This window comes from Chiloscyllium punctatum, chromosome 41 (assembly GCF_047496795.1).
Source record: "Chiloscyllium punctatum isolate Juve2018m chromosome 41, sChiPun1.3, whole genome shotgun sequence".
Lineage (NCBI taxonomy): Eukaryota > Metazoa > Chordata > Chondrichthyes > Orectolobiformes > Hemiscylliidae > Chiloscyllium > Chiloscyllium punctatum.
This window is the reverse complement of record NC_092779.1, coordinates 63,573,947-63,718,125: the sequence shown is the minus strand read 5'-3', so window position 1 is coordinate 63,718,125 and position 144,179 is coordinate 63,573,947.

Genomic DNA, 144,179 nt, shown 5'->3' with positions numbered 1-144,179 from the left:
CTCAAGATGGCAGCTCAATGCCACCACTTCCAGTGTAATTACACATGGTCCATAAATGTTGGCCTATCAACAACAGCCACATCCCATGACCAAATCAGAAATGATAAATGCAGCAGAATTTATTGGATGGGAACAAGACCGATAGATAAATGCCTGCTGCCTTCCAGAAATGTGCCGCCTGTGTACTTTGACTGTGTGTAGTTTCCTAGTATTGTGTCTGGGTGTTTGCATTTATTCAAAGTTGAGGTTGTTCAACATTTGACAGACATGTGAATGGAGGGAAATTGTGGACAGGCAGAAAAGGGCTGCAGAGACTACAATCAGATCAGCCATAATCTTACTGTCTGCTCGAGAAATGACACAGTGTTTAATGACCCACTCCTGGGCGGCACGGAGGCACAGTGGTTAGCACTGCTGCCTCACAGTGCCAGAGACCCGGCCACGCTAAATTATCCGTAGTGTTAGATGTAGGGGAATGGGTATGGGTGGGTGCTCTTCGGCGGGTCGGTGTGGCCTTGTTGGGCCGAAGGGCCTGTTTCCACACTGTAAGTAATCTAATCTAATCCTGCTCGTAAGTCCTTGTTCCATTCAGTCCTTAAAACCACCTGTACAGGAGCAGATAGAAACCATTTGCTCCAAATACCTGGTCCACAGTAACGCAGGATATCATTCAGTCCCTCAACACTGTGTGGTTTGGTGTGGGTTGGAAAATGTGATGGGAATTCCAGGCTGGGTACGAAAGAGTCCTCCCACCTCTTTAAAGAGTGTCTCCTCTCTGTAACTGGTGTTTCATTTGTTGGTCATGTTGTAGACCCAGAGTCACTGTGAATATCTGGCTCATATCTCACCCATAGACTCACAAAATTCTTTTCTCTCTCTGTCCTCAACAGTCAATAACAGCACTTTTAGGTAAATTGCAAACATTCACTTTCCAAAGACAGAATATGAGAAGATAAGAAACAGGAGAAGGTAATTCGGATGCTCACGCTATTGTATGTGATCATGGCTGACCTACTGTTGGCAGTAACTCCTCTTTAATGCCCAATTCTTCCCTCCACTCAGCTCTCTGACAGTTCAAAAATCTATCTATCTCCTCTTTAAATACTTGCAGTGATCTAGCTCCCCTAACTTTCTAGACCTGGGAATTTATGACATTCTCTACTCTCTGTGATATGAAAACACTTTCCACACAGACACCATCACCTGTTAATATTAACAAAAGGGGTTAACTGACCTGCTCAGGTAAGAGGGTTTGACCCTGATATCAAGGCAGGATTTGACTGAAGATTTTATCCTCAGAGGCACTTAAATATCCAGAATCATATACCCCGAGTGAAATAACAAATACAAGCCATGGAGTTTATCATCTTCTCAGGTGTCTGTGTCGAACATAAGGAGTGATTGTCCATCACAATCAAGTTTCAATGCAATGACATCTTATTCTTTAACAGTGCTACAGATTAACCTTCACTCACTCCTCTTTCACCATCAACTCAGGGATTAGTCTGGTGAATTTCCTTTACACTGTCTCTGTTGCAATGAGATCATTCCTTTTAAAGGAGAGAAATCTGTCCACAATACTCCCAAATATTGCCACAACCACATGATGATCACAATAATTCCTTTCCCTCACTTATGGCTCTCCGTTTCTTTATTGTGACGTAAAAACCCATTCCTTCTCTATGCACTGACATCTATGTGGAATTTAAAAGTTCCTTACATCTGTATGTCAGCATCAGTAAAGCCAGCACCAGAGGTGCCCGTGGAGATGTACATCACTCTTGGGAACACAGTCAGTCAGAAATAGGGAAATAAGGAATGGTCACCTATCTGAATGGAAATGAAGTGCAGGAATAATGAAAACAGGCACAGGAAGGGAGCTGACTTTACTTTTGTTCTTCCCTTGTGGGCTGTGTGCAGCCATAGCGAGGCCAGCATGTTATATGGATCTTGAATTGAGTGGCTCGTTCAGCTGTTCCATAGGACAGTAAAAAGTAGAACACATTGATGTGGGTTTGCACAGAAGTAACTGGGGAAGGATAACCCATTGACTTCTCTTAAGGACATGAAGCAAGCAGATGATTTTCTTTTTCTCACAAATGATGATAGTTTTATTTCAATTACATCAATTTCCTTCATGGGATATCAACAGATTATTATTCTGTGCCTCTAGATTATGTGTCAATGACTTAAGCAGCATGCAGTGTCTATCCGTCTGACAGATACTGTGCAGTTAACAAGTTCAACGTACTCAAGTCCGATTATTCTGTATTTGACACCTGGTTAGAAGGGACTTGATAAGTTCTATTCAGATTTAACAAAGGCGGATGGTTTATTCAGAAGTTGCACTGAGGCCGAGGAAGAGACTGCGATTTTATGATAATATTGGACAGGATTAGTGAGTTGGGAGGATATAGAAATGTAGAACTGTGCAGGGCTGGAAGGATTATGGAGTTTGAGAAGAGTCTGGTTCCTTCTCGCATATTGGTGAGTAATTTTCTTGTTATAATTTGTGAGAAATGGAATATTTCATTGGAATTGAAAATGTTGACATCCACCTTTCTAAATTTTAAATTATATGAGCAGCAGTTTAACCTGGATTAATGAACAGATAGAATGACTTACCAGGAACACCAAATATAACGAGGATGGGAATGTAACCACCTTGAATAACCATCAGTACATCTTAGATCGAAATGCTAATGACATCCAAGGCTGAGAATGCCAGTAAAGACTATCGCATATATTCCTGTCCATTGTTGGAACATTCCAGTCTAATGTTCTCAGATTCTGATCCATTGTTAGAACATTCTAGACTAATGTTCTCAGATTCTGATCTATTGTTGGAACATTCCAGTCTAACGTTCTCAGATTCTGATATATTGTTGGAACATTCCAGTTTAATGTTCTCAGATTCTGATCTATTTTTGGAACATATCAATCTAATGTTCTCAGATTCTGATCTATTGTTGGAACAGATCAGTCTAATGTTCTCAGATTCTGATCTATTGTTGGAACATTCCAGTCTACTGTTCCCAGATTCTGATTTCTTCTCCCCCTCTCTCTGGAGCTGATGATTCCTATTAGTGCTGTCGGTGATGCTCCCACTGATACTATGCATAACACTTTGAACCGAGTCCCTAATTAATAGAAGAGGAAAACCCTCCAGTGACACCTTTCGGATCCACGGAGACCGACATCAATCATAGTCACTGAACACATAGCTCCAATTAAGCTCTTTTAATGCAATACTTCTTATTAAATTTAAAAATAATGATTAAAATTTACACATTTACACATAGGATATGTGGGGCTGACTGAGGGAACAAACGTTGGGGCTGGTAGATCAATCGTGTGTAACCATTCAATCTGCTTTGCATATGAGAGCAATGCCAGAGGTTTATCAGAACATAAACATGCGTCTCTGTTTATAAATTGAAACATACAGTCTGTGACGACTGATTAGGCATTACAATATGAGTAATACGTTGAGAGAACTTTTATCATCATAATCTGAGAAGAAAACGTCCCTAAGACTACATGTGGTTATAACAGACAACGACATTGATATATTAACAGAAAATTATACCTAAGAGACAATAAGAAGTGCAGATGCTGGAGAATTCAGTGTACATAAAGCACGGTGGTGGGAACGGCATGTAGGTCAGGCAGCATCCGAGGTGCAAGAGAGTCAACGTTTCAGGTAAGACCCTTCTTTAGAACTGGGGAGGGGAAGGGGGCTGAGAGAAAATGGGTGATCGGGTGAGGCTGGGGGAAAGGTAAGCGATAGGTGAGCGATGGTAGGAGGTGATATTGATAGGTCGGCGGGGAGTGTGGAACGGACGGTAGGAAGGAAGTTGGACAGGTAGGTTCCTTCGAGAGGATGGACCTGAGTAGGAGGGTTGGATTTGGGAACTGGGTGGGCGAGGGGAGATTTGTAAATCAGCGAATCCAATGTTCATGCTGTGTGTTTGTAGTCTCCTGAGGCAGAAGATGATGTGTCCCTGGTAACATCCTGGTAAATCTCTTCTGAACTCTCTTCAGCTTAATAATCTCCTTCCTATAACAGAACTGCACACAATACGACAGAAGAGGCTTCATCAATGTCCTGCACAATCTCAGCATGACTTCTCAACTTCTAATCTGAAAGGTCTGAGCAATGAAATAACCTTAAACACCCTGCACCATAAACTTCAAAGAATTTAACATCGCTCCGGGTCCCTCTTTTCTATATAACTACCAAAGCCCAGCATTAATTGTATAAGCCCTCCCCTTGTTTGTTTTACCTCGCATTTAGCCAAGTTAAACTCCATCTGCCACACTTCAGCCCAGTGAGTTATAGTGCAGAGTATGTTTCAGGATTTCTTTCCCTAATTCAGCAGACTACTGATAATAGCCATTTAAACCAGAAACCATAGCCAAGCAATTAAAGATCTTCATAGTTTATCTCAATGGCACAGCGAATGCACTCAATATCCTATTGTTGAGGCTAATAACTTGTACTTTTTTTTTCAATGAGAAATTTCCCCTGTATAATTTGGTAATGTTAACCAGAATTTCATAAGTCCATATACCTAAAATAAGCATGGTTTAGATCTTGTGTAGTGGGTGGTGCCCACGTTTCTGAGCCGGAACTTGGGATTCGATTCTAGTCTATGAAGTGCCCCTATCTCTGGAGAAGGTGGTGTGTATTCATGTCCTGTGGAAGTGTGTCACAGCTTGTTAGAACAGGCTGAGGAAGAAACACACAGGAGCATCATGTTGCAGCTTTACGGACAAATGTTGAATGATGGTAGTGTCCCTATCACTGCGCCGAAAATTCTGAACAAGTTGATTAAACGTTTTTGGAATCGTGCCTTGATGGAGAAGGAAGAGGTACCACTACTGAATTTGAACATTTAGACCCAGGATGACTGAAAGCACAGCCAACCGTCTTGATTGGAGTCACATTTGCACTTTCTAGAGGTTTATAATATTATGAAGGGCATGTATAGGGTGAGTGGTCAAGGTTCTTTCCCCCAGGGCATAGGTTTAAGGTGGGAAGAGAAAGATTTGAAAGACAATGAAGAGCAACATTTCTTTTCCTGCAGAGGGTGATGCTTCAATGGAATAAGCTGCCAGAGGAATTGGTCGGGGCTGGAGCAATTACAGCATTTAGACAATAGACAATAGGTGCAGGAGTAGGCCATTCAGCCCTTCTAGCCTGCACCGCCATTCAGTATGATCATGGCTGATTATTCCTAATCAGTATCCTCTTCCTGCCTTATCTCCATAACCCTTGATTCCACTATCCTTGAGAGCTCTATCCAACTCTTTCTTAAATGAATCCAGAGACTGGGCCTCCACTGCCCTCTGGGGCAGAGCATTCCACACAGCCACCACTCTCTGGGTGAAGAAGTTTCTCCTCATCTCTGTCCTAAATGGTCTACCCTGTATTTTTAAGCTGTGTCCTCTGGTTCGGCACTCACCCATCAGCGGAAACATGTTTCCTGCTGCCAGAGGGTCCAATCCTTTAATAATCTTATATGTCTCAATCAGATCCCCTCTCAGTCTTCTAAACTCAAGGGTATACAAGTCCAGTTGCTTCAGTCTTTCCGTGTAAGGCAATCCCGCCATTCCAGGAATTGACCTCGTGAACCTACGCTGCACTCCCTCAATAGCCAGAATGTCTTTCTTCCAATTTGGAGACCAGAACTGCACACAGTATTCCAGGTGTGGTCTCACCAGGGCCCTGTACAGCTGCAGAAGCATCTCTTTGCTTCTATATTCAATTCCTCTTGTTATGAAGGCCAGCATGCTATTAGCCTTCTTCACAACCTGCTGTACCTGCATGCTTACCTTCATTGACTGGTGTATAAGAACACCCAGATCTCTCTGAACAGCCCCTTTACCTAAACTGATTCCATTGAGGTAGTTATCTGCCTTCCTGTTCTTGCCACCAAAGTGGATAACCATATATTTATCCACATTAAACTGCATCTGCCATGCATCCGCCCACTCACCTAACTTGTCCAGGTCACCCTGTAATCTCCTAACATCCTCCTCACATTTCACTCTGCCACCCAGCTTTGTATCATCAGCAAATTTGCTTATGTTATTGCTGATACCATCTTCTATATCATTAACATATATTGTAAAAAGCTGCGGTCCCAGCACGGATCCCTGCGGTACCCCACTGGTCACTGCTTGCCATTCCGAAATGGAGCCGTTAATCACTACCCTTTGTTTCCTATCAGCCAAGCAATTTTCAATCCAATCTAGTACTTTGCCCCCAATACCATGCGCCCTAATTTTACTCACTAACCTCCTGTGTGGGACTTTATCAAAAGCTTTCTGAAAGTCCAGGTACACTACATCAAACAGCAAAGTAGACTTGATGGGCCAAATCACCTAATTCCAATTTCCTATGCTGTGTGGCCTTAAGGTGTCAGGATTATTTTCCCAAGGGTGTAGTAGAAGCTAAGGTTGATAAATGCATGACTGAACAGTCAATGGGGCTGTGGGATAGGTTTGAGGGGCTGAATGGTCTCTGTTTGTTCCTAGTTGCTGTGTCGTTTTTGCTGAAAAGAGGAGGTAACTTGCTGTGAGGTTAACACGCTTTAAAATGAAAGGGGTCTCCCATTTCCATTTGAGATAACGTTATTCATTTCTCCTTTGGATTGTGTGATCTGTGGTGTTCTCATCCCCCAGGAGCAGTGAAGTCTGGGTCATTGAGGATATTCAAGGCTGACTTGACTGACCTTTGATGGACAGGGGAGACAATGTTTATTGGGAACAGACAGGAAAGGGGTATTCAGCTACAATCAGACCAGCCATGATGTTTCTAAATCGAGCAGCAGGCTGGAGGGGTCGAATGGCCAACTGCTGCTCCTATCCCACACGTTGTTTTGTCAATTCACCCCTCGAGGTTGATACAGAGGGAGAGAAAGATCCCTTTGAGCCAATCAGCACCGTAACAATACAGCAGGGGGAGGCCATAATGCACCTCCATGGGGTTAGACTGGAATAGAATGAAGTATTCAAATCATTTCAATAAATTACACAGCACAGGAGGATGACACATAACTATCCCAGGCTGTTATGCAGGGGCAGGGGCGCCTTGGGTGGCGTCAGGAAATACAGAGTAGAGATCATTACTCATTTTGTGTTTGGAAAGCTGTAACTAGTGGAATTAATCAGGGATCTGTGTGAGGTCATCAACAAATTACAATCCATACCAATGAATTGGATGAAGGGGAAGGAGCTCAGTTTGCTCATGCACCAGGATAGTCATTCAATAAGATGTCAAATGAAGACAGATCGTCTGCAATGGGATACAGACAGAGAGAGGGCAGAGAGTCTGCAATGGGATACAGACGGGGGTGGCACAGCGTCTGCAATGGAATACAGACAGTAGAGCGCAGAGTGTCTGCAATGCGATACAGACAGGGAAGGACAGAGCATCTGCAATGGGATACAGAGAGGGGGTGGGCATAGAGTCTACAATGGGATACAGACGGGGAGGGCAGAGAGTCTGCAATGGGATACAGACGGGGAGGGCAGAGAGTCTGCAATGGGATACAGACACAGGGAGGGCAGAGAGTCTGCAACGGGATACAGGCAGTGGGATACAGGCACATCAACTTTCTCTGAAGATGCAGCAAGTGATTTGGAAGGTAAATGGAATGATTCTGTTTCGTGCAAGGGGGGTTGGGTATGATCTTAGCGATGTTTTTCTGCATCAGTACAGGACATTGCTGAGATCACATCTACTGTGTTATGTGTAGTTATTATTGCCTAAACTGAAAAAAAAACAAAATTGCTTTCAAAACATTTCAAAGATGTTTCTCTTTCCTCATTCTTGGGATGAAGGCATTACGTTATGAAGAATTAACAGTTCAGCCTGAGAATGAGAGTTGTTTTATTGATTATAAAAGATCCTGAGAAGAGTGTAGTTGCTGAATACTGGATGGATATTTCTTCTTGTGTGGGAGAATAAAACTGGGGAAATAATTTAAGAATAAGTCAGGTTCAAAGGAAAGGTCATTGGACCTAAAAATTGAACTCTGATTTCTCTTCATACATGCAGCAAGACAGGCTGAGCTTTTTCAGCAATTTCTGTATTTGTTTAAGAATAAAACAGATATTGCGAAGGCATGAAACGTTTAATTTTACATTATGCAGGCACATACTAACACATCTTCAAAACAAGTAGGGCCATTTATTGTTAATGAATTGATTCTGTGTACAATAACAGCAATAATGCACTGACCTGGAGTCGAGAATGTGTCATATAGTTTGGACAATGTTCAAGGAGAGCTCACATGGTACAGTTTGGGCACTGATAACGTAACTGATTTAACTTACAGATGGAAAAATGTAGCCTATCTGTGAAGGGACAGTCTATTGCTCCTTTTCTGTTTCCCTGTCGCTCATCACAGCAATATGTGGGAGTGAAAAAAAGCCCAGTTGTCTTTCCCACTCATGGAGAATTCCTGACGAGGATTCATTGGAATTTCCCCACTGCCTGAAGCAAAGCAAGTCAGCTAAATCCAACTGTTTCAGGAAGAAATCCCATTGTCAGAGGGTTGTGTGAGCAGAATAACTTCAGGAGATTCTGTGGCTGCAAATGGGATCCCAGGATGGTGTATAGTGTACCACGTGCCAGGGTGCAGGATGTCTCAGAGCGGCTGCAGAACGTTCTCCCCGGGGGAGGGAAAGCAGCCAGAAGTCATTGTGCACATTGGTACAAATGACACAGGTAGAAATAGTGATGAGGTCCTATAGAGTGATTATAGAGAGCTAGGAAAAATGATCAAAGACAGGACCACGACAGTGGTAACATCCGGTTTACTTCCAGTGCGAGTGAGGGTAAGAACAGAAGGACATGGCAGATGAATGTATGGCTAAAGAATTGGTGCAGGGGGCAGAGTTTTGGATCACTGGGATCTTTTGTGGGGCAGCGGTGACCTGTTCAGGAAGGACGGGTTATACCTGAACTGGAAGGGGACCAATACCCTGGCAGGCAGGTTTACTCATTCTTCAAGGCTGGGGTTGGGGAGGGGTGGGATCCTCAACAGCAGTGAGGCAAGTGTGAGGCTGGAAAGAGATACAGTAATCAGAAACAGTAAAGGGAAGAGACAGGTCAGGCTGGAACATGATAGGGAGCAAGGAATGCAACTGTTTCAATGAAAGATGGCTGATAGGTAAGGCTGATGAATAGGTATGTGGGACTGGGATATTATAGCCATTACAGAAACTTGGTTAAGGGAGGGACAGGTGTGGCAGCTTAAAGTACCAGGGTACAGGTGCTTTATGTGGGACAGAGATGGTGGAAGGAGGGGACGGGGAGTTTCATTTTTGATTCAGGTGAGTATCACAGCAGTAATCAGAGATAAAATAACTGATGGATCATCCTGTGAGGATTTGTCAGGGGAACTAATAAATAAGAAGGGAATAGTGATAGGATTTGGATTGTACTATAGGCCCCAAATAGTAAACAAGGAATTAGGGAACGAAAATATGTAGACAGACTGGGGAGGCTTGCAGGGCAATAGGATTGCATTAGTATGAGATTTTAATTTTCCTAACAGACTGGGAATGACATAGAATTAAGGACTGAGATGGGGTGTATTTATTAAGTGTGTTCAGAACAGTTTTCTCAAGCAGTAAGTAGAGGGTGCAACTCGGGAAGGGACAAAACGTGACCTACTCTAAGATCTAGGGCAGGACAGGTGACTGAGGTGACAGTGGGGGAGCACTCTGGGACCAGTTACCGTAGTTCTATTAATTTTTAAATAGTTATGGAGAAGGACAAAACTGGTCTACATGATCAAGTTCAAAGCTGGGTCAAGGTGAATTTTGATGGAATTAGACAGGAGCTTGTAGGGGTTGGTTGGAGGAGTTTGTTTGCAGACAAAGGGACCTCCTGCAAGTGGGAGGCCTTTAAAAGTAAAATGTCTACAGTTCAAGGTCTATATGTTCCTGTGAGGGTAACAAGCAAGGTTGGTAGGAAGAGGGAACCTCGGATGTCAGGAGATATTGAGGCTTTGACCAGCAAAAAGGAGGCGTGGCTCAGGTCCAGGCAGCTGGGATCGAGGGAATACCCGGAGGTGTACAGGGGATACAGGAGTTTACTGAGAAAGGAAATCAGGAGGGCGAAAAGGGGGCACAAGATAGCCTTGGCTGAGAAGATTAGGGTGAATCTGAAGAGGTTCTTCAAGTATATTAAAGTAAAAAGAATAACTAAATGAGAATATGACCCTTCAAGGTCCAAAGTGGACATGCATGCCTAGAACAGTAGGAGATTTGCGACATTCTCAATGAATATTTCTCCTCTCTCTTTACTGTGGAGAAATACATGAAGACTTGGGAGGTTAACAAAGGTCTGTAGCTTTAGGGTACAGGACCTCTGGACTGTAGCTTTAGGGTACAGGACCTTGAGTGTAGGGAGGTTAGGAACATGGCGTCGATCTCAAAGGAGGGTGCCTGTAAACAGGAAGGTGGCTTGAAGTGTGTATACTTCAACGCCAGAAGTATAAGAAATAAGGTAGGTGAGCTTGCAGCATGGGTTGGTACCTGGGACTTCGATGTTGTGGCCATTACAGAGACGTGGGTAGAACATGGACAGGAATGGCTGTTGCAGGTTCCAGGGTTTAAATGTTTTAGTAGGGTCAGAGATGGGGGTAAAAGAGGGGGAGGTGTGGCATTGCTTGTCAAGGATAGTATTACAGCAGTAGAAAGGGTGTTGGAGGAAGACTTGCCATCTGAGGTAGTTTGGGCGGAGGTTAGAAATAGGAAAGGTGAGGTCACCCTGTTAGGAGTTTTCTACAGGCCTCCTAATAGTTCGAGAGAAGTAGAGGAAAGTATTGCAAGGATGATTCAGGAGAAGAGTGAAAGTAGCAGGGTGGTTGTTATGGGGGACTTTAACTTCCCAGATATTGACTGGGAAAGTTATAGCTTGAGTTCGTTAGATGGGTCAGGGTGTGTCCAATGTGTGCAGGAGGGTTTCCTGACACAATATGTAGACAGGCCAACAAGAGGTGAGGCTATACTGGATTTGGTTCTAGGTAATGAACCAGGCCAGGTGTTAGACTTGGAGGTAGGTGAGCACTTCGGGGGCAGTGACCACAACTCGGTGACTTTTACTCTGGTGATGGAGAGGGATAAGTGTGCACTGCAGGGCAACAGTTATAGCTGGGGGCAGGGAAATTATGATATGGTGAGGCATGACTTAGGATGCGTGGATTGGAAAAATAGGCTTCAAGGGAAGAACACAAATGATATGTGGAGATTGTTCAAGGAACAGCTAATGGGTGTCCTTGATAAGTATATACCAGTCAGGCAGGGAGTAAAGGGTCTAGTGAGGGAGTCGTGGTTTAATAAGGAATTGGAATCCCTTGTGAAAGGGAAGAGGGCAGCCTATGTAAAGATGAGGTGTGAAGGTTCAGTTGGGGTGATTGAGAGTTATAAGGTAGCCAGGAAGGATCTAAAGAGAGAGCTAAGAGCAGCGAGAAGGGGACATGAAAAGTCCTTGGTTGGTAGGATTAGGGAAAACCCAAAGGCTTTCTATAGGTATGTCAGGAATAAAAGGATGACTAGGGTAGGTATCAGTCCAGTCAAGGATAGTAGTGGGAAGTTGTGTGTGGAGGCGGAGGAGATTGGTGAGACACTAAATCAATACTTTTCGTCAGTATTCACTCAGGAACAGGACACCGTTGCTGATGTGAATATTGAGTCACAAGTGATTAGAATGGATGGCCTTGAGGTACGTAGGGAAGAGGTCTGGGGAATACTGGAAAGGGTGAAAATAGAGAAGTCCCCTGGGCCTGATGGCATTTATCCTAGGATCCTCTGGGAAGCTAGGGAGGAGATAGCGGAGCCATTGGCCTTGAATTTTATGTCGTCGTTGTCTACGGGAATAGTGCCAGAAGACTGGAAGATAGCGAATGTGGTGCCCTTGTTCAAGAAGGGGAGCAGGGATAGCCCGAGTAACTATAGGCCAGTGAGTCTCACCTCTGTTGTGGGCAAAGTCTTAGAGACAATTGTAAGGGATAGGATTTATGAACATCTGGATAGGAATAATGTGATCAAGGATAGTCAGCATGGTTTTGTGAAGGGCAGGTCGTGCCTCACAAACCTTATTGAGTTCTTTGAGAAGGTGACCAAGGAAGTGGATGAGGGTAAAGCAGTAGATGTGGTGTATATAGATTTTAGCAAGGCGTTCGATAAAGTACCCCATAGCATGCTAATGCAAAAACTACGGAGGTATGGCATTGAGGGTGAGTTGGAGGTTTGGATTAGGAATTGGCTGACTGGAAGGAGACAGAGGGTAGTAGTTGATGGTATAGGTTCATCTTGGAGTGCAGTTACTAGCGGTGTTCCACAAGGATCTGTTTTGGGACCATTGCTGTTTGTCATTTTTATAAATTACCTGAAGGAGGGGCTTGAAGGCTGGGTGAGCAAGTTTGCGGATGACACAAAAGTCGGTGGAGTTGTGGACAGCAAAGAAGGATGTGGCAGGTTACAGCAGGATATAGATAAGTTGTAGAGCTGGGCAGAAAGGTGGCAAATGGAATTCAATGTAGCTAAGTGTGAAGTCATTCACTTTGGTAGGAGTAACAAGAAGATGGATTACTGGGCTAATGGTAGGCTACTTGGCAGTGTGGATGAGCAGAGGGATCTTGGAGTCCATGTACGCAGATCTTTGAAAGTTGCCACCCAGGTAAATAGTGCTGTGAAGAAGGCATATGGCGTACTGGGTTTTATTGGTAGAGGAATTGAGTTCCGGAGTCCTGAGGTCATGTTGCAGTTGTATAAGACTCTGGTGCGGCCTCATCTGGAGTATTGTGTGCAGTTTTGGTCGCCATCCTATAGGAAGGATGTGGAGGCACTGGAACGGGTGCAGAGGAGGTTTACCAGGATGTTGCCTGGCATGGTAGGAAGATCGTATGAGGAAAGGCTGAGGCACTTGGGGCTGTTTTCATTGGAGAAAAGCAGGTTTAGGGGAGATTTGATAGAGGTGTACAAGATGATTAGGGGTTTAGATAGGGTTGACAGTGAGAACCTTTTTCCGCTAATGAAGTCAGATATTACTAGGGGACACAGCTTTAAATTAAGGGGTGGTAGGTATAGGACAGATGTTAGGGGTAGATTCTTTACTCAGCGGGTTGTGAGTTCATGGAATGCCCTGCCAGTAGCAGTGGTGGACTCTCCCTCTTTATGGTCATTTAAGTGGGCATTGGACAAGCATATGGAGGTTATTGGGCTAGTGTAGGTTAGGTAGGCTTCGGTCGGCGCAACATCAAGGGCCGAAGGGCCTGTACTGCGCTGTATTTTTCTATGTTCTATGTTCTATGTTCTAAGGTCGTGATATTGTCTTGGGATGAGTCAATATCACAGGAGAAGACATGATGGAATCATTAGAATGTATGAAGGTGGATAAACCTCCTGGTCCTAAACAGATGCTTCCAAGAACACTGTAAAAGGCTACAGAAGAAACTACGAGGACCCTGGTTGATATTTTTGCATCATCATTAGCTACAGGTTAGGTTTCAGAATATTGGAGAGTAGAAAATGTTGTACCATTATTCAAGAAGGGAAGCAAAGAAAAATCTGGGATCTATAGACCTAACATCTGTGGTTGGTAGGTTACTTAAGAAGACTCTGAGGGATGAGATAAACATGCATATAGAAAGATAGGGTTTGTTTCAAAATAACTTTTATTCAGATTCCCTGCAATATGGAACAGGCCATTTGCCCGAACAAGGCCACACCGACCCTCCAAACAGTAACCCACCCAGTCCCATTCCCCTACCCTATATTTACCCCTGACGAATGCACAAAACACTATGGGTAACTTAGCATTGCCAATTCACCTGACCTATACATCTTTGGATTGTGGGAGGAAAATGGAGCACCCAGACACACACAAACACACAGAGAATGTGCAAACTCCACACAGAGAGTTACCTGAAGCTGGAACCAAACCCGGATCCATGGCACTATGAGGCAGCAGTACTAGCCACTGAACCACCATGCCAACCTCACTTTTTTCAACACAGTTCAATGACACAGGGAAAAAATCTATTCTGCCCTTCACCCATGATGCACGTTCCAATATCACACACCATGGACAATTTATTCTCCTCTGAAAATGTCATCTTATTATTATTTGTTAGTTTGTTATTATTAATTTTAATAATTATTATTAATAGTTGTTTTTAGACTGGAAAGATTGCATGACTTTGTGAGTGGGAGATCATGCCGCTCAAATTTGTTTGAATTCATTGATGAAGTGACCAGGAATGTTGATGAGGGCAGGGCGGTCGACATAGTCGGTATGGTTTTCACGGAGGCCTTTGACCAGGTTACCATTGATAGGATGGTCTGGAAGGTTAGAATCGCATGGAATCCAGAGGGAGCTGGCAAATTGGACACACAATTGGTTTCATGGTAGTAAGCAGAGAGTAATAGTGGAAGGATGCTCTCGGACTGGAGGCCTGTGACACATGAAGTGCCTCAGGGGTCGGTGCTGGGCCCAATGCTGTTTGTTATCTGTCTCAATGATATTATTGCGAATATACAAGGCATGATGAGGAAACTTGAAGATGACACTAAAATAGGTGGCATCGCGGAGAGTGAGGAAGTATATCAGAAATTGCAGCAGGGCCTTGATCAAACTGGAGAAGTGGGCCGAGGAATATTTTGGCAACGTTAGATCAAGGTAGGAGTTTGATGGTGATTGGTAGGACCTTAAGGAGTGTAGCAGAGCAGAGGGATCATGGAGTTTAGGTCCACCGTTCTCTGAAAGTGGGGTCATAGTTAGACATGGTAGTGAAGAAGGCTTTTGCCACACGAGCATTCATCGGTCAGGACATGGAGGTGAGCAGTTGGGAAGTTATGTTGCAGTTATACAGGATGTTGGTGGGGCTGCACTTGTCGTGTTGTATTCAGTTTTAGTCACCTTGCGATCGGAAGGGTGTTTTTAATTTGGAATTTGTGCTGAGGGATTTAACAAAAATGTTGCCAGGACTCAACAGTGTGAATTATAGGGAGAGATTGGACAAGCGAGGACTATTTTTCTTTCGAGCACAGGAGACTGAGAGGGATCTTATAGAAGATTACATGGATAGGGTGAATAGGCCCAGCCTTTTTTGCCTAGAGTTGGGGAATCGAGGAGGAGAGAGCATCAGTTTAAGGTGAGAGGGGAATGAATAAAAGGGAAACTGATGGAAACTGTTTTACACAGAGAGTGCTACACAAAGGGAATGAATGAGCTGACAACGGAAGTGGTTGAAGCATTTATATTAACGATTTTAAAACGGCATTTGGGCAAGTACAAGGGAAGGACCAAAATGCAATGGGCCAAGTGCTGGGAAATGAGGTTAGTGTGGTTGGATATTTAGGTCAGCATGGACGAGTTTGGGCCAAAGGGCCTCTCTGCCTCTCTCCATGCTGTAGGATTGATATCAGACCCTACAAATAGAACAGCATTTGGGTCAAACTCTCATTTTTCCTTTGGTCATGAGTTCGAATCATATTTGGACAATGTTCTTTCAAGTTAACTTTGCAGATATTTTGCTTTTCAGTTTGTTATCGACAATACGTGTGTGTGTCCGTGCATGTGTGTGTGTGTGTGTGTGCGCGTCAGTGTGTGTGCGCGCGTCTGTATGTGTGCCTGTGTGTGTCTGTGTGTGTGTGTCTGTGTGTGTGTCTGTGTGTGTGTCTCAGTATTTTTCAAAGGAAAATATTAGTGTACATATTTGCAATATCCTCTTGTCATTCCTTTTTCCATCATAGTTTGAGCAACCTTGTTTTGATCATAAACGTGTTGTTTTAGCAGATTAAATTAATCTGCCCGATTTGTTCCTAATACTGACCCTGACACACTCTGAGAACTATATCATTGGCCATATCACCAACATTGTTCTAATTTTTATTTGTGGCCAGTGGAGGATTGGGGCTAGAAAAGGGAGCAGTAAGCCAAACAAATATTGAATTATCGACTCAATCAGCCAACGTTAGTGTCGAGGAGTTCGTTGGAGGGGATTCTGAGGGATAGGATTTACATCTATTTAGAAAGACAAGGACTGATTAGGGATAGTCAATATGGATTTGTGTGATGGAAATAATGTTTAATTAATGTGATTGAGTATTATGAAGAGGTGACAAAGAAGATTGAAGAAGACACTGTGGTGTACATTGTTTACACAGACTTCAGCAAGGCATTTAATACGGTTCCCCATCGTAGACAGATTACTAAAATTAGGTTATATGTAATCTAGGAAAAACTAACCAATTGGATACAAAATTGGATTGAAGGTAATGGATTGTTTTCCAGACTGAAGACCTGTGGCCAGCGGCGTGCTGAAAGAATCAGTGCTGAGCTCACTGCTTTTCATCACGGATATAAACAACTTTGATGTGATTATCGGAGGCATGGTCAGTAAGTTTACAGATAACATCACCAAAGTGGTGCAGTGGACAGTAAAGAAGATTATCTAAGAATATAACGGGATCCTTGACCATCAATGAGCCAAGGACTGGCAGATAGAGTTCAGTTTAGATATTTGTGAGGTTTTGCATTTTGGTAAGTTAAAGCAGGGCAGTGCCCTGTGGATTGTTGCTGAACAAAGACACCTATGGGTTAATATTCATAGTTCCTTGAAAGTGGAGTTTAGGTCGGTAGAGTGGTGAGAAACGTGGTTGGCATGCTTGCCCTAATCAGTCAGAGCACTGAGTATAGGAGTTGGGGTAGCGTGTTGTGCTTGTACAGGATGTAGGGAGGCCATTTTATGAATATTGCGTACATGTCAGTTGACTCTGCTAAAGGATGGATGTTGTTAAGCTTGAAAGGGTGCAGAAAAGATTTACAAGAGTTTTCTGTAACTTGAGGGTTTGAACTACGGGGAGATGATGAACAGTTTGAGGCTTATTCCCCTGGACTGTCAGAGACTGAATAGTGACATGACAGAGGTTTGAAAATGTTCTGAGGGGCATGGATAGATCTTTTTCCCAGTGTAGGGGCGTCCAGAACTAGGTGGCATAGTGTGACGGTGACAGGGCAAAGACTTAGAAGGGACCTGAGGGGAAACCTTTTCATACAGAGGCTGGTGGGTGTACTGTCAGAGGAAGTGGCGAAAGTGGGTACAATTACACGTTTAAAATGTGTCTGGATAGGTATATAAATAGGAATGGTTAAGAGGGATGTGGGCCAAATGCTGACAAGTGGGACGAGATCTGATTAAGATGCCAGATTGGCGTGGACAATTTGGGCAAAAGGATCTGTTTCCACGCTGTATGACTCCAGTATTCTCACAGCGGGATGAGGAAAAATTCTAAAAGGACCATTCGAATGGGAATTCTCTTCTCCAGAAGTTTGTGGTGCCTCTCTGATTATAAGCATTCACAGCCGAGTTGGTTAAAGATTTGACAGAGAAGTGAGGCATGTTAATGGGACACAGGCAGGAAAATGAGGCTCAGACCACAATCTGATCAGCCACAAACTTAGTGCCTGTTGGGGAAGGCTGAAATTCTCTATTGACCCACTCCTGTTCCTCAGTCCCATGTTTCTGTGTTCCATTCAGCCCCTCAAACCTGCTAGACAGGAGCAGTTGGAGGCCAATTACTGTTATAGCATGGTGCTCAGAAACATAGGAGACCATTTTTCCCTCAAGACTGTCCCCCACGGTTTGGGAGATTTGGAAAATGTAATTGGAAGACCCAGGTTAGATAGAAAAGAGGTTGCTCATCTCTCTTTACAGAGCTTCCCCTGTCTGTAACTTGTGCTTCATTTGTTGATTATGTTGTAGATCCAGAGTCACTGTGAATACAGCCCCCAAATCTCACCCAGCGATGGCTCACAAAATCCGCTGGTCTCCCTGATTGCAACATTCCATAAAAGACCTTCCAGGAAAATAACACCCACTAACTTTCCAATAACAGAATGGGAGAACATCAGAAACAGGGGCAGGTCATTCACATCCTAAGCCTGCCTTGCCCTTCACTAAGATCAATCTGACCTGCTCCAAGTCTCAAATCTTCCTCAATGTGCAAGTCTTCTTGAGGACTTCCATAGAACACAGAACAAAGAACAGTACTGATTTGAAGTTGGACTGGGGTGTACAAAGTTAAAAATCACACAACACCAAGTTATAGTCCAACAGGTTTAATTGGAAGCACACTAGCTTTCGCAGCGTCACCCCTTCATCAGGTGGTAGTGGAGGGCTCAATCCTAACACAGAATTTATAGCAAAAATTTACAGTGTGATGTAACTGAAATTATACATTGAAAAATTGATTGTTCAGCCTTTCATCTATTAGAATACCATGATAGTTTCACTTCTTTCATATGTAAATCACAAAACCTTTTTTTTAAGTTGCATTCTCAGGTTAACTGTTAACAATGGTGATAGCTAGACTATATGGTGAAGGTGTTGGCCCCCTGTGTTCTCTGACTATGCCATGATGTTTAGATTGATTCTAATCTAAAAAGTGAGATAACACAGTTTTACATGAATTCATGCAGTTTTTGAGCTCAGAGTTCTACATGAATGCATGCAGTTCGGACCTTCAGCTCTCGAAGTTGTGCCGTTTATCCTACTCTAAGATCAGTCTAACCTACATGCATCTGTTCACTTTGTTCCATGTGCCTATCCAAGAGTCTCAGGTTTCCCTCACGTATTTGAAGCTACTACCACCGCTGGCAGTGCATTCGACACAACCACCACTCTGTGTGTAAAGAATCTACCTCTGATATCTCCCCTAAGCCTTCCTCCAATTACCTTAAAATTATGCCACCTAGTGATGACATTTCTGCCCTGGGAAAATGTTTCTGGCTATTCACTCTGTCCATGCCTTTCATCATCTTGTACACCTCTATCCAGTCACATCTCATCTATTTTTCCTCCAGTGAGAAAAGCCCTCACTCCCTCATGGTTTCTTTATAAGACCTGCCCTCCAGTCCAGGCAGCATCCTGGTAAATCTCCTCTTTACTCTCTCTAAACTTCCTTATCCTTCCTATAATGAGGAGACCAGAACTGGACACAATATTCCCTGTGCGTTCTGAGCGGAGCTCTATCGAACTGCAGCATAACCTCGTGACTCTTAAACTCAATCCCCCTGCGACTGATAGCCAACATACATATGCCTTCTTAACAACCCGATCAACTTGGGTAGCAACTTTGAGGGATCTGTGGACACGGACCCCAATATCCTTCTGTTCCTACACACTGCCAAAAATCCTGCCTTTAACCATGTATTCTCCATTCACATTTGAGCTTTCAAGGTGAATCACTTCAGTTTGAAATCCAACTACCAGTTCTCAGCCCAGCTCTGCATTCCGTCAATGTCCCGTTGCGACCTACAATAGCCCTCCACATTCTGTATCACTCCAACCACCTTTGTGTCATCGGCAGACTTACTAACCCACTCTTCAACACCCATATCCAAGTCATTTATAAAAGTAACAAAGAGCACAAGTCCCAGAACTGATACCTGCAGGACACCACTGGTCCCTCTCAGTGATCTAGCTCCCCTAACTCTATGTGTAAGAGAATTCCTGACATTCACTACCCTCTGTTTGAAGAAAACGTTCTCTGCTTCTGCACCCTGCCCTATTGATATGAACAAAAGAGGTAACGCAGGGGCTCAGGTACGAGAGACTGGCCTAGAATCCAAGGCAATATTTGACTGAGGATGACATCAAGGAGCCTGAACAAAATCACACTTAATGAGAATTAATTGTGACCTCTCCAGTGTTTGGAGTCATTCACGGCACAAGGGAAGATGATTATCTTCAGTGGGCATAATCTCAGCTGTGGGACACATCTACAGGAGATCCTCAGTGTAGCTTCCTCAGCCCAGGCATCTCCAGTTTGGAAAGAGGACATTCAGCCCATTGAGTCCAAACTGAGCAGACGAGATTGCCTACAGTGTAGAACCAGGCACTTCGGCCAAACCAGTCCACACTGACCCTCTGAAAAGTAACCCACCCAGACCCATTTCCCTCTGATTAATGCACCTAACATTATGGGCAATTGTGCATGACCAATTAACCTGGCATGCACATCTTTGGACTATGGGAGGAAACTGGAGCACCCGGAGGCAACCCATGCAGACACAGAGAAAACGTGCAAACTCCCCACATACAGTCACCCGAGGATGGAATCAAACCTGGGACTCTGGTGCTGTGAGGCAGCAGTGTTAGCCACTGATCCACCGTGCCAAGTAGAAGAGGGGGTATTCTCTGAAATTTACAAAATATTCAGAACAAGTTGTCCCTCTTCAGCTCTTGAAACAGTCTGTGCCCATGTGCAGCAAGACCTGAACAACATTCGAGATCGTGCTGTTAAAGTCAGTATAACACTTATGTAACATTTCCACACATTCAGCACCTCAATCTGGTTTCACAAGAATGTGGGGAAGCCATTCATCCCATCAAAAATACTCGGCAAGAAGAGGGATAGCCCATTCAGTCCCTCCTGCCTGTTGCACAGGAAGACAGGGAGTCTGCTCTCTCCTATATGTCACGTACATGGGATCAGAAAGAACCATTTCACACCTGAAGTCACTTACAAAGGAACAGCAAGAGGTTATTTGGTTTGTCAAGCCACTAACCCAGGAAGAGGAAGGTGTCAGAGATGCTCCAACATCACAAACAAATGGAGCAGGGGCTACACAGACAGACTGATCCAAATTGATCCACATGGCTTAATTACTCATGGTACATATGTGTTACTTTAACATGGGTTTCTGGCAGTTGGAATGAAGCCAACATTTTTAGCCATTCTCCAAATTGTCTTCCATCTCCAAGAAGGCAGACCCATGGTCTCCATGGAGGTCAGAAGCCAGTTGGGAATGACTAACTGGTTCAGAATGAAGGTATTGTGGCTGCTGGCAGCATTGTGTACAAAGTGACATTCAATGCAGTGTTACACAGTAAAAGTGCATTAAAGTGTTCAGAGTTCATTCAGAGCCTGTACCTCTCTGTCAATCGACATGGGAGCTCTGTTGATGCATGCAAACTGTCGTGAATCAAACATCCAATGAAAAGTATGAAAATTTCACCCTATTCAACTGTTTGGGACATCATGAGTTTCCATCCATACCAATCAAGTTTCAACTCCTTATTCTCTCACAGCACTACAGATTAAACACATAGTTACTGCACGCTCTCTTCATGGTAACATCATGCCGGTGTTTCGTCTGGTTAAACTCCTGTCTCAGTGAAAAAGAGATCATTATTTATAAAACAGACAAATCTTTACACAATGCATCAAATACTCTCTCAATAAAACACGATCAGTAGGAAAGATATTCTAACTTTGGGACTTCAATCATTTTGCCTGAAGAGCCACGTATCATTTACTTCCTGCCCCTGTATGAATTCTGTCAGTGAGTTATGACCAAGGACATCCAGGTCCTTTTCAATAACAGCACTTACCAAACTCTCTACTATTTAATGCATATAAATATACACAATGATATTTGTTGTTCACATCTGAATCATTTGTATACCTTGTAAACAGCTATTGCCTAAACTCTGATCCTTCTGTCAACCATCAAGCCTTCAGTCCAGAAAAAAAACCTACTCTTCTCGTATCCCCATTCCCCAATGTTTAATCCATGTGGTATATATTCCACCCCTACCTACACATCGACTCTAACATTCCCCATTCTCCTGTATTCAAACATGTCAAACGTCTTCTAAAAATACAAATACTCCACTCCCATTGGTTCTCAACTGTCGATGTCACAACGGACAATCTCCATAAATAGGTTTATCAAAGATCATTTCTCTTTCCTGAATCTAGGCTGACTCTACCAAATCAGATCCTTATTCTCCAAGTTTCTAGTTGTCACATTCTAATAAAAGGTTCCAATGTTTTTTTTCACAGCTGACATCAAACTGTTTAATTTTCCCTCTCCATCCTGTTTTAAACAATGAAGTTTCCAATAGTTGTTTTCCAGTCTGCAGCATCCTTTCCAGAATCTAACTCGCTTTGAAGAATAATCAGTAATTCTTTCACTAGCTCTGTTCTCATCTCAATCACTCTGGGATGGAGCTCATCAGATGCAGCAACTTATGAAACTTCAATTCAATTAGATTTTCAATAACATACTCTTCATTAATTCTGATTTCCTGCAGTTTCCCATTTTTACCAGTCACTCTTTTCCCCAATATTTCTGGAAGTTAGTTTCTGTACCTTCCTCTGTGGAGATGGAACCAATGCATTCCTTTCAGCAGGTAGATGGCTGCAGTCAGCTCGTGAATACATCGGAGGACTACACTTCAGAGATGGTGGATATATTACCCACTGCTGCCTAGAAAGTTCCAGAATCAATCAGTTGACTTCATCATGAGTGTCAGCACAGTCCTTGTCCATGGTGTGACCCTACAGGTTATACTGAAGGAGGGGAGACTGCTCAGTGACCACCTCATTTTGGAAACAAGCTGGTTTTACACTTTACACCTGGAATGGGTCCAGTTTAAACAAATGTTTCTGGAAATCCCAGAGAGGATAGTACAGTGCCCGGCTCCTCCATGTTAACAGAGCTTCCCTTCTATGTAGTCTCAGCTCTGTTTGTTTTCCATGGACCCAGACACTGTAAATTCAGTGTCCAGAGTGGGGTCCCCAGAACCTCGGGGCTCCCTAAATGAACCCAGCAGCTGACAACACAAACCTGAGAATAACATCCACAGAAACTCTACTGAGTTTCCAAAGACAGCAGCAAGTCAATGCCCCACACCCATGGTGCGCCCATTCAGTGTTCAAAATGCCTCCTCCATTTCTTTTCCGGGCTGAGAAAGCTGTTACATCTCCACACAGTCGCACAGTAACAGTTTCTCTCTCCAAAGAAGCAGTTGACAATGTAATATTACATTTCTCTATATTTCAGCAACTATAAGTATTGCTGATGGAGTTGATCACCACACTCAGAGATGAGAGATAGAGGGAACAAAACTCTTATTACGCAGGGACATCCCGTAATAGATATGATATTCAGGAATATGGGAAAAGGGGAAAAGTTAAAATAACTTCCAATTCTATTTTCCTTCTAATCCTTTATTAGGAATCATTTTGCTTGCTTTTCCTTTCTCTCTCTCTCTCTCTTTCTCTTGATGCACATGATCCACTCAACACAAATCTCCCGCTCACCCTTCCAGCCATCCTTGATATAATAATATTATTTCCCAGCTGGGTTCAGTTTTGATAGGGTCACTGAACTCGAAACGTTATCTGTGTTTCTCCCAAAAGACTGCCATAACTGCTGAGATTCTCCAACATTCTTTCAGATGGTGGAGAATTTTATTTCAGATCTCCATCATCCACATTTCCTTGGTTATTTCATCTTTAATGTTGTTGTTTCCCGGGATGCCAACATCACTGGCAAGGGCAGCATTTGTTGTCCATCCTAACTGTCCTTGACCACGCGGCCATGTGTCAAGGCAATATGGAGGCAACCATATTGTTGTGGGTCTGAGGTGACACTTAGTTCAGACAGGGCAAACATGTTAGGTTTCTTTACCAAAGGTTATCCATAAAATAAGAAAAGAAATCTTGATGGCTTATGGTTGCCATGAGTGAAATTAGGTTTCATTCTAATTTTTGTCATTGGAATTTAAATTTAGTCATCGACTAAATTTAATTTCAAACAATGCTTTTCGAGTCATAACTTGTGCCTCTGAATTACACAGTCAGTGACCTTATTACATGATACAGAGTCCCTGTTGTGAAGTTACTGTAGAGACAACAGCAAGTGTGTGGTTAAACTATTTGTAACTGGAAGAGAGGTCAGAAGAGAACTGGAGCCATATAATCTGTTGTTAACGAAGGTGTAGATGATGGTGAAGTCAGCAACAGAACTCAGGCAGAGTTGGAGACTGGGGATATGGAGACATAAAACAGTTCACGGTAGAAAGGAGACTCAAGGTTCCAAACAGTCTTATTCCTTCTCAGATGTTTATGAGTAAGTAGTTTGGAAATGCATGAGAAGGAAGTGGCGTTTGTGACTGAAAGTTTATGTATTTAGTTAATTATAATCAACCAGAATAGCAATAATATGCAGCCTCATTTATAGAATCGACAGAGACTTACCAGGAACACCAATAATAGCGAGGATGGGATAGTACCCAGCTTGAATAATCATCAGTACAGCTCGTATCCGCAACTCTAACCATAGCCAATCCTGAGAAAGCAAGTAAAGACTCCAGGATAAACTCTTGTCTATTGTTGGAACATTCCAGCCTAATGTTCTCAGATCCTGATCCATTGTTGGAACATTCCAGTCTAATGTTCTCAGATCCTGATCCATTCTTGGAACATTCCAGTCTAATGTTCTCAGATTCTGATCCATTGTTGGAATATTCCAGTCAAATGTTCTCAGATCCTGATCCATTGTTGGAACATTCCAGCCTAATGTTCTCAGATTCTGATCCATTGTTGGAACATTCCAGCCTAATGTTCTCAGATTCTGATCCATTGTTGGAACATTCCAGTCTAATGTTCTCAGATTTAAATCCATTGTTGGACCATTCTAATGTTCTCAGATTCTGATTTCTCTCTCTTTCTCTGTAGCTGCTGATCCCAATCTTGTTGAGGTTGACTCTGCGCTGAATACTATGGCATAACAAGTTGAAAGAAGACTCTAATTATGGAAGAGTGATATCCTCCAGTGACCCAGTTAGGTCCAGGAAGACCGATATTAATCACAGTCACTGAACAAACAGCTCCAGTTAACCCATTTCATGGCAACTCTGATATATCACAATAATACTTGGTGTGGCTGGGATTTTGATATTGCTGATTATTAGGCTCATGGCACATCTTCAGTTGTAAACATAGAGCAGAGGGAGAGACCTAATTCTCTCGATGATTCTGCTGTGTTTTGGCAGTATAGGAGTTGCTGGGTTCCTGAGGCCATCTGTGTCCGATCACCAGGCCTGCTTCATCTTTTCATTTTATTTATTTATGTTTAACTTTGACTTTTGTCTGTCCAGCATTAAACGGCTTAGGTGGGTTTAGGCATTTTTGAAAGACATCTACAGAGCCATAGACAATGTAGGTACAGTCCATCCCTTGTGTTCTTGCAGCCACGGCCTGGTCCTGTGGAGTGATGGTCAAACTCTCACAGAACCAGGATTCTTAGTTTTACCTTTTGCCAGTTATCGCTGGAGTCTCAGCAGGGTTGGAAGGCAGTAAATCTCTCCCTGGTGCTACACACTGTCTCTGTGATTTCTCTCGGAACTGTCTTTTGATGTTCTTTCCTCCTGGATTGGAGAACTGCATCTCAGCCAATCTGTTTCCTGCATTTGTTTTTTGACATTTGTATGCTTATTGGATGATACCATATTGGAGCAGTTAGTGTATGGTAGCTAAATAAACTATTATTCTGTTAAGTTTTCCAACAGAATTATGTTATTGCAAGTTCCTCTTCCTTTTGTTGTCTTTTATCAACAGTGTTCGAATATATTGTGTTTTGCTTAATGTCGAATATTTTGACCAAGTAAATTCTATCTCAAACACAGCATCTCACATTTACCAGCGGAATGGGCCGAGCTGGAGGAGTGATAATCATGTCAGGAATTATATCGGATACTCAATCCACCTCTCAGATCCAGCCCGGACACGTATAAGCCCAGATGAGATACCTGCTCAGCATGAAGTACTGCGTAGACCATGCTGGTGGACTGCTCACCAATCCGTCCAGGATCGAATACTGTTTAGAGCTCACCAGTCCACTACATATCTGTCCAACAGTGCAGTGATCTATAAACTTGGATTAGATGATCTGTTCAGCACAGGGCGCTGTGCAGAACACACAAAGGCATTGTTCTATAAACACGGACTGGATATCTGTGCAGTATGGGGAGCTGTGCAGTGAATAGCAGTGAATCTATCAATTAATCTGGAGCAGTTACCTTCCCAGCATACACAGCTGTGTACACCAATCACTGCATTGCTGAGTAACACTGCGTTAGATCACCGCCCAGCGTGGGGAAACTTGCAGCTCATGCTGGAAGTGGCAGGATGTGCAGCTCCCTCCATTTCCAGCTCCATACCTCCATTGTGGCATGACACAGGAGTGTTGTGGGTGTGAAACTCACTGCCAGGGAGAGATGGCGCGGGAATCAGTTTAAATACCAACAAATGGGAGGAGCTTGGTTTAAAGCGAGGGGGAGATTGAGAGAGAATTTCAGAGAAGGATCTGATGGTAGGTTTAAAAATTGTGAAAGGAAAACATTTCGATAGCAGCTTGCAATATAGGCCACTGTTTCAAGGAATGATGGGTGAGCAGGATATTGGTGTAAGTTAAGATGATGGAGAGTTTTGGATAAGCATTTGTCCTGCAGCGTTGTAACTGGGAGTAGGATCAGCAGAGTCTTCGACTCATTGGTTGAATCGAACAACAATTTCTCTCAGTGCCATTTTCCTTGAGTGTGACAGAGGAGTTGTCTGCACGAGGCAGAGCTAGTTTCCTGGTGTTATCTTACCAAACTCACCTCATTACCGTTGTTCCCGATGTGGTCTCCTCTACATTGGGGAGACTGGGCGTCTCCTAGCAGAGCGCTTTAGAGAACATCTCCGAGACACCCGCACCAATCAACCAAACCGCCCCGTGGCCCAACATTTCAACTGCCCTTCCCACTCTGCCAAGGACATGGAGGTCCTGGGCCTCCTTCACCGCCTCTCCCTCACTACCAGACGCCTGGAGGAAGAACGCCTCATCTTCCGCCTCGGAACACTTCAACCCCAGGGCATCAATACGGACTTCAACAGTTTCCTCATTTCCCCTTCCCCCACCTCACCTTAGTTCCAAACTTCCAGCTCAGCACTGTCTCCTTGACTTGTCCGGACTTGTCCGACCTGCCTATCTCCTTTTCCACCTATCCACTCCACCCTCTCCTCCCTGACCTATCACCTTCATCCCCTTCCCCACTCACCCATTGTACTCTATGCTACTTCCTCTCCACCCCCACCCTCCTCTAGCTTATCTCTCCACGCTTCAGGCTCACTGCCTTTATTCCTGATGAAGGGCTTTTGCCCAAAATGTTGATTTTACTGCTCCTCAGATGCTGCCTGAACTGCTGTGCTCTTCCAGCACCACTAATCCAGAATCTGGTTTCCAGCATCTGCAGTCATTGTTTTCACCTCATTAGCTACCCACCCAACCCCATGGTGTCCCTCTCATTCAATCCCAGCCCGATTCTCCCACCCATCATAGCTGGAGGTACACACCATCGCCCGGATGCCTCTGGATATTCAGTGATCCCGGTACTGCTGACATCATTTACAGGCCAATGGACACACGGTTGAGCTTTCTCAGTTTGGAGCTGCCCTGCATAGTTTACCGAGCATGGCAGATAAGGGGAAATTACACCACAGCTTGTCGACAGGGGCACGGAAGTCCTGGTGAATAGTCTAGTACAGAAGGGGACCATTCTCTTTCCAGAGAGAGCCGCACCATCGGATCCACCGAGCATGGTCTGAGCACACCACCCAGCTCAGTGCAGTATCTGCGGTCTGAAGAAAAGTCCAGCAATACAGGAAAAGCACCTTCCCCGCTCTGTCAGGATAAGGGTCACCGTATTCTCTCTACTCTCTCACACTCACTGTATATCTGTTAGAGACTTCCCCAGAATAAGGCTCCATCATTCTCACCACTGCAATGCAGCACCTTCTCTCTCTTTCTCTCTCTCACCTACGCAATACCCCTACATGGTTATAAAACGTTCTTATGAGTACAGTTTCTAGAATTCTCTGGATGATGTCATTTGTACAATGTTCCAGATAATTTTCAAAATAATTCAACTTTAGCAGAATGTTCATTCCCCAATACGTAACGCATCAGAGGAAGGAGCAGAGTTTTACTTTTCCTTAAATCACTCAGGATGAAAGTGCATTACAAGGCCATTAATCCTCTCAAATATGCTCCACTATTCAGACAAAGGGAGCACCTAAATACTTGAAGACTCACTCTCTTCTTGAAGACAGGCGCCACTTTGGAGTTTTGCCAGTTTCACTGCAACACTCCTGTAATCCTGAGAGTTATGGAATATTTCACACAGTGCCACCAATCACTCTGTAACCACTTCTATTAAAACAAGCTATGAATTACTGATGAGCTGTTTACCCTTGGTCTTTTCTGTTTGAGAAAGGCCTTGTTCGTTTTGTTAGAGACAGTGCAAAACTTTCATCTGACTACAATTTTGTTTACAATATTGAAACTCTTTGTGCCTTCACCTGAGTGAAAAGATTTAAAATACTGTTTTAAATTCTCTGCCTATTCCCTGAAACTAGTTCCCCAGTCACATCCTCCAGGTGTCCCACATAGTCTTTCCTGCCTTCCTTCCAAGGGTCACACATACATCATGAACGTTTTTTATTCGATATGGGAAAAATCTTGTGGTTAGTTTTTTTTTCATATTTCTTGCCAGTTTTGGAATATTTTTCTTTGTATTTTGTTTTATACAATCTGCTTCTGGTTCCAAAAGTAAACTTCCCAAATGTGGCCGACGCTAGAACTCACCAATTTGAATTCATCAGTTTGTGATTGATTAGTATACTTCACAGCCTTTGTGTATCATGGGTGGTTCATCTTCACATCTTCATATCGTCTTCTTTTTGACCAGAGTCAATACTAGCTGAGCGTTATTAAGCAGTACCTGCTTAAATGTTCCCCACCCCCCACACATCTGCTGACCTTCACCTGTGTCTATTTTCACACTCCATATTTGACCCGATATATTACATAAATCTGCATTTGAAATGCCTGGCTCTTTTCCGTCATTCGGGGGAACCTATGTATGTGGCTGAACACATGGAGAGTGACTCCATTCTCTCAGTTTTCCTGGCTCTGTGATTTCTGTTCAATGATGTCACATTCCAGTGGGAAGCTTCCTACATGACATCCTTTTCTCTCAAACGAGAAATGCCCTCACTCTGATGGACCGAGCCTTCAGCTGTGACTGTCTCGTCTCCCTCACTTCTGTCCTCACTCCATCCCCTCCTTCCCAGAACAATGATAGATCTCCCCTTGTCCTCACTTCCGACTGCACAGGAATCTGCATTCACGGAATCATCCTCCGCCACTTCCACCACCTCCAGCAGGACAGCACCATCAAAAATATTTTCCCCTCTCGTCTACTTTCAGTATTTCACAGGGACTATTCATAGAACATAGAACAATACAGCACAGAACAGGCCCTTCGGCCCACGATGTTGTGCCGAACTTCTATCCTAGATTAAGCACCCATCCATGTACCTATCCAAATGCCGCTTAAAGGTCGCCAATGAATCTGACTCTACCACTCCCACGGGCAGCGCATTCCATGCCCCCACCACTCTCTGGGTGAAGAACCCACCCCTGACATCTCCCCTATACCTTCCACCCTTCACCTTAAATTTATGTCCCCTTGTAACACTCTGTTGTACCCGGGGAAAAAGTTTCTGACTGTCTACTCTATCTATTCCTCTGATCATCTTATAAACCTCTATCAAGTCACCCCTCATCCTTCGCCGTTCCATCACCCCGAACATTTCCCCACACCCCCATGGCACCTTCCCATGTAAATGCAGAAGCTGCAACATTTTCCCATTCACCTGTTCCCTCCTCACTGTCCAAGGCCCTAAATACACCTTTAAGGTGAATTAGCATTTCAGTTGTACTCTTTCAATCCAGTCTCCTGTCATTGCTGCTCACAATGCAGTCTCCTTTATATTACTGAGCCAAACAGAAACTGCTTTGAGGAACATCTCCACTTTGTCTGTACGAATGACCCTTTCCTTCTGATTGCTCCTCATTTCAATTACCTACATTGCTCTCAGGATAATGAGAATTCTTTGAGGTAACGACGCGTTAAACTAGAGAAAGTTACCTATCTGAACTTCCAGAAAGTCTCTGATATGGTCTCGCACAGGAGGCTGCAGAGTTAGATAAGGACCCATGGTGTCAGAGGCCAGGTACGCGCATGGATAAAAGGTTGGCTGTCTGGCAGGAGGCATAGTGAGGATAACATTGTCCCTCTCAGGATAGCAGCCAGTGATTAGCAGTGTTCCACAAGAGTCAGTGTTGTGACCACAACATTACACTTTCTAGGTTAATGAGCTGAGTGGTGGGACAGAAGGCATTCTGGCTACGTTTGCAGATGATGCAAAGATAGTTGGAGGGGCACATAGTATTGAGGAGGCAGGGAGCCTGCAGAAAGATTTCAACAGTTTAGGAGAGTGAGAAAAGGAGTAGCAGATGGAACACAGTGTGGGAGAGTGTGAGGTCATGCACTTTGGTATGAAGAATACAGGCATGGACTATTTACTAAATGGGAAGAAAATTCAGAAATCTGAGTAACAAAGGGACTTGGGATTCCAAGTCCAGGATTCGCCTTACATAAACTTGCAGGTTGAGTCAGTAGTTAAGAAGACAGATACAATGTTGTCATTCATCTCGAGAGGAGTAGGATAAAATGGTGGGGATTCTGAGGCTTTCTGAGGCTCTGGACAGACCACATTTCCAGTATTTTGTGCCTCATACTTCAGGAAGGATGGATTAGCCTTGGTGTGTGTCAAGAGAAGGTTCACCAGAAATGAAAAGCTTAACGCATGAGGAACGTTGGAGAACTCTGGGTTTCTACTCGATGGAGGTTAGAAGGATGAGGGGGGATCCAATTGAAACTTACAGAAAACTGAATGACCTGGATACAGACAAAACTGGGAGGACGTTTGCACTGGCAGGAGGACACAGGCTTAGAGCAAAGGGAAAACCCATCAGAACGGAGATAAGATGAAACGTCTTTAACCAGAGACTGGTAAAATTGTGGAGTTCCTTACCACAGAAGGCTGTGGAAACCAGATCATTTGGCACCAACGATATAGCCAGGAAAGGGACTGGGGGTCTGAAAAGTGACTACAGAGAGTTAGTTTGGAAGCTGAAGAGTAGACCGAGTAGAGTAGTGATCTGAGGTTTGCTACCAGTGCCACGAGCTAGTGAGATGAGGAACAGTCAGCAAATGCAACTTTACACGTGGCTGCGAGGCTGGTGCAGGAGGGAGGGCTTCAGATACCTGGACCATCGGGATATCTTTTGGGTAAGGTGGGACCTGTACATGAAGGATGGGTTGCACCTGAACTGGAGGGGCACAAATGTCCTGTTTGGGAGGTTTGCTCATGTGATTCTGCCCGGTTTAAACGAGTTTAGCAGGGGGGTAGGAATAAGACCACATGTCTGAGAGGGGGTTAGTTGCAGACGGGACAGTGGTAGGATACATTGAATCTACCAGGAAGGTTTCTCACGCGATGAAACAAAGGGATCGGGGTTAAAGTGCGTCTGCTTTAATGCAAGGAATGTCCAAAATAAGAGTGACAAACCTAGAGCATGGATCAGTACTTGGGGCTACGATGTCGTGGCCATAACAGAGACCTAGGTTTCACAGAGGCAGGGATGGTTGCTTGATGTTCCAGGGTTTAGAACGTTTAAAAATGCTTTGGGGCAGCACAGTGGCACAATGGCTAGCACTGCTGCCTCACAGCGCAGAGACACGGGCTCAATTCCCATGTCAGGGAACTGTCAGTGCAGATTTTGCAAAATTTCCCTGTGGATTTCCTCCGGGTGCTCCGGTTTCCTCCCATAATCCAAAGATGTGCAGATTAGGTGAATTGGCCATGCTAAATTGCCCGTAGTGTTAGATGAAGGGGTAAATGTAGGGGAATGGTTTTGGGTGGGTTGCTCTATGGAGTGTTGGTGTGGACTTGTTGGGCTTATTTCCACACTGTAAGTAATCTAATCTAAAAAAGAATAGGGTGGGTGGAAAATGAGGAGGGGTGTAGAATTGCTAATCAGAGAGTGCGTCACAGCTACAGAAATGGAGGTTGTTGAGGAAGGTTTGTCTACTGAGTCAGTATGGATGGAAGTTAGGAACAGCAAGGGAACAGCGTTTGGGGATTTTCTACAGACCATCTAATAACAGTGGAGAGACTGAAGATCTCATAGGCAGGCAGATTCTGGATCAATGCAAAAGTAGCAGGATTATTGTTATGGGTGATTTCAACTTTTCCAATATCGACTGGAACCTCCTAAGTGCAGATGGTGTGGACGAATCCGTTTTTGTCGGGTGTGTTCAAGATGGTTTCCTTGCTCAGTATGGAGACAGACCGACGAGGGGAGAGGCTATTTTGGATTTGGTGCTTGGCAACGAGCCAGGACAGGTGTCAGAACTCACGGTGTGAGGGCACTTTGGTGAAAGTGATCACAACTGCCTCAAATGTAGCATGGTCTGCGAGAGTGAAAGGAACAGTTTCCGAGGGAAGATATTTAATTGTGGAAAAGGAAATTAGGATGCTATCAGACAGGAGTTGGGAAGTACAGACTGGGAGCAATTGTCCCACAGAAAGGGCACAGCTGACAAGTGGAGACTGTTTAAGGAGTAGTTGTTGCGAGTGATACACAAATTTGTTCCTCTGAGACAGCTAAGAAGGGGTAAGAGTAACGAACCTTGGATGATGAGAACAGAGGAAGCAGGCAGCTTACGTAAGATGGAGGAAGCAAGGATCTAGCACAGTTTTAGAGGATTACAAACTTGGTCGAAAGGAGCTCAGAAATGGACTGAGGCGAGCCATGGTGGGGCATGAAAAAGGCTTGGCAAGAAGGATTAGGGAGAATCCAAAGGCATTTTACTCATACGTGAGGAATAAGAGAATGATCAGGGAGAAGGTAGGGCCAACCAGGATTAGTGTAGCGAACTTATGCGTGGAGTCTGAGCAGATAGGGGAAAGCCCTAAATGAGTTTTTTGCTTTGATTTTCACCAAGGAAAGGGAACTTGTTGTAAATGAAACTTAGAGGAGCTGGGCCAGATCAGTCTTGACCAGATCAAGATTGATGAAGTTGTTGTGCTAGCAATTTTGGAAAACATTAAGATGGATACGTCCCCAGGGCCAGACCAGATTTATCCTAGACTGCTCCGGGAAGTGGGAAAGGAGGTTGCTAAGCTGCTGGTGAGGATATTTGCCTCCTTACTCTTCACAGGAGTCGGACCAGAGGATTGGAAGGAGGCGAATGTTGTTCCTTATTTCAAGAAGGGTAAGAGGGAAATCCCTGGCAATTAGAGACCAGTCAGTCTTACGTCTGCGGTCAGCAAAGTTTGGAAAAAATTCTGAGGCATAGGATTGATGACTATTTGGCAAAGCATTATGTGATTAAAGGCAGTCAGCATGGCTTCATGAGGGGCAGGTTATGCCTCACAAATCTTATTGATTTCTTTGAGGAGATGTCAAGACAGGTCGATGACGGTCGAGCTGTGGATGTGGTGCATGTGAACTTCAGCAAGGTATTTGATAGGGTTCCCCATTCATAAAGTCAGGAAGTATGGGATACAGGGAGATTTGGTTATCTGGATTCAGAAATGGCTGGTTGGCAGAAGGCAGACAGTGGTTGTAGATGGAAAGTATTCTGCTTGGAGGACAGTGTTGAGAGGGATCGCACAGGGCTGTGTTCTTGGGCCTCTGCTCTTTGTAGTTTTTATAAATGACTTGGATGAGGAGGTTGAGGGGTGGGTTAGTAACTTTGCTGATGACACAAAGGTTGGAGGTGACATCGATAGTATAGAGGGCTACTGTAGGCTGCAGCGTGACATAGACAGGATGCAGAGCTGGGCTGAGAAATGGCAGATGGAGTTCAACCTGGATAAATGCAAAGTGATGCATTTTGGAAGGTCAAATTCGAATGCTGAATATAGCATTAAAGAAAGGATTCTTGGCAGTGTGGAGGAACAGAGGGATCTGGGTGTGCAAGTGCATAGTTCCCTCAAAGTTGCCACCCAAGTGGACAGGGTGTCAAGAACGCATATGGTGTTTTGGCTTTCATTAATAGGGGGATCGAGTTTAAGAGCCGTGAGGTTTTGCTGCAGCTCTACAAGTCCCTGGTGAGACCACACTTGGAATAGTGTGTCCAGTTGTGGACGCCCTAATATTGGAAAGCTCAGAGGCTTTGGAGAGGGTGCAAAGAAGGTTTACCAGGACGCTGCCTGGATTAGAGGGCTTGCTTTATGAAGAAAGGTTGAACGAGCTTGGATCTTTCTGGAGAAAAGGAGGAGAGAGGAGAGCTGATCGAGGTGTCCAAAATAATGAGAGGAATAGATAGAGTCAATACCGAGAGACTTTGCCCCAGGGCAGGATTGACTAGTAAGAGAAGTCATAGTTTGAAGATATTAGGAGGAAGGTAAAAGGGAGACATCAGAGGTAGGTTCTTTACACAGAGAGTTCTGAATGCATGGGACACATTGCCAGCTCTGGTGGTGGAAGCAGAGTCATTGGGGACATTTAAACGACTGTTGATCATACACATGGAGAGCAGTGAGCTGAGGGGTGCGTAGGTTAAATTACTACATTTTACATTAGGATTAAAGCTCGGGACAACATCGTGGCCCAAAGGGCCTGTTCTGTGCTGTACTGTTCTATGTTCTATGTTCCGTTTAGTATATTTAAAACAGACTCAGATAAGTTTTGATTGACAAGGGGATCAAAGATTACTGAGAGGAAGCAGGAAGATGGGGTTGAAAATCTATCATTTGTGATCGAATGGTGGAGCAGACTTGATGGTCCGAATGGCTTCATTTCTGCTCGTATAGAGTTGTGACCTTATAATATTTCGGCCCTGGATGACACGGTGGCTCAGTGGTTTGCACTGCTGCCTCTCAGCATCAGGGAACTGGGTTCGATTTCCTCTGGGTGTTCTAGTTTCCTGTCACAGTTCAACGGTGTGCAGGTTAGGTGAACTGGCCATGCTGAATTATCGATTGTATTCAGGGATGTTGAGGTTAGGTGCAATAGTCAAGGGTCTGTGTATATTATTAGGGTAGAGAATGGGATTGGTTCGCATACTCTTTGGAGGGTCAGTATAAACCTGTTGGGCTGAAGGGCCTGTTTTCACACTGTAGGGATTCTAAGAAAATGCAGGATGTTGCAATGATCCAATGAAGTACAACCCAAGCTTGAGTAACACCTCACTTTACACTTTGGTACATTACAGTCTGTAGGAGTTAATATTCAATTCCATAAATTCACAGCCTGAACCCACTATGGCTGTTCTACATTTTCCGTACACACTTCCTCCTGTGCTCCCTAAGTTCGTGTCTTGTTTACGTTGCATTCAACAGAGAAAATCAATTTCTAATATTTACACATTAAATAACACCCATTATACATCTGTGTCTCTTTCCCCACTATTTCAAGCCCATTTGTCTTTCACACTGGGCCTCCAAACACTCTTTCCCACGTCTGCCAAGGTACTAAAACGCTCACTTTCCAATCTTTTGCACTTCTGAAGAAGATTTACACTGGACTTGAAGCATTAACATTGTTTCTCTATCTCTGCAGACGTTGCCAGACCCACTGAGTTCCTTCAAAAATGAAAAGTTACAGAATACATTTTCAATATAGCAAAGTTCATTGGATACAGGAAATCTGAAACAAAAACAAAAATTGTTGGACTTACTGGGTGCTTTGAGGAACAGTCACAGAACCCGAAAGATTAAGTCTGTTTTCACTCCACAGATGCTGTCAGACTTGTCAGTGTCTTCAGCAATTTCTGTTTTTGAACAAGTTTCAAACATGTGTGTCAAAGCTGCTCACACGCCCTGTCCAACATGGAGTGCCATACACCAGGAAGTGAATGATAACGCAAGGTATACAAATTCATTTGCTCTGAAACTACATAAGGCTGTCATCACCGACACTACAGAGCTCTTAATCATGGTCATGGAGAGAAACAGGGGGAAACGCATTCACTTTAAACAGAAGATGGCATTACCAGAGGGGAAGAGATTCAGGTGAAAACGTTAAATGCTTTTGAGGAATGCGACAAATTGGAGGCATTGCATCATGAAGACACCCAAACAGGATGAGAATTTTTAAAAAAGGAAGCGTTCCCACATCAGAAACCAGGATAGGGCACTGCGTACAGGGGAGAAGGGTGACTGGGTCCCCGTGCAAATTGAGGACAGGCAGCAGAATTGTATTGCAGAAGTTGCAGCTCAAACTGGGCATTCATGTGATTCAACAAATCATAGCAGCTGTAGTAGCAGCAGCAGTAGTAGAATTGTATTCAACCACAATATAATCTCTCAGTCTACCATTACCATAAAGTCGATCTCCGGTTCAGTGATGAGTGTAGGTGAACATGCCACGGTCAGAACCGTGTGTATCCAAACCTGATGACAACCCATTTAGGCTACCGCACTTACTGCTTACATTAACAAACAGCAGAACTAACATCTGATAGAGAGGACGCCATGATCCCAAGACTGTGACCATTTCTTTTAAAACCAGCTATGAATTACTGCTGGTCTGTCTACTCTTAGTATTATCTGTTAGAAAAATCCTTGTTCCTTTTGTTCGAGACATTTCAAGAACTTCCCTCCTATTACCATTTTGTTTACATCATTGATATACTTACTGTGCCTTCCCCTGTGAGGGAAGATGTAAAACATGGGTGTAAATTATCTCTCTGGTACCTGTAGCCAATTCTTCAGTCACACCCTCCAATTATCCTCAGTATACTTTCCTACTTAATTTCACCTGAGGTCACACACTCATCTTGAACTTTTTTTATATGCGCTGAAAAGCTCATGCTGCTGGTTTTTGTATTTCTTGCCAATTGACTACATCATGTCTTTTCTCCCCTCTTCCTCGGTTTCTGGATTCATACAGTCATATCGCGCACAAACAGACCCTTTGGTCCAACTTGTCCATGCTGGCCAGTTTTTCCAAACTAAACTAGTCCCATCTGATTGCATTTGTCCATATGCCTCTGAGCGTTTCCCATTCTTATGTTTGTCCTAATGAGTTTTAAATGTTGTAGCTGTACATCCACCTCCCACTCTTCCTCTGACAGCTCATTCCATACACACACATCACCCTCTGTGTGAAAACATTGACCCTTTGTCCATTTCAAATCTTCCCTCTTTCACCTTAAACCTATTCCTTCTATGGTTGAACTCCCCTGTCCCGTGGAAAAGACCTTGGCTGGTCACTCAATTCAAACCTCTCGTGATTTTATAAACTTCTACAATGTCATCCCTCAACCTCCTACACGCTATCTGACACTAACTTTACGAACAAGCATTTAAAAATTAGCACTGCAAATTTGAGACAGTATTCAAATGACAGGTAAATAACACTCAGCCCAAGCTTCCTACTGTGATTTGTTTTTCTCCATGTTACAATACTAAGGAAGCATGAAACTCTTACGAGTACCAATAAGAGGTCAAACACCTGAATTGCTTTGTCCAAACCGTGTGATGATCTCTACAGTGAAAGCGCATCTCTGGCCTGAACCATATAAGAAGGGGAATTCTTGTACCACACGGTCAGCGTCGACCTTTAGCAGAGTGAGATGAAGGCTGAGTATACGTTTTGAAATTTGGATCACAGTGTGATTTCAGTGCAAAGGGGGAGAGGTGTTTTCAATAAGGTTTACTCCTAGAAGGAAACTTTCCAGAGTGAGATGTGAGTGGGAGGGTGTAAAGCAGCATGAATGGAGAGCCCAACCCACACTGAGACCAGAGGCAAAGTGGCAGCACAAAACGCAGTTTGATGCTACAGCAGAGTAGGTAGGCTTGATCAAAGAGTTTTAGGTGAAGTGGGTAGGGACCATAATATGAGAGAATGTACTCTGTAACTTGAGAGGAAGAACCTGGAATCAGGAAGGGGAGACGAGCAGGGAAGAGGATGGTGCAGCAATGGCAGGGTTTTCTCGGGGGTAAATCAGGAAGCACAGCTGAAATTCTTGCCTAACATCTGCTTATGGTCCCTGAAATAAACATTATAAATCTGGCCCTCCACTAATGCTCATCAATAATATCCTTGAGAACTTTTGTCAACCATGTGCCGTTCGCCTGCTTATCGAGTTCTCCGTTTTGAACAGAAACAATAATTACTGAACGATTTGGGATATCTGCTTGAATGTCTGCTCACGTATACTCGCTGACCTTCCTCTGGGTCTGTTTTCACATTCCGTTTCAGACCAGATGTGAGGCAAAAATCCTCAATTTAGATGCCTGGTTCTTTTCAATCATTCAGGAAGAACTTCTGCATGTGGCTGAACACATGATCAGCGGAGGCTGACTCCATTCTCCAAGTTTCTCCATCCCTGTTATTTCTGTTTGATGATGCCACATTCCTGTGAGCTGCGTCTAACGTGACCTCATTTTCCTTCAAACCAGAAATCCCCTAACTCGGGTGACCAGGGCCTTCAGCTGTCACTGTCCCATCTCCCAGGGTGTTGCCCTCAATCCATCCCCTCCATCCCAGAACAATGATAGATTCCTCCTTGTCCACATTCACATAATCATCTTACGCCATTTCCACCATCTCCAGCAGCACAGTACCATCAAACACATCTTCCCCTCCTGCCCACTGTCAGTATTTCGCAGGAACCATTCCCTCTCTGTCCCCTCCATCACCCTGAACACTTCCCCCCCCCCCCCCCATGGCACCTTCCCATGCAATTGCAGAAGCTGCAACACTTGCTCATTCACCTCTTCCCTCCTCACTGTCCAAGGAACCGAACTTACCTTCCAGGTGAAGCAGCACTTCACTTGTAACCTTTCAATCTGGTCTCCTATCATTGCTGCTCACAATGCAGTCTCACTATATTGGCGAGACCAAACAGAGATTGCTTTGAGGAACACTCCCACTCTGTCTGTAGAAATAACCCTGACCTTCTCATTGCTTCCCATTTCAATAACCTACTTTGCTCTCATGCTAACATTTCGGCCTTGGGCTACTGCAATGTTCCAAGGAAGCACAACCCAAGCTCGAGTAACAACTTACTTTACACTTTCGTACGTTATATCCTGTAGGAGTTAATGTACAATTTCACAACTTCACAGTCTGACCCCATTATAACTGTTCTGCAGTTTCTGTACATTCTCCCTCCTGGCCTCCCTATGACCTCGTGTGGTTGTATCTTCTTTACCTTTCACTCAATAGAGAGAACCCCTTTTCCCCATTCACATCGTAATTTAAAGCTATTTCACATGATCCACTCGTTCACCACAACTAAAAGCATGTTTATCTTTTGCCACACCCTCTTTTACCCATCAACCCACTCCCCACATCTGTCAAGGGATTATAAAGCTCATTTTCCAATCCTTCTCAGTTCTGAAGAAGTGTCTTACTGGACTTGAAACGCTAACTCTGTTTCTCTGTCTCTGCAGATGATATCAGACCTGTTGAGTTTCTCTAGAAATGAATAGGCTCAGAACAAATTTTCAATTAAACAAATAACTATGGATACTGGAAATGAAAATGCAAAAATTGCTGGAGAAAATGGGAGCTTTGTAGAAGGTTCACTGATCCTGAAATATTAACTCTGCTTTCACTGCACGAGATGCTGCCAGACCTGCTGAGTTTCATCAGCAATTTCTGTTTTTGAACAAGTTCCACAGACGTGTGTCAAAGCTGCTCAAACACCTTGTCGAACACGGTGCGCCGTGGACTGGGAACTGAACGATAATGCAAGGTGCACAAATTCCTTGATCTGAAACTGCATAAGGCTGGCATCTCTGACACTACAGAGCTCTTAATCATGGTCAGGGAGAGAAACAGGGGGGAAAACATTCACATCAAGCACAGAAGATGGCATTGGGGGAATGGAAAAGATCCAGATGCATATGTGAAGGGGTTTGAGTAAAGTAACAAATTGGAGGCGTGACACCAGGGAGGGCAGAATGAGAATAGGAAAATGGAAGTATTACCACATCAGAAACCAGGTTCAGACACTGAGTACAGGGCTGATGGGTGAATGGGTCTTGGTGTGAACTGGGGGATAGTCAATAGAATTGAATTGAACATATTGGAGCTCAAAGTGGGCATTCATGTGGTGCTGTAGAATCACAGCAGCAGCAGAATTGTATTCAACTACAATCTGTAAGATTTTCCCCAGGATAATCCCTCAGCCTACCATTAACATCAAGCTGATCTATGGTTCAGTGATGAGTGCGGGTGAACATGATAGGGTCGGGAACCATATGTACCTAAACCTGATGACAATCCATTAAAGGTACCGCACTTGACTGGTTACATTCGAAACAGCAGGACTAACATCTGATACAGAGGGCGAAATGATCCCAAGACTAACAGATCAGATCGAAGTTGTGCAGTGCTGTCACATCCAGACATAAATGTCAATGGACTATTAAACAACTCACTGGAGGAGAGGATTCCATAAATATCACCATCCAATATCACGGGACAGCTCTGTACATTGGTGTAAAAGACATGGTTGTATTATCTGCACCGTCCTCAGCCAGAAGTGTTGAGTTGATGATCCACCTCACCCTCGCCATGCTGCCCGCAGAATCACAGATGCCAGTCTTTAATCGATCTGATTTGCTGTATGTGACATGAAGAAACAGTTGAACACAGTCGATACGACAAAGGCAATGGGCCTTGACACCATTCCTGCAATAGGACGGAAGACTTGTGCTGCACAACAAGCCGTGTCTCTGGGGAAACTGATTCATTCCAGCTCCAACTCTGACATCTCCCTGGTAATGTGGAAAATTACTCAACTATGGCCAATCCCATAACAAGGGAATAACTACAGTCTGACCATTTACCACGCCCTGAGTCCCGTCACGATAGTCACATTGGTGGGAGTTCTTTTTGACAGAGCTGTCAAGCAGCACAGAAATAAGCTGCTCAGTGTGGTCCCCATGTAGAGATGGTGCTGTTGTGGAAAAGTCACTGGATTACTAATCCAGTCCAGACTAATGCTGTGGCAGCTGGTGGACATTATCATTAATAAAATATCGAGATGTAAAACCTGGAGTCATTAACAGCCAATGTTGAATGTAAACACCAATTTCCTTCCTCAATGTACTTTCAGGAAGTGAATCTCCCGTGCTTTCCTGGTCTGGCCTAAACATGACTCCAGACACACAGACATGTGATACACTCTTCAATGGTCTCGGAAATGGCCAAGCAAGACACTCAATTGTATCAAACTGTTCCGGGGTCTTAAAGGATAAACTGTACAGATCACCCGGCACCAGCCTCAGTATTGGAACAGGAAATACTACTGTGTTGACCCTGCAGAGATTTCCTTCCTAACATCTGAGAGCAGGTGGCAGGATTTACAGAGCTTTCCCACAGACTGCACCGAAACATTGGGAAAAGAGTAGGTCATTCAACACACTGAGCATCCTCCATTCTAGTTCATGGTGAAAATCTCCTCAATTCAGTTTTCCCCACACAGTGTTCATATCCTTTAGTATGTTTAAACATCGGAACATATAAAATAGGAACTATTGTATTCGCGTTGGTCCATCAATTTTGATCCTCTATTTAATATACAGGCAGTTATCCAGTAAAGGTGTGTTCATTAAACGCAATTTCGCTGCAACACAAGTAGTGAATTGTGCCCCTTTCTTTATAAAGCGAGCTCCCGTTCACTGTTATGGGAGTCCGTCCCTGGCACCAGCTGAACAGTAAATCCCAGCCTCAGGATCCCTCTGTTTGCCAAATGCACCCTCAGTGTGTTCAGCTAAAGCAGGAATATAATCCGCTCTGCAAGCCTTGAAACTGTGCCTGAATGTAGGATTTGTAGTCTACATTTAGAAGAAAATTAATTTCAAACCGGGAGGGGAATATCTTGGAGAGAACTGGATTCCTGCATCGGCATCACGTGGTCAGTCAGCTCGTGAGCTTTCTGGTGAAGATCTTGGTGAGAGGTGCAGGGCTATAGTCAGTGACTGCAGTGTTAAAGTGTGATATTTACTCCACAAATTCATTACAATATACGGTTTAAAGATTTATGCAACCTCGGTTTGGATGGAATGAATGAGGGTTGCTGAGGGATAGACTATAAATCTGTTAATCTTTTTAATCTGTCTTCCCTGTATTTGGGAGTATTGTCGGAACACTGCACTGTTGTATATGTTTCACCCTCTTTATAAAAGGAGGCGGGAATAAAATAACAGACGGGCTGCATAAAATGTTTGGTGGAGAAGTTTCTAGATCCCTTTGTGTAATGCTGCTCCACGTTTGAAATTCCCTGTTATCAAGTCCTTTCTTAACCTTGTGACATCATTCAGAACATTCAAACTGCTGCTCAGGGACAGGGAGAAACAGGAGGTCGTCACTCAACTGCTCAAGACTGGGACACAGGGACAGGAGACAGTCTTTCAACTGTTCGAGATTGGGACACAGGAACAGGAGGTAGTCACTCAACTGCTCGATACTTGGACACAGGAACAGGAGGCAGTTACCCAACTGCTCGAGACTGGGATACAGGGAAATCTGGAGGCTAGTGAGGCCCCAGATTTGTGTTCCCCAGGAACAGGAGGAGGTGACTCACTACCCACCCGCCTGGGGCACTGGGAGAAAAGGGAAATCGGTTTATTACTAAAAGAAATATCTGAATAAGTTGCATGAATGAGCCATTCAATCCTGCTCCAACATTCTTCAAAATCATGACTGATCTGACTGTGATTTCCTCATTCCATTTTACAGAGATTCCCCTCTCTGCAGTCTCTGCTCCATTTGTTGGTCATGTTGCAGATCCAGATGCTGTAACTACAGTCCCCATGCTCCATCCAGAGTTGGGTCACCAAAGCCTCTGGTCTTCCTGAATTTCCACAGCAGTTTAAAACACAGCCTCCAGGAAACCATCCCCAGCACTTCCACGAACGTACTAGAGTTAAGTCAAATGTCAGTGAAATGCAAGTGAGAAGCCTGGTCTGAATCACTAACAGTTGTGGGGATTCCTCATGTTACTGAGCACATGAGCAGCAGAGAGTGATTAACGCAGGCATTCAATGAATCGGCACAGACCAAGTTACAAAGATGTGCCTCAAAACTGCTAAAACCCCACTCTCCAACATGGAGCACAGGGCAGGACACTGGGACACACACAGAAACAACACATGCACACAGACCCACATGGACACACAGACACATTAGTATCTTTAGGATATAACTAGATAAGTTATGCTTAAGGATGGGATCAAGGCTTGTTGTGAGAAGGCAGGAGAATTGGCTTGAAAAGTATGTCAGCCATGATCAATAACTCAGTCGACTGGATGGGCCAAATGGCCTTTTATTCTGCTGTAATGTTTTACGGTCTACGGTACATGCATTTGTCTGTGTTTGTGCATATACTTGTATGTGCATGTGTCTGTGTGTGTGACCGTGTTTTTGTGTGTTTGAGTGTGTCTGTGAGTACATGACTGTATGTATGTTTGGGTGTGTCTGAGTGTGCTTGTCTGTGTATGTATCTGTGTGTGTGTCTATGTATATTTGTGCTCCTCTGTATTTTCAGAAATGGAAATATCAATGTACATTTTTTTAAATTTCTATTCTGTTTGACATTCACCTTTCCATCATAGTTTGAGGAACTTTGTTTTCGTCATGAAAATGTTATTTTAGCAAATGAAGGAAATCAACCTGACCTCTTCCGAGGATGACCCTGACCCAATGTGAGACCTATAACATTGGCCATATCATCAACCGATAATTTGCTGTCACCAATGGAGCAGTGGCAGTAGAAAATAAAACAGTTACCCAACAACCCAAGGAACTCTGGACCAGTCAGCCTGATATCAGTGGTGGGTGAGTTGTTGGACGGGATTCTGAGGGATAGCCAATTGCACGCATTTTCAAAGGCAAGAATTGATTGGGTATAGTCACCATAGTTTTTTGCATGAGAAATCGCGTTGTACAAATTTGACTGAGTTTGTTAAAGAGGTGACAAGGCAGATTGATGAAGGCAGTGTTGTAGATGTTTTCCATACAGACTGGAACAAGTTGTTCAACAAGATTCTGCATATTAGGCAAGTTAGTAAGGTTAGGTCACATGGGAACCAGCGCACCCAAGCCAATTGAATACAAAATTAGATTGAAGGAAGGAGACAGAGGTTGGTAAAGGATTGCTTTTCAGACTGGAGGCCTGTTTTAAGGTACGAGGGGAAATATTTTAGAGGGAACTTAGATGCAATGTTTTCATACAGAGGGAGGTGTCCATATGGAATTATCTCCCAGAGGAAGTGGTGGAGTCTGGCATCTTGATGGGTATTTGAAGAAGGAGGTTTAGAGGAATATGAGACAAATGCTGTCAAATCAGACTCGATCATAATAAGTTATCTGGTCAGCACTTACACAATTGCATGCTTTATGACTCTATAAGAGGGATGAGCAGAAATTCTAAACAGGCATTTCAAGTGGGAATTCTCTTCCCCACAAGTTTGAGATATCTCTTTGTTTATATTTATTCAACGCTGTGTTAGTTAAATATTGGACAGAGAAGTGATTCTTGGATAATAGCACACAGACAGGAAAGTGGAGCTGAGACCACAACTTGATCAGCCACAATCTTAGTCCCTGGTAGAGAAGGCTCAAAGTGTCCAATGACCCACTCCTGCTCCTCAGTCCCATGTTTCTGTGTTTCATTCAGCCCATCAAACCTACTAGACGGAGCAATTAGAGGCTACTTACTCCTTTTACAGAAACAGAGGAGACCATTCAGCCCCTCAAAACTGTCAAACCCAGTTTGGGCTGGTTTTAAAATGTAATAGGAAAACCCAGGCAGTGGTATGAAAGAGGGTCCTCATCACTCCTAACTGAGGTTCGTTTGTTGGTCAAGTTGTAGACCCAGTTTCACTGTGAATACAGCCCCCATTCCTCACCCAGCGATGGTCCAGACAATCTGGTAATATTCAACAACAGAGCTTCCAGGAAAATAACAGCCTCTACTTTCCAATAATAGAATGTGAGAAGGCCACAAACAGGGATATGTCATTCATCCACACACCACCCACACCCCTCGCCCCCCCCCCCCCCCCCCCCCCCCCCCACAACCCACAAGCAGATCTTCTCCCACAATAAGATCATAGGTCTAATATCCTCTTTCGTGTCCAATTCGTGTCTGAGCCCTCAGCTCTGACTGGTCAAAAAGCACTCCCTGCCCCACACTGTGGCCTATTGATATGAGCAAAAGACGTGAGCACAAGGACTCAGGGAAGAGTAACCGGCCCTGACATCAAGGCATCATTTCACTAAGGACGGTCTCAAGGAACCTGGCCAGGATTGCACTTAATGGGAATGAGTTGTAAACTTCCCTGGTTAGATTGATTTAAAGCATAAAGCACAATGATTGTGGTTTGTGTAAAAATGTCCATGCAGTCCTGGACATGTATGCAAAAGGTCCTCAAGGTAGCTTCCTCAGCACAAACATCTTCAGCTGCTTCATAAAGATTAGAAGTGGGGGTGTTCACAGAAGATCACACAATATTCAGGAAAAAATGTGCCCCTTCAGCTCCTGAACTAGTCTGTGTCCATGTGCAGCAAGACCTGGACATCATTCAGGCTTGTGCTGTTGGAAGTATCAGTAACATTCATGTAACAGTGCTGCTGGACACTGCACATTTCCACAGTTAAAAGGAAGAGATTATTCAGCGCCTCACGCTGGCTTCACAGGAATATGAGGAAGTCATTCAGCTCAATGAAATTATTGGAGAAGTGTAGAGATAGCCCATTTAGTGCCTCCAACCAATTATAAGGAAGAGAAGGAGTCACGTGTTATGGACAACAGCAGAGCTTCTCAAAAATATTTGAAGGCGTTGGCCTAGACTCTATTAATAATTAAGTGTTCTGATAGATGTACTTGGCAAAAAAGAAAGATCAGACACAGATTCTCAGATGCAGTTCTCCAATCGAGGAGGGAAAACAAATCAAGTAAAAATTTAGAGAGAGTTGCAGTCAGGAAACTTCCACTGAAGCTTCCAACTCTGTGGAGACCCCAATAGTTTCTGATGTTACTGAGAAACCAAAACACTTCCTGTAATATGGCTGCCAGAACTGCACACAGTATTCTATCTATGGCCTAACCAATGGCATGTTTAACTCATATTATGTCGCCTCGATGAATAAACACTATACCTACAGTCCCGTGTGATTTCTTAACTGCTATTACACTGTCCAGTCACATCCAGGGATATGTGGAGAAACACTCTCTGACCTCCCTAGTGTTCTGCTGTTCATTGAATTCTCCCCTGTCTGGTTCTTTCTTACAAAGTGCATCACCTCATATTTATCAGGGTTCCATTCCATCTGCCATTGATCTGACCATCTGACCATTCTACTTGTATTTTTCTGTAATATAAAGCCTTCCTGCTCACTGCCAACCACCTGACCAATCTTTGTGTCAAACACAAAATTACTTATTATGCTCACTCCCCACCCCCTGCCCCACCATCCCCTCCACATTCACATTTACATAATTTATAAATACCACAAATAATTTGTTACACTGCACTGCTCGCTGTGGGTACACTACGAGACCCTGATCTATCTCTTCCACCTTTCCAGTAACTTGAGACCACATAGCTGTTCTCTAGTCCTCTAGCACCTCCCTTGTGTGGTCAGATTTGACTAAAACATTTAGGTCAGGACATTTCCTCTCTTGTCTCCAACAGCATCCTGCGATACAACTCATCTGGACTTTACATAATTCAAAACCATCAATCCCAACTTGCATCTTATATCAATTTGTTCGAAAGCTTCCCAATCCATCTTCTTGAATTCTGTGCCTGCATCTCCCTTATCCCAACTAAAACAGATGTGAAGCTCTCATGTCACAGACTATCAATGCTCCCCAGTTTCACATATTGATTACCCCCTTGGTTTCGAAATGGATCCTAATTTTTTCCTAGTTATTCAGCAATGGAGGAGACCTGAACCATGCTGGAACTGATCTCAGCCAAGCTGCAGAAGCATGACCAGGAGACCCAGCGTCTCGGGCCACATGTCGTGGAGGGGGAAGAGTGGACTGCAGCTTTTGAAACCATGGCAGAATCCTCAGTTGTTCGGGTCCAAGCCCTAGAATGGTAGGTCCAGGCCTTAGTAGAGCAGGTCGAGGACCTCGAAAATTGGAGCCGTCAGAAGAACATCAGCTTGGTCGGGCTGCTGGAACGGGAACAAGGAAGCCAGCTCGTCAGCTTCTTGGAACAATGGCTCACACAATGTTTGAAACTGGAAGTCAGGGCAGACTGGGTGCGGGTCGAGGGGGCCCACCAGGTCGCAATGTGCAGGCCCGGATCAGACTAGCATCCCTGTCCAGTCCTTGTGCAACTCCAGCACGATAGAGAAAAACAGGTGCTGGAAGCTTCTTGGGTCGTACAATTAAGGGGAGACTTTAACTGACGTGTGGACCCGGAGATGGATAGGATGTCGAAGGGTATCGGAGGTATTTCCACACCACCCAGGCAGCTGGTGGACCTGAACAAGTAGATGGGTTGGTGGATGTGTGAGATGTCTTCACCCTGAAAATAGGGACTTCAGCTTTTTTTCTAACCCACATAAATGATTTACTAGGATTGGCATGTTCATAGCCAACTGCCGCCGCGACATTAACCACCTCAACCTCTCCACCCCTCTCACCCACTCCAACCTCTCACCCTCAGAACGTGCAGCCCTCCACTCCCTCCGTTCCAACCCCAACCTCACTATCAAACCGGCAGACAAGGGAGGCGCGGTAGTAGTTTGGCGCACCGACCTTTACACCGCTGAGGCTAAACGCCAGCTCGCGGACACCTCCTCCTACTGTCCCCTTGATCATGACCCCACCTCCCACCACCAAACCATCATCTCCCAGACCATCCATAACCTCATCTCCTCAGGGGATCTCCCATCCACCGCCTCCAACCTCATAATCCCACAACCCTGCACCGCCCGTTTCTACCTCCTGCCCAAAATCCACAAACCTGACTGCCCCGGCCGATCCATTGTCTCAGCCTGCTCCTGCCCCACCGAACTCATCTCTGCATACTTCGACATGGTCCTGTCCCCCTTAGTCCAAGACCTCCTCACCTACGTTCGGGACACCACCCACGCCCTCCACCTCCTCCATGATTTTCGCTTCCCCGGTCCCCAACGCCTTATCTTCACCATGGACATCCAGTCCCTGTACACCTCCATCCCCCATCACGAAGGACTCAAAGCCCTCCGCTTCTTCCTTTCCCGCCGTACCAACCAGGACCCTTCCACTGACACCCTACTTCGACTGACTGAACTGGTCCTCACCCTGAACAACTTCTCTTTCCAATCCTCCCACTTCTTCCAAACCAAAGGAGTAGCCATGGGCACCCACATGGGCCCCAGCTATGCCTGCCTCTTCGTCGGATATGTGGAACAGTCCATCTTCCGCAGCTACACTGGCCCCACCCCCCACCTTTTCCTCCACTACATCGATGACTGTATCGGCGCTGCCTCGTGCTCCCATAAGGAGGTTGAACAGTTCATCCACTTTACCAACACCTTCCACCCCGACCTCAAATGCACCTGGACCGTCTCAGACTCTCCCCTTCCTAGACCTCTCCATTTCTATCTCGGGCAACTGAATCAACACGGACATTTACTATAAATCGACCGACTCCCACAGCTACCTAGACTACACCTCCTCCCACCCTGTCCCCTGTAAAAACGCCATCCCATATTCCCAATTCCTTCGTCTCCGCCGCATCTGCTCCCAGGAGGACCAGTTCCAATACCGTACAACCCAGATGGCCTCCTTCTTCAAAGACCGCAATCTCCCCCCAGACGTGGTCAACGATGCCCTCCACCACATCTCCTCCACTTCCCAGTCCTCCACCCTTGAGCCCCGCCCCTCCAATCACCACCAGGACAGAAACCCACTGGTCCTCACCTACCACCCCACCAACCTCCATGTACAACGTATCATCCGTCGTCATTTTCGCCACCTCCAAACGGACCCCACCACCAGGGATATATTTCCCTCCCCACCCCTATCAGCGTTCCAAAAATACCACTCCCTCCGTGACTCCCTCGTCAGGTCCACACCCTCCACCAACCCAACCTCCACTCCCGGCACCTTCCCCTGCAACCACAAGAAATGCAAAACTTGCCCCCACACCTCCCCCCTTACTTCCCTCCAAGGCCCCAAGGGATCCTTCCATATCCGCTACAAAATCACCTGCACCTCCATACACATCGTTTACTGCATCAGCTGCACCCGATGTGGCCTCCTCTATATTGGGGAGACAGGCCACCTACTTGTGGAACGTTTCAGAGAACACCTCTGGGATACCCAGACCAACCAACCCAACCACCCCGTGGCTCAACACTTCAACTCCCCCTCCCACTCCACCAAGGATATGCAGGTCCTTGGACTCCTCCATCGCCAGACCATAGCAACACGACGGTTGGAGGAAGAGCGCCTCATCTTCCGCCTAGGAACCCTCCAACCACAAGGGATGAACTCAGATTTCTCTAGTTTCCTCATTTCCCTTCCCCCCACCCCCAACCTTGTCTCAGTCAAATTACTTGAACTCAGCACTGCCTTCCTAACCTGCAATCTTCTTCCTGAACTCTCCGACCCTACCCCCACTCCGGCCTATCACCCTCACCTTGACCTCCTTCCACCTATCGCATTCCCAACGCCCCTCCCCCAAGTCCCTCCTTCCTACCTTTTATCTTAGCCTGCTGGACACACTTTCCTCATTCCTGAAGAAGGGCTCATGCCCGAAACGTCGATTCTCCTGCTCCTTCGATGCTGCCTGACCTGCTGCGCTTTTCCAGCAACGCATTATCAGCTATGATCTACAGCATCTGCAGTCCTCACTTTCTCCATGGTGATAACCAGGTAGATATTAGGCGTACTTGGCCAGAAAGAAGATTGCTGCTATTATCACCCGCGATCCCAAAATGATTAATGCAGCATTCAGGAAGTTCTACTCTGGATTGTTCCAGTCAGCGTGCTGGGAGGACTGATTGGCAACGATGGAGTCCTTTATTAAGTCCTTGGACCTCCCAGGTGTAAGTTCAGAGCAGGCGTCTCTTTAGAATGCCCCTCTGATAATCAGAGAGATACAGGAGACATTGAGGCAGCTCCAGAGTGGTAAAGCCCCCGGCCCAGATGGATTTTCGGAGTGAGATTTAGAAAGAGTTCATAGACATGCTGGCTGGGCCAGTGTTGGATATGTACAATTATTCATACAGTCAAGACTGCCTCCCATCCTCTCTGAGAGAAGGAAATATTCATCTTATTCTCAAGAGAGGGAAAGCCCCAGAGGATTGCACTTTGTATGTGCCTATTTCATTATCAAACGTGGACTTTAAAATTTTTCGAAAATGCTGGCTTTGAAGGTCCATTGTGAAAGAGGCCCATTTTTATTAGGGGTCGTAGGTCGTCTGATAATATTAGAAGAGTGCAAAATATGGGTCCAGTGTGCCAGCAAGGTTCGAGTCCAGGCTCGGTAGTATCCCTGGATGCAGAGAAAGCACTTGACCGGATGAAGTGGATGTGCACCTTTTATGTCCTTGAATGGTTTGGCCTTGGAGGGGTCTTCGCCAGGTGGGTAGCAGTGTTATATAGTGACCCAAAAGCAGCGAATTTCACTAATGGTATAAGATCTGACAATTTTAGTATTGATAGTGGCAGCCAACAAAGCTACCCTCTTTCACTGTTACCATTTACATTAATGATTGAGCCGTTGGCATCCGGAGGGACGCCAATATCACTGGCAAGGAGGTAGGACCAGGAAGGAATAAAATCACCCTTTAAGCAGATGGTGTTCCTCTCTTTCTAACTAACCCAATGATATCTGTGTCCTGTTTAATAGGAATGATTAACTTATTTGGATCTTTCTCAAGGCATAAAATCAATTTTATGAGATCAGAGGCCATCCCTGTTGGGGGTCTTATTAGAGTACCCGATCTTGGGGTGGAATCTGATTCCCTTCCAGATGGTCACAAGGAGGTTTAGGTATTTTTATCATCCAAGCCTTCGATTAATTATATAAAGCTAACTTCATGCAGTTGCTAGAGAAGATAAGACAGAACCATCCAATATTCTGTTTGGGTTAGCTCTGGTTAAAATGAATGTCCTTCCTTGTTTATGATGCTCCATGCCAATGCTCCCTTTGACGCTGCCTAGGCTGGCGCTACGGGAGGCTTAACAGCTGGCTTTGATCTTTCATCTTGCGTCACAGATGGCCTCCTATTAACCTGGACAAATTGCAGCTTCCACAGTGAATGGGGGGGGGGGGCGTGTCGATTTTCCATAGTTTAAGAAATACCAACCAAGTTCCTCGCTTTCCGATGTGGCTGATTGGACTCATGGTCAATTTGGCTGGACATCGAGGCCTTCGAGGCAAATTGTCCCCTCATTAATCTGTTGTTCATGGACAAGATGAGGACTGTTATGGAGAATTGCAGAAACCGATTGTCCCTAACACAGTGAAAGCATGGAGAATGATGGGACAAGTTGAGGGCACTTTACAAAACAAAAACTTGGGCTTTCACTCCCATTGTAGGATTGGTAGGATTCCAGCCAGGATTTATGGATTCTGGCTTTAGGCTCTAGGTGTCCAGAGGAGTTTCCTGTTTGGGAGAATGTTTTGACAGGGAGGTCATGATGAATTTTGAGCAGCTGAGCCAGTAATATGAGGTATCTGGGAGGGACCTCTTTTGTTACTTTCAGCTTCAGGACTTTATACAGAAAAAAAGACTATATTAATGGTTCGTCTCTGTAAGTCAGATGTGGAGACGAGAGTGCTTCAGATTACGGGCACTCTCTCGTTCAGCGCCTTCTGTCATTTATTAGGAGGTAGTCTCTCGAAGGACATTGACCCTGTTACACCAGAACAGGAAGAGGCTATTCAGCCCCTGGAGCCTTATATACAGTTACGGGAGGAGGCCAGTCAGCTCCTCGAGTCGATAACACTGGGCCCAGAGTAGGCATGCAGCACTAGTATCCTGTTATGCAGCAATAGGATCAGTCTATTCAGCCTCCTCAAGTCTGTAACATAGGAACTGGAAGAGGTCACACAGGGACTGGAGATTGATGCACTGGGATACCAGGAGGATATTCAGTCCCATCGAGCCTGTTGCACGGGAATTGGAGAAGGATGCAAACTATAAGATTTCTTATGGGAAAGGAGGAAGAAGTTTACCTCACGTGTCTGGTGTATGGGAACGGAAGAAGGCCAATGATTCCCTCAGTCCTATATCAGGGATGCAGGAGAGACCGTTCAGTATCTCCAGCCTGTGATGGAGGAATATGAGAAGGTTTTTTCAACCCCTCAAACTGTTACACAGCAACAGGAAGATTGCATAAGCCCTCACAGCTCTTACGCATCAACAGGAGGAGGACAGGCAGACCATCGAGATGGTGATGTGGAACACCAGAAAGACATCAGCCCATCGGGATTTTGTGCACTAGGAAGAGAATGAGTCCATTCAGCGACTCCGACCTCTTACAGAGCAATCAGAGCAGGTCATTTCACGCCATGTGCCAATTATACAGGATTGGAGCGAACAAAGAGATTATAGAGAGGTAAGAATTTAGAATTATCACCTTCACGATGGAATATAGAGTAGTGAGAAAACTGTTGAAATTTAAGAAATATTGTTAAAGTCGATCATTCAGGAATTAATGACAAGAAATTTGAAAAGTCAAACCACAATCCATCAGAGTCAACATGATTTGGATCATGGGGATCCTAGAGATGAAATATTTGGACTTCCAGAGGCATTGAATAGCTGTGCACAAATGATTAATCTGCAGAATAAGATCGTTTACAATTAAAGGTAATTTATCAGCTTGGATACAGGCTTGGTGATGCAACAAAATACAGTGAGATGGAAAAATATGGGTCATTTTCTGTTTGGCAAAATTCAACTTTTAGGAAACCGTATGTCTTGGTCCCCAGGCCCAACTATTTACAATCTATAGCCTTAAGTAGTTGAGAGGATAGAACATGTTATAACCAAATTAACAGATGACAATAACTCAGGTGAGAAATTGCAATGAAGATGTGAGTAATTAGAAAATGTATATGGATCGGTTGGGGCAACATTTGACAGAAGAAACTGAACAATGAAAAGTATGAGTGTATCCGTTTGGATCAGTGTAGCAGAAAGGCAACTTATTATCCAAATGGAGAGAGACTCAGAATGATTAGGTGCAGAGGGATCTGGCTGTCTGCGTCCATATTACAGAAAACTCTGATGTAGGTACAGCAGATAATGAGAAAGGCAAGTGCAACTTTGGCATTTATTTCTAAAACAATGGATTATCAAGGGAGGGAGGTGTGAGATCCCAACTGAGTACTGTGTGCAGTCTTGGTGTCCTGACTGTAGGAGGGATGTATTTGCCATGGAGGCAGTTCAGAAATGGTTTACTCGATTTACTCCAGAGATGAGGAGATTGTCCTCTGAAGAGAGATTGAGCAGTTCAGGCCAACACTGCCTGGAGTATAGAAAAATGAGAGGAGATGTCAGAGTTCTGGACGATGTTAAAGGTGATTGACAATGTAGGTGGGAAGTGGATATTTCCTCATGTGGGACAATCTCGAAGGATCCTAAAACCATAGTTTTAGAATGAGGTGGGGGAGAAATGAAACAGGGGTGAGGAGAACATACTTCTGTCACAGGTTTGGGAATCTGTGTAATTCACTGCCCCAGAGTGCAGTAGAGCCTGGGATATTGAGTAACTGAAGGAATATGGAGAGTGGACAGGAACGTGGAACTGAGGCCGCAATGACATCAGCCATGATTATATTCAATGGCAAAACAGGCCTGAGGGGCTGGATTGTTCCTGGTTCTTATTCAGCCCTTTGAATGTGTTACACATAAATGGGGCAGGACTGGTTATCAGACAGGAAGCAGGCACTCCGGATAAATCAGCCTTAGTCAGTTTGACAGAACGTCACCAGTGGAGTCACACAGTGACCAGTGCAGGGTCCACAGCTCTTTCCAATCTGTATCAATGATCAGGAGGAGTGGAACAAATGTACTGTAACGATGTATGCCGATTAAAGTAAGATAAACAGGAAACTAAATTATCAAGGGAAGGTGGACAGTCTGTAATTGGATATGGATAGGTGAAAGTGAGGACTTCAGATGCTGGAGATCAGAGCTGAAAAATGTGTTGCTGGAAAAGTGCAGCAGGTCAGGCAGCATCCAAAGATCAGGAGAATCGACGTTTCGGCCATGAAGAAGGGCTCATGCCCGAAACGTCGATTCTCCTGATATTTGGATGCTGCCTGACCTGCTGCACTTTTCCAGCAACACATTTTTCAGATATGGACAGGTGGAATCAATGGATAAAAGTTTAGCAAATGGGATTTAAGGTAATATATAGTCTGTCATTTTTTTAGGAAGAATGATAGGTAGTATGTTACTGAAACAGAGAAAGACTACAGGACTTAGTGATGCAGTGTGTACTGGAGGGTTCATTCTGACCCGATCAGACACGGGAAATGTTGCTCCATCTTCTTGATGTTCCCAGGGACCCCATTGCTCTCCGTCTCCAAATGGTGATGTTGACGTCGGCATACTGGGAGATGATGGATCTGTCACCCACTCCTGCCTGGAAAGTTCAGGATCATAGAAGCTGAATGAAACAGTGACCCTAACAGCCCCTGGCAGCACCGTCCTCCCCCTGGTGTGAAGATGCAGATCGTGTTGAATGAAGTGACACCACTCTGTGACCAGCTCCTTGTTCAATCACGCTCCCCTCACACTCTGCTCCTGAGTTAAATGTAACTTGGGAAGCTGTTCCTGGAAAACCCAGAGTGGATATAGCAGATCCCTTTCCCCACACACACTCACTCCATTGTTTCAGATCTTCCTCCCTGTGCAGCCTCTGCTCTATTTGTTGTTCATCTTACAGACGCAGGTGTTATAACTACAGTCCCTATGCTCCATCCTGAGTTGGGTCACCAAATCCTCAGGTCTCCCTGAATGTCTGAGGTGGGTCACAGCACAACCTCCAGCAAACCATCCCCAGCACCTCCACTAACTTTTCAATAACAGGAGTCAGTCAGAAGCCCCTCAGTTACAAGTTAGATGCCTGCTCTTTTACAGTTATACTCGAGAGGTTTCCTTGTGTTACTGACTACACAATCACCTGAGAGGGACAAGCACAGGTGTTCAGTGGACACACACAGACCAAGGTTCAAAGACATCTCTAAAGCTGCTGGAACCCCTGTCCACCATGGGGCACCACATGGGACACACCGGGAAGTGAACAACAGCCCAGCACACACACACACCCCTGCCCATGGGGCACCACATGGGACACACCGGGAAGTGAACAACAGCCCAGCACACACCTCCCTGTCTATGGACTACCACATGGAACACACCTGGAAGAGAACAACAGCCCAGCACACACACCCCTATCTATGGAGCACCACGTGGGACACACCGGGAAGTGAACAATAGACCAGCACGTACACACCCCTGTCTATGGACTACCACATGGAACACACTGGGAAGTGAACAACAGCCCAGCACACACACCCCTATCTGTGGAGCACCACATGGAACACACTGGGAAGTGAACAGCAGTCTGACACACACCATTTCATTGTTTCTGAGCTTCGCAATGCCAGCTCTCGATACACTAGGGAGCCAAATGGGACCCACAGCCGGGACGTACAGGAGACCGTGAGCCATACATTTTGCACATTGTTTCTGAGCTTCATAATGATTTTCCCAGGATTCCAGGGATATGAGCACCAATGGCCAGGTTAAGGTACGGAAGGACGGATAGTCATGTTATAATTGGATGATTACTTGATCGACAAGTTCAGTAAATGTGGCTCTTATCAGACAAATGGGATAAACTGGATGAGTAGGACTTTCGCAGGTCCAATATCAAAAATAAGAATACAAAGTAAATGTGCTGACAAATCAGCTGAAATCCACGTCACAGAATCAGACACCAGAATCCAGATGATATATCTGTACAGCATGTAGCAGTGTTCAGACCAGGCTAGTGTACTGCTCAATACAACCCAGCAATCTGTGCAGATCACACCAGTCCGTGAACTGCCTCTCCAGCACTGGGAGCTATGCAGTGAACAGCAGTAAATTGCTGTGTAAACCAGGAGCAGGTACCATCCCAGCATGTAGAGCAGTGTAGGCCAGCCCAGTGCATTGATTGGTAACACTGTGTTAGATCACTGCCCAGCGAGGGGAAACCTGCAGCCCGGGCTGGAAGTGACGGGATGTGCAGCTCTTATCCACTTACAGCTCCATATCTCCATTGTGTCAATAGATGTAGAATATCTCAAGAGGAAGGAGGAAGATGATTTAAAGTTAAGTAGGCAAGGATCAGATAGGGCTCGAGAGGGTTACAAGGTCGTCAGGAAGGAAGTGAAGAATAATCTCAGGAGAGCGAGAAATGGGCATGGAAAAGACTTGGTGAGTAGGATGAAGGTAAAACTTAAGACGTTCTACACTTTTGTGAGGAACAAGATGATGGTCTGAGTGAGGGTAGGGCTCATCAGGATAGTGGAGGGAACTTGCGCCAGGAGTCGGAGAAGATAGGGGAACATAGAACATTACAGTGCAGTACAGGCCCTTCGGCCCTCGATGTTGCGCCAACCTGTCATACCAATCTGAAGCCCATCTAACCTACACTATTCCATGTATTCCATATACTTGTCCAATGATGACTTAAATGTACTTAAAGTTGGCGAATCTACTACCGTTGCAGGCAAAGCATTCCATACCCTTACTACTCTCTGAGTAAAGAAACTACCTCTGACATCTGTCCTGTATCTTATCACCCCTCAATTTAAATCTATGCCCCCTCGTGCTCGCCGTCACCATAACTGGAAAAAGGTTCTCCCTGTCCACCCTATCTAACCCTTTGATTATCTTATATGTCTCTATTAAGTCACCTCTCAAACTTCTTCTTTCTAAAGAAAACAGCCTCAAGTCCCTCAGCCTTTCCTTGTAAGACCTTCCCTCCATATCAGGCAATATCCTCGTAAATCTTCTCTGCACCCTTTCCAAAGCTTCCACATCCATCTTATAGTGCGGTGACCAGAACTGTACACAATACTCCAAGTGCGACCACACGAGAGTTTTGTACAACTGTAGCATAACCTCATGGTTCTGGAACTCAATCCCTCTCTTAATAAAAGCTAGAAAACTGTAAGCCTTCTTAACAACCCTGTGAACCTGTGTGGAAACTTTCAAGGATCTGTGCACCTGGACACTGAGATCTCTCTGCTCATCTACACTACCAAGAATCTTACCATTAGCCCAGTACTTTGCACTCCCGTTACTCTGACCAAAGTGAATCACCTCACACTCGTCCACATGAAACTCCACTTGCCACCTCTCAGCCCAGCTCTGCAGCTTATCTATGTCTCTCTGTAACCTACAGCAATGTTCATCACTCTCCACAACTCCACCGACCTTAGTATCATCTGAAAATTTACTAATAAACCTTCCATGCCCTCATCTAGGTCGTTTATAAAAATCACAAACAGCAGTGGACCCCACACTGACCCTTGCGGTACACCACTGGTAACTGGACTCCAGGATGAACATTTCCCATCAGCCACCACACTCTGTCTTCTTTCAGCAGGTCAATTACAGATCCAAACTGCTATATCTTCCACAATCCCATTCCTCCGCATTTTGTGCAATAGCCGACTGTGGGGAACATTATCGAATGCCTTGCTGAAATCCATATACACCACATCAAACGGTTTACTCTCATCTACCCGTTTGATCACCTTCTCAAAGAACTCAGTAAGGTTTGTGAGGCACGACTACCCTTCACAAAACTATGCTGACTATCCCTAAAAGAATTATTATTTTCTAGATGATTATAAATCCTACCTCTTATAACCTTTTCCACACTTTACCAACAACTGGAGTAAGGCTCACTGGTCTATAATTACCAGGGTTGGCTCTATTCCCCTTCTTGAACAGGGGAGCCACATTTGCTATCCTCCAGTCTTCTGGCACTATTCCTGTAGACAATGACGATTTAAAGATCAATGCTAAAGGCTCAGTAAACTCCTCCCTGGCTTCCCAGAGGATCCTAGGATAAATCCATTCTGGCCCAAGGGACTTCTCTATTTTCACACTCTGCAGGATTTCTAATACCTCTTCCTTGTGAACCTCAATCCCATCTAGTCTAGTAGCCTATATCTCAGTATTCTCCTCGACAACATTGTCGTTTTCAAGAGTGAATGCTGTTGAAAATATTCATTTAATGCTTCCCCTATCTCCTCTGACTCCACACACAACTTCCCACTACTCTCCTTGATTGGCCCTAATCTTACTCTCATTATTCTTTTATTCCTTAAATACCTATAGAAAGCCTTAGGGTTTACCCTGATCCTATCTACCAACAACTTCTCATGTCTCCTCCTGGCTCTTCTAAGCTCTCTCTTTAGGTCTTTCCTGGCTACCTTGTAACCCTCAAGTGCCCTACCTGAGCCTTCACATCTCATCCGAACATAAGCCTTCTTCTTCCTCTTGACCAGAGATTCCACTTCCTTCATAAACCACGGCTCCCACGCTCTACAGCTTCCTCCCTGCCTGACAGGTACATACTTATCTAGGACACACAGTAGTTTTTCCTTGAATAGCCTCCACATTTCTAAAGTGCCCATCCCCTGCAGTTTCCTTCCCCGTCATATGCTTCCTAAATCTTGCCTAATCACATCGTAATTGCCTTTCCCCCAGCTGTAACTCTTGCCCAGTGGTATACACCTACCCCTTTCTATCACTAAAGTAAACATAACAGAATTGTGATTGCTATCACCAAATTGCTCACCTACTTCCAAATCTAACACCTGGCTGGGCTCATTTCCCAGTATCAAATCTAATGTGGCTTCACCCCTTGTTGGCCTGTCTACATACTGTGTCAGGAAGCCCTCCTGCACACACTGGACAAAAACTGACCCATCTATAGTACTCGTACTGTAGTATTCCCATTCAATATTTGGAAAGTTGAAGTCCCCCATGACAACTACCCTGTCTCTCTCACTCCTATCAAGAATCATCTTTGCTATCCTTTCCTCTACATCTCTGGAACTATTTGGAGGCCTATAGAAAACTCCCAACAGGGTGACCTCTCCTTTCCTGTTTCTAACTTCAGCCCATACAACCTCAGTTGTCGAGTCCCCAAACATCCTTTCTGCGCCTTTGGGCGGCACGGTGGCACAGTGGTTAGCACTGCTGCCTCACAGCGCCAGAGACCCGGGTTCAATTCCTGCCTCAGGCGACTCTCTGTGTGGAGTTTGCACATTCTCCCCGTGTCTGCGTGGGTTTCCTCTGGGTGCTCCGGTTTCCTCCCACACTCCAAAGATGTGCAGGTCAGGTGAATTGGCCATGCTAAATTTCCCGTAGTGTTAGGTTAGGGGTATGGGTGGGTTGCGCTTCGGTGGGTCGGTGTGGACTTGTTGGGCTGAAGGGCCTGTTTCCACACTGTAAGTAATCTAATCTAAAACTGTAATACTGTCCGTGACCTACAATACCACACTTCCCCCTCTTTTACCATCTTCTCTGTTCTTCCTGAAACATCTAAATCCTGGAACCTGCAACAACCATTTCTGTCCCTGCTCTTAACCGTGTCTCCGAAATAGCCACAACATTGAAGTCCCAGGCACCAACCCATGCTACAAGTTCACCCACCTTATTCCGGGTGCTCCTGGCGTTGAAGTGGACACACTTCAAACCAACTTCTTGCTTGCCGGTGCCATCTTGCGTCCCTGAAACTTGATTTTGGACCTCTCTACTCTCAACCCTTTCTATACTCTAACTACAATTTTGGTTCCCATCCCCCTGCTGGATTAGATTAAACCCACCCCAATAGCCTGAGCGAATTTCCCCCCAAGGATATTGGTACCCCTCCAGTTCAGATGAAGCCCACCCTGCTTGTAGAGGTCCCACCTACCCCAGAAAGAGCCCCAATTATCCAAGAATCCAAAACCCTCCCTCGTGCACCATCCTGTATCCACGTGTTCACCTTTTCTCTCTCTCCCTATTCCTTGCCTCACTAGCACGTGGCACGAGCAACAAACCACAGCCAACAACTCTGTTTGTTCTAGCTCTAAGCTTCCATCCTAGCTTGCTGAATTTCTGCCGAAAATCTCCATGTCTCTTCCTACCTATGTTGTTTGGTGCCTATGTGGACCACGACTTGGGGCTGTTCTCCCTCCCCCTTAAGGATTCCAAAAACACGATCAGAGACATCACGGACTCTGGCACCTGGGAGGCAACACACCAACCGTGAATGTCTCTCGTCCCCACAGAACCTCCAATCTGTCCCCTAACTATGGAGTCCTCAATGACTACTGCTCTGCTCCTCTTCCCCTTTCCCTTCTGAGCAGCAGGGACAGATTCTGTGCCAGAGCCCTCTACCCCACTGCTTTCCCATGGCAAGACCCCCCCCCCCCCCCCCCCACCAGTATCCAAACTGGTATACTTATTGTTGAGGGGAATGGCCACAGGGGATCCCTGCACTGCCTGCCGGTTCCCTTTCCGCCCCGACTCTAAGCCATTTGCATTTTTCTTATACCTTAGGAGTGACTACTTCCCTGTAACTCCTCTTAATAACCCCCTCTGCCACCCGAATGATCCAAAGTTCATCCAGCTCAAGCTCCAGTTCCCTAACGGAGTTTTCGAGCAGCTGGAATTGGGCGAACTTCCCGCAGATGTAGTCAGCAGGGACACTGGTGGTGACCCTTACCTCCCACATTCTGCAGGAGGAACATTCAACTGCCCTAACTTGCATTCCCACTATTCTAAATTCCCAAAGAGACTGTTGAAAAAAATAAGGAATTAAAAAAAAAACTCGTTACCTTACCTTACCCTCCAATCTGGTGCACAATCGGGCAACACAACCACACAAATATATGACTTCCCAGAAGTCCTTCGCTCTTTCCTCGTACATCTCGGCAAATGTAGGCCCGACTCCCGAGGTAGGTCCCTTTTAATGCGGGGAAACTCACCCTTCCCGGCAGCCCTCGCTTCACCTCGCCTTCTCTCCTCGCCGTTCTGGCAAAATTCATTAAGGACCTCTGGGAGCTCCCTAATGGATGCCTTGCTTCAGTATTCAGTACTGAGAGGGACCTTCATGTTTTTGGGTACAGTGTGAAACAGGCAGATATGCTAGAACAGGAAGATGTGCTGAAAATTTTGAGAATGACAAGGATAGACAAATCGTCTTGGCCAGCTGGGAAGAAAACCTAGGATACTATAGGAAGCGAGAGAAGAGATTGCTATGTGTTTTGCGATAATTTTTGTGTCATCACTGTCCACTGCATTGATAGCAGATGATAGGAGGTTGGCAAATGTTATTCCCTTGTTCAAGAAAGGGAATAGACATAATCCTGTGAATTAGAGGCCAATCATTCTTACGCCAGTGATGGGCAAAGTATTGGAGAGGATTTGAGAGACATGAGTTATGATTACTTGGAAAACCATAATTTGATTAGAGGCAGTCAGCATCCCTTTGTAAGGAGCAGGTCATGCCTCATAAGTCTTATTGAACTTTTTAAGGATGTGAAAAAAAACCACATTGATGAAGGTAGAGCAGTGGATGTGGTGTAGTTGGATTTTAGTAAGTCATTTGATAAAGTTACCACTTGTAGGTTCATTCAGAAAGTAAGGAGGCATGGGATACATGGAAATCTGGCTGTCTGGATACAGAATTGGCTGGCCAATAAAAGACAGAGTGTAGTGGTAGATAGAAAGTACTCAGCCTGGAGCTCATTGACCAGTGGTGTTATGCAGGGATTGGTTCTGGGACCTCTGCTCTTTGTGACTTTTATAAGAGAGTTGAATGGGGAATTGGGAGGATAGGTTAGTAAGCTTGCGGACAGAAGTTGTTGGAGCTGTGGATAGTATGGAAAGTTGTTGTCCGTTGCAACAAGACATTGAGAGAACTGAGCTGATGAGTGGCAGATCGAGTTAAACCTGGAAAAGTGTGAAGTCATTCACTTTGGAAGGAAAACTTTGCATACAGAGTACAGGGTTAAAGGCAGGATACTTGACAGTGTAGAGGAATACATGCATGTTGATGTTGTTGTTGAGAAGGTGCAAGGTGTGTTGGCTTTCACAAGCCAGGGAACTGAGTTTCATAGCTGTGATGTTATGCTGCAGCTCTATGAAGTTGACTGCTGTTCTGCATTGAGAGCTTGTAAGCAACTGTCATATGACTAGGTAGCAGTCTCAGAATGTACTTGGATAATTGAAAATATTTAACATTTGGCTGTTAAAAAGATACCTTGAGTTTTGGTTGTTCTTTGGACAACTTTTCATATTTAACAAATCTGTTTAAATTATGCCTCAAGATAATAAATCCAACAGATTTTGAATTTACTGTTTTTCCAACATTTAACCAGAGATGTTTTGATGTTGAGGGGATAAAGAGGTAGGCATAATGAAACTTAGACAGAGAGTAAACTGTCATCGACAGAGACAGCCATGCAAAACATTCTCTATTAAAATTATGTTTTCTTTGCATGCAACACCCTTGCAGTAAAAGACAGAAGACGACCCAGTGAGATCCATAGTTGAAAGGAGGAGGACACTAGAGATGACAGCCGCTGTCTGGTTTTGAAACTAAATGATGTGATTTTAATTTAGTTATTTTTTAAAAGGAACAGTATATTGTTATAGAGGTGGAGGCAGATAACAAACAGTTCAGAGAAAGGGAACTTAGAGCTGTGAATATTTGTTGTTCAATGTTCACTTTTAGAGTTATGAAATAAATTGATATTATTTTTCTTTAAATAGTGGAATTTTCGAGTTCTCTGTCACTCGTGCTTTAACAGATTATAAGGCAAGGTGAACTTTTCTGGGTGTTTGGTTTAACACACTCGTAACAGCACACTTGAAAGATTGTGTTCAGTTCTGGTTGCCTTGTTATTGGAAAGATGTGGAAGCTATAGTGAGGGTGCAGAGGGATCCCTAGGGATATACAGAAATATTGGCACACACCACACGATTGAATGAAATATTGAGGAAGTCACCACGTGAAAAATAAACACTGGCAGATTCTCTATGTCTGTATAAACGTCAGTGTGTCAGTGTTTGTGGTGTGTCTGTACTGATGCCTGTATATCTGTGTGTGCACGTGCACCAGTGTATCGGCATTTGTCTCTGTGCGTCTGTTTTAGTATCTGTGTGACTGCACCAGTCTCTATGTCTGCCTGTGTTTCTATATTCATATCTGTGTATATCTGCGTAACTCTGTGCGTATCTGTGTGCACAGTGGATCTGCCAGCCTCTGTGGTGTTTAAAGTGATGCAATGTCCGCCTCTGCTGGTCTTCACACTCAACTGCATTGATGGCAGTGGAGGGAGAAAACCATAAGGGATTCAGTCGAGGAGGTGGGGACAGGGAGGTAGATCATAGCACCATCCAAACTGACAGCATCATCTGCACATACACACACACACACACACAGTTGGGTATAGGGAGGATCATCATTGTACTGAGGACACTCAGAGTGGCGAATGCTCCTGAGTAATATCTGTGCTCGCTCTGCAATGTGAAAGTGATTTGTCTTTGAAGATTATTCGTTATACAGAGTGTACACCTTAAAGAGTATTTCCACTGCAACTGCGTCCAAGCAATTCTGACCAAACCATCTGTAAGGTGATGCGATGAATTTATTACACATTCTTTAAATTGAAATATTTTATAATTCACCCCTACAAGGTGTAAGTGAGAAAGGATTGAAAAGTCCTGAAACTGGCCCAGTGGTGATGGTAATATATCTAGGTATCAGACAAAACTGTTCTGTGCATCCAGAGATATTTGCAAAACCAAACAGCCGTGCAATGTGAGAGATTCACAGTATTTACTGTCCTCTGATAGAAAAGAACTGGCACTTGTGCAGTGGCATGGGGAGACCAGCAGAGGGTGGCATTGTATGACTATAACCTTAACAGGGACAGACGTAGAGGTGGAGGAGGGGAGTAAGGGTTTATCTCAATTTCAATGGATTTACCCCCAAAATCACAGAGCCATTATTTCACAGAGATGCTCACAAACATACATAGACACATTAAACACATAACATGTATACATTCAGATATGGACACTTACACACAAATACATGCACACGCCCGCATACACAGTGGTTTCTTTAAGATAGAGATAAGTATGTTTTTCATGAATAAGGGAATCAATGGTCAGTTGGTGAAGGCAGGAGAATGTGGCTGAGAAACATTTTAACCGTGACCAAACGGCTCAGCAGATCCAAGGGGTTAAATGGCCTAATTCTGTTCCAATTTCCTATTTTGTGAAGTGATTCATTTTGGAAGTTGAATTTGAATGCAGATTACTGGGTCAAATGTAGGATTCATAGCAGAGGAACAAAAGAATCTTGGGGTCCATGTCTGCAGGTCTCTCAGTTGCCACCTAAGTTGATAGGGTTGTTAACAAGGCGTATGTTGTGTTGGTTTTCATTAGCAGGGGGACTGAGTTGAAGAGCTGGGAGATTATGCTGCAGGTCTATAAAGCTCTGGTGAGACTACATTTGAAATGTTCTGGTCACCTCATTAGAGAAAGGATATGGAAGCTGTAGAGCGGGTGTAGAGGAGATTTACCAGGATGCTGCCTGGACTAGAGGGCTTGTCTTATGAAGAAAGGTTGAGGGAGCTATGTCTTTTCTCATTGGAGTAAAGAAGGATGAGAGGTAACTTCGTAGAGCTGAATAAGATGGTGATAGTTACAGACAGAGTAATTATCCAGATTCTTCTTCCCAGGGTGGAAATGGTTGTCACAAGGTGAGCATAATTTTAATGTGTTTGGAGAAAGGTTTTGGTAGATGTCAAAGGCAGGTTTTTTTTACACAGAGAGTGGTGGGTGCGTGGAATGCACTGCCAGCGGTGGTAGTAGAATCACATACATGAGGGAGAGTTAAATGACTGTTGGATAGACACATGTAAGATAGTAAAATTAAGGGTATGTCGTTTAGTTTTATCTTAAAGTAGGCTAAAAGCATGGCACAACATTGAGGGCTGAAGGGCTGTACTGTGCTGTATTTTTCTATGTTCTTATTTCCTACACTCTTGTGAGCTTATAGTATCTGGAATTCCTTTAACTTCAGTGGAGGTTACATTTGGGAAGTATTTGATTGAAGAGAGTTAATGGAAATGTGAACAGGTTTGAGGGACTGAATGGTCTCTACCTGTTCCTAATTGTTGTGTCCTTGTGTTTTGAAACAGTAATGATTGGTTTGAGGGGAACACATTTTGAGAATAAAAACCTTCCCATTTCAGAATGAGACGGGAATATTCCTTTCTATTTAGGATTGTGTGATCTGTGATGTTCTTATCCCCAGGGAACAGTGAAGACTGGGTTCCTGAAAACACTCAAGGTTGAGTTCTGTAGCCATTTGATGAACAAGAGAATCCATGTTTATTGGCAACAGACAGGAAGGGGATGTGTAGTTACAATCACGTCAACAATGCACATTCCGAATGGTGCAGCAGGCTCGAGGGGCTGAGTGGCCAACTGCTGCTCCTGCAGTTGAATGTTGAGTGTTGAGTGTTGTCCTCTCACTCAACCCCTCGAGGCTGTTACGGAGAGAGAAAGATCCCATTCAGCCAGTCAGGATTGGTTCAATGAGACACGAGGAGACTTCTGTGTTCCCTAAGAATTTATAACTGGAGAGGATAAAGTCATTCAGCTGTTTGAGTACAAGACACAGCACAGGAGGAGGCCATCCAACCTTTCTAGGCTGCTACACAGGAACAGGGAGCCCTGACTAACTATCAGGAAATTGACATAAGGGATAAATGTTTATTTTCAGGTTGAAAAGCTTTAATTTAGTGTAGTACCTCAGAGATCAGTGCAAGATCAACAACTATTTCGAACCTGTCAATGATTTGGATGTGAGGACTGATTGCATTGGAGCTCAATTAGCTCAGCCACCAAGATAGTCATTCAATGAGATGTCAAGTGGAGGTAGAGAGTCTGTAATGGGATATAGACAGGGGAGTTTCGTGTGCAAACCTTTAGCAGAAACAGTATAAGCTGGGCTACCAAGGTTTGTACTGTGAAAGAAAGGTAAAACAACAGTAAACTGTTTAAATGGCGCAAGGTCGCAAAACTCAGTGTGCAAAGGGATTTATAAATCCTGGTACAGACATCAGACAAAGTTATTATGCAAAAGTAGCAAGTGATTAGGAAGGTATATGGAATGACTACTTTATACAAAGGCTGTCAGGACATTTTACTGCATCTGTACAGGGCATTCCTGAGGCCAAATTAGATGCTTTGTATATAACTATGATTCCCTAAACTGAATAGTAAATATACTCAATTGTTTTCGAATAAAAATGATTCACTTTACTTTTTTTTCCTGGAATGAAGGCTTTATTCTGTCTTACACTATGGAAACAGAAACTTTGGTCAAACTTGTCCATGCCGACTGGATGTCCTAATTTAATGGAGTCCCATTTGCCAGCATTTGGACCATATCCCACTGAACACTGCTTCTTCACACACCAAACCAAATGGGGTTTAAATACTGTAATTGTCCCAGCTTCCAACACTTCCTCTGACAGTTCATTCCATACACTTCATGAAAAGGTTACCACTTTTGTCTCTTTTAATTCTTTCCCCTCTCGCCTTAAATTTATTTGATCTAGTTTTGGATTCACCCAATCAAGGAAATGTCACCATTTCCAAACCCCTCGTCATTTTATAAACCTCTACAGGACCAGAGTACTTCAGGATTGAGAATGAGTGATGTTCATACTGAACCGTATCAGATCTTGAGGATAGTGTATTAGTTGCGTAGCTGCTGGACATTTCCTACAATTATGTGAGACAAGAACTAAGGATTCAAATTTAAGAGAATGATGTACTCATTTTAAAACAGATACTTTGAAGACATGAATTTATTGGACAAAATTATGAGGACACGTACAAACGTATTTTCAAATTATACTTTATAAATTGCTCCTACAGGGAGCAGGTTACAGGGATGGAGTCAGACAATCCTGAGAATGTTCCAGGAGGCTTCCCATGATCCAGTATGGTGGTCAGATAACATTATTATATATTTCAGCTAAAACATCGAGAGAATGCAACCTGCTTGAGAAGCCACAGATGACTGCTCCCCCTCTTTCCTTCTTCCTTCTCACAGCAACGTATGAGAGGTGAAAACCTGTCAATCATCTTTACCATTCATGAAGAATTCCTGTTGAGGATTCATTGGAATCTCCACATTTCCTGAAGCAAAGGGAATTCCGCCAACTCCAAATGTCACAGGAAGGAATCCGATTGCCAACAGCTTGTGTGAGCAGAATAACCTCAGAAGCAGAATACCATTTATTTTGTTTTTCCTTTTTGTCTTGAATTTAACTATTTCTTGTAAAACTCTTTCGAGCTGGTATTCTGCAGAGTTTTTTTCTGTCTGCCTTCAGGCATGTGTATGGGTGTGTCTGTGGGCACCTGTGTATGTGTCTGTGTGTATGCACAAAATGTTTGGTGTATGCATTGAAAGATCAATATTAATGTACATATGTGTCCAAACTGCTTGTCACGTATCTTTCCATCTTACTTTGAGTATCTTTGATTTGGTGATTTTTTTTGTTGCAAATGTAAGATATCGAACTGACTTGTCCCTCACAAAGAATGTGACCTAGTCTGAGAACTGTATCATTGGCCATAACATCAACCTGGTTACATTTAAAATTTATAATGACCAGAAGAGTAGAGGCACTAGAAAATAAAACAGTGACCCCTCTAACCGCAGACTGAGGAGAAATTCACAAAGGGCTGTTTGAGTGGAAATGCTCTTCCCCAGAAGTTTGTGGTGCCTGTGTGTTTGCGCTTAGTCAAAGCTGTATATTAGATATTGGAGAGTAAAGGGCAATGAACTATAGATCGGAAATTGGGGCTGAGACCACAAACTGATCAGCTACCATCTTACTGTCTGCTGGAGAAGGCTCAAAGTGTCTAATTACCTACTCCTGCTCCTCAGTCCAACATCCCTATGTTCCATTCAGCTTCTCAAACCTGCCAGACAAGAGCATTTGGAGGACATTTACTTCGATAAGCTGGTACACAGAAGCAGAGCAGATTATTCAGGGCCTGAAGACACGAGAGTGTAGTGCTGGAAAAGCACAGCAGGTCAGATAGCATTCAAGGAGCAGGAGAATCGACATTTTGGGCATAAACTGTTCATCAGGATTCCTGACAAAGGACTTATTCCCGATATGTCGATTTTCTTGCTCCTCGGATGCTGCCTTGCCTGCTGTGCTTTTCCAGCACTACACTCTCGACTCTGATCGCCAGCATCTGCAGTCCTCACTTTTTCTTAGCGCCTGAAGACTGTCACACGCAGTTTGGTATGGTGTTGGAAAATATTCTTGGGAAAAGAAAGAGTTGGTGCCAGTGTGAAACATCCTACTCCCCTCTCTTTACAGAACTGTGTTCATTTGTTGATTATGTTGCAGACCCAGATTCATTATGTGTACAACCCCCATACCACACCCAGAGGTGTCTCACAAAATCATCTGGTCTCCCTGACTGCAATCTTCAATAACATGATTTCCAGGAAAATAACTTTCCAATAACTGAATGCGAGAACATTAGAAACACAAATGAGTCATTCAGGTCTTTAAGCCTGTCTTTCCCTTCAATAAGATCATGACTGATCTGCTCAATGCCTCTACTCCTCTTTTGTGCCCAATTTCTGCAGCCCTCAACCCTCTGATGCGTCAAATATCCATTGTGCACCCTACCCCCCCAAACTTCTCAGTGATCCATCTCCCTTAACCCTCTGGATTAGAGAAGGCCCAATAGTCATTATCCTCTGTGAGAAGGAAACACTCGTGTACACACACCATGATCTATTGACATGAATCAAAATATGAACACAAGGTAAAAGTGACAGGCCTTGATATCAAAGCAGGAATTAACTGAGGATGGTATCAAGGAACCCGAACAGAATTGAATGTAATAGTCTGAGGAGAGCCAGGAGAGGGCAGGAAAAAGACTTGGCAGGAAGGATTAGGGAAAATCTAAAGGCATTTTGCACATATGTGAGGAATAAGAGAATGATCAAAGAAAGTGTAGGGCTGATCAGGGATAGCATAGGGAACATGTGTATAGAGTCTGAGGAGGTAGGGGAAGCCCGAAATAATATTTTTGCTTCTGTCTATATGAAAGAAAAGGACCTTGTAGTGAATGAAACCACTAAGGAGCAGGTAAGCATGCTGGAATGGATAGAGATTGAGGAAGCTGATGTGTTGAAAAGTTTGACAAACATTAATATTAACAAGTCGCTAGGGCCAGACCAGATTTGTCCTCGGCTGCTTTGGGAAGTGAGAAATGTGATTGCTTCGCCGCTTCCGAATATCTTTGCATCCTCGTTCTCCACCGGAGTCGTACCTGAGGACTGGAGGGAGACAAATGTAATTCCTCTCTTCAAGAAAGGAAATAGGGAAATCCCCGGAAATTACAAACCAGTCAGCCTCACATCTGTCATCTGCAAGGTGTTAAAAAGGATTCTGAGGGATAGGATTTATGACCATCTGGAAGAGCACATCTGGATTAAAGGCAGTCAGCACGGTTTTGTGAGGGGCACGTCATGCCTCACAAATCTTATTGAGTTCTTTGAGGATGTTACTAGACAAGTTGATGAGGGTCGAGCGGTGGATGTTGTGTATCTGGACTTCAGTAAGGCATTTGATAAGGTTCCCCATGGTAGACTCATTCAGAAGGTCAGGAGGAATTGGATTCAGGGGAACTTAGCTGTCTGGATACAGAATTGGCTGGTCGACAGAAGACAGCGAGTGGTAGTGGAAGGAAAATATTCTGCCTGGAAGTCAGTGGTGAGTGGTGTTCCACAAGGCTCTGTCCTTGGGCCTCTACTCTTTGTAATTTTTATTAATGACTTGGATGAGGAGATTGAAGGATGGGTTAGCAAATTTGCAGACGACACCAAGGTTGGAGGTGTCATTGACAGTATAGAGGACTGTTGTAGGCTGCAGCGAGACATTGCCAGGATGCAGAGATGGGCTGAGAGGTGGCACATGGAGTTCAACCTGGATAAATGCGAGATGATGCATTTTGGAAGGTTGAACCTGAAAGTTGAGTACAGGATTAAAGGCAGGATTCTTGGCAGTGTGGAGGAACAGAGGGATCTTGGTGTGCAGGTACATAGATCCCTTAAAATTTCCACCCAGGTGGAGAGTTTTGTTAAGAAAGCATATGGTGTTTTGGCTTTCATTAACAGGGGGATTGAGTTTAAGAGTCGTGAGATCTTGTTGCAGCTCTATAAACTTTGGTTAGACCGCACTTGGAATACTGTGTCGCCCTACTATAGGAAAGATGTGAATGCTCTGGGGAGGGTTCAGAGGAGGTTTACCAGGATGCTGCCTGGAATGGAGGGCTGATCTTACAAAGAGAGGTTGACTGAGCTCAGACATTTTTCGTTGGAAAAAAAGAAGGAAGAGAGGGGACCTAATTGAGGTGTACAAGATAATGAGAGACATAGATAGAGGTGATAGCCAGAAACCTTTTCCCAGGGCAGAAATTGTTAACATGAGGGGTCATAGTTTTAAGCTCTTTGGCGGAAAGTATAGAGGGGATGTCAGAGGCGGGTTCTTTACACAGAGAGTTGTGAGAACATGGAATGCGTTGCCAGCAGCAGTTGTGGAAGCGAGGTCATTGGGGATATTTAAGAGACTGCTGGACATGCATATGGTCACAGAAATTTGAGAATGCATACATGGGGATCAATGGTTGGCACAACATCATGGGCTGAAGGGCCTGTTCTGTGCTGTACTGTTCTATGTTCTGTATTCTAAACAGTAAACAGTGACAAAACACCACAGATGAGTCAGGATCTGGAGGTAGAAACAGATGCAGCATATTGAGTCTGATATGATCCTCTTCTGAAAAACTCAATTTCTGAAACCAAAATCTTTGCCAAGGCATTCGCTACTCTGCCCCACTACCTGCAGATCTTACGGCAGGACCACAGACAATGCGAGCGAGTACCAACTACTATTTTGCATATGGGACACATTGGAGATGCTCCTGCCTTGAACTTTGCAAGTCATCAGGTGCTGTCTGAGCCCTATGAAGTATCTTCAATTGGATAGCCTGAGTTCTGTTACAGACAAAGATCTTTCTGGCGTTTTCCCAGATGCCCTCCCACATGTCTAAGGAAATTTCCATCCCCAATACCTGACTCTAGGTTTTATATAATCGTCCCATGTCCGTCGATACCTTATGAAATAGTAGTAGAGAGTACTGACCACGGGCGGACCCATCGGCCGAAGCACTCTCCTTTCCCTAACCGATTTATAAGGATTAATTATCAATATGGTCTTCTTTTGTTAAAAGTCTCTTATTTGAAAATATCAAAAAAGATCTTTGCTATGCAGCCCAAACTTCTGACACAGCTGTTCGAAGGACATCATGACCTCCCCATCGAACAGATCTCCCAAACAGGAGATACCTTTGCACTCCCAGGTTCTGAGGACAGCATCACTCGGCCCTGGCTGGAATCCCAACGTTCCCTCCATAGGAGTATAAGGGAGGTTTTTTTGTAGTTTACTCTCATCCTGTCGCATTATCCTCCAGGCTTTGATTGTATTTAATACAATAGAATTTTTACAATGATCCGTAATAACTCTCATCTTGTCCATAATAATAGATTGATGAGGGGATATTTTGCTAGGGAGGCTTCAATATGTAACCAGATTGATTGTGGTTCACAAGAGACCCAATCAGCAACGCAGGATAATAGAGAGCTCAACTGGTACTTCCTGAAATCCGGAAAATCCAGCCCACCCCTTACTTGTGGAAGCTGTAGCTTTTCTAATTTAATAAGGGGCCGTCTCTGACTCCAAATAAGGAGCTGAGCCAACCATAAAGCTTACACAGCGCTTGTCTCGGCAGCATCAAGGAGAGCATTCTCATAGCGATGTTCATGTTGACCAAAGCTATTCTATTGAGCCAGGATAGCGGAGATCTTCCCAGCGTTGAAGGTCCTATCATATTTTCTCAAATAAATGTGTATAATTGGCTTTATATAGCTGACTGAATTGCGGAGTATTAAAAATACCAAAGTAAAGAAAAGCTCCCAGTGACCACCGAAAGGGGAAATGGGATCCATCCGTAAAATTGGGTATACTGGCAAGAACTCCCAGCAGTATGGCCTCCAATTTCATTAAATTGATTTTGTAACCTGAGAACATACCAAATAAGTTAACCACTTGAATTAAGCAGGGCATAGGTGTCAATGGATTATTTAAGAAAAAGAGGACATCATCCGCATAGAGAGTAATTTTGTGCTTACCCGATTTAACCTCCGTAACCATTGTATTAGGATCGGCTCATGTAGCTTCCGCCAACAGCTCAATCACTAGCGTAAATAATAATGCTGAGAGAGGGCAACCCTGTAGACAACCTCTCCCAACGCTAACGCTATCCGAATTTAAACTGCTTTGGGATCATTATATAATATTGTAATCCATTTAGTAAAGACCTCTACAACACGAAACCGTTCCAGCGCTTAGAAGAGATATGGCCATTCTGCCCAATAAAATGCCTTCTCTGCCTCTAGGAAGATAACTAATCCCAGTATCGTTCTCTGCTGGCAGGCTTATCCCATATTTAAGACTCTTCTAATGTTATTAGTTGATCTGCGACCCTTTATAAACTCCGTCTGGTCCTCTTTTATAACGAATGGTAAAACCGTCTCCAGTCTTAATGCCAACATTTTTGTGAGAACTTTAAAATCCACATTCAACAAGGATATAGGTCTGTACAAAGAGCAGTCATCTGGGGCCTTTCCCTTCTTAAGAACAAGAGAAATATTTGCTTCTCTCAGAGAAGGCGAGAGGCAGTCCTGAATATAAATTTTCTATAGAACTCAGCCTGGAATCCATCTGGTCCAGGCGCTTTGCCACTCTGGAACTGCCTCACCGCCTCCTGTATTTCCTGGGTTGCTGGCGGGCATTCAAGAACAACACACGCTCTGAGGTTAGGCCCGGGAGGGCCAGATTTTTTTTTAAAAAGACTCTATTATCCTCGTTCTATCCTCACAGCTCTTTGACCTATACAATTTGAAACAGAATTTCATGATCACAAGTCAGGGTGCCAGCGCTCTTTCTAATAGACGTAATGGCTTGGGGAGCCTTTTTCTTTCTGGCAAGGTATGCTAGATACCTGCCAGGCTTGTCACTGTATCCAAATAATCTCTGCTTCACCAGTATTATCTCCCTATTTGCTGTTTGAGTAAGTGTGGTATTCAAAGTTGCCCTAAGGGCTGTGATCAGCTGTACTTCAGTAATGCAGGGTCTATCCACATACGCTGTCTCACCCACCTTCAGGCGAGCCTTGAGCAGACGCTTTTGTTCTGCCTTTTGTCTTTTCGGGGTCGCAGAATGTGAGATAACCAAGCCTCACGCATAGGCCTTGCCAGTCTCCCACATCACCGAAGGTTTACTGGCCGTGTTTGAGTTGATATCCCAGAAGATTTTAAATTGCTGCCAGAAATATTTTATGAACTTACTATCCTTCAATAGGAAAGGTCCATACGCCAACATCGGGAACCTATTTCATCACCAATAGTCTTAACCTCCGTATATACTGTGTCACGGTCGGAAATAGTTATATTACCTACTTTACAAAACAATATTGAGTTCAAAAGGGTCGAGGGAACAGACACATATCGATTCTGGTATGGCACTTGTGTGGATTAGAATAAAAAGTAAAGTCTCTACCCTCAGGGTGAAGACACCTCCACGCATCTACCAACCCCAACTCCCTACTCAGATCCGCCAACTGCCTAGATCTCATAGATATGCCCGCTGAGCTCTTCGGTATTCTGTCCACCCCTGGGTCGATGATACAATTACAATCTCCCCCTATAATTGTGTGGTGCACCACAAGAGCCATCGACTTGGAGATCACTTCCATTACAAATTTAAATGGTGCACCGGCGGGCAATCGAGATTCAAAATCCCATATTCCTCCCCATATATTAGGGCTTTAATTAATATATATCATCCAGACTCATTTTTTAGCTAGCTTAGCATTTGGAAGGGAAGATTCTTCCCAATAAGATTGGCAATTCCCCTACGTTTTGAACTAAAAGATGAAAAGAACACCAGGCCAAATCCACCCTGTTGCAGCTTCGAATGTGCCTTATCAAGTAGATGTGTCTCCAATAGAAGGGTTATATCCACCCTTACTTTTTTAAAAGACTTGATAATATCTTTTTCCTTTTGATTGGTGAGTGGCTCCCCTTGACATTCCAGGTGCACCACCTAAACGAATGACTAGCCGTGATCGTCCAAGCAAGCCCGAGACCCCCCAGGAGGGAGATCCCCACCCAAAAGACATTGGATAAAACCAAAAATGATTCACACATAAAAACACTCTTTAATACAGCTAAATCAAAACAACTAAGAACTATTCCTATAAACACATAACATAAAACATATTTGAAAGGAGACTTTCCCCCTTGTTCACAATCCCAGCAAGTAATAAGCAACCAAATAAAAAAGACATTCAGAAACATCCCCCAATAATCAAATAAACCGCATGAGCTATAGATAAGAGTCCATAGAAAAGATAAGGAACTGGCACTCCCCCTCCCCCAACATCACAGAAAGATAGGGAAGAGTAAAAATGAAGAAAGGAGGAGGGAAAAAAAGTACATGGGGGCAAAATAAAGTCATTATCCATACAATTCAAATCCTGCCGTCTATTTGAGAGCATCCAGGAATTCTTTTACTTTTTTCCAGTGATCATATACAGATCCTCCATGACTGCAGCAAAGCACTGCCGGATATCACATAGAATATTAAATATTTAAGTCCCTCAGACGCTTCTTTGTCTCATCACATTCCTACCTGTTATGGACCACATCATCCTGGAGCCCTTGTATATCATGGCATGGGAATCCTTCCCCAACACTCTGGTGGACTCGAGCAGCATTTGTTTTTCCCTCTAATTTTGAAGTTGAACTAGGACCTGGCGGGGGCGCTGGTCTGACCCGGGCCGGTGCACAGCAACCCGCTGGGCCCACTCAACCAGAAACCGGCCCAGCTCCGACTCCAGTCTCAGCAGCTGTGGGAGCCATTGCTCCAGGAAATCAACAAACTGCTCTTCCTCCTTCTGTTCGGGAAGGCCCAGCAACCGAATATTTTTCCGATTTTCGAGGTCATCAATATGTTAATCTAAGGTTGGGTCTCGATGTTCCAGTGCCCAGACCTGACCCATGGATGACTCAGCAGTGGTCTCAGAGGCCGCGGCCCGTTGCTCCACCCCACACCTACACTCTGCCCGAGTTTCTCGATCTCTCTGTCATGTTTCTGCAGCGTGACCGAGATCGACTCTCACCTGGACAGCATCACGTCAATGGACTCATCAATCTTCTCTCAGAGGTTAAGAAGCTCCGAGATTAGGTCAGGCCCCATGGGCGGCCGCAGATGTCTCTGTTGCTGAGGGGGTAGTGGGGGAGAAGTCTCTGCCTGTTGTGAACTGCAAGAGCCTTCACCTTTGGTCATTTTAAAAAGCATCAGACTGCTAAAGTTTGATGTAGAATGGCCAAGGTTGCTGGGCAAAAACTATTTGAACAATTTAGCAGGTGAGGTGAGGGTGGGTACCCCACTTTGCCTGAGTCTTGGGCAGAGCTCTGAAGACTCAGGCCTACTGGGTCGCCACCATCTTGGATCTCACTGATACTCTGCTTAAAAAGCGAATAAGGCAAAAGACAGAAAATTACAAACTGATTAGCCTAATCTCAATCCTAGGTAAGTTCCTGGAATCCATTGTGAAGGATGAGATTTCTGAATAGTTGCCAGTGCATGGTAAAGTAGGGCTAAGTCAGTATAGTTTCATTAAGGGGAGGTCATGCTAATGAATCTGTTAGAACGCTAAGAGGAAGTAACAAACAGCTTAGACCAAGGAGAGCTAATGGATACTATGTATCTGGACTTCAAGAAGGACGTTGACAAGGTGCTTCACAGGAGGCTGCTGAGTCAGATAAGGCCCATGGTATCAGAGATAAGGTACTAGCGTATACAGAAGCTTGACTGTTTGGCAGAAAGTAAAGAGTGGGAATAAAAAGGTCCTTCTCGGGATAGCAGCCAATGACAACTGGTGTTCTGCAAGGGAACCACAACTTTTTACTTTGTATATTAACAATCTAGATGAAGGAACTGAGGGCAATCCAGCGAGGTTTTTAGATGATGCAAAGGTAGGTAGTGGGACAGGTATCATTGAGATGGCAGGAAGGCTGCAGAAGGATTTAGACAGGGTAGGAGAGTGGGCAAAGACGTGGCAGATGGTGTACACTTGGGAAAGTGCGAGGTGATGCACTTTAGTAGGAAGAAGAGAGGCATGGACTATTTTATAGCTGGGGAGAAAATTCAGAAGTCTGAAGTGCAGAGTGTTGCGAGTTCCAGTCAGGATTATCTCAAAGTAAATGTGCAGGTTGTGTCAGTAGCTAGGAAGGTGCTGTATCTGCCACACAGTGTGTTTGAAATCTTATATTCACCAAAAGAACTGAGTCAACTCTTATAAACAATGGTATTTGTTTATTGAACACAATTAATATTAGAACAATCAAATGTATTATAACGTAATGAAAAACACTACAATCTATCTTATGGTTTAACTTAACTTTGGATGATCACATACCACCCCACCAGAAGTTGACTTGATTCCACCTGGTGAAGTCCTCTTGTTCTTCTGATTGCCTTGTAGGTGTCTTCTCTTTCAGTGGTTAGTCTCGAGTTACCACTCTCAGAGCGGTTTTACGGTGATTCTTATCCTCCCAAATCTTCATGCCTTTTGGGAGGGTGTGGAGAACCTGCCAATGGAATGATCAATTACCCTGATCAATCAGACCCAACCTGGGGTTGTCACATTGATGGCCCAAAGGCGATATTCCATTGTCACATACAGGTCCAACTTCAGTTGTGTATTGTAGGGTCTGTAGCTGTCAGGTTTGTTTGCAAACCATCTCGGGGTAGCTGCACCCTGTCTGGATTCTGCAGCATATGGATGAGCACAGAGACTTTGGTCAAGGCTGGGTTCTACTTCCCAGCATGCTTTAATCATTGTTCATTTTTGTAACAATTTACTATTGTCCATCGTAAGATTATTATTTCAGGTGGCCCGTCTGGTCAGAAAGGTAAATACAGTGATGACATTTCTTTTGAGATGACTTGAATATTACAGCAGGGATGGATTTTTGCGGCTCTATAAAACTCTGGTCAGACCACATTTGGTGTATTGTGGACCGTTTTGGGCCCCATAACTCAGGAAAGATGTACCATCCCTGAGCGTGTTCAGAGGAACTTCATAAGAATGGTCCTAGGAATGAAAAGCTTAACATATGAGGTCTCTGGGTCTATACTCGGTGGAGTTGATAAAGGATGAAGGGGGCTCTAATAAAACCATATAGAATACTGGTTGCCTGGTCAGAGTAGATGTTGGGAAGATGCTTCCACTGTTAAGAAAGAAAGGACTCAAGGACATAGCCAGAGAGTCAAGAGAAAATCGTTAGAATGGAGATAAGGAGAAATGTCTTCAGCCTGAGAGTGGTGAATCTACGGTAGAATGGCAGTTTCATTCCCTAAAGGACATTAGTGAACCAGGTGAGTTTTTCTTGGCAATCAATTCATAACCACCATCAGTCTCTTAATTCCAGATTTGAATTTAAGCTCTGCCATTTGCTGTGGCAGGATTTGAACCCAGATCACTCCAACATTATCTGGGTTTATCACATCAGAATTCAGTGATAACACCGCCAGGCCACTGACTTGCCCAATCCTCCACAGTGTGACTAACATGTGCAGTATGATATACCCTGGGATTTGCTTTCATGTTATCCTTGACTTCCTTATCAAGATATGGATGATTTTTCTCCATAATGAAATTCCTCTTCGGTCTTTATTATCTTTGCCAAATTTCTTCAGCTGTCCTGCCTTTGACTGTTCTTTTCTCCCCCCCAGACCACCACAGCCAAATCCTTCCTTAGGCCAGTATAGTTATCAATGACTAACACTAAAACTCTCATGTATGACTCAGTCTTCACTCTGAATGTGAAACTCCAGAATGTTGTGGTTATTCCAAGGCAAAGCTCATCCACCAATCCTTTCTTGTTACATAATATCAAATCTAAATTAGATTAGATTCCCTACAGTATGGAAACAGGCCCTTCGGCCCAACAAGTCCACACTGACCTTCTGAAGAGTAATCCACCCATTTCCCTCTGAGTAGTGTACCTAACTCTATGAGTAATTTAGCATGGCCAATTCACCTTACCTGCACATCTTTGGACTGTGAGAGGAAGCCCACGCAGACAGGCAGAGAATGTGCAAACTACACACAAACAGTCGCCCGAGGCTGGAATCGAACCTGGGACCCTGGTTCTGTGCTAACCACTTAGCTACCATGCCTTTCCATTCTCTGGTTGGTTCCATGACGTCCTGCTCTCAGAAATAATCTCTCATACACTTATGAATCTTTATTCAAGGATATCACTGTCAAATTGATTAATTGAGCCAATTTGCATGTTCAAACAACCCATAGTTTTTGTTGTGCTCTTGTTACAAACCCTCACTCTTTTCCACCTCACAAGTACTTTGGGAGAACAGTGGCTGAAAATTCCTCTTCCCAAGAGGTTTGTTCTCCTGCTTTTTATTTGCACTGAGACGGATTTCAAATATTTTTTGCCACAAAACACTTTGAAAAGGTCTGAGTTCCCATTCGCACGAACAAATGTTTATTTTCTTTTCACTAGCCACATTTCACAGTAAATATCGAGGATTTAAGAGTGGTAATGAGATATCATTAGCAAACAGAATTGAGGAAAATCCCAAAGAGTTCTTTTCATATATAAGGAGCAAGAGGGTAACTAGAGAAATGTTTGGTCCACACAAGGACAAAGGAAGAAAGTTATGCATGGAGTCAGAGACAATGGGTGAGATTCTTAGCGAGTACTTTGCATCTGTATTCACCAAGGAGAGGGACATGACGGATGTTGGGGTTAGGGATAGATCTCGGAGTACTCTGGGTCAAGTCGACATAAAGAAGGAGGACGTTTTGGATACTCTAAAAGGTATTAATGTAGACAAGCCCCCAAGTTGGAATGGGATCAACCACAGGTTACTGAGGGATGTGAGTGTGGAAATAACTGGGGTTTTAACATGTATCTTTGCAGGATGATAGACCATGGGTGAGGTCCCGTAGGACTGGAGAATTGCTAATATTGTCCCCTTGTTTAAAAAGGATAGCGGGGATAATCCAGGTAAATATAGACCGGCAGGCCTGACATCAGTGGGAGGGAAGTTGCTGGAGAAGGTACTGAGGGACTTGAGTAAGGTGTTTTATTATGTTCCCCATGGTCGGCTGATGGAGACGGTGAAGTCGCATGGGGTCCAGGGCGTTCTCTCTAGATGGATAAAGAACTGGCTGGGCAACAGGAGACAGAGTAATAGTGGAAGGGGATTTCTCAAAATGGTGACCTATGACCAGTGGTGTGCAACAGCGAACTGTGCTGGGACCACTGTTGTTTGTGATACATATCAATGATTTGGAAGAAGGCATCGGTTGCCTGATTAGCAAGTTTGCAGATGACACCAAGATTGTTGGAGTAGCAAATAGTGAAGGGGACTGTCAGAGAACACAGCAGAATATAGATTGATTGGAGAGATGGGCACAGAAGTGGCAGATGGAGTTCAATCTGTGCAAATGTGAGGTGATGCATTTTGAAAGATCCAGTTCAAGAGTGAACAATACAGTAAATGGAAAAGTCCTGGGGAAAATTGACTTACAGCGAGGTCTGGGTGTTCAGGTCCATTGTTCCCTGAAGACACCAACACAGGTCAGTAAAGTGGTCAAGGTGGAATATGGCATGCTTTCCTTCATTGGATCAGGTGTTGAGTACAAGTGCTGACAGGTCATGTTACAGTCGCATAGGACTTTGGTTTGGCCGCATTTGGAATACTGCACATAGTTCTGGTCACCACATTAACAAAAGGATGTGGATGCTTTGGAGAAGGTACAGAGTAGGTTCACCAGGTTGCTGCCTGGGTTGGACGGTGCTGGTTATGAAGAAAGATTGAGTAGATTAGGACTATTTTCATGACAAAGTCGAAGGTTGAGGTCTACAAAATCAAGACAGATATACATAGGGTGGATAGCAAGAAGCTTTTTCCCTAGATTGTGGAACTCAATTACTTGGGGTCATGAGTCCAAAGTGAGAGGGGAAATGTTTAGGGCAGATATATGTGGGAAGTTTTTTACACATAGGGTGTTGGCAGCCTGGAACATGTGGCCAGAGGAGGTGGTAGGGGCAGGAACGATAGCATTATCTAAGATGTATTTAGGCAGAAATATGAATGGGCAGGGAGCAAAGGGATACAGGCCCTTAGAAAATAGGTGGCAGGTTTAGAAAATAGGAGGATCTGGATCAGCACAGGCTGGGAGGGCCGAAGGGTCTGTTCCTGTGCTGGAATGTTCTTTGTTCTTTATCAATCATTCTAAAAATAGCAAGTTTTCAACTTATTGTATGTTACAATTTAATAATATAAACAATTTATTTATTTGATAGTGCATTTCAAATTATTATCATTTCTAAATTATAGTCTTAGGGTCAAAGAGATAGACAGCATGGAAACAGACCCTTTGGTCCAACTTCTCCATGCCAACCAGATATCCCAAGCCAATCTATTCCCACCTGCTAGCACTCAGCCCATATCTCTCTAAACCCTTCCTATTTATATACCCATCCAGACGCCATCTAAATATTATAATTGTACTAACCGCCACCACTTCCTCTGGCAGTTCATTCCAAGCACGTACAACCCTCTGAGTGAGAAAAATTCCCCTTACATCTCTTTTACATTTTTTCCCCACCCAACCGAAACTTATACCCTCTAGTTCTGGAAAAAGGACCTTGTCTATTTACCCTATCCATGCCCCTCATGATTTTATAAACCTCTATAAGGTCACTCCTCAGTCACCAACGTTCTAGGGAAAACAGCCCCAACCTGTTCAACCTCCAGCCAAAGCTCACACCCTCCAACCTTGGCAACATGCATGTAAATCTTTTCTGAATCCTTTCAAGTTTCACCTGATCGATCAGGTCCTGGGGCTTTATCCACCTTCATGCGTTTCAAGACATCCAGCACTTCTTCCTCTGCAATATGGATATTTTTCAAGATATCACCATCTATTTCTCCGTATATCTACATCTCCCATCTCCTTCTCCTAAGTAAACACTGATACAAAATACTCATTTAGTATCTCCCCCATCTCCTGCGACTCCACACAAAGGCACCTTGCTGATTTTTGAGGGCTCTATTCTCTCCCTGTTTACCCTTTTTATCTCATGTATTTGTAAAAACCCTTTGGATTCTCCTTAATTCTATTTGCCAAAGCTATCTCATGTCCCGTTTTTGCCTTCCTGATTTCCCTCTTTAGTATACTCCTCCTGCCTTTATACTCCTCTAAGGATTCACTCAAACTATCCTGCCTGTACCTGTCATATCCTTCCTTCTTATTCTTAACCAGACCCTCAGTTTCTTTAGTCATTCAGCACCCTCTTTACCTACCAGCCTTTCCCTTTTACCCTAACAAGAATATACTGTCTCTGGACTCCGGCTATTTAATTTCTGAAGACTTCCCATTTTCTAGCCGTCCACTTACCTGGGAATATTTGCTGCCCTCAGCTTTTGAAAGATCTTGCTTAACACCGTCAAAATTGGCCTTTCTCCAATTTAGAACTTCAACTTTTAGATCCAGTATATAATTTTCCATCATTATTTTAAAACTAATAGAATTGTTGGCAAATAACTCACACATTTCAGGTGAGAAATTAAATCGATTGATTATATTTAAATGTGTAAGAGTTATAATTTTATTTGATTGTTCAATCATTTGCTCACTCTGAATATTAAATCATGTAGAGGTCAACCATTTTGCTAATGATAGAGTGACAATGTATACATTTGAATACTGAGATTCAACATGTAATTGTGATCACCAGCATAGTCAGACAACATGTCCTTTATCGATACAAAACAAAATGTGTATTCTTTACTTTTGTATTATAAAAGGTTGTTCAGTGTTTATATTTTAATTCCATCAATATAGAATCAACTTCATTGTTTTCAGAGATGATGCAGTTATTGTTCAGTTGAATAATTGTAGCTCATACCTTACTATTGCCCAATTCACAAACATGGCAAACTCCTGATCATTGTTCAGGTCAGTAAACCCATCACTTTGCATCATGACTGACATTAAAAGTGGATTCCAAAAGGCCTGAATTTGGGTACAGTGCTACTGGACCTCAGCTGCATGTAGCACTCAGAGAGACACTGGCCTGGTCTTAAATCTGTGAAGACAGTTTCCAAACTGAGTCAGGGCAGTCATTCAAATATTCCCTCACAGAGAATCATTTGGGATCCACCTTGAGCAGGAGGAAACTAGCCAACAGGCTATCACTGCTCTCAGTGTAGGGACAAATGCTGTCTAAATTAGATACCAATCACTGACCAGGAACCATGCCTTACAAGTTCATCATCAGTCAGAGCCTGGCCCATGGAGCAGATGTATGGACATGGAGTGTCAGAATCACATCGCACACGTTACTTATGGTGATGACATCTGGCATGTTCCCCAGACTCCATACTGGGTGTAAACGTTCACAATTGACAGTCTATTGCAACATTTTGTGTCTCACAGTGAACCCTCTGAAACTATATCCACATTCAACAGTATCAAAACAAAATTATACATGTCTGTGGATGGTCAGATACTAATACATGGGTCACCCAACAGAATGTATCTGTAGAAACCAGGAGCAAACAGCAAGCCAAAATCGTTTTAATAACTGAACTTGTGGATTTTGTCTGGTCTAGATAACCACACATATTGTGCTGACACTCAGGTGAATGTAACAATTACATCAAAACTGGAAGTCTTGGTCTAACGCCCCTCCCAACCTTCCTGACCTCACACACCTCACTCCCTCACACACTCCATTCCCTCACTCCCTCCCACATTCACCAACTGATGAGAATCCACAAGCTGAGTGAAACTTGCAACATACAACAGTACAGCACAGTGCAGGCACTTCAGCCCTCAATGTTTTGCCAGCCTTTTATCCCACTCTAAGATCAGACTAACCTACATAACCTACAATGCACTAACTTTTGTGTGCCTATCCAAGAGACTTCTTAAATATCCCTGATGTAACTGATTCTACCCCCACCACTGGAGGAAAGCCCTAACCGCTCAACCTTTCTTTGTAAGACATGCCCTCCAGTCCAGGCAGCATCCTGGTAAGTCTCCTCTGCACACTCTCTGAGGATTCCACGTGTTTCCTATAATGAGGCAACCAGAACTGAACACAATATTCCAAGTGTGGTTGAAACGCAGCTTTATAGAGCGAAGAAATAACCTCGCTGTTCATAAACTCAATCCCCCTGATAATAAAAGACAACACACAGTATTCCTTCTGAACAACCCTATCAACTTGGGTGGCAACTTTGAGAGATCTATGGACAATGACCCCAAGATCCCTCTGTCACTCCACACTGCCAAGAATTCTGCCTTTAACCCTGTATGCTTTATACAAATGCAACCTTTCAAAATAAATTGCTTCATATTTTTTAAGGTTGAACTCTATCTGCCACTTATCAGCCCAGCTCTGCATCCTGTCAATATCCTGTTGCAAACTACAATAGCCCTCCACACTATCCACAACCCGACCAACCTTTGTGACATTGGCAAACTTACTAACCTACTTGTCCACTTCCTCATCAAAATCATTTATAAAAATCATAAAGAGCACAGGTCCCAGAGCCGATCCCAGAGGAACACCACTGCTCACTGAGCTCCAGGCTGTATACTTTCCATCTGCTACCATCTTCTGTCTTCTGTGGGCCAGCCACGCCCGTATCCAGACAGCCAAATTTCCCTGCACCCCATGCTTCCGTACCTTCTGAATGAGCCTACAATGGGAAAGGCCTTGCTAAAATTCTTGTTCACTACATCTACTGGTCTACCTTCATCAACGTGTGTTTTATATCTTCAAAGCATTCAATAAGGTTTCTGAGGGATGACCTGCTCCTGACCACGCCATGCTGACTATGTCTAATCAAACTATCGTTTTCTAAGTCATTGTAAATACGGTCTCTCAGAAACGTCTGCAATACTTTGCCCACCACTGATGTAAGACTGACTGTTCAGTCATTCCCAGAGTTATCCTTATTCCCATTCCTGAATAAGGGAATAACATTTGTAACCCTCCAATCATCTGGCTGGCACTGTTTCAATGGACAGTGAGGACACAAAGATCATCGCCAAAGGCACGCCAATCTCTCCCGTCACTTCCTGGAGTAACCTAGGGTAACCCTATCTGGCCCAGGGGATTTATCTATCCTTACATTTGTAATTCATTCAATCAGTGTATACTTCCCTTCAACTTGTCTACACCCTGTCCAACCAACTGATTGACTGCTTTCCATTTCAGTGCAATACACAGTGCTGCCTTCCTGAGTAAGTACAGTTCACAACATTCTGTGAATCATGGAATGAAAAAATAAAGGAATGCACCAAAGCCTTCCTGATGAAGAGTTTATGACCGAAACATCAACTCTCCTGCCCCTCGGATGCTGCCTGACCAGCTGTACTTTTCCAGCCCCACACTTTTCGACTCTGATCTCCATCAACTGCAGTCCTCACTTTCTCCATTACTGAGGGCTGTCCCCTCTGTACACTGAGGGGGGGGAAGTGAACATCAGAAACTCATTGTATGTGGAGCTGACTGCTCAGTTCTGGAAAGTTGCACTTGATGAATACATTTTTTTTTTTAAAAATGGAATTACAATTCCACAGATATTCATTCAGTGCTAGAGTTCGAGTTGTGGTTCATGGTTTGAGCAGCTTGATAACAAACAGGAAATGACTGAAGAACTCCAAGGTACAGGGTATTCCATGTATTATATTCTAGCTTAGGTTAATGCTGGGAGTATTATCAGACAGGCTGACAGATGTGATAAGGGAATGAGTTGACATGTGGAGGTGTGACATTTTTACCATCACCGAGGCGCATTTGAGGGAGGCCAGGGCTAACAACTCAATACTCTGTTGCACTGCAACTATAGGCAGGACAGGCCAGGATGTTAAAGAGGAGGCAATGTTGCTTTATTAATTAACAAGACAGTTACTGCTGGAAGGATGGACAATATCTTGGAAGGGTCTTCAAATGAGGCTTTGTGGGTTGAGGTTTGAATCAAAGTGATGATACACACACTGCTTTTTAAAGCACATTTTAGCTCACAGTGTGGAAACAGGCCCTTCGGGTCTAACGGGTCCACACACACCCTCTGAAAAGCAACATTAAGATTGAGAAGTTGCCAGGCCTGGATCAGATTTGTCCTCGGCTGCTTTGGGAAATGAGAAATGCAATTGCTTCGCCACTTGTGAAGATCTTTGCATCCTCGCTCTCCACTGGAGTCGTACCTGAGGACTGGAGAGAGGCAAATGTAATTCCTCTCTTCAAGAAAGGAAATAGGGAAATCCCCGGCAATTACAGACCAGTAAGTCTCACATCTGTCGTCTGCAAGGTGTTAGAAAGGATTCTGACAATAAGATTTCTGACCATCGGGAAGAACATGGCTTGATTAAATGCAGTCAACATGGCTTTGTGAAGGGCAGGTCATGATGAGGGTCGAGCTGCGGATGTGGTGTATATGGACTTTAGCAAGGCATTTGATAAGGTTCCCCATGGTAGGCTCATTCAGAAGGTCAGGAGGAATGGGATACGGGGGAACATAGCTGTCTGGATACAGAATTAGCTGGCCAACAGAAGACAGCGAGTGGTAGTAGAAGGAAAATATTCTGCCTGAAAGTCAGTGGTGAGTGGTGTTCCACAGGGCTCTGTCCTTGGGCCTCTACTGTTTGCAATTTTTATGAATGACTTGGATGAGGGGATTGAAGGATGGGTCAGCAAGTTTGCAGATGACACAAAGGTTGGAGGTGTCGTTGACAGTATAGAGGGCTGTTGTAGGCTGCAGCGGGACATTGACAGGATGCAGAGATGGGCTGAGAGGTGGCCGATGGAGTTCAACCTGGACAAATGCGAAGTGATGCATTTTGGAAGTTCGAATTTGAAAGCTGATTACAGGATTAAGGATAGGATTCTTGGCAGTGTGGAGGAACAGAGAGATCTTGGTGTGCAGGTACATAGATCCCTTAAAATGGCCACCCAAGTAGACAGGGTTGTTAAGAAAGCAAATAGTTTTTTGGCTTTCATTAACAGGGGGATTGAGTTTAAGAGTTGTGAGATCTTGTTGTAGCTCTATAAAACTTTGGTTAGACCGCACTTGGAATACTGTGTCCAGTTCTGGTTGCGCTATTATAGGAAAGATGTGGATGCTTTGGAGAGGGTTTAGAGGAGGTTTACCAGGATGCTGCCTGGACTGGAGGGCTTATCTTATGAAGAGAGGTTGATTGAGCTCGGACTTTTTTCATTGGAGAAAAGGAGGAGGAGAGGGGACCTAATTGAGGCATTCAAGATAATGAGAGGCATAGATAGAGTCGATAGTCAGAGACTATTTCAAAGGGCAGAAATGGCTAATACGAGGGGTCATAGTTTTAAGCTGGTTGGAGGAAAGTATAGAGGGGATGTCAGAGGCGGCTTCTTTACACAGAGAGTTGTGAGAGCATGGAATGCGTTGCCAGCAGCAGTTGTGGAAGCAAGGTCATTGGGGATATTTAAGAGACTACTGGACATGCATATGGTCACAGAAATTTGAAGGTGCAGACATGAGGATCAGTGGTCGGCACCACATCGTGGGCTGAAGGGTCTGTTCTGTGCTGTACTGTTCTATGTTCTATTTTCAAAGTCCTTACACTTAATAATAACTTGCTCTTGGGTGTGGAACTGAGACCCATCATTTCAATGCTCCATACTGTGAGTTGTGCACTGCTTTCACCATATTGTTATAAAAATGAACGGAATAAAGGGGGGATTTTGTGCTTATTGGACAATCTAAAAGTTGTTATTACGAAAGGATGTCGGACCTTCAGTAAAGAGACTTTGCTGTTAATGGTTAGAACAATTCTGCAAACATTTACACAGAGATTTCCAGCTCAAGTCACACACAAGGATGTTGGGCTGGGCTGATGCCGGCCATCAATGGAGCTGCACAATTCTGTTTGGATACTGACATTGTGGGGCTAACATACACTGGATATAGTTTATGAGGGATTCAATGTAAGATGTCATGTGCTGCAGGAGCCCATCACCTTTATAACACCTTCATTCAGGATCAGGTCCAAGGTACAGAATTACAGAGTTTAGGTGGCACATCAGAAGGGATATACTTGCAAGACATGGTTGTTTACAGGTCATTGTTACAAATGTTGAACTGCGTCTGGACCAGTGCCATGTGCTAGTCCATTGACCAGTTTTCCCCACACACCTCTCCCCGTTGTTCAGGTATGTCTCTAACCAGTCCATTGTGAGGGATTATGTCAGTAACTGCCCAGCTCCAGTTTGGAAGCTCTCTGGACAGATTCTGGAGAACGGCCAGTGTTTTGGAGGTCGTGGTGAGGGCCAGTAACACTGTGTCTGAATGTAAGTTTTTTTCTCAATGTCATTTCCAACAGCTTTGCTGCCTGCAAGATGGTGTGTTCACTGATCTGAACATGAATCGGCTGTTTACTACAGTCACTGAGTTGTGTAATAGTTAGGTTTGCGCTCTGGTATTTCAATTATTGTTCACTTCAATTGCTTTCAACTGAAAAACAATGATGGTTAGTTTATTTTAAGATATGTAAGAAATAAAGTGATATTAACTCTTCATTATACAGAATGTAAAAGTGACCTGTTGTATATTTCCCACAGACTAATCAAGCAACAATCAGATATTGTCTGGAGAGCAAGATTATGTGAACAGGACTATGTCCCAGGCAACATCACCATCCTCTCTGGTAGGTTCTGTCCCACTGAAAGGGCACAGCCAGGCAGAAGAGGGCAGCTCCTTGGCATATAGTCAATATAGGGCAGCATGGTGGCTCAGTGGTTAGCACTACTGCCTCACAGCACCAGGGACCCAGGCTTGATTCAAGCCTTGGGCAACTGTCTGTGTGGAGTTTGCACATTCTCCCCGTGTCTGCGTGGGTTTCCTCCCACAGTCCCAAGAAATGCAGCTCAGGTGAATTGGCCATGGTATTGGGTTGCTCTTCGGAGGGTTGGTGTGGACTGGTTGTGCCGAAGGGTCGGTTCCCACACTATAGGGAATCTAATATAATGATAGTGCTCAGCATTGATGCTGGATCCTGTAGCGGCTAGACTGCTCTGCGGCAGGTTATGGGGAACCACTAAAAGGGAAACCTATAATTGACCACATCATCACCAATCTGCCTGCTGCAGATACACCCATCCATTTCATATATCGGTAACAATGGTCACTGCAAAGTCCTTATGGAGAGCAACAGCTAACTTCATATTGGGGAGACCCTCCTCACAATGACATGTACTGAATGGTACAGATTTTAAACAGATTCAGCAACCAATGACGATGCATCCATGAGGTACAATGGCCCATCGGCAGCAGCAGAATCATATTCTGTACAACTCATGCAGTCTGCAACTTCCTGGACCGACATCCCTCCCACTGTACAGTAACCATCACACCCTGACATCCCTCCCACTGTACAGTAACCATCACACCCCGACATACCTCTCACTGTACAGTAACCATCACACCCCGACATACCTCCCACTGTACAGTAACCATCACGGCCCGACATACCTCCCACTGTACAGTAACCATCACACCCTGACATCCCTCCCACTGTACAGTAACCATCACACCCCGACATACCTCTCACTGTACAGTAACCATCACACCCCGACATACCTCCCACTGTACAGTAACCATCACACCCCGACATACCTCTCACTGTACAGTAACCATCACGGTCCGACATACCTCCCACTGTACAGTAAACATCACACCCCGACATACCTCTCACTGTACAGTAACCATCACAGCCCGACATACCTCCCACTGTACAGTAAACATCACACCCCGACATACCTCTCACTGTACAGTAACCATAACACCCCGACATACCTCTCACTGTACAGTAACCATCACGGTCCGACATACCTCCCACTGTACAGTAACCATCACACCCCGACATACCTCCCACTGTACAGTAACCATCACACCCCGACATACCTCCCACTGTACAGTAACCATCACACCCCGACATACCTCCCACTGTACAGTAAACATCACACCCCGACATACCTCTCACTGTACAGTAACCATCACGGTCCGACATACCTCCCACTGTACAGTAACCATCACACCCCGACATACCTCCCACTGTACAGTAACCATCACACCCCGACATACCTCCCACTGTACAGTAAACATCACACCCCGACATACCTCTCACTGTACAGTAACCATCACGGTCCGACATACCTCCCACTGTACAGTAACCATCACACCCCGACATACCTCCCACTGTACAGTAAACATCACACCCCGACATACCTCCCACTGTACAGTAACCATCACACCCCGACATACCTCCCACTGTACAGTAACCATCACGGTCCGACATACCTCTCACTGTACAGTAACCATCACACCCCGACATACCTCCCACTGTACAGTAAACATCACACCCCGACATACCTCCCACTGTACAGTAACCATCACACCCCGACATACCTCCCACTGTACAGTAACCATCACACCCCGACATACCCCCCACTGTACAGTAACCATCACACCCTGACATACCTCCCACTGTACAGTAAACATCACACCCCGACATACCTCCCACTGTACAGTAACCATCACACCCTGACATACCTCCCACTGTACAGTAACCATCACACCCCGACATACCTCCCACTGTCCAGTAACCATCACAGCCCGACATACCTCCCACTGTACAGTAAACATCACACCCCGACATACCTCTCACTGTACAGTAACCATCACACCCCGACATACCTCCCACTGTACAGTAACCATCACACCCCGACATACCTCCCACTGTACAGTAAACATCACAGCCCGACATACCTCTCACTGTACAGTAACCATCACACCCCGACATACCTTTCACTGTACAGTAACCATCACAGCCCGACATACCTCCCACTGTACAGTAACCATCACACCCCGACATACCCCCCACTGTACAGTAACCATCACACCCCGACATCCCTCCCACTGTACAGTAACCATCACACCCCGACATACCTCCCACTGTACAGTAACCATCACACCCCGACATACCCCCCACTGTACAGTAACCATCACACCCCGACATACCTCCCACTGTACAGTAACCATCACACCCCGACATACCTCTCACTTTACAGTAACCATCACACCCCGACATATCTCCCACTGTACAGTAACCATCACACCCCGACATACCTCCCACTGTACAGTAACCATCACAGCCCGACATACCTCCCACTGTACAGTAACCATCACACCCCGACATACCTCCCACTGTACAGTAACCATCACACCCCGACATATCTCCCACTGTACAGTAACCATCACACCCCGACATACCTCCCACTGTACAGTAACCATCACACCCCGACATACCTCCCACTGTACAGTAACCATCACACCCCGACATACCTCCCACTGTAGAGTAACCATCACACCCCGACATACCTCCCACTGTACAGTAACCATCACACCCCGACATACCTCTCACTGTACAGTAACCATCACACCCCGACATACCTCCCTCTGTACAGTAACCATCACACCCCGACATACCTCTCACTGTACAGTAACCATCACACCCCGACATACCTCCCTCTGTACAGTAACCATCACACCCCGACATACCTCGCACTGTACAGTAACCATCAGGGCCCGACATACCTCCCACTGTACAGTAACCATCACACCCCGACATACCCCCCACTGTACAGTAACCATCACACCCCGACATACCTCCCACTGTACAGTAACCATCAGTGCCCGACATAGCTCCCACTGTACAGTAACCATCAGGGCCCGACATACCTCCCACTGTACAGTAACCATCAAGAGCTCAGTGCTTAGCACTGCTGCCTCACAGCACCAAGGTCCTAGGTTCAATTCCAGTCTTGGGTGTCTGTCTGTGTGGAGTTTGCACATTCCCCCCGTGTCTGCGTGGTTTTCCTCCAGGTGCTGCGTTTTCCTCCCACAGTCCAAAGATGTGGTGGTCAGGTGAATTGGCCATGCTAAATTGCCCATAGTGTTAGGTGCATTAGTCAGGGTAAAATATAGGGCAGGGGAATGAGTCTGATTGGGTGACTCTTCTGAGGGTTGTTGTGGACTGTATGGGCTGAAGGGCCTGCTTCCACAGTGTAGGGAATCTAATCTAACCTCCAAGGTTCAAGTCAGGAATATGATGGAATAATCACTTGTCTGAATGAGTGCAGCTCCAACAATACACTAATATTGACTTACTAGCAACAGGCAACGCAGTTGTGTGGGGAAGATCCTGTCACACAAACACAGTGAGGGAGGGACAAACTCAAAAAGCGAGGGGGTGGACACACACACACACACAAACACACACACAACACACACACACACACAAACACACACACAACACAAACACACACACAACACACACAACACACACACACACACACACACACACACACACAAACACACACACAACACACACACATCACACACACACACACACACACACACACACACATACACAACACACACACACAACACACACACAAACACACACACATCACACACACACACACACACACACATCACACACACACACACACACACACACAACACACACACACAAACACACACACAACACACACACACAGACACACACACAACACACACACACAGACACACACAGCGATGGTGGTGCACACATACACAGAGCGGGTGGGACATGCACAAACACACAAAAAGAGGGACACACACACAGCAAGAGGGGGACACACATACACACACACAGAGCAAGGGAGGGACACACACACACACAGAGCGAGGGAGGGACACACACAGCGAGGGAGGGAGGAAGACCCACGCAGAGCGAAGTAGGAACAAGCACACAAACACACACACACACACAGCGAGGGATACACGCACACAGTGAGGGAGGGACAAACTCACACACCGAGGGAGGGACAAACTCACACACAGCGAGGGAGGGACACGCATACACAGCGAGGGAGGGACACGCATACACACAGCGAGGGAGGGACACACACACACACCGAGGGAGGGACAAACTCACACACAGCGAGGGAGGGACACGCATACACAGCGAGGGAGGGACACGCACACACAGTGAGGGAGGGACACGCATACACACACTGAGGGAGGGACAAACTCACACACAGCGAGGGAGGGACACACACACACACCGAGGGAGAGACAAACTCACACACAGCGAGGGAGGGACACGCACACACACAGCGAGGGAGGGACACACACACACACAGCGAGGGAGGGACACACACACACAGCGAGGGAGGGACACACACACACACACACAGTGAGGGAGGGACAAACTCACACACCGAGGGAGGGACACGCACACACAGTGAGGGAGGGACACGCACACACAGCGAGGGAGGGACACGCACACAAAGTGAGGGAGGGACACGCTCACACAGCGAGGGAGGGACACACACACACAGCGAGGGAGGGACACGCACACACAGCGAGGGAGGGACATGCACACACACAGCGAGGGAGGGACACGCACACAGTGAGAGGGGGACACACACACACACACACACACAGTGTGAGAGAGAGAGAGAGAGACATACACAGCGAGGTAGGGACATGTACACACACAGCGAGGGAGGGACATGCACACACAGCGAGGGAGGGACACGCACACACACACACACACATGCGGTGAGGGAGGGACACACACACACAAACACACACACAACACACACACACAGACACACACAGCGATGGTGGTGCACACATACACAGAGCGGGTGGGACATGCACAAACACACAAAAAGAGGGACACACACACAGCAAGAGGGGGACACACACACAGCGAGGGATGGGCACACACACACACACACACACACACAGAGCGAGGGAGGGACAAACACACACACACAGCGAGGGACACGCACACACAGCGAGGGAGGGACACGCACACACACAGCGAGGGAGGGATACGCACACACAGCGAGGGAGGGACACGCACACACAGCGAGGGAGGGACACGCACACACACAGCGAGGGAGGGACACGCACACACAGCGAGGGAGGGACACGCACACACAGCGAGGGAGGGACACACGCACACACACACAGTGAGGGAGGGACACGCACACACACAGCGAGGGAGGGACACGCACACACACAGCGAGGGAGGGACATGCACACACAGCGAGGGAGGGACACGCATACACACAGCGAGGGAGGGACACGCACACACACAGCGAGGGAGGGACACGCTCACACACAGCGAGGGAGGGACACGCACACACACAGCGAGGGAGGGACACGCACACACACAGTGAGGGAGGGACACGCACACACACAGTGAGGGAGGGACAAACTCACACACCGAGGGAGGGACAAACTCACACACCGAGGGAGGGACAAACTCACACACAGCGAGGGAGGGACACGCACGCACAACGAGGGAGGGACCCGCACACACACACACACACACACACTAACACACACACACACAGCGTGAGAGAGAGAGAGAGACATACACAGCGAGGTAGGGACATGTACACACACAGCGAGGGAGGGACACGCACACACACACACACACACAGCGAGGGAGGGACACGCACACACACACACACACACGCAGCGAGGGAGGGACATGCACACACGCGGTGAGGGAGAGACACACACAAACACACACACACACAGACACACACAGCGATGGTGGTGCACACATACACAGAGCGGGTGGGACATGCACAAACACACAAAAAGAGGGACACACACACAGCAAGAGGGGGACACACACACACACACACAGAGCAAGGGAGGGACACACACACACACAGAGCGAAGTAGGAACAAACACACAAACACACACACACAGCGAGGGATACACGCACACAGTGAGGGAGGGACAAACTCACACACAGCGAGGGAGGGACACACACACACAACGAGGGAGGGACACGCACACAGTGAGGGAGGGACAAACTCACACAGCGAGGGAGGGACACACACGCACAACGAGGGAGGGACCCGCACACACACAGCGAGGGAGGGACACAAACGCAGTGAGGGAGGGACACGCACGCGCACACACACACACACACACACACACACACACACACACACACACACACACAGCGAGGGAGGGCCACGCCCACGCACAGCGATGGAGGGACACGCCCACACAGAGTAAGGGAGGGACACGCACACACGCACAGCGAGAGAAGGACAACACAACGCACAGCAAGGGAGGGGCACACACACAGGGACAGGCGCACAAAGCGAGGGAGGGACACGCACACACAGCAAATGAGGGAAGGACACACACACACACACATACACACACACACACACACACACACAGAAAGGGACACACACACACGCACAGTGAGGAAGGGACACACACACAGCAAAGGAGGGATACGCGCATACAGAGAGGGACGGACAGGCACACACAGCAAGGGGGAGACATGCACACACACACACACACACACACACACACACACACACACAGCAAGAGGGGGACAGGAACACACAGTGAGGGAGGGACGCCCTCACACAGCAAGAGAGGGACACACACACAGAGTGAAGGACAGACACGCCCACGCACAGTGAAGGAGGGATGGGACACACACACACACACACACAGCGAGGTAGGGACACACACACACAGCGAAGGTGGGACACACATACACAGCGAGAGAGGGACACGCGCACACACACACAACGAGGGACACACACACACACACAGCGAAGGTGGGACACACATACACAGTGAGGGAGGGACACGCGCACACACACACACACACACAGCAGGGGTGGGACACACACACACAGCAAGGGTGGGACACACACACAGCAAGGGGGGACACGCATACACAGTGAGAGAGAGAGAGAGACACATACAGCGAGGTAGAGACACGCACACACTGCAAGAGAGAGGGACATGCACATAGACAGCAAGACGGAGGGACACACGCACACACTGCAAAAGGGAGGGACATGTGCATACACACACAGAGCGAGGGAGGGACACACACAAACAACGAGGGAGGGACATGCCCACGCACAGCTAGGAAGGGATACACACACACATAGCAAGTGGGGGACACGCACACCCACAGCAAGGGAGGGACATGCCCACACAGATCGAGGGAGGGACACGCACACACACAGTGAGGGAGGGACAACGCAATGCACAGCAAGGGACATGCACATGCACACACACACGCACACACACACAGCGAGGGAGGGACAGGGACACACCTAGCAAGTGAAGGACATGCACACACAGCGAGCGAGGGAGGGGGACACACACACACAGAAAGGGACACACACACACATGCACAGTGAGGGAGGGACACGCACACACATAATACATAGTGAGGGAGCGACAGGCGCACACACAGCAAGAGGGACATACACAGTGAGGGAGGGACTCACCCACGCACAGCGAGGGAGGGTCATGCACACACACAGCAAGACAGACACACATACAAAAGCGAGAGAGGGACATGCACACACACACACACACACACAGAGCGCGGGAGGGATACACACACACACACACACACAGCGAGGGAGGGACACACACACACACACAGCAAGGGAGGGACCTGCACACACATAGCAAGAAGGACACAAACACAGCGAGGGAAGGATATGCCCACAAAACAGCGAGGGAGGGGCACACACACAGTGAGGGAGGGACACGCCCATGCATAGCAAGGGAGGGACACATATACACATAGCACACAGCGAGGGAGGGACACGTGCACTCACAGCAAGAGGCACAAACAGCGAGGGAGGGGCACACACACAGCGAGGGATGAACACGCACACACACAGCAAGAAGGACACACACGCAGTGAGGGAGAGACACACATACAAACAGCGAGGGAGGGCGACATGCATGCATACACCCACAGAGAGCAAGGGAGACACACACACAGAGCGAGGGCGGGACACACGCACACACAGTGAGGGACAGGACATGCATGCATACACATACACACACACGGAGCGAGGGAGGGACACATAGACACACAGCGAGGGAGGGACACGCGCGCACACACAGCAATGGAGGGACACGCACACAGACAGCAAGTGGGGCACACACACACAGCGAGGGAAGGGGACACGCATACATACAAAGACACCCACACACTCTCACACAAACACAGAGCAAGGGAGGGACATGTGCACACACAGTGATGTGTCTCTTCAGACAGGTAATCCTCCAGCTCCCACTCCACTCTGCTCCCTCACAGGGTCACCGTCTCTGTGACTCCCAGGGACGATTAGGCCTCGACCCTCAGTGCTGATTTATATCCTCCCACTTTTCTGCCTCTGTAACTCCCAGGTGTGAGTGAGCCTCATGCTCCTGCTCCAAGTTGCTCCGTCACATGGTCACTCCCTCTGTGACTCGGTGCTGATTTTCTGCTTCCTGCTCTGCTGCTTCTCCAACTCCAAGTCCCAGTCAGCCTCGATCCTCGCTGCTAATTAATATTCTCCCGATCTGAGCTGCTCATTCTCGGGTTCCCTCCCTTTGTGACTCCCAGGTAATGGTAGGCCTCAAGCCTCAGCTGAGATTTATAACATCCCATTCTGCACAGCTCTTAGAGGTTCTGTGTTGTGCCTGGAAGACAGTGGAAAAGAGGAGGATTAGACAGAGCAGAGGGTGTTACAGTGATTGAGGGAGCTGTTTAGAATGGAACAGGTTATCTGGGGAGCTAGGCAGACCTGCAGCAACTAAAGAAGTTTACTGGAAGATACAGTGAGAGTTGCAGACACTGAAGAAGGCGAAGGAAATAGAGATAGTAGCTTGTTCATGACCGAGCTATGTAGAGTCAAAAGTGCTTTTTCTGTGCTGCTTACAGAGATGTGTAGACTTCAACAAATACAAATTGAGAGCCAACAAGTGTTGTATGGTACTGGAGACTGTTGGATGTTACAGAGTTAGAAGACTTGCAGTAACTGAGGGGAACAGAAACGTTTGGAGCACTGGTGGTGTTCAAGGACCCTCAGGACATGAGGAGGTGCAGAGAATGGGAGCGTTCCAAATAGTGGGATTGTGGGGGCTGGAAGTCCCGAGATGGATAAGGAGGATGAAAAGTTCCAATTTACCACACGCAACCATTGTAATTATAGAGATTTAAGGAAGGGAACCTGTGCTGTCATTGATTACAGTTAGATGGAGAGTTACAGAAACTAAAGGGGTTACAAATTTAGAAAGGGAGAGATTTTAAGTGATCAGAATTTAAACAAGAATAAAGAAATTTTAGAGATCTCTAGCACAGATGGGAATGGAAGAGGTGAGATAGTGTGAGGAACTATAAGAGTTATAATTCGGGGAGGATGTCAGATATAAAAGGGAGAGCTGCATTGTCTGTGTGCAGTTATAGACCTGAGGAATGAGTGTTGTAGCGCCTGCTGGAGGCGACATGGATAACAACAGTTCCAACGGCTGGTGTAGGGGCTCAGGAAGGCAGCTCCCCACCACCTTCTCAGGGACAACTCCAAATCAATAATAAATGCTGGCCCAGCCAACAAAGCTCATGTTCACCAATGAATGAATAAAATATTTACAAGGTCACACAAGGAAGCTCTTTCAACAGCCCTTCACAAACCAGGAACCAGTATACCCTGAAAGGACAAGAGCTCCCGGTGCCCTCCAAGCCACACTCCATCCTCCCAGCACTGTGTCTGTCCCTACACCCAAAGGACTGCAGTGGGTCAGGAAGGCAGCTCCCCACCACCTTCTCCAGGGAATTACAGATGGGAAGGTAATGATGGCCGAGCAAGTGATGGCCACATCCCATCAATGAATTGATACACGGGAAACTCATGGAATGTTCATGTCTCCTTTGCTTCCTCCACACAACGCACATTCCATCTAGTTCTGTGTCAGCAACAAATGTGGAAACATTACATTTTGTCCATTCATCAAATGCCTTGAATCCCTTTCTGAGTAGTTAGGGTCAAGCACTAATCCATTTATTCACGCTTAGTTTTCTGTCTGTTAGAGAATTCCCAATCCATGCCAGTACATTCCCTCCAATCCCACATTTGCCAATTTTGCGTATCCTCCTCTTCATTGGGCCCTTGCTGAAATGTTTCTGAAAATCCCAATAAACCATTCCTCTTTTTTTTATCTACACTGCTGTTTATAGCCAAACAGGAAAACGAATCCAGCAGGGTTTGTGAAATGGAATTTTAGTTTCAGAACAACTTGGTGCTTGGTGTGGATAGAGGATTGGCTGATTGGCAGAAGACAGGGAGTGAGTATAAAGGGGTCGTTTTCACGATGGGAACTGGTGACGAGGGGAATTCCACAGGGGTCAGTCTTGGGACCACACTGTATAACAGTATGGACGGAGGATGTGAAGGGGCACGAGAAATAGGTTTCCCAGAAAGATCCCAGGGATGAAATGCTTCCCATATGAGGAGCAGGTGAAGTCTCTGGGTCTGCACTTGATGAATTTTCAGAGGCAGCGGCAGCAGGATCACATTGAAATGTACAGAATACTGAGGGGTCTGGATGGAGTGGACGTGGGGAAGATGTTTCCACAAGCAGGAGAGACCAGGGCCCAAGGGCACAGCTTCAGTGTGAAGGAACGACCCTTTAGAATAAAGACGTGGAGGAATTTATTCAGCCAGAGGATGATGGATCAGTGGAACTCACTGCGTCAGGAGGCTGTGGAGGTGAGTAATTCAGTGCATATAACTCAGAGATAGATAGGTTCTTGATGCGTAAGGAGATCAAGGGTTACAGGGAGTAGGTGAGAGAATGGGGATCAGAAACAATTCAGCCAGAATCAAATGCTACAGCAGACTTGATGGAGCCAATGGTCTAATTCTACTCCTCTATATGATGGTCTTACGGACAGTGCTCATTCCATAGGTTTCTAAGTGTGCAGTTAGCATTTCTGGCACATTGTTTACCGTACATTCCAGCACTTTCCTGATTACTACCATCACCTCTTGGCTTTAGATTGACTGCAGAAAGTTACACCACGGACTAACTTGGGAATCCTTGTGTATAAATCTCAGAAAGGTAGCATACAGGGTCGGTATGTCATAGAGAAGACAAATGGAATGCTAACATTGATTCCAAAGGAAATGCAGAATAAAAATAGGGAAGGCTTATAACCAACTGTAGATGACTCCAGTCAACCCACACTGAGAACACTGCGAACAGGTTTGTTCCCCTATCTAGAGGGAAAATGTCCTTGCATTGGACGAAACTCAGAGAAGGTTCACCAGGCTGATCTTCAAAATGGAAGGATATTGATGAGAAGAGGTGGAGAAAGTTGAAATTAAATGAGCCAAATTTATTGATATACTGAACATTCTTGTGTTCTTACAGGGTCAGTACTGAGACGTTGTTTCCCTGAGCAAGGATCTATAACTGGAGATAAAGCAGAAATTTGGCATTAGAGAAGGTTACAGAGAAAAGCTGGGTTGGAAAGATTGGAGGCTGTTACAGATGTTCGGGTGGTTTGAGATCACCATTGTTGGTTAAAGATCAGATAGGTTAGTGGGATGAAAGACGTCCAGGTGAGTTACAGGGTTATCAGTCCTGAAGGCGTTACAGAGATAGGGATGAATATAAGGAGTAGAAATGACACTGATGGGGTAGGATTTGGAGCTACAGGAAATACAGAGACTGGAGAGTTGTTGGGACTGGAGATTATACAGATATGGGTGATGGTTAGAGCAACAGAAGTTTTTAGAGAAAGGGAGGATTGGATGGACTGGAGATTACACAAATATGGATGTTAGTCAGAGTTCAAAGTTTGGGAGAAGATTTGTCGCTCGGGTGCTCATTGTTTTGGTTCTGTTCGCCGAGCTGGGAATTTGTGTTGCAGACGTTTCATCCCCTGTCTAGGTGACATCCTCAGTGCTTGGGGACCTCCTGTGAAGTGCTTCTGTGATCTTTCCTTCAACAAACAATTTGACCTGGATCCAATATACCGGTCTCTGCAGCAGTAGCTCAAACTGACAACCAGAAGTGGCAGATTCAAACCACTATAAATGCCGGTGGAAACATCACAGAAGCGCTTCACAGGAGGCCCCCAAGCACTGAGGGTGTCACCTAGACAGGGGATGAAACGTCTCCAACACAAATTCCCAGCTCGGCGAACAGTTAGTCGGAGTTGCAGGGCGTACAGAAATAGGGATGGTTGTAGGGACTGGAGAGTACACAGATAGGAATGGTGGTTGGAGCTGCAGGTTTTTATAGAGATCAGGAGAATTGTTGGGGCTGGGGATTACATTGATATGGACAGTAGTTGGAGCCGCAGGAATCAGTGAGATAGGCAGGGTTGAAGGGGCTGGATCAGGTCAGAGCCAGGGATAATTGCAGGGATGAGAGGAGCCAGAGAGGCTGAGGATTGTCCAGCTGCAGGAGTTCAGAGAGTTAGTGAGGACTGTGAAGGCAGGTTTGTAGCATTCCCATCAGTTACACAGAGATGTGGAGTGCTGTTCTGGAGGAGGTTACAGAAATCTGCAGGGTTGGAGATGTTGGAAGATATGACAAAGACAGTAAGCTGTATTACTTGAGGAGGTTACAGTGACCAGATGTATTGAGGAGTTGGAGGCTACTACAGGTATTAAACATGCTGCAGGGGATCAATAACCTTACATCGATCAGGGGGATTGGAAGGTTTGGAGATAGAGGATGAGAATTGCAGACACTGAAGACTATCACAGAGATGGGGAGTAACATATGAGTTAGAGGAGTTATAACATGAGATGGGCTGTAGGCAATGGAGTCAGGAAAGATACAGGGAGATCCGAAGGGATTACAGGTGCTAAAATGGTTAGGGAGACCTCTCAGTGTCTGATGGGGGTAGTTTACGCAGACAGGGAGTATTTTGCGGAATGTTAATATTTACAGAGATTGAGAGAGTTGTTTCGAATTGAGGAACGAACAGAGATATGGAAGGCTGTCGTGAGTGAAGACATTTGCTGATGTCGGCTGTTGGGGTTCTGGAGGTTATATCGATGTGGGAAGGCTGGAGAGTCTGGCAGAGCTTACAGACAGGAACAGGACTAAGGCCTGAAGACACGATCACAGATAGGGAGCATGGCACAAACTGGAGGAGGTCCCTGCCACAGGGAGGGTTGTAGGGGAGGGTGACATTTACACAGATAGGGCTGCAAGAACTGGAGACGGTTCTAGGGATGATTAGATGGATGGAGATACTAGAGGAGCCCACATTGACAGCGTGGGTGATCGCGGTGGGAGAATGTTACACAGATAGTGAGTCTTCCAGGAACTGGATTGGGAGAATCACAGCCATTGGACTGGGTTCTACAGGTTGGGAGTATTGCAGTGACCTGAGAGGATTACACAGATGGCGAGGATTGTGGGGTCTCCACATTTTCCGAGGGTTTCAGGAAGACGTTACACAGACAAGGAGGGGTGTTGGAGCTGTTGGAGTTCACAGACACTGAGACGTTTGGAGCTGTTTAATTGTTAGAGGGATATTTTAGGCTCAGTAATATGAAACACAGAGGGAGAGTTTAGATTTTATTACGTTCCCTATAGTATGGAAACGGAACTTCGGCCCAACCAGTCCACACCAACTCTCCAAAGATTAATCCACCCAGACTCATTTCCCTCTGAGTAATGTACCTAATGCTGTGGGCAGTTTAGAATGACCAATTCACCTGACCTGCACATCTTTGGACTGTGGGAGGAAACTGGAGCACCCGGAGGAAACCCACGCTGACACGGGGAGAACGTGCCAACTCCATACAGACTGTCACCCAAGGCTGGAATTGAACCTGGGACTCTGACGCTGTGAGGCAGCCGTGCTCACCACTGAATCCCCACGCCACCCTAAACTGCAGAGCTATACAAAGAGAGGGTGTTGAGGTGCAGGGAGGAGCACAGAGAGATGGGGAGTGATGTTGCAGCTGGAAAAAGGTCTGGTGGTATTTATACAGATAAGGAGCTCGGTAGGGATGGGAGATAGTTACAGAGGTCTTGGGGTACTGGTCAGGATGTAGGAATGTGATCAGGCCTGCAGAAGTTGACAGTGATATCATGTTCACCCGGGGTTTTAAGGAAGGTACATAGGTGGGCATTTTGGTCCAGAAATAGACATTATTGTACTGCGTGAAAGATGAGGTTATTGAGATTGGGCATGTTATCGAGACTGGAGCAATTTACACATAAGGGGAGACGTCAGCATTGGTGTATGTTTCAAATATACAGCAGGATCCTGGGAGGGGTGGAGGTTACAGAAATATGAACTTGTCTAGTAATTACTAGCATACAAGACACTGGCGCAGATGAGTTGGACCGAAAGGCATGTTTCCTTGCTGTATGACTCTATCACACAACCAGAGACAGTGTGAGGGGGGAATGTAGAACAGAAAGATCCCAGGTTTTAATACTATTTTCTTGAGGGAGGCCTGCTTTCCCCTCTGTTGTCCTGATGCTCACTAAGACAGCACAGGCCTGGATTGATAACTGTGTACTTCCTAATTGTCAAAGGAAGGCTCAGAACAGCAGAGATGAAAGTAAACAAGAGGATGGGGTTTGAGCCTGGGACCGTCATGCTCTGTGTTCACACTTCAGCACTGTATCTGTGTCATGTCCTCTGGACCAAAGTTCGATCCCTTAAATTCGCTCTGCTCTGTTCACTGTGAGTGATCTTACCTCGCTGCAGGATTTACTGAAGGCTCCAGATCTCCCTGCCCCAGGCTGACCAACTGTGTTCAATGAGATGATGGATGAAACACCCAGCAGTTGGGAAGTTTATTGAGTCAGGAACATCCTGAATATATGCAGGTGACAGAAAAATAGACAGAATGGGAAATTAGACTGATGCAGTGAGGGTCACACAGGGAGAATAGCACCGAGTACTACAGTAAATTGGAAAATCCGAATCTCCATCCCTGGTCTGTGTTGCCTCATCTCCCTGGAGTGGAGAATTCTGTTGGCTCAGGATCGGGAATAGCTGCAAAAGGTGCAGTCACCGGCATCAATTAGACCCTCACAGTGACAGATACCACATGGAGAGAGACTGTGTGATATCACCAGAGTGCAGGAAGGTATCAGGATCAAACCACGGTCTGGAAGAAGGGGATTGACTCATGGTGCACTGAGATCAGAGCTCAGGGATGAGGGAGCTATCAGTGGGCCAGGTGATGGCTTAACATTACTCTCACTAGCCTGTTCATCCAGAATTTAATGCCAGTGGCAGGGATACCCATCTGAATTCTCAATATCCTTTCAGGAAGGAAATCAGTGGTAGGCAGCTGGTCTGACCTACACATGACTCCAGACCCAGAACAATGGAGTTGACTTTAAACTGCCCTCTGTAATAGTCTCCCAAGGCACTCAGCTCAAGGGCAGCTCAGAGGGTGGGCATGAAATGCTGGCCAGCCAGGGACAGCAATATCCCACAACTGAATTAAAAACAACCCTGCTGGGACCAGTGTCCTGGCCAACCATGTCGGTAGGTTTATGGACAGAGCTTTAAGCTAACATGGAGGATGCAGTGACAGGGTTCAGGTGAAAGGAGCTTTCCAAATCCAAAGAGAAAAGGTGAGGCATCAGAACAACATGGGAATATTGCTGAAGATAAGCAGAAAGGAACAGGAAGAGACAGAGTTTAATCGGTTTGTGACAGGACATTGTGGGAAAGAGTAAATTATAATGTTGGTTTTTTTCGAATTGCCAAAGTATCTGCAATAAGGTAGATGTACTTGTGACACAGAGATAAATGGGATTTAGTCAGCAGAGACACGTGGTTACAGGGTGAACAAAAGGTGGAACGTAAATATACAATGGTCAACAACCTTGTGGGATCTTGGGCAGAATAGGAGTGCAGGATGGGTAACCCTGACAGTAATCAATAACAAAGGCATTACAGAGAAAGCATATGGTCTCACATGATGTGGCTGAATCAGCCTGAATGTGAATCCTGGGTCCCATCTGTCACAAACACAAGCAGAAGAACTATTTTTTAGGCTGCCTCACAGCATTTCATTGTTCATTCCTGCATTAAACAGGAATTCCTTGGAATTTGTAACAAAGGCATTATAATAATTTTGGGAGACTTCAATCCTTACATGGTCTGGGTAGTCACACAGGCAAGAGCGATATTATCCGAGCTCCTCTTTGAATGTTTTTTTGTCAGTGTTTCTTTGAATCCCATATTGTGCAAATGGCTAGGGATGTCACTATCTCAGATCGACCGTTGAGTGATGAAGATGAGTGAAGGAGTGATGTCACACAGAGATCCTCCAGGAGATTGCAATATAGTGGAATTCAAAGAGATTGTCAAGTTTTCAAATGACCATAAAGCACACCCGAGCATCAGAAACAAAGCCAATGACATGAGTTTGAGCGGAGAACTGACCAAGGTAAACAGGGGAAACAGACTGAAATGTCAGACTGTAAATGAACAGTGAAAACCAATTCGAGTCATAGCGATGTACAGCAGAGAAACAGACCTCTCGGTCCAATTTGTCCACGCTGACCAGATATCATAACCATTCGAGTTCCATTTACCGGCACGTATCGCACTAAACCCTTTCTATTCATATACCCATCCAGATGCCTTTTAAATGCTGTAATTGTACCAGCCTCCACCACTTCCCCTGGCAGTTGATTCCGGACACACAACACACTCTGTGTGAAAAAGTTGCCCCTTCAGTCGCTTTCGAATCTTTCACCTCTCCACCCTGGACCTACGCCCTCTAGTTCTGGACTCCCCCACCCCAGGGAATTTGTCAGTTTATCTTATCATGCCCCTCCTGACTTTATAAACCTCCATAAGGTCACCCCTCAGCCTCTGACACTCCAGGGAAAACAGCCCCAGTCGATTCAGCCTCTCGTTGTAGCTCAAATCCTCCAACCCTGGCAACATCCTTGTACATCTTTTCTGAACCCTTTCAAGTTTCACAACATCCTTCTGATAGGAATGAGACCAGAATCGCACACAATATTCCAAAAGTGGCCTAACCAGTGTCCTGTACAGCCGCAAGATGACCTCCCAACTCCTGTACTCGGTACTCTGACCAATAAAGGAAAGCATACCAAACGCCTTCTTCACTATCCTATCTACCTGTGACTCTACTTTCAAGGAGCTATGAACCTGCACTCCAAGGTCTCTTTGTTCAGCAGCACACCCTAAGACCTTACTACTGAGTGTATGAGTCCTGCAAAGATTTGCTTTTCCAAAATGAAGCACCTCACATTTATCTAAATTAAACTCCATCTGCCATTCCTCACGCCATTGGCTCATCTGATAAAGAGGAGACAGTGAGGTCTGCAGATGCTGGAGATCAGAGTTGAGAATGTGGTGCTGGAAAAGCACAGCAGGTCAGGCAGCATCCGAGGAGCAGGAAAGTTGACGTTTTGGGCTGGAGCCCTTAATCAGGAATGAGGCTGGGAGCCTCGTGGTGGAGAGATAAATGAGAAGGTAGCTGAGAGTGCAATAGGTGGATGGAGATGGGAGTAAGAGTGTTAGGTTGGAGAGGAGGGTAGAGCGGATAGTGAGAAGGAAGATTGACAGGTCATGAGGGCGGTACTGAGCTGGAGAAGGTAGCTGAGAGTGCAATAGGTGGATGGAGATGGGAGTAAGAGTGTTAGGTTGGAGAGGAGGGTAGAGCGGATAGTGAGAAGGAAGATTGACAGGTCATGAGGGCGGTACTGAGCTGGAAGGTGGAACTGGGGTAAGGGGAGGAGAGGAAATGAGGAAACTGGTGAAGTTCACATTGATGCCAAGGGGTTGAAGTATTCCGAGGCAGAAGACCAGGCGTTCTTCCTCTAGGCGTCGGGTAATGAGGGAGTGTCAATAGAGAAGGCCCAGGATATGCATGCTCTTGGCAGAGTGGGAGAGGGAATTGAAATGTTTGGCAACAGGGCTGTGGGTTGATTTTCAGGTGCCCTGGAGATGTTCTGTAAAGCGCGCTGTGATAAGGCATCCAGTCTCCTCATCTCCTCTACACTGAGGACACTAGACACCTTCTCGCAGAGCACTTTCGAGAATCTCTCCAGGCACCTGCACCAATCAACCCCACCGCCCTGTTGGGCAGGATTCGAACCTGTGTGGGCCAGCCCCAATGGATTTCTAACCCATCGCCTAAACCACTCGACTATTACTACATGCTTACCGATGTTACAGAGCTAAGGAGGATTGTAGGGACTGGAAGAGGTTTCACAGCTTAAAAGTATAGTGCGGACTGGAGGAAAATACCAAAATAAGGAGGGTTTAAGATTGAAGGATTCTGCAGAAAAACTTTACCGGGTTAAGGGCAGAATTCTTGACAGTGAGGAGTAACAGAAAATCTTGGGGTTAACGTCCAGAGATCCTTCAATGTTGCCACCCAAGTTGTAAGAGTTGTTAAGAAAGTCAATGATGTGTCGGCCTCCATTAGCAGGGGGATTGTGTCTAAGCACCGTGAGGTTATGCTGCAGCTCGATACAGACCCATAATTGGAATATTGTGTTCAGTTCCGGTTGCCTCATTATAGGAAAGATGTGGAAGCTTTGGAGAGAATGCAGAGGAGATTTATCAGGATTCTGCCTGGACTGGAGGGATGGTCTAATGAAGAAAGGTTGAGGGATCCAGGGCTTTTTTTCTTTGGAATGAAAAAGGATGAGAAGTGACTTGATAGAGGTGTATGAGATGATGAGAGGCAAACATAGAGTGGGTGTCCTGAGATTTATCCCGGTATGAAAATGGCTAGAACTAGGGAGCAAAATTGTAAGGTAATTGGAGGAAGGTTGAGGGGAGATGTCAGAGGTAGCTTCTTTACACAGAGTGTGGTGGGTGAGTGGAATGTATTGCCAGTGTCGGTGGTAGGGTCAGATATATTAGAGATATTTAAGCAACTTTTGGATACGCACATGGATTTCTCAAAATGAATTTCTCGAAATGGAGAGCTGTGATGTTCCACAGGGATCTGTGCAGGGACCTCTGTTGCTTGTGATACATATCAATGAATTGGAGGAAGGTATCGGTTCCTTGATTAGCAAGTTTGCAGATGACACTAAGATTGGTGGAGTAGCAGACAGGGAAGGGGACTGTGAGATAATACAGCCGAATATAGATAGATTGGAGAGGCGGGCAGAGAGATGGCAGATGGAGTTCAATCTGGGCAAATGTGAAGTGATGCATTTCAGAAGACCCAATTCAAACGTGGATTATACAGTAAATGGAAAAAGTCCTGGGGAAAATTGACGTACAGAGAGATTTGGGTATTCAAGTTCATTGTTTCCTGAAGGTGGCACCCCAGGTCAGTAAAGTGGTCAAGGCGGTATATGGCATGCTATCCTTCATTGGACGGGGTATTGAGTACAGAAGTTGGCAAGTCATGTTACAGTTGTATAGGAATTTGGTTCAACCACATTTAGAATATTATGTACAGTTCTGGTAGCCTCATTACCAAAAGGATGGGCATGCTTTGGAGAGGGTTCAGAGGAAGTTCACCAGGATGTTGCCTGGCATAGAGGGCACTCGCAATGAGGAGAGATTGAAAAGAGATTATCTTCATTAGAAAGACGAAGGTTGACTGGGGTCTGTTTGTGGTCTGCAAAATCATGGGATGCATAGACAAGGTGAATAGCAAGAAGCTTTTTTCCCTCAAGAGTGCGGACTCAATTACTAGGGGTCATGAGTTCACAGTGAGAGGAGGAAGGGTTGGGGCAGATATGCCTGGAATGATCTTTACGCAGAGGATGGGGGGTCTTGAACACCTTGCCAATGGAGGAGGTACAAGTGGGAATGATAATGTCACTTAAGATGTATCTGGACTGATGCATGAATGAGCAGGGGGCAAATGGATACAGATGCTCAGAAAATAGGTGATGGGTTTAAACAGAGGATCTGGATCAGTGCAGGCTTAGCGGGCTGAAGAGCCTGTTCCTGTGCTGTGATTTTCTTTGTTCATTGAATGGCCTGCAGGTTAGATTGATCTTAGAGTTGGATAAAAGCTTGGCACAACACTGAGGGCTGAAGGGCCTGTACTGTGCTGTACTGTTCCGTGTTCTAAACAGGGAGGGTTACAATGGCAGGAATAGGTTTCGGGAGGCTGGAGAGGATGCGATCTGAATGAATAGATACATTGGGAAGTTTTGCTAGGATTGTCGGAGGTCTGATCTGGGGCAGACGACCCAGACGGAAGGGTTCTGGTGAATGGAGGTGGTTTCACAGGGAGGCAGGACCATAGGGCCACAGGAGGTTACAGAAATGTGGAGAACTGTAGGGCCTTCAGGGGTTCATGGAGATGGGGAGGTTGGGAGGGAGGGAGCAGTTTACAGGTAGAAGAAAGTTTGTAGGATGGAGTGGTTTATACAGACAGGGAGGGTTTCGGTGAATGGAGAAGATGACAGAGATAAAGTGGGTTGTACAGATTGGAGGACCAAAGAGAGATATGGAGGGTAGTCGTGACTGAAGGTGTTTATCGATACAGGAAGGTTTCTTTCTGTGGATTATTTCGATATGGAGGGTGTGGAGTCTGACATTTACAGAAGGGCAGTAATTTTGCTTTGAGACATTATCACAGATGAGGGAGCATTAGTAACCTCCTCCAGAACGGTCAAAGTGGGAAGGGTTGTAGGGGAGGGTGACATTTCCACAGATAGGGGTGTGAGAGCTGGAGAAGGCTATGAAGATGAGTAAATAGATGGAGATACAGGACAGCTTACATTGATAGGGTGGGTGTTAGCGATGGGATGATGTTACACAGAGAGTGAGTCTTGTCGGAACTGGATCGGGAGAGTCACAGGCTTTCAGTGGGTTCTACAGATGGGGAATGCTGCAGGGACCTGAGAGGGTTGTTGTGTCTCCACCGAGTGGTCGGGTCTTTAGGACTGGAAGGGGTTACGTAGACACGGAAACATTGAAGACAATGTGTGACTTCCTCTTTTTCTTGAACAGAGCCTCAATATCTTTCATCAACCAGGGATCCCTAACCCTGCCAGCATTTCCCTTCACTCTAACAGAGACATATTGGATTCTTGAGATCACACTTTTCAAAGCCTCCCATTTGCCAGTCATTCCATTTCCTTCAAACAGACTCACCCAGTGGATGGCTGCATGACGTGGAGGAGCTGGTGTTGGACTGGGATGGACAACGTTAAAAATCACACAACACCAGCTGACAGTCCAGCGGGTTTATTTGGAGACACTGGGTTTCATCGCGCTGCTTTATCAGGTGGTTGTGGAGCACAATCATAAGGCACAGAATTTATAGTAACAGGATTGCAGTGTCATGGAATGTAATACCAAACACATTTAGTTTAAGCCTTTCATCTTTCAGAATGATCACCTGGACTTCGAAAGCTAGTGCTTCGAAATAAACTTGTTGGACTATAACCTGGTGCTGTGTGATTTTTAAGTCACCCAATCGACCTCTGCTAGTTCCTGCCAATTAGCCCCAAAATTGACCCTGCTCCAATTTCGCACCTTAATCTGTGGAGCTGCCTAATCTTTGTCCGTAACTATATTAAAACGAAGACAGTTGTGATCACTGGATCCAAAGTGCTCTCTGATTGACACTTCAGTCATTTGCCTGACCTTGGTTTCTGAGGAGAGGTCCTGTGTTGTGCCCGCCTGAGTAGAGTGGGGCCCTCTCCATATTGATCTCAGAAACTTTCTTGGACACATTTGACAAATTCCACCCCATACGGGCATTTTACACTCCGGGTGGTCCAGTCAGTCCAGGGGAAGGTAAAATCTCCAACCAATACCATTCTATTATTTCGATAGGTACCTGCAATCTCTCTTCACATCTGCTCCTCTCGTACCCGCTGGCTATTTGGGGGTGCAGAACACCATCCAGCAAACTGACTATCCGCTTTTTGTTTCTAACTTCTAACCATATGACCTCATTTGATGACCCCTTAAGTTTATCCTAAGCACTGTTGTTATGTCCTCCTTTATCAAAAGGGCAGCTCCCCCTCCTCACTTACTTGTCCTTCTGTCCCGCTTGTAGCTTGTGTATCCTGGAACACTGAGCTGCCAGTCCTGCCCTTCCCTCAGCCATGTTTCTGTTATGGCTATAATATCCCAGTCCCCAGAGCCAATCCATGCACTGAGCTCATCTGCCTTCCCAGTCAGGCCTCGTGTGTTGAAATAAATGCCCTTTAAACAAAACGTCTTGTCCCTCCCTTGACTGTGCCCCAGGATATCCTGGATAGGAAACTTGCTCTCGATGGCTGATGCATTTTTCCCTTGACTGGTCGATGGTACCTCTCTTTCTCAAAGTCCAAATCCCGTGTCAAACTAGTTTAAATACTCCCCACGCAGCATGAGCAAATCTCCCCCCAGGGATACTGGTGTCCCTCTGGTTCAAGTCAAACCCATCCCCCTTGTTCAGGTCATCTCTACCCCAGAAGAGATCCCAATGATCCAAGAACTGAAAACTCTGCCCCTTCCACCAGCTCCTCAGCCACACCTCCATCTGTCCGATCTTTCTATTTCTATCCTCATTGGCATGTGGCACTGGGAGTAATCTGGAGATCACAATCCTTTAGGTCCTGCCTTTGAACTTCTTTCCGCACTCTCTAAGTATTTCACAGGATCCCATCTCTTTGACTAACTGTGTCATGTGTACCGAAGTGCACAATGATCTCTGGGTATTTACCCTTTCACTTCAGAATGTTCAGTACCGCTCAGAGACACCCATTACCTGGTACCTGGGAGGCAGCACAGCATCCTGGGGTCTCTTCTGCAGTCACACAGTCTCCTGTCTGTCCCCCTCACAACTGAGTCTCCGATCAGTATCACGATCATGAGAGAGGATCTGGCAAATAGAGACTGGGAGGACTATCTGCAGTTGGGTCTATATTTGGAAAGTGGGAGAATATTAAAGTAATGCAGTGAGAATTCAGGGCCAGTGTGTCCCTGACGAGGGAATAGTAAAGGCCGCACGTCCAGCAAATACTAATTAAGTGATATCGTGAGTTTGATAAAGAAAATACACTGCAATAAACTCCGGTGAAACCATTAGAAAGTATAGGGAGTGCAAGGGGGTTCTTGAAAAATGAAGGACAAACAATAGTCATTAAATATCCTCAGTAGATAGTGTTAAGGAAAAGCCACAAGGTATTTTAGCAGTAAAGTTAGAATAAGAGAATTACTGGGGAAAGAGTGGGGTCTGTTAGAAACTAAATGTACAATCTGTGCATGGAGCCAGCGGAAGGAGGTGAGGTCTTCAATGCATACTTCCCATCTGTATTCACACAGGAGAAAGACATTGTCGCCAGGGATTTAAGTTGGGATGGCGAGGTTCTCAAACTGTTAAGATCAATAAGGCGGAAGGATTGAATTTTTTCACATGCATAAAGGTGGAGAAATCCACAGTGCCCAATGAAATGTATCCCAGGCTGCTATGGGAGGTAAGGGCGGAGATTGCTGCGGCCGTTGTGGATATATTTAATATTTTGCTGGCCACAGATGAAGTGCTGAATGACTGAAGGATAGCTAATGTGGTTCCTTTGTTCAGGAAGGGCAGCAGGGATAGGCTAGGCAGTTACAGGGCAGATAGTCTGACAGCAGGGGCAGGGAAATTATTGGAAACAATTCTGAGGGACAGAATGAATCAACACTTGGAAAGGCAGAGATTGATTAGGGATACTCATCACGGATTTGGTAGAGTAAGACCCTCTTCCAAATTAAGCTGAGCTTTTTGTTTGAAATTACGATTGAGGATTTTGATGAGGGCAGTGCAGAAGATGTGGGTTGCATGGAGTTCAATAAGGCGCTTGACAAGGTCCCTCATGGAACGCTGGTCCAACAGACCAATGGGATCCAAGGCAATTTGGCAACCTGAATCCCCAACTGTGGAGGGTTGATTTTGTGTTTGAATTTATTTCACCAGTGGGTGTACCACAGGGATCTGCAGCAACCATTGCTGTTTATTATAGAACATAGAACAATACAGCACAGAACAGACCCTTAGGCCCACGAAGTTGTGCTGAGATTTAATCCTAATGCAAAATATAGTAACTTAACCTATGGACCCCTCAACTCACTGCTATCCATGTGCATGTCCAGCAGTCGTTTAAATGTCCCCAATGACTCTGCTTCCACCAGCACCGCTGGCAACGCATTCCATGCATTCACAACTCTCTGCATAAAGAACCTACCTCTGATGTCTGCTTTATACCTTCCTCCTAATATCTTCAAACTATGACTTCTCGTACCAGTCAATCCTGCTCTGGGGAAAAGTCTCTGGCTATTGACTCTATGCATTCCTCTCATTACTTTGTACAGTATTATGTGCATTAATGAGTTGGTTGTGAAAACAGAAGGTATCATTAGTAGGTTTGCAGATGACATGAAAGGTGAGGCTGTTATCCACAGTGAGGTGGATGGTCTCAGGCTATAGTCTGAAGGTTGAGGCTGGGACAGAATTTCAAGAGAGTCATTTAAATCGACAATGCAGGCAAGAACACAGCAGGGAATGAGGGAAAACTGATCAATTGAAATGCATTTATTTCAAAGTTAGAGGCCTAACAGTTAAGGCAGATGAACTCAACGCACGGATGGGAACATGGGACAGGGATACCATAGTATGACAGTAACACAGCTGAGGGAGGGGCAGGACTGGGAGCTCAATGTTCTACAGGAAGGAAAGAACAGGAGGTGCGAGAGGAGGGAGAGTGGCAGTTTTGATCACTGAAACATCACTGCAGCACTTAGAGAGGATCGTCCTGGGGATCCCCCAGTGAAGCGATAATAGTGCAACTAAGAAATGAGAATGGGTTTGACATGACTGTATTACAGACCCTCAACAGTCAGCGAGAATTTGAGCAGAAAATATGTCGGGAGATCTCCGATATCTGCAAGAATGATAGGGTTGTAATGGTCAGGGAGTTTAACTTTCCAAACCGGGACTCGGACTGCGAGAGTGTTCAGAGCTTGAACGGGAGGGATTTGTTACTCATGTTCAAGAAAACAGTCTCAGTCAGAATGTAAATGGTCAGACTGCAAGAAGGGGTAAAAGCTGACCTCCCCTTGGGAGGCAAAGAAGGGAAAGGGACTGAGTTATTAGTGGGGCAACACTGTTGCAAAGTGATCACAATTCTATTAGTTTGAAAATAGCGATGGAAAATGACAAGCCTGGTCCACAAGTTAAAGATCAAAACTGGCCTTGCCCCAGTCCAGAAGGTATTAGTCAAGAGCTTTCAACAATTGATCGTGGAGGCTAGTTTCAGGTAAAGGGACGCCAGGCAGGTGGGAAACTTTCAAAAGAGGAACAAAATGAGAGTTCAGCGCCAGCATATTCCTGTTAGTCTGAATGACAATGCTGACACAATGGGGAAACATTGGATAAGGGGGAGTATTGAGACTCTGCTCAACAAAATGGGGGCACATGTCACATATAGCCAGCTGGATTAAGGGAATCCATTGAAGAATATTGCGGATGGAGTAATTCACTTAAGAGGGAAATCAGGAGGGTCCAAAGGGAGCTCAAACAGAAAGCTTTGGCAGATCAGACTGAGGAAAATCCAAAGAGATTCTACACGTATATGAACAACAGATTAACTAGGGGCAGAATGTGGCTCCTTGAACATGAATGGGGCCATCCAAGTGTGCAACCACAGGATGCACAGGAGTTTTCTGCATTTCCAAAGGTACTAAATGAAAATTTCATGTTTGAACTTACCGTGGAAGAACACTGGTGAAGTCAGGGGGAAAAAAACAGTGATGTCTTCAAAAGACTCCAGATAACAGGAGGTACTGGAGGTTTTAAAATGCATATAAGGGGGACAAGTCCCTGGGAACTAATGAAGTATATCTCAGGATATTGTGGGAAGCTGAGGAAAAAATGGCGGCGTCCCATAAAGAGATTTTTCTATCACTGATAGCCAGAGGTTATCAGTGTCTCCAGGGAGCCTGGAGGGGGGCTAATGTTGTGCCAGTGTTTAGGAAAGGCTACGTGGGAAAGCCAGGGACATCAACACCAATTGGCTTGATGTCAGTGGTGCATACGTTGTTGGAAGCGATTCCGCAGGACAGGAGTTTTCTGCATTTCCAAAGGCAAGATCAATTACGGATAGTCAGCACAGCTTTGGAACGCTGCGTAGAATTCTGACCATCCTGATTTAGGAAGCATTTCCTGAAACTGTAAATGGTGCAAGGATTGACCAAGATGTTACTGATACTGGAGGGTTTGACAGAAACGGAGAGGCTGGATAAGCTGGAAAGCAACATGGGGGTGGGGGGGATGAGATAGTTTTGGCAGATAAGGTAAAGGAGAAAGCAAAGAGTTTTCTACAGCACACATGTACAAAAAAGCAACTGGAGAGACACGAGGGCCCCTCAAAGATCAGTGAGGCCATCGATGTGTGGAACCACAGGAGATGGGTGAGAGGCTAAATGAGCATTTCATGTCAGAACGTACTGTGGACAAAAACTAGGAAACAAAGGGAAGAAACAGTGATGGCTTGTAAAGAGTCTCCATTACAGAAGAAGTGGTGCTGGAGGTCTTAGAATACAAAGGTAGAGAAAGTCCTAGATCCCGAACAAATGTATCCCAGAACATTGTGGCAAAGTTCTGGCAGGGTCCCGAGCAGGGATATTTGTATCACTGTCTTTCTCATTTCCACTGGACATAGGTGGCTGAGGGGTGACCTTATAAAGGTTTAGAAAACCATGAAGGGTACAGGTAAGTTGATTAGCCAACGTCTTTACCCCAGGGTAGTGGAGTCCATCACTAGATGGGATTGAGCTGCAGAAGGAGAAGGTATTAGCAATTCTGGAAAGTGTAAAAATAGATAAGTCTCCTGCGCTGGATCAGAATTATCCTTGGTTCTCTGGTAAGCCAGGAAGGAGATTGCCGAGCCTTTGGCTTTGATCTTTATGTCATCATTGTGTACAGGAATAGGGCCAGAAAGCTGGAGGACAGCAAATGTTGTCCCCTTGACCAAGAAGGGAAGTAGAGACAACCCTGTGTAATTGTAGAGCTGTGAGCCTTACTCCGATTCTGGGTAAAGTGTTGGAAAGGCTTGTAAAAGAGGCTAGGATTTATAATCATCTGGAGATGAATACGTTGATGAGGGATAGTCAGCACAGTTTTGTGAAGGGTAGGTCATGCCTCACAAACCTTATTGACGTATTTGAGAAGGTGACCTAACAGGGTGGATGTGGGTATATGAAAATCTTAGTAGTGCAGCTGAACAGAGAGATCACTGTGTCCATGTACATGGATCGTTGAAGGTTGCCACCCAGGTTGATAGAGTTGTTAACAAGACATTCAGCATGTGAGCTTTTATTGGGATTGAGATTCAGAACCATGAGATAATGCTGCAGTTGTTCAAAACTCTGGTGTGGCCGCATTTGGTGTGTTGCCTATGGTCCAGGTCACCGCATTACAGGAAGGATGTGAAAGATTTGGGTTGGGTTCAGAGGAGACTTACTAAGATTTTACCAAGTCTGGAGTGAAGGTCTTATGAGGAAGGCTGAGGGACTTGAATCTGTTTCTGTTCACAAGAAGACGTTTGAGGCCAATTAATTGAGACATATAAGATAATCAGAGAGGTAGATGGGTTGGACAGTGAGAACCTTTTCCCTCGGATGGCGATGCCGAGAACGAGGGCAGACAGCTTTAAATTGAGGTAGATACTAATATTAATAAATAGATATGGGACAGATGCCAGAGGTAGGTTCTTTACTCAGTTGGGCCATGGAATGCATTGCCTGTAACAGTAGTGGACTCACCAACTCTAAGGGCATTTAAATGGTTATTGGATAGGCATATGGACAAGAATGGACTAGTATTAGCTACTTGGGCTTCAGATTGGTTCCACAGGTCGGCGCAACATCGAGAGCTGAAAGGCCAGGACTGCACTGTCATGTTCTGTGTTCTAGAGAGCACAAATATGAGATGGGAGAGGAGGAGAACATTTTTCACACAGAGGATGGTGCAGTTATGGAATGGGTTTCCAGGGGAAGTAGTAGAGAAAAGTACAATAACAACATGTAAAAGACATTTGGGCAGGTACATGGAGAGGAGAAGGTTTGAAGGGATATGGGTCAAGTGCAGGGAAACATGACTTTTCAGGGACTCTGGTCAGCACGGACTAGTTGGATCGAAGGAACCGTTTCCGTGCTGCATGACCTTGTCTCCAGTTATTGGAGGAGGAGATGACTGAGGTATGTGATAGACACTGAAGCAAGTTACAGCGATAGGGATGGTAGTCTGGAATGCAGTACGTTTCAAATATGTGGAGGGGCTATCGGAAAGGGAGGAGGTTACATGTAACTGTTATAGGAGTTACAAATTATTGAAGACACTGGTGCACAAGACATGCCACAGACACAGTGTTGCAGAGTAGAGAGTAGTAGTTCAACAGAACTTACAGTAGGGGTGGGGATTGAGCCTGGGGTGTATCAAAGCGTGCTCCCCTCCAGAACTGTATCTTAATCATGTCTTGTTATCCCATGTTTGGAGCCCTCTCATTGCTCTCTTCTCTGTGCACTGTGAGTGATCTTACCTCAGTGCAGGATTTATTGAAGGCTCCAGATCTCCCTTCCCTTTGCCTCTCTAGCTAACCAAATATCTTCAGTGAGGTAATGGATGGGACACCCAGCAGCTGGAAAGCCTACTGAGTCAGGGACTTCCTGAGGACCTACAGGAGGTAGAGAAATAAACAGAATGGAAAATTAGATAGATGCACTGAGGGGTACACATGGACAATGTGTGACTAAGTCACACAGAGATCTGGAAAATCCCAGGCTCCATCCCTGGCCTGTGCTGCTGTGTCTCTCTGGAGTGGAGAATTCTGTTGGCCCAGGATCTGGAGCAGCTGCAAGTGTGAGAAGCACTGACAGAGACTGCAGTTAGACCCACACAGTGAGGGATACCACATGGAGAGAGACTGAGTGATATCACCAGACTGCTGGAAGATGTCAGTATCAAACAATTGTGTCGGAAGAACAGGTTTTGCTTCATGATGCACTGGTATAACTGGTCAGGAATGAACAGGCGAAGTGATGGCCGAGTGGTATCATTGCTAGAGCATGTATCCAAAACCTCAGCTAATGTTCAGGGGAGACAGGTTTGAATCCCACCATCAGAAATAGGGAAATTTTAAATCAATAATTAAAAAAAAACATGCAATTAACAATTCATGAATAAGTATGAAGCCATTGCTTTTGTCCAAAATAATCTTTGCTCATCAAAAGACATTGGTCCTTTAGAGAAGGGCATCTGCCCATCTTCATGTGGTCTGCACGACATCCCCACAGCAAAGGGTTTGCCTCTCAATTGCCCTCTGAAATGACCGAGCAAGCTACTCAGTTCAAGGGCAGCTAGGGCTGGGAAAGAAAGACTGGTCAGCTAGAGACACCCATATCCCCCGAGTGAATAAAAACAATCCCACTGGGTCCCACTGGAACCCTGATGGGACCAGTGTCCTGGCCAATCATGTCAGTAGGTTTCTAGACAGGGCTTTACTCCGACAGAGAGGATGCAGGGACAGGGTTCAGGTGAAAGGAGCTTTCCAAATCCAAAGAGAAAAGGTGAAGCATCGGAACAGCATGGGAATGTGACAAAAAACAAGCAGAAAGGAACAGAAAGGGACAGAGTTTAAATAAAACTGTATATCAGTGAATAGGTTTGTGAGGGAGATTGTGGGAAAAAAATAAATCATGGTTTTTTTGGAATGGACAAAGTGTATGCAATAAGGTAGATGGATTTGTCACACAGATAAAAGAGATTTAGGCACCAGGATGAGGTGGTTACAGAGCGAACAAAAAGTGGAACATAAATATTCAATGGTTCACAACCTTGTGGAAATTCAGGCAAAATGGACAACGCTAACAATAATAGATTACAGAGGTATTACAGTGAAAGTATTTGGTCTCAAATCATGAAGTAGAGTCAGTCTGAATGTAAATTCTGGCTACTACTTGCCAAGGACACAAGCAGCAGAACAATTTTAGGCCACCTAACAACATTTCATTGCTCATCACTGCATTAACCAGGAACTCATTGGAATTTTTAAAAAAGGCATAATGGTAATTTTGGGATATTTCTATGTTCGCATAATCTGGGACAATCACACTGACAAAAGTGACATTGGAAGAAGAGTTCGGAGAATTTTTTTTGTGTTTCTTTGTATAACTCATTGTGCAACTGGCTAGGGATGTAACTATCTCAGATTGACCATTGTGCAATTAAACTTAGTGAATGAGTAATGTCACCTGGAGAGATCCTCTGGGAAATTGTGATAAAGTGCAGTTTAAAGAAATATAAAGTTTTCAAGTGAATCACAGAAAGGACAAGCTACAACTGGAAACAAAAATCGCTGATTACATGAGTTAGAGAGGAGAACTGACCAAGGTAAACAGGCGAAACAGATTGAAACATGTGTCTGTAAATGAACAGTGGAAAACATTTGAAGGAAAAGTGTAAATCACTCGACAAAAGGACATTCCATTGAAACAGACAAAACCTCAGCAAGAAATCCCCACCCGGCCCTCACTCAGGACAAAATGGATCAAGTTAGATTGTCAGGTTTAGAAGATCACCGAAAGTTCTAAAAATCCTGAAGTGAGAGTGCTATAGCTATAAGTTTTAAAGGGATTGCAAAGGGTCTGCTAGCGGGAGGAGGGCAATGGGAAGGGGAATCATTGTCAGGGTTTAATGTCATGATAGGAACAGGGAGAGGTGAAGGTGCTGGAGGTAGTGAGAGTGTTACAGAGAGGGGTCAGGGTCTGAACGGTGTTACAAAGCCAGTACGGATTGCTGCAGCTGGAGGGGTTTGCAGAGGTAGGGAGGGACATATGTATTTTTATTTCTTCATTCATAGAATGAGGGTATCAATACCTCGACCAGCATTCTTTGCCGCCACTGATAATCGTCCAGAGGATAGTTCAGAGTCAGCCATATTGTTGTTGGTCTGGAACCACATGTAGGCCAGACTAGGTTAAAATGTCAGATGTCCTTCCCTAAAGGATGTAAGTGAACCAGATGAGTTCATCCAACTGATCAACAATGTTTTTATGGTGGCCTCACCAATGTCTTCTACAGCCACAACATGACATCCCAACTCCTACTCTCAATGCTCTGCCCAGTGAAGGTAAGCATCCCAAATGCCTGCTTCACCAGCCTGTCTACCTGTGACACCACTTTCAAAGAACTGTGTACCTGAATCTTTGGGTCACTGATTGACAACACTACCCAGGACCCGAACATTAACTGTATAGTTCCCACCCTGGTTTGTTTCACTAAAATGGAACACCTCACATTTATCTAATTAAACTCCATCTGCTATTCTTCAGCCCACTATCCCAGTGGACTATTCGTCCTGTTGTATCATAGATAAGTTTCTTCACTGTCCACTTTACCAACTATTTCAGTGTCCCTCAAAAAACTTACTTACCACAAAACCAATATTCCCATCCAAACCATTTATCCAAATGACAAACAACAGGGGACCCACTTCACCGCTGGTCACATGTCTCCAGTCAAAAAGGCAACATGTCTCCCATCACCCTCTGTCTCCTACCATCAAGCCCAATTTTGTATCCAGTTGACTAGCTCCTCCCGAATGCCTTATCCTTTTACATTGATCTGAGCTTATTACCCAGTTTACCAGACAGAACGTAGAATACAGAACAGTACAGCACAAGATCCTTCGGCCATGATGCCATGCCAACTTTTTATCCGACTGTAAGATCAAACTACGTACCCTTCATTCTATGATCATCCATGTGCCTATCTAAGAGTCTATTAAATGTAACTAATGTATCTAATGATACTATCACAGCTGGCAGTGCATTTTACCCAACCGCTACTCTGTGTGAAAAAACCTACCTCTGACATCTTCCCCTTAACTATCCTCCAATCACCTTAAAATTATGCCACCTCATAATAGCCATTTATGCCATGCAAAAAAGAAGTATTGGACTATTCACTGTCTGTGCCTTACACCATCTTGTTCATCTCGATCAAGTTGCCCCCCACCCATCTTCACACCAATGAGAAAAGCCTTAGATCCCTCAACCTTTCTTCAGAAGACATGTCCTCCAGTACAGGCAGCATCCTGGTAAATCTCTTTACCCTCTCTAGAGCTTTCACATCCTCCTGTAATAAGGGAACCTGAACTGAATACAGTATTCCAAGTGGGGACTAACCAGGGCTCTATAGAGCTGCAGCATAGCCTCACCGCTTTAAGACTCAATCCCTCAGCTGATGGAAGTCAACACAACATATTCCTTCTTAACAACCCTATCAGCTTGGGTGGCAACTTTGAGAGGTGTATGGACATGGAACCCAAGATCCCTCTGTTCTTCCACATTGCCAAGGTTCCCGCCTTTAACCCTGTAACCTAAATCAAGTTCGACTTTCCTAAAAGAATCACTTCACATTTTTTCCACACTGAACTCCATATGCCACTTCTCAGCCCAGCTCTGCATCCTGTCAATGTCCTGTTGCAAATTACAACCGACCTGCACACTATCCACCACTCCACCAGCCTTCATGACATTTGCAAACTTACTAACCCACTCTTCCACACTCACATCCAAGTCATTTATCAAAATCACAAACAGCAGAGTTCCCGGAACCGATCCCTGCAGAACACCACTGGTCACAGAGCTCCATGCTGAATGCTTCCCATCTTTCATCACCCTCTGTCTTTTGTGAGCCAGGAATTCTGTATCCAGACAGACAGATTTCCCTGTATCCCATGCCTCCATAATTTCTGAATGAGCCATAAACGTGTTTTGTCACATTCTCGAAGTATTGAATAAGATTTGTGAGGTATGACCTGCCCCTTACAAAGCCATGCTGACTATCTCTAATCAAAGTATGAATCATAAATCATGCACCTCAGAGTCCTCCTCAATAATCTGCACACCAAAGACATCAGACTGACAGGTCTGTAATTCCCAAGATTATCCCTATTACCTTTTCTGAACAAGGGAATAACATCTTCCTGCCTCCAATCATCTGGTACAACTCCAGTGGACAGTGAGGGTGCAGAGGTCATCGCCAAAGGCACAACAATCTCTTCCTTCGCTTCCTGTAGTAACTTTGGACATGTCCCTTCGGGATTTATCGATTCTTATGTTTTACAAAATTCTCAGCACATCCTCCTTCTTAACATCAACCTGTAAACATGGATCCATTCTTTTCAGCCTGTCCTCACAAATGACAAGGTCCCTCTCAGTCGTAAATACTGAGACATAGTATTTATTAAGGGCCTCCCCCACCTCTTTCGACTCCAGACACAGTTTCCCTCCACTATCCCTGATCGGCCCTACCCTCACGCTGACCATCCTCTTGTTCCTCACATAAGTGGAGAATGCCTTAATGTTTTCCTTAATCCTTCCCAACAAACCTTTTTCATGCCCCCTTCGACCTGTCCTAAGTACATTCTTCAGTTCCTTCCTGATACCTTCAGAGAATCCCTACAGTGTGGAATCAGGCGATTTGGCCCAACTCCATACCAACCCTCCAAAGGGTATCCCACCCAGACCCATTCCCCCACCATATTACTCTACATTTTCCCTGACTAAAATGCCAAACCTACACATCCTTGAATGCTATGGGTAATTTAGCATGGCTGACTCACCTAACCTGCACATCTTAGGGATGTCAGTGGATAGTGGAGCACCAGGAGGAAACACACGCAGACGATGGGAGAACATGCAAACTCCACATACAGTCGCCGGGGGCTGGAATTAAAATCAGGTCCCTGGTGCTATAAGGCAGCAGTGTTAACCACTGAGACATTGTGCTGCCCGATGTAACCCTCTAGAGTTCTATTTGATTCTTGCTTTCTCAACCTTAAGTCAGCTTCCTTCTTCCTCTTGACCATATGTTCTACATCCCTTGGAACCTTGTCAAATGCTTTGCTGAAGTACATGTGGACATCATTGACTGCTCTGCCTTCATCTATCACTTGGCAACTTCCTCATTCCTGATGAAGGGCTCCGGCCTGAAATGTCGATTCTCCTGCTCCTCGGATGCTGCCTGACCTGCTGTGCTTTTCCAGTAACACCCTCTCAACTCTGATCTCCAGCATCTGCAGACCTCACTGTCTCCACCTCCTCAAAGAGTCCATCTGATTTGTGAAACACTGTTATCCACTCACAAAGCCATGCTGACTATCTCTAATCAGCCCTTGCCCTTCCGAATATACGTAACTCCTTTCACTCAGATGCTCCTTCAACAACTTGCCCATCACTGGGCTGGAATTTCCTCGCTTGTCCCTGCAGCCCTGACGTGATGGAACAGCATTGGTCTCCCTCCAGTCTTCCAGTACCTCATTGTTTCTGTTGATAATGTAAATATTTCTGTTAGGGACACTGCAATCTCTTCTCTAGCTTCCCACAATGTTCCAGGATCGACCTAATGAGCTACTGAGGATTGATTGACCTTTACTTGTTTTAAGATTCCAACACTTTCTCTTCTCTGTTGCGGATTCTTTCCAAGACATCGCTATTTATTTCCCCAAGTTACCGAGCTTAAATCTCTTTCTCCACAATAAATACTGACAAGACTGTTTTGTCTAATATCTCACCCATCTCCTCTGGTTCCACACATGGGTGACTTCATTGATCTTTAACGGGCCCTATTGTCTTCCTCTCTTAGCACTTCTCTCTCCCAGGCAATTAGCCTGTGATGCAAGTTGGAGGAGTGCGGGATGTCATTCTGGATGTGGATTAGCACAGGGAAGCTCAGAAATAAGGAACAGACGATTGTGCTGAGTGTGGGGCAGTGGGATTCATTTGGGATGAGCACATGGAAGCTGAGGAATAAACCTCAGCCCTGCAGCATGAAAATATCCCTTTGAGCTGACAGGTCAGTCACGCCAAACAAAAACTCCAACCCTGGGAAAAGAGGGTGGAACCTCTTCAGGTTCAATAACCAATTGAAGACAGTCTCTGGAATCTGGACGTGGGAATCATTGCTGAGCAGGGTTTGTAGGAAGCAGAGGCAGAAATGTACTGAACAATTTCAGATATTCCTCTTAGACCACCAGACATGACAGCAGAAATTAGCCATTCAGCCCATCTGATAGTGTCGCAGTCACTCAGTACTGATTCTCTTACAATGCAGATGTCCCTCAGATTGATGCGCTGACAGTACAGTTCTCCCTCAGTAATGACCCTCTGACAGTGCAGCACTGCCCCCATATTGACCCTCTGACATTGCGGCAATCCCTCATTACTGACCCCTTAACAGTGCAGCACTCCCTCTGTACTGACCCTCTGACAGTGCAGCACTCCCTCAGTACTGACCCTCTGACAGTGCGATATTACCTCAGTACTGACCCTTTGACAGTGCAGCACTCCCTCAGTACTGACCCTCCGACAGTGCAGCACTCCCACAGTGCTGACCCTCTGACAGGGCAGCACTCCCTCAGTACTGACCCTCTGACAGTGCAGCACTCCCTCAGTACTGACCCTCTGACAGTGTGGCACTCCCTCAGTACTGACTTTTTGACAGTGCAGCACTCCCTCAGTATTGACCCTTTGACAGTCCAGCACTCCCTCAGTACTGACCCTCTGACAGTGCAGCACTCCCTCAGTGTTGACCTTCCGACAGTGCAGCACTCCCTCAGTACTGACCCTCTGACAGTGCAGTGATCCCTCTATACTAATCCATTGATAAAGCTGCACTCCCTCCATACTGATCCACTGACAGTGATGCACTCCCTCTGTTCTAACACGCTGACAGGGCAGCACTCCCTTGGGACTGACATTCTGACAACGCAGCTTCCCCTCAGTACTGACCCTCTGATATTGCCGCCTTCCCTCAGTACTGACCTTCTGACAGAGGAGAAGTCCCTCGGTGCTGATCCTCTGACAGTGTGGCACTGTCTCGATCCTGTACCTCTGATGGTGCAGCAATGCCTCAGTATTGACCCTCTGACGGGGTAGTGTTCTCCCAGTACTGACCCTCTAACGGTGCAGTGCTCTCAGTACAGATCCTTTGACAGTGTGGCATTCCCTCTGGACTGAACATCTGACAATGCACTGCCCCCTCAGTTCTGACCCTTTGACAGTGTAGCACTCCCTCAGTACTGTCCCTTTGGCAATGCAGCAGGCCCTCAGTACTGATGCTCTGACCCGCAGCGCGGTGCTCCCTCAGTACTAACCTCCTCACAGCGCGGTGCTCCCTCAGTACTAACACCCTCACAGCGTGGTGCTCCCTCAGTACTCACCCCCTCACAGCGCGGTGCTCCCTCAGTACAAACCCCCTCACAGCGCGGTGCTCCCTCAGTACTAACCCCCTCACAGCACAGTGCTCCCTCAGTACTAACCCCCTCACAGCACGGTGCTCCCTCAGTACTAACACCCTCACAGCGTGGTGCTCCCTCAATACTCACCCCCTCACAGCGCGGTGCTCCCTCAGTATTCACCCCCTCACAGCGCGGTGCTCCCTCAGTACTAACCCCCTCACAGTGCGGTGCTCCCTCAGTACTAACCCCCTCACAGCCCGGTGCTCCCTCAGTACTCACCCCCTCACAGCATGGTGCTCCCTCAGTACTAACCCCCTCACAGCGCGGTGCTCCCTCAGTACAAACCCCCTCACAGTGCGGTGCTCCCTCAGTACTAACCCCCTCACAGCGCGGTGCTCCCTCAGTACTAACCCCCTCACAGCGCGGTGCTCCCTCAGTACTAACCCCCTCATAGTGCGGTGCTCCCTCAGTACTAACCCTCTCACAGTGCGGTGCTCCCTCAGTACTAACCCCCTCACAGCGCGGTGCTCTCTCAGTACTAACCCCCTCACAGCGCGGTGCTCCCTCAGTACTAACCCCCTCACAGCGCGGTGCTCCCTCAGTACTAACCCCCTCATAGTGCGGTGCTCCCTCAGTACTAACCCTCTCACAGTGCGGTGCTCCCTCAGGACTGACTGTGACACACAGCACGGTGCTCCCTCAGGACTGACTGTGACACAGAGCACGGTGCTCCCTCAGGACTGACTGTGACACACAGCACGGTGCTCCCTCAGGACTGACTGTGACACACAGCACGGTGCTCCTTCAGGACTGACTGTGACACACATCACGGTGCTATCTCAGTACTAACCCTCTCACAGTGCAGTGTTCCCTCAGGACTGACTGTCAGACAGACAGCCCGGCACTCCCACAGTACTAGCCCCCTCACAGTGCAGCACTCTGACAGCATGTTGATCCATTCGTACTGTCCCACAGAGAGTGAGCACTTTCTCACTACTGACCCTCTCACTACACAGCAATCCCTCAGTACTGACCCTCTGACAGTGGGGCGCATGCTTAGTACTGACCCTCTGATAATGTGGTCCTAATTCAGGACTAATCCTTTGACAATACAGCACTCCCTCAGTACTGACCTGCCAATAGTGCGACACTCCCTCAGTGCTGACACTCTGACAATGTGGCCCTACCCCAGGACTAAACCTCGAACAGTACAACACTCCTTCAGTATTGACCCACCAATAGTGCGGCACTCCATCAGTACTGACTCTGACAGTGCAGCACTTCCTCAGAACTGACCCTTTAAGTGCAGCACTCCCTCAGTACTGACCCTCTGACAGTGCGACACTCCCTCAGCACTGACCCTCTGACAGTGCAGCACTCCCTCAGCACTGACCCTCTGACAGTGCAGCACTCTCTCAGTATTGACCCTCTGACAGGGGGCACTCCCTCAGTACTGACCCTCTGACAGTGCAGCACTCCCTCAGCACTGACCCTCTGACAGTGCAGCACTCCCTCAGTACTGACCCTCTGACAGTGCAGCACTCTCTCAGTACTGACCCTCTGACAGTGCAGCACTCCCTCAGTACTGACCCTCTGACAGTGCAGCACTCTCTCAGTACTGACACTAATACAGTGTGACACTCCCTCAATACTGACATTAATACAGTGCAGCACTCCCTCAGTACTGACACTAATACAGTGTGACACTCCCTCAATACTGACCCTCCAACAATGTGACACTCCCTCAATACAGATGCTCTGACAGGGCAGCACTCCCTCAGTACTGGCACTAATACAGTGTGGCACTCCCTCAATACTGACCCTCCGACAATGTGACACTCCCTCAATACAGATGCTCTGACAGGGCAGCACTCCTTCGGTACTGACACTCTGACTGTGCTGCACTGCCTCGATCCTGCACCTCTCATAATATAACTGTGGGAGTCAACATAATGACTCAAAGACAGTGCGGTGCTGCCTCAGTGCTGACCCTCTGATATTTGAGCACTCCCTCAGTACTGACCCCCTGACAGTGCAGCACTCCCTCAGTACTGACCCTCTGACATTTCAGTGCTCCCTCAGTGCTCTCTTCACAGTGTAGCACTCCCTCAGTACTGACCCTCTGACAGTGCATCACTCATTCAGTACTGACCCTCTGACAGTGCAGCACTCCCTCAGTACTGACCCTCCGACAGTACACTGCTCCCTCAGTGCTCACTCACAGGGTAGCACTCCCTCAGTGCTGACTCTCTCACTGTGCAGCACTCCCTCAGTACTGATCCTCTTATAGTGCAGCACTCCCGCAGTACTGACCCACTTACAGTGCAGTGCTCCCTCAGTGCTCTATTCACAGTGTTCCACTCCCTCAGTACTGACCCTCTGACAGTGCAGTGCTCCCTCACTGCAGACTGTCTGAAAGTACAGTGATCCCTCAGTGCTCTCTCAGAGTGGAGCACTCCCTCAGTACTGACTCTCTCACAGTGTAGCACTCCGTCTGCACTGAACCTCTGACAGTGTCGTGCTCCGTCCGTACTGACAATCTGGTAATGCAGCATTCCCTCACTACTGTCTGTCCGACAGTGCGGTGATCCATCAGTACTGACTGTCTGGCAATTCAGCAATCCCTCAGTACTGACCCACTGACAGTGCAGCACTCACTCAGTACTGACTCTCTGACAGTGCAGCACACCCCCCATACTGACCAACTGACAGTGCAGCACTCCCACAGTACTGACCCTCTGACAGTGCAGCACACCCTCAGTACTGATCCTTTAACACTGCAGCACTCCCCTGTGTACTGGCCCTCTGACAGTGCATCACCCCCTCTGTACTGACCCTCTGACAGTGCAGCACTCCCTCAGTACTGATCCTCCGACAGTGCACTGCTCCCTCAGTGCTCTCTCACAGTGTATCGCTCCCTCAGCACTGACTCTCTCACAGTGTAGCACTCCCTCAGTACTGACCCACTGACAGTGCAGTACTTGTTCAGTACTGACCCTCTGATGGAGCAGTGCTCCCTCAGTGCTCTCGTCACAGTGTAGCACTCCCTCAGTACTGACCCTCTGACAGTGTAGCACTCCCTCAGTACTGACCCTCTGACAGTGCAGCACTCCCTCAGTGCTCTCGTCACAGTGTAGCACTCCCTCAGTAATGACCCTCTGATAGTGCAGCACTCCCTCAGTACTGACCCTCTGACAGTGCAGCACTCCCTCAGTGCTCTCGTCACAGTGTAGCACTCCCTCAGTACTGACCCTCTGACAGTGCAGTGATCCCTCAGTACTGACCCTATTTTTTTTTCTATTCCTTAGAGTCTTGTGGAAATTTGGAGACAAAGGGTTTGCAGATCCTGAGGAAGCATGAGAGAGGCACACTAACCAAGCCCTGTCTGAAACTCTCTGCAATAGTCCATTTACAGGCACAAAGTCACAGAGATGCACAGCTTGGAAACAGACCCTCCTGTCCAACTCGTCCATACCAACCAGATATGCTCATCTCAGTTCATTCCATTTGCTAGCACTTGGCTATATCGCTCTGAACCCTTCCCAATCACATACTCATCCTGCTGCCTGTCACATGTTGCAATTATACCAGCCCCCATCACTTCCTCTAGCAGCTCCCTGTATGTCCTTGAATAAGTGCTCAAACATTCATACTGTCGATACAAACTCTAATAAACATCAACCTATGAAAGGCTATCATTGTCATTTTCAACCCACCCTTTGCTTCTTCATTTTGCTGATTTGCTGTAATAAAACTTATTTTCAAATTTGGCTTGCATGTGGTTAGCACACCCTCTAAATGTTGCCTGGAAGATGGGGGTGAGCTGTACTCTCCTGCTGCAGTCCTTGGGTGTCCCACAGTAATGTTAGGGAGGGAGCTCCAGGAGTTTGGCCTGAAACATGTAAAGAGCTCTCTTATTGGACTGTCTTTTTAAAGTTGGGAAGTTATTACAGACCAGGAGGACCTGAGAGTTGCTGTGTCATCAGAGAGAGAGGACTGGTGGGTCACACACTTCAGGCAAGGGCGAGGTTGAGAAACGGGGACCTTCATGGTAATTTCAGACATAATAGAGATTGTGCCAACAATGTTGGCAACACCAACCAGTTTGCTGTGGTAACTGACCCCTCCCCCCCCCCCCCCCCCCCCCCCCCCCACCTTTGTAGCGGAAGGGTTTAATCCCTTTAATAGAGCAAACTTGAGAATTCAACACTAAAATCTGTCTGTACGGACGCGCTGGAGACCTGAAACATCAATACAGAGATTGCTGAAGAAGCTAAGCATGTCCGGCAGCATCTCTGAAGGGAGAGGGAGAAAGAGACAGAGAGAGAGTTCACCTTTTAATCCAGTGATTTCTGCGGGAAAGTTCCTTCAGAACAGACCGTTTTGCGGAATGGTCACTTGAAATGCGAATTGTTCCTCTCTCTGTTCACCATTGCTGCCTGATCTGCTGAATTTCCCCAGCCATCCGTTTGCTTCAGAATTTGATCTGACCTGATTCAAGTGTCACTGAGTAATTCAGTCTGTGTTCAATGCCCTGAGGCTGCTTCTGCTGAAAGTTAACAACCAGGTTTAAGGTTTTGTAAGGTATTGTATTCAGAGGGCGGGGTACATGGGAGAACAGATAAAGATTTACGTGCACTTTACAAAGATTCTTATCAATTTAACTTCAGTAACTACGTTTGTACATAAAGATGTTTTTATTAATAAAGTCTTTTTTGAAATTGATATAAATATTTTTAGAGCGGAATCGAGCATCTTGAGCTTGTGGACACCATGCCCTTGTAACTAATCTTACTTAAATAAAGGCTAGACAAGTTAGATACTCCTCGAGAATAAAAATCAAATGATCATCAAAGGGGAGGATATGGTGGGATTGTCACGGGGGCTCAGTGTTGCCTCACCCCACCCGGGTTCGATTCCAGCCTCGGGTGACTGTCTGTGTGGAGTTGACAAGCTCCCCCCGTGTCAGCCTCCGGGTGCTCCAGTTCCCTCCCACTGTCCAACGATGTGCAGGCTCGGTGGGTTAGTCAGAGGAAATGAAGGGATGCAGGGATTGGGGGGGGGGGGGGGGGTGGAATGGGATGCTCTGCTGAGGGTCAGTGTGAACCTGATAGGCCGAATGACCTGCTTCCACATCTTAGAGATTCTATGATCAATCCAGAGACTCAAATAATGTTCTGGCCCCTGGGTTCCAATCTTGGGGGTGGCTGTGGGTCATCACAGTGAGAACAGGTTTGGGGATGAACACCGCACAAGGGGGCAACAGGTTTGCTTTCTGAGGTGTTGAGGGCATGAATGTTCTGTCGAGGTGCTTTGGGGATAATCATCCTGAGGGGATGGTTTCTAAGGTACTGAGGGAGCACTCTCTGTCAGTACAGGTTGCAGATAGTCGAAAGGTACAGGTGCACATCATCAACCATAGAGTATAGAACATAGAACATAGAACAGTACAGCACAGAACAAGCCCTTCAGCCCATGATGTTGTGCCGACCATTGATCCCCATGTATGCATTCTCAAATTTCTGTGACCATATGCCTGTCCAGTCGTCTCTTAAATGTCCCCAATGACCTCACTTCCACAACTGCTGCTGGCAAAGCATTCCATGCTCTCACAACTCTCTGCGTAAAGAACCCGCCTCTCACATCCCCTCTATGCGTTCGGCCAAACAGCTTAAAACTATGACCCCTCGTGTTAACAATTGCTGCCCTGGGAAAAGGTTTCTGGCTATCAACTCTGTCTATGCCTCTCATTATCTTGTACACCTCAATTAGGTCCCCTCTCTTCCTCTTTTTCCCAAAGACAAAAGTCCAAAATCAGTCAACCTCTCTTTGTTAGATAAGCCCTCCAGTCCAGGCAGCATCCTGGTAAACATCCTCTGAACCCTCTCCAAAGCAACCACATCGTTCCTATAATAGCGCAACCAGAACTGGACACAGTATTCCAAGTGGGGTCCAACCGAAGTTTTATAGAGCTGCATCAAGATCTCATGACTCTTAAACTCAGTCCCCCTGTTAATGAAAGCCAAAATGCCATATGCTTTCTTAACAACCCTGTCCACTTGGGTGGGCATTTTAAGGGATTTATGCATCTGCACACCAAAATCCCTCTGTTCCTCCACACTGCCAAAATCCTAGCTTTAATCCTGTGCTCAGGTTTCAAGTTCGATGTTCCAAAATGCATCACTTCGCATTTATCCAGTTTGAACTCCATCTGCCACCTCTCAGCCCATCTCTGCATCCTGCCAATGTCACGCTGCAGCCTACAACAGCCCTCTATACTGTCAACGACACCTCCAACCTTGGTGTCATCTGCAAACTTGCTAACCCATCCTTCAATCTCCTCATCAAAGTCATTAATAAAAATTACAAAGAGTAGAGGCCCAAGGACAGAGCCCTGTGGAACACCACTCACCACTGACTTCCAGGCAGAAAACTTTCCTTCCACTAACCCTCACTGTTTTCTGTCGACCAGCCAATTCTGTATCCAGACAGCTACATTTCCCTGTATCTCATTCCTCCTGACCTTCTGAACGATCCTACCATGGGGAACCTTATCAAATGCCTTACTGAAGTCCAGATACACAACATCCACCGCTCGGCGCTCATCAATTTGCCTAATAACAGCCTCAAAGAACTCAATAAGATTTGTGAGGCATGACCTGCTCTTCACAAAGCCGTGTTGACTGCATTTTATCAAGCCATGCTCTTCCAGATGGTCATAAATCCTATCCCTCAGAATCCTTTCTAACACCTTGCAGACGACAGACATGAGACTGACTGGTCTGTAATTTCCGGGGATTTCCCTATTTCCTTTCTTGAAGAGAGGAATTACATTTGCCTCCCTCCAGTCCTCAGGTACGAATCCGGTGGAGAACGAGGATGTAAAGATCTTCGCAAGCGGCGAAGCAATCACATTTCTCGCTTCCCAAAGCAGCCGAGGACAAATCTGGTCTGGCCCTGGTAACTTGTCAATCTTAATGTTTGCCAAACTTTTCAACACATCAGCTTCCTCAATCTCTATCCATTCCAGCATGCTTACCTGCTCCTCAATGGTTTCATTCACTACAAGGTCCTTTTCTTTCGTAAAGACAGATGCAAAACACTCATTTCGGGCTTCCCCTACCTCCTCAGACTCTATACACAAGTTCCCTATGCTATCCCTGATCGGCCCTACACTTTCTTTGATCATTGCCTTATTCCTCACATCCGTGTAAAATGCCTTTGGATTTTCCCTAATCCTTCCTGCCAAGCTTTTTTCGTGCCCCCTCCTCGCCCTTCTCACACTATCTTTTAGCTAATTCTTCGCCTGCCTGTAATCCTCTAGCTCTGAGCAAGACCCTTACTTCCTCCACCTTATGTAAACTGCCTTCTTTCTTTTGACGAGAAGCTTCTTCACTCGTCATCCAAGGTTCCTTTATCTTACCCCTTCTTGCCTGTCTCAGAGGAGCACATTTGTGCATCACTCGCAACAACTGTTCCTTAAACAGTCTCCACATGTCTGTAGTGCCCTTTCCATGGAACAATTGCTCCCAGTCCATGCTTCCCAACTCACGTCTGAAAGTATCATAGTTTCCTTTTCCCCAGTTAAATATCCTCCCATTGTGTCTGCTTCTCTCCTTCTCCATAGCTATGTAGAATGTGAGGTAGTTGTGGTCACTATCACCAAAATGCTCTCTCACCACAAGATCTGACAGCTGCCCAGGCTCATTGCCCAGCACCAAATCCAAAATAGCCTCTCCCGTCATCAGCCTGTCAATGTCCTGAGTTAGGTAACCCTCCTGAACACACCTTACAAAAACAGCTCCTTCCAAACCATCTGCTCGAATGAGGTTCCAATCAATATTGGGAAAGTTAAAATCACCCATTACAACAACCGTACTACATTCACACATCCAAAATCTGCTGAAATGTGCTTTCTTCAATCTCCCTGCTGCTATTGGGGGGCCTGTAGTAAACCCCTGTTGAGGTGACTGCTCCCTTACTGTTCCTAATTTCCACCCATACTGACTCCTCGACAATGGTAACTTCTGTAGCTGTGGTACCCTCTCTGATTAGCAGTTCTACACGCCCTCCTCTTTCCCCACCCCCAACCATTCTTTTTAAATGTTCTAAATCCTGGAACATCCAGCAACCATTCCTTCCCCTAAGAAACCCATGTCTCATTTATGGCCCCAATGATTCAACCAGTTATTCTATTTACAACTATACACAACTGTACGGTCACACTGAAGGGAATACATTCATGTATTTTAACTAGAAAACGCTGTTTTCAGCCTTTGCGCCTATAAACCCTTTAGCTTTGATATCCAATGGCACATTGTTACAATGAGAAACGTTTGAGTGTTCTCTATCTGAAAAAAAAGCACTTGATTACACCTCCTGCGTGGACTCCAATCCATTCACATCTGACATGAGGGACGTTTCTCTCTCTGTTGTTCATCACATCCAGGATAAAACTGCGGTAGAAATGGTTGCTGCCTTCATTGGGAACTATCCGCAATAGAACCTTTTAACAGGAACACAGTTCTGTCTGCTGTGTAGGGGATCATTACACAAGCCCAGTATCAGGCTTCTACCAGATCATACACAGTCATTCTTCCTCGAACATTCACAGTATCCGACTCTAACCAGAGCAAAACCAGATGGTGCTGGAAAAACTCAGCAGCTCTAACGACATCTGAAAAAGAAATCAGAGTTAACATTTCGAGTCCAGTGACCATTCCTCAGAACTGACGATAACTTGGAAAATGTTGATCTATCTGCAGAAGATATAATGGCGGTTGGGTAGGGTAAGGAGTGAACGATAGGTAGGGATAGAGTTCAAATAGAGAGAAGAACAGTTGGACAATGGAGTGGATGATGATCTAGCTGGCAGGGTGAAAAGCTGTTAATGGAGACTGTTAGTGGCAAACCATATATAGTGTGCTATGGCAGGCTTTGTGACAACAAGGCTTGGCGCGAGAAATAAGGGATTAGGACATGGGAAAGTACAGGCCTGAAAAAAAATTGAAATTGATGTGGGGTCTGAAGGGCTGTGGAGTCCCCAAATAGAAACTGAGGTGTGGTGCTTTCAGCATGTGCTGAGGCTCGTTGGAACTCTTTTTGAAGATAGAACTTGGATATTCTGCAGTGTGGTCACCCAGTCCAAACTTTGTTTCCCAAGATAGTGGAAACCAAATTGCGAGCAGTGACTGTAATAGAGTGGATTGCATGAAGTGCAGTTCATGTGTTGCTTCACCTGGAAGGTGGGATTGGGCCATTGGAAACAGAGGAGGGAAGACGTCAATGAATAGGTGAGGAGTGACAAGACGCAAACAGAGATATTATTAGAGAAATCATGAGGACAAGAAACCTAACATAAAGGCACTTCACCTGAATGCTCGTCACATTTGTAACGTGTAGAGTTAATGGCACAAATCAACGAGAATGAAAATGATTTAATAGCCATTAGAGAGACACTCTTGAAGGATGGCCATGACTGGGAGTTAAATATCTAAGAGTACGAGGTAATTTGGAAGGTCTGACAGCAGTGTAAGAAGTTGGTGTCTCTCTGTTATTCAAGGCCGACATCAGGGCAGTGTGGAGAGACAATATATGTTCAATGGTGAATGAGTTTAAATTAATTTGCGTGGAAAGTAGAAATTCTAAGAAGAAAACGTCACTGATAGGTGCAGTCTGTTGGCCAGCAAATAATAACATCACATTGGTGTAGGCAAGAAACAAAGAAACAAGCATTACCTGTAAAAATGGGTCGGCTATTATCATTAGGGATTTTAATCTACATGTAGCTTGGTCGAACCAACTCAGTCTCAGTAACTTTGAGAAGGAGTTCGTTTAGTACAGCCTTGATAGTGTTCTTGAACAGTATGCAATGGAACCGACGAGGGAGAAAGCAATTCTCGGTCTGGTCCTGTGTAGTGGAACAGGAATAATTAATGATCTCATAGTTAGGGATCCTCTTGGAATGAGTGATCACAGTATGGCAGAACTTAGAATTCAGATGGGGAGTGTGAAGAGAAAATCCAATACCAGGGTCCTGTGCATGTACAGGGGGCACAACAATAGAACGAGAGAGCACTTGGCTAAAGTAGAGTGGAAACAAAGGTTATATGGTGGGACAGATATCGAGCAGTGGAGGACTTCCAAAAAAAGATTTTTTTTTGTAGAAGTGCTCAGCAAAAGTACATTCCAGGGAAAAGGTATGACTGTGAGGAAAGGGATAGGCTGCCCTGCGTTTCTTAGGAAATAAGGGAGGCTATCAAAGTGAAAGAGAAGGCATACCAAGTGGCCAGGAACATCATAAAACTGGAAGATTGGGAAAATTTTAAAGAAACATGAGGGGGAAAAAACGAGTACAGAATACAAAGACAGATAGCAAAAGTTTCTATAAAAATATAAAACGAAAACAAAAGAGTGGCTAAAGTAAAGGTTGGTCCTTTCGAGGATGAGAAGGGACAGTTAGTTATGCGATGTGATGAAATGGCTGAGGCATTGAACAGGTATTTTATGTCAGTCTTCACATTAGAGGATACTAATAACATGCCAGTAAGTGGCAAAGAGACAAATGTAGGTGAGGACCTGGAAACAAACATTATTTCGGAAGAGGTAGTGTTAGGTAAGCTAATGGAGCTGAGGATGGACAAGTCTCCTGGCCGTGAGGGAATGCATCTCAGGGTATGAAAGGAGATGGCGGGAGAAACAGCAAGTGCTCTAGTGGCAATTTTCAAATGCCTTCTCTTTCACTTTGATAGCCTCCCTTATTTCCTAAGAAACGCAGGGCAGCCTATCCCTTTCCTCACAGTCATACCTTTTCCCTGGAATATACTTTTGCTGAGCACTTCTACAAAAAAAATCTTTTTTTGGAAGTCCTCCACTGCTCGATATAACCTTTGTTTCCACTCTACTTTAGGCAAGTGCTCTCTCGTTCTATTGTTGTGCCCCCTGTACATGCACAGGACCCTGGCAATTTTCAAATTCACTAGACTGCGTGGAAGTCCCAGCAGATTGGAAAACGGCGAGTGTGACACCACTGTTTAAAAAGTGAGGTGGATAAAAGATTGGGAATTATTGATTAGTTAGCTTAAATTCTGCAGTGGGGGAGATGTTTGAGTCTATTATCAAGGAAGAAATAGCAGGACATCTTGATTGAAATTGGACAGATGCAATGTAGATTCATGAAGGTTCAAGCAGAGATCTTATGTTGCAGCTGTACAAGGTGCTGGTGAGGCTATCCTTGGTGAACTGTGTGCAGTTTTGGTCCCCTTACTTGAAAACAGATATACTGGCACTGGGCGGGGTGGGGGGTGCAGAGGAGATTCACCAGGTTAATTCCGGAGTTGAGGGGGCTCGCCTTTAAAGGGAGACTCTGTCGATTAGGATTATTTTCTTTGTAATTTATAAGAATGAGTGGGAATATTAATGAAACATAAAGATTTGAAACAGAATAGATTAGATAAAATTAGAAAAGATGTTTCCACTTGCCGGTGGCCTCAGGATTAGAGGGATCAGATTTAGGACTGAGTTAAGTAGGACCTTCTGCGCCCAGACAGATGTTAATATATGGAATACCTTGCCCAGCGAAGAAGTTGATGCTAGTTCAATAAAAAAGTTTTTACAGCTAAGAGCGACGTTTCTTTAGAACAATAAAGGAAATAATGGATACAGGGAGAGTGCGACTAAGCAGATTTGAGTCTTTAGAAAGATCAGCAATCATGTCTTGGAATGGCCGAGCAGGCTTGAAGGGCCGGACAGCCTACTCCTGCTCGGGGTTTAGGTTCTATGTATTTTTGTGTCACAAAAGCAGCGATGCAGGGGGAAGACTGCATGGGGCGAGTTGGTGGAGGTGTTGGGAATGAAGGCAGAGTGCAACAGGGGTTCCTGTAGGGAATGGTCCCTGTGGAAGGTGGACAGGGACGGGAGAGGGATATATGTCTGATGATGGCATTTCGCTCGAGGTGGTGGAAATTTAAAAAAGAAATCGATTATCACTTGAAGCACCACTGCGAATACATTTGCCAACCTTAATAGGTGCGCCATTGAGAGCATTCTGTCTGGATGTATCACTATCTGGTATGACACTTGTACCATTCAAGACTGAGGATGGATACAGCGAGTGGTGAACTCAACCCGGACAAAGGCCAACCTATTATATGTTTACACATTATTTATACATCTATACTACTTAACTCTGCGATCTGCTTGTATTGATCGCAAGACAAAGCATTTCACCTTGCCTCAATACACGTGAGAATAAATTCAATTGAATTCAATTGTGGAATGTCGACGATCTGGATTTTTGGAGCAGCCTGTGGTCGAGCCAAGTAGGGAACAGGTAATACTGGATTTAGAGATGTGCAATGAATCAGACGTGACAAGGGAGCTGAAGATGAAGGAGCCCTTAGGAGGCGGTGATGATAATGATTGAATTTACCCTGCAATTTGAGAGGGAGAATATCCAATCAGAGGTAACGATATTAAAGTTGAATAAAGGCAATTACAGAGGCATGAGGGAGGAGCTGGATGAAATTGGTGAGGAGAGGAACCGAGCCAGAAAGAAGGAAAGTGGAAATGCAATGGCAGGAGTATCTGAGCAGACACATCAGAGACACATCCTGTGGAAAATAAGGCATGGTGCAGGGAGAGTGAGGCAACCATGGCTGACTGAGGAAGGCATCGATAGCATAAAGAAAGAGAGAAAACATATAATGTGGCGAAGGGCAGTGGGTAATAAGAGGAGTGGGAAGATCACAAAGACCCACAAAGGGCAACAACAAAACCAATGAGGGGGTAGAAGATTAAATATACAATAACTAAGAATATAAAGGAAGGCTGCAGTTGTTTCTTTATTCATATAAACACAATAAAGAGGTAGAAGTGGACAATGGGCCACTGGAAAATGACACTTGACAGATAGTAGTTGGGATCAAGGAAATGGTTGAGGAACTGAAAAAAATATTTTGTGCCAGTCTTCACAGTGGAAGACATGAGTTATACCCAAACATACAAAGAATGGGGGAGCAGATGTGAGTCTAGTGGCCATCACTGAGAAGGTGCAAGAAACACTGAATGGCCTGAAGGTGGATAAACCATCTGGATCAGGTGGAGTTCCCTGCATATTTCTAAGGTAAACAACTGAAGAAATAGCGGATACGTAAGTGGATAACTTTCAGGAATCGCTGGAATCAGAAAGGGTGCGACAGGAATGAAAAATCACAACCGTGACACACTATTTTAAAATCTGGCAAACAACACAAAATCTGGCAAATTACTGACCAATCAGCCGAATCTTGCTTGTGAATAAGGTCCTGGAATCCATTGCGTTGGAAGAAATTTCTGAATACTTGAAAGTGTATGTTAAAATAAGGCAAAGTCATCATGGTTTCATCAGGGGAGGCCATGCTTGACATATCTGCAAGAATTCCTCTTTGAGGAAGTAACGAGGAAGGTAGACCAAGGAGAGTCAAAGGGTGTTATGTGTCTGGAATTCATGAAGGCCTTTGATATTTGCCACACCGGAGGTTACTGAATAAGATAATGGCCCATGGTGTCAGAGGCAAGGTGGGCTTGCAGGACAGAAAGCAGTGATTGGGAACAAAATGATCCTTCTCAGGATGGCAGCTGGTGACAAGTGGCGTTCATAAAGCCTGTGCTGGGACCACAAATATTTGTTTTCTCCAATAGCCATCGAGATAAAGTAACCTGTGTTAATTTTCAGACTATGGTGCTGGAAACGCACAGCAGTTCAGCTAGCATCAGGGGAGCAGTGAAATCGACGTTTCGGGCAAAATCCCTTCATCAGGAATCAAGTGCTACACTGTCAATGGGTCAGTACTGAGGGAGTGCTACATTGTCAATGAGCCAGTACTGAGGGAGTGCTACTTGAACTGCTGTGCTTTTCCAGCACCACTCTAATCTAGAATCTGTTTTCCAGCATCTGCAGTCATTGTTTTTATCTAATTTTCAGACAATGCAAAGGTAGAAGAACAGGTAGCATTGAGGAGGCGGGGATGCTGCAGAATGATATGGGCATGTAGCGAGCATTGGAAAATAAGTGGCAGATGGAGCATAATGTGGGAATGAGTGAGGTGATGCACTTTGGTAGGAAGAATTAAGATACAAACTGTTGTCTAAATGGGGTGAAAATTAACATGTTTGGAGTGCAAAGATATTTGAGAGTTTTAGCCGAGGATTCTCTCAAGATGAACTTGCATTTTGAATCTGTAGTTAGGAAGACAATTGCAATTATGACATTTATTTTTGGAATACTTGAATATAAAAGCAGGGATGCACTTCCAAGACTCTATAAGGGTCTGGTCAGACCACATCTGGATTACTGTACGTACGTTTGGTCCTCAAGTTTCAGGAAGGATGCACTGGTTCTGGGGTGTGTTCAGAGGTGATTCACCATTATGGTCCCAGGAATGAAAAGCTTTACACATGAGGAAAGTTTGAGTACTCTGAGTGTATACTCGATGACGTTTAGGAGGAAATCAGGTTGTTACTTATAGAATCGTGAATGGCCTGGATATAGTGGATACTGGGGAGATGTTTCTATTTTTAGTAGAGATTAGAACCCAACGGCGCAATTTTGGAGAAAAGGGAAGACATTTGAGAGCAGTAATAAGAGGCACTTATTCAACCGGAGAGTGGTGAATGTATGGAATTCATTGCCAGATAAGGCTGTGGAGACCAAGTTTTTGATTATATGTAAGACTGAGATATGTAGCAGCGTGGTTGCCAAAGGGATCAAGGTTTACGGGGTGAAAGCAGGAGATTTGGGTTTAGAAAGACATCTGCCATGATTTAATGGCACAGCAGACTCACTGCGCTGAATGGTTTAATTTCGGCTCTATGGTTTTATGGACTTATGCATCGAATAACCTCCATCTGCAAGTTCCCCTCCAAGGAACGTGCCAGCCTGACTGGGAGCATTGTCAGTGAAGATCTGACTGAGTGCTGATCCAGACTTGATGGGCCAAATGGTCTATTTCCGCCTTCCATCTTCTATTTTATCATTCTTCTGAAAAAAATTATTAATGCAATGACCAGACTTGCGGCCGTTCCTCTGACTCTTCTCTGAACAGGCAATTGCTAAAGTTCCAGCATTATTTCCCTGCTCTTATATTCCCACCTGCGATCAAGAACAGAAAGTATCTCCAACCCCTCGAGATCACTTGATCTCTTGTTCAATCACCTTCAAACATTGGTGAATGCCTACTTAAATTTATCTTTTATTACTGTAAACCACTCAGCATTCACACTTTTATCATTGTTCCTCCCCAAATTCATTATCACCCACTTCATTGGATTGAATTCCTTTCAGCACTTCTTCTTGCCAATCGTTTCCAATCTCCCTGCAGTATATGGCTTTCTTCCTCATGGTTAACTACATGACTAATTGTTACATTACTTGCAAACTGTTAAATGATGGCCATGATAAGTAAGTATAAATCATTGACTTATATGAGAAAACAATGGAACTCGTAGAAACCATGGTTCAAAAGCTTGCAGAGGACAGCAGAATTGGAGACTGTAATGAAGGTGATCTAAGATTCCAGAAGGATCTTAAGCCAATGCGTGTTTGGTTTGAAAAAATGTCACATGGAGTTCAATCTGGATAAATGGAAGGTATTGCATTTTGGTACTTCAAGTAAGAGTCGGGCTTATACAATCAGTGATAGGCCGTTGCATCGTGTTGTTGAACATGAATGCCAGGAATGCAAGGACATAATTCTTTTTAGTTTGCTTCATATATAGACAGAATGGTTAAAAAAATTGTCATCTTGTCTTCGTTGTTCAGTCCTTTGAGCGTAGGAGTTGGTACGTTGTGTTGAAGTTGAATAGGACATTGGGTGAAGCCTCTTCTGGAATACTGTGTCCAGTTCTTGACCGCCAGTAATAGCAAGGAAATTATTCAGCTGGAGTAGGTTTAGAAGAGGTATAACAGCATACTGCTAGTTAGGACGGTTTGAGTTATAATGAAGGGCTGGTGAGGCTGAGAATATTTTGACTCGAGCACTGGAGGTTAACACGCCACCTGATAGAAATGTATAAAGTATTGAGAGTTCGGATGGAGTTAACTGTAACTGTCTTTTCTCCAAGGAGGGGGACATCAAGACGAGAGGGCAAATGTTTAAGGTGAAAAGAGAGAAATTTAAAATAAGATATGAGAGGCTTTTTTAAAAAAAAACAGGGGATGGCTTATGTGTGCAATTCACTTCCTGACGCAGAGATGAATGAAAGGACATTTACAATATTTACAGGATATTTGGATCGATAAATGAATTGGAAAATGTCAGTGAGATTAAAATAGCTATTCATTCATGCCTAGTCCATTATTTATTGCCCAGCGGGCAGCTCAGAATCAACCACGATATTATGGATCTGGAGTCATATGCCCGCCGGACCAGATAAGTATGGCATTTCCTTCCCTATCAGGCTAGTGAATCAGATCTACAACAACTGATTCAACATCGTCACTCGACTCTTCAACTCTTGGTACTTATTGAAGTAAAATTCCAGCATCTGCCATGCCAGGATTTGAACCCGTGTCCACTGAATTATATCTGGACATTCATATTAACAATGCAGTAATAATATCACAAGGACATTATTAAGGGCAGTTACAGGAGCCGTCAGATGCGACTGGTTTAGTTTGTCATTATGTTCAGTATGAGCTGGTAGGAGTGAAAGGCCTGTTTCCAAGCTGCGTGAGTCTGTGACTTTGACGCTATGAAACTGGCAGCTGGTTGGTACTAACAGTCGTATTGACAGTTTACTTGATCTCCTTCTGGGATATATAATCTTGTTGGTTACTCTGGAGGTTCTTTTGCTCATTGAGCCCTTCCCACACACGGGACTGGTGAGCAGTCTGTCCCCAGCTTGAATGAGTAAATGATTTTCCAGTTCAGCAGGTAATTGAATCCCGCATTGCCCTGGTTTCTCTGTGATATCGGTGTCCTTGTATCTACCTAGGATGAATGATTGGTTCAAATCATGTCCACGCAGACGCAAGTCCCATTGTCCATGTTGTGAATGTGTTTTTATTCTTCCTGATATACTCACAGGGTGTGGATGTCGCTGGTCAGGACAGCGTTTGTTGTTCATTCTGATTCGCTGCTGCCTCGCTGCTCGAGAGACATGGATTCGATCCCAGCCTCGTGTGACTGTGTGCAGTTTGCACATTCTCTCTTTGCTTGTGTGAGATTCCTCCCACAGTCTGAAGGTGTGCAGGTTACTGGGATCAGCCATGGGAAATGAAGGGGAATGGAGTAGGTATGGAGTGTGGGTCTGATAGGATGTGCTTCAGAGGGATGGTCTCGACTGGAAGGGCCGAATGGCCTGCTTCCCCATACAGTCGGCATTCTCGGATTAAGGACCGGCTATGTTGTTCTGGTCCAGGAGTTATCCGTCGGCAGGATTGGAATGGTAGCATCCCCTCCATAAGGGACGTGTATGAATGGGACTGCAGGAAATTAAAGGCATGTTCTCTGTTCCTGAGGTCAGGCTTTCATTCCAGGTTTATTTGTCGAACTTTAACATTACCAGTTCCGTGTCTGAGTCCCCAAGGATGACTTGTTTATTACATAACCACAACACCACCTTTTGCAGCATTTACTGGGAACAAGAAGCTGGTTCTGTGCTGATGCGAGCAAAAGCAGGTGCTATTGCCAGTGTCAGAAACACTGATCCAAATAGCAAAATGAAATTCCGAACCTTGCCGCCCCAAATTTAAAGTCTCCATACGCTTTAGATGCGCCACTCGGCTGTCTCAGCAACATGTACGGCTTTTGGCTATAATATTATAAATGGGGGGCAAGTATTCCCTTCCGCCCTGCTTCTGACCAGAGCAGTCCCAACCACAGAAATACACGCGCCTCTCTCCCGACATTCCATTCCAATTTTCAACTGAATCGTAGTGGCTGCTTCACACAGTTTCTCTGATTCCGGGTCTGGAACGGGGATTATATGTGATTGCCTGCAGCAGTTGGTCCTGCCTTGTGTGGACAAAGTGATGAAGTAGTCGATGTTAAACTGTAATGCTATTGAAGCATGCATTTCAACAATATCCTGCACTGTCCCATGAGTTTGGAGAGTTTCATTCTCCAGTACTCTCATTCATGGAATCTCCACAGTCTCTGAGGACGTTGAAGCCCATTCTGAGTTCCCACATGCCTGTCGCTAAGTCCTGATATTGTAGATTCTCCCTGACATTCCCTCTGCTACCATCCTGGTTGCAGGTTCCTAATTTGCTCTGTGGAGTGCTGTAACCAGTTAGTAGTTCGTACTTTGCGTTGTGATTGCAGCGTCCTCGGCTCGAACCCACAACATGGCGGTCAGTTCTCTCAACATTTTACTTTTGGTGAAGCAGCGGAAGAAATGATTCATTTTTTACATGATAATATTCTCCGAGGTGATGATTTGTTTTCCATTGAAATTTGTTCTCTGATAATTGTGCGTTTCATGTATCAGGATTTAAACCCAAAAGTTCTCCAAGATGTCTCTCCCTCCCATTCTCCCTAACTCTCTTTTCCGTCCTTTGTCCCATTTGACTCAGCAATCTAACATCCACTTTCACATTGATACCGTCCAGTCTGTGCCATTGTACTCACTGTTGCTGGGTGACCATGCCACAATCTCTTCATTGGCACCTTCAAATCATTCGATCCGTTTGGATACCGTGGATGTGCGATCAATTCTCTTTTAGCAGCTTTGACTGACATGGACCAGAGATTATTGGAGCATGAGGGTCAATAAAAGGACAGAGAATAATTGAGGAAAAGAGACTCTTTTGGAAAAGATCAGTAATGCCGGCTTTTGCTATAGCCTAGTGGTATTATCGCTGGATTGTTAACGAAGAAAGGCAGGAAATATCTGGGCAGACGGGTTCGATTCCCACCATACCACCATTCCCCTATATTTACCCCTTATCTAACACTACGGGCAATTTAGCATGGCAAATTCACCTGACCTGCACATCTTTGGACTCTGGGAGGAAACCGGAGCACCCGGAGGAAACCCACGCAGACACAGGGAGAAGGTGCAAACTCCACACAGTCTGAGGCGGGAATTAAACCCGGGTCTCTGGCGCTTTGATGCAGCAGCGCTAACCACGGTGCCGTCCACAACTGAACCATACAGGTTTTTTCAAGGATGTATTAGGTTGGATGCAGGAAGGTTGGGTCTGTGACCGGGGCACCTCGTATCGAATGACTTGGAGATGCCGGTTTTGGACTGGGGTGTGCAAATTTCAAAATCACACAATACCAGGTTATAGTCCAACAGGTTTAATTGGAAGTACTAGCTTTCGGACCGCTGCTCATTCATCAGGTGGTTGTGGGGTACACCGTTGTAAGACAGAATTTATAGCACAAGTTTACAGTGTGAAGTAACTGAAGTTATACAATGAAAAATATCTTGATTGTTTGCTAAGTCTCCCATCTTTTAGAAGGACCATGTTAGCTTCTCTTCTTTCATATGTAAAGCGCATTTTTTTAATTTTAAAGTTACATTCTCAGGTGAACTTTTACAATTGGTGTCAGCCCCCGTGCGTTGCTCTCTGTTCCATAATGTTCAGAGTGATTCTAATTTTTTAAAAAGTTAGCAGAGACTTACATGGATTCATGCAGTTTTTGAGCAAAGTACAATGTAACTGCAAGTTCAAATTCACCTCACAAACGTGTATGTATCAGTATACCAAGGTAACCAGGAAAACCGATATTCAGTATCTACAGTGAACCTGGCTCCACTAGCCATGTAGTTAACTCTCACAAACCACCAGGCCCCTTCTATTTTCCTGACACCCCCCTCCGTTCTTGATTGTAGCTGACATTGCTGATGTGGAACTGTACCATGCAGGGAAGCGATTCTGTCTGCTGCACAACATCATTCTGCTTCGAAAGATCAGGCAGTGTTTCATATTGATCACTGTAAACGTTAACATTTAACAAGCCATGACAGTGAAAGCATCACTCTG